Below are 115,000 nucleotides of genomic sequence, written 5' to 3' on the forward strand. Positions count from 1 at the left end.
TTTTCCCATTAGACTCCATTCATGTTTGACAGTAAATGTAAAATATTTCTGCTCATATACAGATCAATCTATGCTACATATTTTATTGTTTTTAGGAGTCAACATTTTTTTATTATTATTATTATTATTATTATTATTATTATTATTATTATTATTATTATTGTGCCACTTTTCCATAAAATGACAGCCTTGCTAAAGGACATCTGGATCTACTTGACGCGTGCCAACATGCATCTGGGGCCATAAGTCACACATCCAGCAGCTGCAGACTCACCCCCCTCCCCTCTGAACTCCACACCCTACACTCATCCATGTGGACTTTCTAGTTTAGCTGCTAGTTTAATACTTGAACTCTGGCCATCACAACCTATAGGCCAGTGGAGGATTTATTCCATTCCAAGTTTTTTCTCGCCACCGGGGTATTGTTTGCCTAATAAGCTATTTGAGAGCATATCAGGTAAAAATTATATTTCCCATTTTTCTTCCCTGTCACTTTGGAGCAATCTTCTGTGAAAAGCGCTATACAAATAAAATTGAATTGAAATTAATTGAATTGCAGTTTATAAGTCTCTTCATGGCCCAGCCTCCCCTTACCTGTCTGATTTACTTTTAACGTAGCATAGTAAGATCCTCTGACAGTAGCCGATTGGTTTATTTTGTTGTACTGTACATATAATTGTTTTCATTAATTGTATTGCCATCCTGCAATATATTCTTTTTTTATGTATTGCATCTATATCCTTTTTTTATTTTAATTTAATGGGAAGCACTTTGTGTTGCAAGGTGTAAAAAATATTCTGTAAGACAAAATATGTAACAAAATAGTGATACAAATTAGGATATTTTGAAAAAATACAACTGATTTGGAATACATTGTGAAATAAGTAACAATTAATGAGATACAAATGTGGAACCATCAAATAATTTAAATTATACATATATCAACTATACCAGGATGATATTCACAGCATTATCATTTTATATGAAATATTGTCCTGAATAATATGAATATCAACAAATCAAGTAAATACATTCCAAATACCATCAGGTTGATGAGAAGTAGGAGACCACTTCCACCATTTGGTAATCCATCATCATTTCCTTCTGAGAAATGGAATGACAAAAACAGTGTTGTATTATAATGTCATCGTCCAATGTAATATACAAGGTAAAACCTTTGCAGTGTAGTATAATGATAATTTAACCATTGTGCTGTCTTAAGGGTAAAAAATGACCAGCAACTCTGTTTAACAGCAGAGAAAACCCCCTAAATTAGCCTTTTTCAACTTGACAGGTTGTCTCTTCATGCAAAATCGATTTGGGGTTTAAAATTCAATTAAGCTTCTTTATTATAGGGGTTTAGTGGAGGCAGGTCATTTCTGACCCTTAGGACAAGGACAGTATACAGAATGCTAAGACTACACAAGGGGACATGCACTGTGTACTGTGCAAAAGTACAGTGGCCTAGAGGTGCAAGACACATTTCTAAAAAGCAATCCTTGTTTCTAAAAAGGAATCTTAGAGGAGGGCAGCTTAGATAAAAGATAAAAAGCAAAAAGATGCTCTTTGGAACAAGGATGATAAGCTATGGATGGCGACCAAGACACTCTTGATTTAGCTCTCTCAAAACTACTTTCTGCATGTTTGGAGACCTAAATTAAAGAAGAGGCTTATACCATTCAGAAATTTGAGACAGACCCAATTCATATCAGACCCAATTTATGTATTTTAGTGTACACAAAAGATACACTAAAATACAAAAACATTTCAAAACACCTTATGTTTTTATAGATCAGCACTGAATATCTCAATTTGTAAGTACTTTATATTTGTGCACAAACTTGATGTCAACTTGTGTACAGAATTTGGTAAAGATATCAATATGCAGTCAAAGTCCACGTGAGTTTTCCCAAAACTGCACCCAGATGTCCCCAAATCTCTCCAAATACAAAACATCTGCATATCTTTTTGTCCAGACACATGAATGATTAGAAAAGTTTATTTTTCTATTCCAGTTTTTTTACAATGACTTTGGCACTAATCTCAACAAAAGTAAGCACTTGTAAGCACTTGAAATACAGTCTGTTCAAAACATGCATTGTGCATTCACATCTTTGAAGAAATCCTGTATTTTCAAACTCATTGGTTCAAGTAACCCATTTATTGTGAAATACTATTGGAACATTTGTTTAGATCGCCCACATGCAATATACCTATAGCTTCACTGTTTAGTTGTTTTTACAATACTAAGATATTGCAGTTAGAAATACTTGATACATGTTATATGGTTATTTATGTTGTTCTACATAAAGGGAATAGAGGAAACAGTAGAAGAGAGTGGAATCATTGAATAAAATAGAATTCTGTAAAAATATATCATTACTACCAACTGTGGGTTTGTTTCACAGTTACCTATAAGACCAGAAACAAGGCCACCTCTCTGGAGGAGTACTTGTCGTCTGCCATTCCATTAACCACCTCCACCTCCACCTCCTCCTCTCACTGCTTGGTCTCTATTCTAATGTTGCTATGTTGTTGCAGATGGATACACATCCTGTGGTGCCATGAAGGTAAATGAAGGTGCTGTCCACCAGGGGGCAGCACTGGCCCAATTTGAACTCTAACAGTGAACATATGCGTCCAACAGGTGTGTGTGGTGTGTCATTTTTATTTTATTTCTCAGTTTTATGTTTATATGAGGGCGGCACGGATGGTGCAGTGGGTAGCACTGCCGCCTCACAGCAAGGAGGTCCTGGGTTTGAATCCCGGCCGAGGCCTCTCTGTGTGGAGTTTGCATGTTCTCCTCATGTTTGCGTGGGTTTCCTCCAGGTACTCCAGTTTCCTCCCACAGTCCAAAGACATGCAGGTTAGTCTAAATTGGAGAGTCTAAATTGCTGTGGGTGTGAGTGAATGGTGTGTGTGCCCTGTGATGGACTGGTGAACTGTCCAGGGTGTATTCCTGCCTTTCGCCTAATGTATGCTGCGACCCTGTTCAGGATAAGCGGGTTCAGATAATGATACATTACATTATTGGCATACACTCTTATCCAGAGCGACATACAGTTGATTAGACTAAGCAGGAGACAATCCTCCCCTGGAGCAATGCAGGGTTAAGGGCTCAACAGCTGTGCAGACCTTATTGTGGCTACACCAAGATTAGAACCACCGACCTTGCGTGTCCCAGTCATTTACCTTAACCACTGCGCTACAGGCCACCCTGATGGATGGATGTTTATATGAAAGAGTGTAGTAAACAGGCTACTTACTTTGAGGCTTCTCCCGTCTTCTGGTTCCGCCCGGGTTCAGGGAGACAAATGGTTTAGTAAGGGATAGGAATAAAACTTTGGTTTTATGCAAAGTACACATTTTTAACAAAATTTGGTTTGTACTTACTCTTTTGGTGCCAAGGTGTAAGGAGCTTGGGTGGTGGCCATGTGTGTACTTAAGGATGGTGAATCTGGCAACTGGGTAGATGGAGATAAAATGCAATGCATACAATCATGTAGATACGGGTCAAGAGCTTCAGTTAATGTTTACATCAACGATCAGAATGGGGAAAAAATGTGATTTTAGCGGCTGAGATTTTACCGTAGTCTTGCAGTTGCATTAACTGATGATGCAGTGTTTGCACATGCAGGGTTCGCACATTAAGTAAAAAATAAATGTGCCACATAGCATACCTGTTTTTTAATTTTACATTTTGCTCCTGAAGGAAAGTCTTCTTTCATTTTAAATCCACATTCTTCCAGGGTATTACAGATTGTATTTGGATCTTCAGTGTCTTTCTCAAGGCATTGGAATCTGCCTAAAATACAGCCCGCAACATCAAGCAAATTAAAATTAAAATTATTACCATGAAATCATATTTAAAGTATACTTTAAAAAATGTACTTACAATGAATGAAGTTAAAGTATACTTTCAGAAAATATTCAAAGAGTATATGCTTTCTATGGATGAAAATAAAGTATACTTTCTATAAGTACACTAAAATACTACTATATGTATCAGTAAAATATCTACTATACCTGAATTACACTGGGCTCCAGAATTATTGACACCCCTGACTGACAATGTGCAAAAAATACTTATAAAAATAAACAATATAATTATTGAGAAACTAAAAAATGTGAAAAATACCGCACTTTATAAATGCTTCAATGGAACCAACCAAAACATTAATTTAATAAAAAAATAGATTTCACTAAAAATCATACATTATATGAAGACATACAGAAGACATTCAAAATCAAAAACATGAAGCTTACCTTTGGATAGAGTGCAGTCAGCTTCACATTTATTATTGACTTTAAAACCTTCCCATGAATATTTATTTTCAGGTATTTCGATGTTGTTGGACCAGCATTTAATTTCCCAACCAGATGGAACAGCTAGGGAAAACAAAGAGATTGAGGGCTCTGAGAAGTCAGAATATTCAGAGATATTCAGATTAAATTCAGTAAACACTCAAGCCACTTTGCACTAGTTCTATTTCATTTTGGTCAACACGATATGTCTCAGATATAGCTGTCGAACGGTGCTTCTTCCACAGGGCCAAAGCAAACGTCTTGTCAATAGATGGTGGGAGTCGCAGTGGTTGGCCATAATAATTATATTAGTAAGTATATTCACATATTTGGTTACTGTATGTAATATCATTGTTTTAGAGGTATAATATATGTACAGTACCAGTCAAAAGTTTGGACACACCTTGCCCTTTTCTGCTTTTTCTGATTGATGACAGAGGAAATAAGACATCAAACAATTCACATGTGAATTCACATACCTCAGACCCTTGAAAACTAAAAACCATTTAATCCACTAATCTGTTCCATACTGTATCAACATAATTTACAGATGAATCAAGTCCCAACCCCCAATTCCCATAGAGATCCAATTAAATGCAAAGTGGTTTTAGTATCGCTTGAGATATCCAGACTCCAATGGGCGGCATGGATGGTGCAGTGGGTAGCACTGCTGCCTCACAGCAAGGAGGTCTTGGGTTCAAATCCCTGAATGGACTGGTGACCTGTCCAGGGTGTATTCCTGCCTTTCACCCAATGTATGCTGGGATAGGCTGCAGCCTCCCTGTGACCCTGTTCAAGATAAGTGGGTTAGGATAATGAATGAATGAATGAATATTAATAATGTTTTCATTTTACTGGAAGGCCTACAGGATCCTCTTTGTCTGGCCTCCTGGGCCCCAGGTAAACATCTTTGTTTCCACCCTGACGGGATGTCAGTGGCAGCTTCAGGTGCTTTTGATAACGGAGGAGGTCCCCAGTGGTCCGACCTGCAGGTGCCTTCACTTGGGGGGTGATGCCTCTCTCTGATTCTACTCGTCTAGAAACTTTGGTCTAGGCAAAGGTCCCAGAGTTACCCCCTCCAGTCCAATCGTCTGCTCCCTCTGTGTTTGACAGGGGCTTGTGACGGCACACCGCTTTCAGATTTTATGTCTGAGCTGCTCCTCTTGCGTTCTCAGCACCCTGATATCAGGCGACAAGCTTCAATTCAGAGGCAAGCCCCCAGTTTTTGTGGTATTGTTCCTGAGGGAAGGGGCAGAGCACCAGTCTCTGGATGGAGGGTATTGATGGAGGAAGGAGTAGTGAGCTCCTGCCCTCAGAGGCAGTGGAACAGGAGCTTTATTCAACCTATTTCCTAATAGCAAAATCCTAAATGGATGAGAGTTTCAAGCCCATCCTGAACCTGAAAAGTTTAGCCATCATCTGAGCCATCTGCCTCTTTGAAGGCTTTCCCTGGCATGCTTCCTTTTGTCCGTAAGATGCAAGGACTGGTTCACCACAGTGAAGCTTTCTACATTCCTGTTAACAGGGATGTTCTCACTTTTGGCCTGTCCCTGGCTCCCCCTGCCTTTACAAAATGCATGGATGCAGCACTCACTCCACTCCGTGTTGAGGGAACATTGTCCCACTTTGCTGTGAGGAGAGGATTCTCCCACGTCGTTGAGTGAGAGGATTAGCTTTGCGGAGAATCACTGCTTCCCCCATCAGGGTAAAAGCTACTGTTGCAGTTATAGCTGTCGAGAAGCGCCAATTGCCCTGTCTGGGCTGTTGAACAACCTCTGTCATAAGCTTTTTTTTTACACTTCTGCATCTGGGCTGGATGTATGACTATATTTGTTTCAGCCTAGATTGGAAATTCTTTATTTAAATTATTACACCATATGTATTGTTCCAGGTAGACTAGCTCTGTGAACCTATTGCCTGTGTGACATGTGGATTGATGATTACTCGTTGTTGAATAGTTGTATGACCATACTTTTGTATGACTTATGACTCTTGCGTAGCCCTTTTTGATTTGTTTGCTGATGGGATTTTGACCCTCCCTTCATTCTTTATGGCTCTGTTTCCTGTACAGCCTCACTCGTGCTTGACCCTGTTCCCCCGCCCTGACTGTGACTTTGCTTTGTCCCTCTGCTCACTGGTTATTTAGAGTGTTCCAGCTGAATTGCACCCTTCCTTCGGGGACAATATTTGTAATTTTGCTTGAATATTTTTCCTTTTTTGACGGCAATGCACGGAGTGGGGGTCTGACCTAAGCGTGGGCCGTAACAGGGTGGAGGTGACTGGCCCACCCTTGGGTGTGGGGGCTGCTGTGGCGCCCGATCCCAAGGTTATTAGACTGTGTTTGGCCCCTGGATGGGGGCCATCCAGTGATCATGTAGCCCAGTGGTTATGACGACAGTACAGGCAGCCTGGGCCTCTTATACTTGGGAGTTCTCTGTTGCTCCCTGGAGCAGGTTCTGTTGCTGGTGCCACTCCAGGGGCAAAGACTCAGATTGTGTGGCACCTCAACGGTTCTGTCCTCCCTTCAGTCCCTTCTGGAGAGTGGGGGTTATGTGGGGGCCATGTCTAGCCATCACAACCTTGTCAATAGCCTGAAGGTGGGCGCTCAGTTCCTTGTCAGATGCCTCTTAGAGCGGTACAGAGGCTGTGCTAATCAGAATGATAACTCATTACCTGTATTATTGATTTCATATGAGCATATTTGCTTATCTCTCTCAAGGGTGTGAATAATCGTTGAAGATACTTTATATTTAGTAAAAAATATTTCGGATTATTTTACTTTTCTTACCACATATGAAAGGCAAACATAAGGTCACTATTACAGCCAGGAGCAGAATATCCTGAAAATACAAAGATAACATAAGGTCTAAGCACAATCAAACAGTACACCACAGCAATGATACCATAATATCTAAATACACACACAATTATAAATTTTTGCTACCCTCTATGAAAATGTGGAAAGCAGCTTAAAAGTATATGCAAGAGATTTCCTGAAGATGGAGCTCTAGAATAGTATATCACAATCTTTACAATCTCAGAAGCAAGGATGTCCTGAGATTAGTTCATCTTGGAGTGGAAATTACTTTCTTTGGGGCAATGTGACTAAAATGTACACAACCATTTCCACTGCCACTGTCAGTGTTTTGAACAGTAAGTGAAACGTGTAACATATATGAAACACAAAATTGGACAAAAAAATTGTCAAATCATACATTTAACAATTTATTTATGAAATAAATAATTAGAAAATATCTGGAGTGTAAAGTAACCAAACTATCTTTAATTTCATTGTACCATGTTAAATTATTCAAGTACCTTTATGGCAATAAGGGAAATGCTACAGCTCTTTTTCACAGAGGAAGTATCATTGTGGTTTAGTATGGTTTCCGTTATACCTTTATGTCTGCTAAAGCCAGAAGTGTAAAGGTGCCAATCATTTATGCAGACTGTATTTACTGATCAGACAGCATGATATGCTTTCAAGTTCAGTTTTGTTCTGTGCTGTACCTCACTCTAGTAGGTAAGTGAATGTAATAAGCAATTTAATTATCATGCATGAAGATTACTGTGGTGACCTCTCAGAAGTCAATGCACTGCTTTATGTAAATATGTAGTAATGTTTTTTTTGTGTATTTTAATACCTACAATTAGACGTTGTTCCCCAAATGAAAATACTTATTTAAAACTAAATTTAAAAAATGTGCAATATGTTGACTGAATCCAGATATCGGAATAATAATAGCAAAATAAGAATTTTGCTGAAGTCAGTAATTATATTTGACATTGCTTTGTTTGCAGGTGTTATCTTTAATTGCTCTTATTTCATTTTCTTTTCTATTTCATTTAAGGACCTGCCTTATCCAGAGTGTGGGTAAATCACTGGGCTACACAGGGTCAGTATAGAGTGGGAGACAATGCAACTCTGCGTTGCACAATTTTCTCAGATAAGGAGATCATTGAGGATTGTAACATGGACTGGGTCATGCCCAACCCAAACAAGCCAGGCAGAACTGTGGACATCGCAGAGTCTGAGCTGTATGCGGGCCGGGTCACAGTGCTGGATAACGACAACACCACCACCACAATTATGATACAGAACCTGAGACTGAATGACACGGCACCCTTATGCAGAATGGACTGCTTTACTGATGGATCGCTAAAACGGCATATTGGGAAAGGAGGGAATCTGACCATCGTGGAATCATTCAAGCGACAAGGTACTGTACGTATGCAAAACACCTGGGGGTGTTTGAATTATAGTGCTCCTGAAAGTAATTTTAGACTAATTGTAGAATGAAGAATGTTTTTTAGGTGCAGAAAAGCTTTGTTCATGTGACTGTTTATTCAGGCCTGGCCTTATGAAATTAGCATATACAGAATTATTTGTTGTTAGAATAATTTCCTCTCTACCAACATTGTTCACAGAGGGAAAGTGTTTTTATTTATTGGCATAATTATGATTATTATTAGTGTGAACACAATACACTGCCTGTGTGAATACAGTATGCTCATATTTATATTTAATTATTGTACTTTGACAGGACAGGAAGCCAACCCATCTGTCACCTGGCTCAGCTATTTTCTCTTTGCAGTGAATCTCCTCATCCTCCTTGTGGTGACTGTAATTTGCAGTACTATAGTTTGCAAAAGAGTGTGCAGAAAATAAATCCTAGACACCAAATCCAAAGATAGACACCCTTCACTTCTCAAAGTATTGCATTCGTGAGCATCTGGCATAGAGTGTTATTTATGACAAGCTGGCCATTCCTTCTCTTCCACTCTGGCCTTCGGTACTTTATGGCAGGAATATGATGAATGGAATTACATGCACTGTACGACTGTATGCATGCTTTTACTGTAACTATTTTTTTAATGTAATACGTTTAATATTTAATATTTTTGTATCTGTTTGTTTTTCTTTCCTCTTCTTTTATAATTCAGGACAGAACTCTCATAAGCCCCTTTGGGCATTTTTACTCTCCCGCACAAGTTATCTTATCATATGCGTTATGTTATCCTTTTATGTTCTTGTAAGCCTTTTTATTTTTTGCAAATAAATCAAAAGAATTCAATTACAGTACTTCTGTATGTCATATTTCTTATTTTTCCAGAACATTCCACATTTATTTGTGACATACATGCCCAGGCAGGTGCTACTTCACAAGTAATTTCATACAAAAAAAAACTGAAAAGGCGGTTTTAGATTTTATTTTTACACACCTGTCTTGTGAACTGACTGCTGACTGCTGCCCTGTTTAAAGTATTGAATAGGAATAGTTACATTTCCTGATAATGTTAGACTTGTTGTTGGAGTTCTTCGATCTCATTTTGAGTTAAAGACGGCTATTTGACACATTGTTAAGCACAAGGAATTTAACGCCACCACTGTTTCAACAACAATCTTTTTAAATCATTTTTTAACATAACATTTTCATGAATTTGAACTAAATTAATTATTTTGAACAACTCTATACCTAAAGCTTCCTAATAACTAACTATACTTAATAACTCTATTACCTAAAAGCACAGTTGCATAGTACCTATTACTGTATCAAGCCTGGTCTTGAAAAAGTGTACCAGTCCCTAATGTCAAATTTATCCAGTTTTCTGATTTACATTTAAACCCACTCATTCTGCTAACCGAACTCAACATGAAGAAACTCCTGAATTATTACTATGATTAATTACAAGATATAAGATACTAATTGTTGTATTACGCCACTTGGATACTGACAACATCGCCAGTATGTTAATCCCACAGCCTACTCTGAAAAATATGTACAAACAAAAATATCAACCATACGCACCTTGTGTTGCATCATATTAATCCAAGATTTGTTGTCAGGGAGTGTTTATCTGGTTTACAGAAACAGCTTTGCATGTGAGGACTATTATAAGTTAGTACTATGTCTGCTTAAGATACCAGATCAGTGTGAATAAAATGAAAGCAAAAGTAAAATGGCGGAGGAAAGGGAACTCCTGATTTTACAGGAGTGAGATTCCTTAATGATTGACTTATAGTGATATAGTGCTTCAGGTTCAGTTAAACTGAATCATAATAAACATTTTAATGTGTCTGATGTGTCTGTAGTTTTTTTATACATAGTGGCCTTTTGCTGGTGTTTCAGAGAAGGGATTCCAATCAATAAAACACACAAGCACTAAAGGCTAAAACTAAATGATTATATTATTATATTATGATATGATCATGATTATGAAATACTATTGTTGCCGGAGTGCTTGTTTGTTGTCTGCCAGTTTGCGGCACGAGTTGTGTACTGTCATGCCAAGCATAACAGTGAACAGTTGCCAACCCGTGTTTCTCTCCAACAGCAACTGGTACGTGGAGTGATCCCATTTGAACAGACTCCTTTTCTCAAGCTGCCACACGTCACCAGTCAAAACCTTCCTTCTACGCTTTAAAACGCCTCTACCACCCCAATAACACCAGGGCAGAGCGCACTTGCCTGAACTTTGTCCACTTGATGCTATAAAATGCTGTGCATGAGGACATGCAACCGAACAAATTCCCTCCTTCAGTTAGCAATGTCACTGGGCTCTGCCCTAAACCGTCTTTTTTTAATTTTAGGGCATAAGGTACTAAAAGTACTTCATATCAAATGCAAATATGTAACAAAGAATGTGTAACCTTGGCCAAATGAACCCAGGCCTTAACCAGAGTGATAATGGTAGTCATACCTGGGAATCATGCCCACAAGTTTTGAGTTACAAGCCCAGTTCAGTAATCTCCATTCAGCTACTTCAGGACGCCTGGCACCTCCCACTCACTGCACCTGCACTTCTCGGTCACGACTGCTGTCTGTTCTGGCCCCACGGTGGTGGAATGACCTTCCTGTGGTTGTCAGAACAGTAGAGTCTTTGACCACTTTCAAGTGCAGACTGAAGACTCACCTCTTCAAGCTGTACGTTTCCCTCCCTACCTCACCACCATGATTAGCCTTGTGCATTCCATAGATTATAATGGCACTTATATACAGTCAGGTTCAGAATTATTGGCACCCTTTATGAAAATGAGCAAAAAAGGCACAACACAGATAATGAGCTATATTTTATGTCCAAACATATGGCAAAACTAAATACTTTTATCCTAATACAATTATTATAATTTTCATTTTCTTCTTATTGAGTAATACTATTTTTAATGAAAAATGTAGATTATTTTAAATAAAACCAAACAAAGTTAAATCTGCAGTAAAATTCTACTTATTTAAGTTAATCTCAGTCTTAAGGAACTGTATTGTGGCCTTCCATCACTTCCTGTTTCCCTAGGGTATGAAAATGAGGTAACACGCATGTAATAACCCTTTGTAATCCATCGCCATGGAGAAAGTCAAAGAACTGTCAAATCAAAAGAGACAGATGGTTGTTGACTGACACAAGGAAGAGGACCCAAGTGCATGTTGCCCCCACTCATAGTGAGGAAGATGGTGAGGGAGGTGTAAGGGTAATTTTCTTAATTGATTCTTAACTGACAATGTGTGTTAAAGCCCCCCCTTCTGGAAAAGTGTGTATAAGAATCTTATTGTGTCTGATGTAAATGAGAAAGCCGGTAAGCTTTCTCACTTTCTGTCATTTCTTTGCAAAAAAATACGAAAGATAAAGAGAAGAATAGCTATTGTTGTGTTTTTACTGGATCTGTTTCATCAGACGATGCTCACCTGTGAAATGTTAAAAAGGGCATTTTTCCCAAACAGAGGCAAAGAAGAACCGAAGGACCACAGTTCAAGAACTGCAGACGTCAGTTGCCTCTTGAGGTCACAAAGTCTCAAAAATCAGGGCTGCACAAGGAAAGCCCTTACTGAGAGCAACCAACAAATTCAAGCATCTGGAGTTTGCGAAACACCATTGGAACTATGACTGGAACAGGGTGCTCTGGTCAGATGAGACCAAAATTGTACTTTTTAGCCACGTACACCGTCTGCATGTTTGGCGTCAAAAAAGGGATGCATACAAGGAAAAGCACTGCATACCTACCGTCAAATATTGTGGTGGACCATTGATGCTTTGGGGCTGTTTTGCTGCCAGTGGTCCAGGGGCTCTTGTTAAGGTCAATGGCATAATTCCACCAAGTACCAGGAAACTTTAGCCAAAAACCTGGTTGCCTCTGCCAGGAAGCTGAGACTTCAATAAGACAATGGGGCGGCTTGTAGCGTAGTGGTTAAGGTAAATGACTGGGATAGGCAAGGTTGGTGGTTCAAATCCCAGGGTAGCCACATTAAGATCCACACAGCCGTTGGGCCCTTGAGCAAGGCCCTTACCCTGCAATGCTCCAGGGGAGGATTGTCTCCTGCTTAATCTAATCAACTGTACGTCGCTCTGGATAAGAGCGTCTGCCAAATGCCAATAATGTAATGTAATGTAACAATGACTTCAAACATACTTCAAAATCAACAGAAATGGTTCCGTGAAAACAAAATCAATGTTTTGCAATGGCCATCTCAGTCTCTGGACTTAAACCCTATCAAAAACATGTGGTCTGAATTGAAGAGGGCAGTCCATAAGCGCAAAACCTAAGGATATGAAGGATCTCAGTGCCGTTATCCTTGCCAGGGGAAGCTGCACCAAGTACTAAAATCAAGTGTGCCAGTAATTGTGAAACCTTTATTTATTTTTTTGGAAAGAAATGTATCATTTGTAATTTTTGTGGATTCCATTGGATCATAAAATATTTTCCACATGTTGGAAAATTACAATATATCTGAGTAATGGTATTATTTGTTTTCTACAGTCTTTTTTTGCTCATTTTCATCAAGGGTGCCAATAATTCTGGACCTGACTGTATAGGTATTGTTGTACTCTAATCTAGCTGCCAAACGTGGTATGCTAGTTGATAAGTTGATGTACTCAAGGGTTCAAATTGTATCTGTGTGGTCACGCTCGGAAGGTACTTTCCTCTAGGGTCCTCATAACACTCGTCTCTGTGTTTGATTTGTACTTTATTGTACGTCGCTCTGGATAAGAACATCTGCTAAATGCCTGTAATGTAATGTAAAGCTCATACAGCTACAGTGATCAAAATAGACAAATCTATTGTCTCCTTGTTTCGGAGAAGAGAACCACAAACTTCTTTCGTATAATGAAGCCATATAACCGCTGCTCATTGCAACTACCTTTCTGTTTTGATAATAGGTTGATTCGCGGTTTTGGAGGAAGCATAACGCGAAGAAGGCGGCACGGATGGTGCAGTGGGTAGCACTGCCGCCTCACAGCAAGGAGGACCTGGGCTCCAATGCCCGTCGGCCGGGGCCTCTCTGTGCGGAGTTTGAATGTTCTCCCCGTGTCTGCGTGGGTTTCCTCCGGGTACTCCGGTTTCCTCCCACAGTCCAAAGACATGCAGGTTAGGCTGATTGGAGAGTCTAAATTGCCCGTAGGTATGAGTGTGTGAGTGAATGGTGTGTGTGCCCTGCGATGGACTGGCGACCTGTCCAGGATGTATTCCTGCCTTTCGCCCAATGTATGCTGGGATAGGCTCCAGCCCCCCTGCGACCCTATTCAGGATAAGCAGGTAAAGATAATGAATGAATGAATGAATGTACTCTTCTGCATTATCAGTATTGAGGGAGTAGCAGTGTGTAAGACAAGTTTATGTGAAAAAGGATATGGATTATTATGAAATTTAATTCATTTTAAAAATCTCAAAATGACAGTTGACTCATGCCATGGCAATTTCAATGTATTTTGTAATTTTCATGTAAAAACAATACAACCTGACTTCTTAAATCTTACATGTACCTTTCCCCTTGTTGTTCTGCGTGTCTCCTTACACGGTGACTATGGTTACCAACGTTGCTATCCTGGCCAACCGGTTTTGCAGATCCAGGATATAATTATCCTTTTTTTAATGTGGCTTGCAAGTTGGAAACTGGGGAAGCAATTGAATACAACTTACTAAGCAAAAACAAAATTGTCCCAAATAGTATGGTACCCTGAAATGAAATGTGTATGAAAAGTAATGTAATTTGTCCAATGTATAAAAATAGTCTTTAATAAAAGCTGAAAATCTGACTGTGTGAGTACATTTGAGTATATATGTATTTGTGCCAATAGTTATGTTGTCTATCTGAGATCAAGCTCACAACCTACGATAAACACATTGGAAACTCAAGCAGAAAGAAAGACACTGAAGTGTCACTGGGTCTTTTTTAAAAGACCACATTTGTATATATAAGCACCTCTGTTTTTTCACCAACCCAATTTCCTGTTGCCATTAACAAACAAGTCTCAGATTCTCAAAGTCTCTGGTCTCAGGTGGAAAGAGAGTGACATGAGCATGAGGAAATAGCAGGTGGTTTACCAGACCTAGAACACCCAGAATAAGATGGAGGGCAAATCTTAAACATTTACATCAACAGGAAATGCTGCAACACCAGCAAAGGTTGCCATGGTGACGAGAGACGGAGGAACTGTGAGAGAATGAAAGAAAGGACTAGAAAGGATTGTCTTTAAATACAGTAGAGGGTTGTAGGGCCCTCGCACATAACGTAGGGATTTTACTCTCTTTGAAACCGGGGCGCCAATTAATGTATTGTCGCAGTATAACTGCAAAAAATAATCAGTCTCATAAGCTAACAAAATACACTCAAATAAGACAGCAAATATAGAAACACAGATTCACAATGTCAGTTAAGACTAAACTAAACACTATGCCTGAATGTTTGTAGCCTTACTGAGTCCATACGCATTGCTGGATCCAAAATACGTGCTGTCCTTGTAGAAGCTGTGATGGTACTGTGAATGATGTCTTGGGAGAGGAGCGCAAAGCTGGGGTGTTCCCGTCTCAGCCGCGCGTTGTCGTCTGGTCCGTTCGGTTGCTGAAAAAATGTTCGCCGGTCCTTTTTCCGGGTGGAAATGTTTGTTGCTTTGCTTTGCAGGGGTAAACTGATGTAGTGTTCCGCATACACCAGTTTCCACTCGCTATAGGGAACTAAGTTACCGCGAGGTAACTAGGTGTGTCCGTAGGCCTGGTAGTGCGCGGTGTAGAATTCAGCCTCTGTCCGAGTTAGGTCTCATCTAAATATCGTCTTTTAGTTCAAAAGGAGTGTTTGTATTTGTTAAAAAGATTATTTTGTGTTACTGAGTGTGTTTTAAAATGAAAAAGGATTTTAATTTGTAAAGAATTAGAAATAACCAATAAAAACCCAAAAGAGGGTGCCTCGAAAAGAAGTGAGAAGAAGCGGCTTGAGAACATACCTTGCTCTTATGCGGGGGAAAGTTTATTGCTCCCGCCCTTACGAGATTGGCTGAACCGAGCTAGACGTCATGCTGGGTGGAGGTCGCGGAATTGTCCTGTGGGATTGTGGGAAAACACTGACACCCAGCATCAACCCCCCCCCCCCCCCCCCCCCTCAAACTACCTCACACTGACTGCCTACCTCAGGACCCCCACTACTGCACACATGGTACATATTCACTGTACACATCAGTACTAATGTATTCATATTTATTTCAGCTATTATTTTTTTTTATATTTCATACTATGCATGGCGTACAATGTATGCAATGGATTCCACTTTTTTTTTTTGCTACTACTATTATCAATATCATAATATTACTACCATCATAATACAATACAATAATATTGCACTATTACTGCACTGTAACTATTATTTGCATGACCGGGTCAGATGCAACATTTTTGTTGTCCTAGTAGTATGTGCACTGACAATAAAGTTGATTCTGATTCTTCTTTGATTGCTCCTTGACTCAGTACCCTGTTGCCACTCTCTCGATTCTCAGATCTTAACTAGGAATCGCGACATCGACAATCAATCTTCTGCATTCTCTCCTGGCCTTTGACAAGACCTAGACCTTGGAATTAACGTTGCCCTGTCGGGGACATGCATTGTACAGGGAACGTTTTGAATCCTGAGTTTTATTGTTTTAAATTTAATTATAAGTACGTACAACCTATGTTTTTGAGACAATAAGGCATTGTGAAAAACTGCTGTGCTAAAACATTCAGACTGCAGCATGTGACATTTGATAACGGGAAGCTGAGTTTTGAGGAAGTAGGAATAAAGGATATTTCTGTTACAGTATATCTAGTCTTAAAATCAAGTAGCATATACAGTGGCTTCAGAAAGTATTCGGACCCATTCACTTTTTGGACACTTCATTGCATTGCAGATATAATTTTAAATGGATAAAATCACCAATTTTGTCCATCAATCTACACTCAATAACCCATAATGACAAAGTGAAAACATGTTTAGAAATCTTTGCAGATGTACTACAAATCGAAAACTGAAATCTCTCATTTATATAAGTATTCAAACCCTTAATCCATGACTTTGTAGAAGCCCCTTTGTCAGCAATTACAGGGGTTAGTCTCTTCAAGTTTTACATACCTGGATTTTGAGTAGTTTATCCCATTCTTCCTAGCAGATCCTCTCAAGCTCTGTCAGATTGGATGGGAAGTGTGAACTGCCAGGTCTCTCCACACATGTTCTTTGGGGTTTACGTCTGGGATTTGGCTGGGCCACTTGAGGACAGTCAGAGACAGAGTCCCGAAGCCAATCCAGCTTTGTCTTGACTGTATGCTTTGGGTCATTGTTGTGCTGAAAGGTGAAGCTTTTCCCCACTCTGAGGTCGCTTGCACTCTGGAGCAGGTTTTCTTCAAGGACCTCTCTGTATTTGGCTTCATTCTTCCCTCAATTCTGACCAGTCTACCTGCCCCTTCCCCGTAGGGATGGTATTAGCCAGGTGATGAGCAGTGCCTGGTGTTCGCCAGACATAGTGCCTGGAATTCTGCCAAAAGAGTTACATTTTTGTCTCATCAGACCAGATACTCTTCTTCCTCATGCTCCCTGAGTCCTTTAAATGCTGTTTGTCAAACTCCAAGCTGGCTGCCATATGCCTTTTACTTAAGAGTGGCTTTTGTCTAGCCACTCTATCATGAAGGCCTGATTGATGGAGTGCTGCTGAGATGGTCATCCTTCCGGCCTTTCCCTGCAGAGGACTTCTCTGTTAGAGTGACTATTGGGTTCTTGGTCAACTTCCGGTTACTGAGTTTAGCTGGAAGGCCAACTCTAGACTCCTGGTGGTTCAAAACATCTTCCATTTCACAATTATTGAGGCCACTGTGCTCCTGGCAACAGTCAAAGGTTTAGAAATGGTTTTATACCCTTGCCCTGATCTATTCCACAACACAATTGTATCACGGAGGTCTAGTGGGAGTTGCTTGGACTTCCAAACTATGTCCAATCAATTCAATTTGCCACAGATGGACTCCAATCAAGTTCTAGACACATCCCAAGGTTAATTAAAGTAAACAGGATGCACCTGACCACAATTTGGCACTTTTATCCATTTAAAATTAAATCTAGAACACAATAAAGTGCAAAAAGTGAAGGGGTCTAAATACTTTCTGAAGCCACTGTATATTCTACAATGCTGGGACATATACTAAAAGTATATGTCAACATGTTTTTGTGTCATCCAAGACACTTAAGTCATGATATTGTAATACTTAAATTTTCCTTTTTTTCTGCTGGGTCTTAGGAGGATATAGGCTCAAGACATTTTGTCATGTGAGCCTCATTATTTTACACAGTACCACCTCCATTACAAACAGCGCTGCAGCGACACCCAGTTAGCCACAACACACACACACACACCTCCCATCACAAGACAAAAAACATATCACCTCTACTACGAACAGAACTGCAGAGACACAGTTAGCCATGACACACACACACACACACCTCCCATTGCAAGACGCAAAACACATCACCTCCACTCCAAACATCCACAATGCTCTTAGAAAAAGATACTGGGAACAGGAGAGGAGGTCAGGGTATGACAGATGCCATTACAGCACTTATATTCATGCATATTTTACTAGTTAGGGATTAGATGCTTCTAACCTGTGGAAGAACCTATGCACTTGTAAATCGCTTTGGATTAAACTTGTCTGCCAAAATGGAAACTACACCTTGCTCATGCAATGGATCACTCAGAATTGGAACAGACACAGGATATATACTGTATTAACAGTGTATGGAAGGAGCCAGGTAGCCTGGGGAGAGAGGGACCTAAGGGACATGTACCTGGGCCACACAGGTAAAACAGGTTATTCCTGATATCTGCAGACGAGGAGGATATGGCAGGGTTGCAAGAAAAAAAGGTTTCAGTGCTTCGTTTGTCATTTGTCATTTTATTACTATTTCAAATCAATAAATACGTTTATTATCTCAGTTGGCTGGCTCATATCATACACTTGGACATGTTCAACAAAATCAGGCAAATTAGACAGACTTTTCCCCAATATTTTCACGAGCAAATCTTTGGTCAAATTTTGAGTGAAACTGACAATCAACTTCCTAGGTAGTTTTGACATGTTTCTAATCAGTTTATAATGCTATGAGCTGGAATGATGGTGAAGTCATAGTTCATGCCAATTCTAAGAACCTGTCTTCCTGCCAAAAATAATATTATTTGGTTTCTTGGTACTGTGCGTCAACATATGATGGTTAATTGGTCATGCTACAGTCTAGTATCCCCCTTTATGGGGTAATGTCAGGATTTTTCAATGAACTTATCACTTATTATTTAAAAAAAACAACATGACACTCAAGCCCATTGACACTGTCTGCTAAGTAACAAACGGATAATTCTAACCTCTGAAACACAGCGTGGAAATAAGCAATAATAACAGCAATTAAATACAAATCTTAACACATTTTCTTTGTTTTCTTTCACACTGGGGGAGGGGGGGGGCAAGCACAAGGGACAAGTAATTCAGTTGGTCTTTTGAAATTGGCAACTCAAAACGATGCACCATTGTCCCTAGCCAAATGCTGGTGAGGAGCTAACTTCTGTGGGAAATGTGGACAACCTGGCAACCCCTCTTCTGTGGCTATTGAACTTTCTGTCCAAATACCAGTACATGGCCAAGATGGCAAGAGACGTCCTATATGGTCATTCACTGACATGGCTGTACAAAACTACGCAATTACTATACCAACTTTCACCTATCTACATTGTTTGCATTTTTGTAACCGGTAAATTGTCTGTGATTAAGCTGCACAGCACAGCTGCATTTGAACAACACATACAAAAGTACAGAATAAAGTTAAGTATGAAGGAGGTTTTTTTTATTTGTTCATAATTTTACGAAGATATGTGTGAAAGTGTGGTTGCCGTTGGTGTCATATTAAGAATGCAATGGTAAAGCAGAGATTGACTGGGTTTTGCCAGATTTAAATGCAAACCACACCGGTATATCTACACAGTTGCTGTTTCAGTCTACATTGATAGCCATTTCTGTCTTTTCACACAAGCATGGAACAAAAAAAACAAATGTTAAAAAATGTCTAAAGCCCTCTCAATATAGCTTGCAATTTACCTGTACCACTGATTCTTATTTACAAAGACAAAATATTACTAATAGTAATTATGATATCAAGTTTAGCCTTGTCAATATGTAGCCAATTTTCCCATGATGGAATTATTCATTGAAAAGGTAGTATCTATAGTAGACAAAAACATTCCACATCATTGCTGCTAATATTTTCAATGTATGTTATTTTAAACTAACTTGACAGCACAGGATAACGCATTAAGACATACTGAGCTACAGTGTGCCAGAATTAAGATGTGTTTAACAGTTAACATCTAAAAAATACTTCACACATTTTTTTTTTTTTTTTTGTTTACTTCCCTTATGTGTCACCTATTCTGGGCTACATAATCTACTGTGGCCCCAGGCTTTGACACTAGCTAGGCCTCTCTGTTTACCAAGCCTTTCCTGCCCAGATAAAGACAACATTACCTTGATTTGTTGAATTCACTTCAAATATGCACCAAAATTTGACGATGTGCAAATACGTATTTCATTGTCTTTGTAGATGTATACCAGACCCAAAAACCAGACACAACAAGTGGCGTGGTACCACGGTAAACTATAGACAGATATTAATATAATGGGTTTCCTAATGGACTGTGGTGCTTTTTGTGAAAGGGATTACTTAAGACAGTGGTGCACATTTGAAAGGAAGTTAGTTCTAAATTTCTACCTAAAATACATTCAGTCAGAAGTAACTGTATTGTTGCCTTGTGCTGGTTTTTATTTATTTCTTTTTTTAACAACAGTCCGTTTTCAATCAGCCATGTTTTAAATATGTTCTCTCCCTCTGAGCAGCACAGTATGTTTTTTTTCCGCACTTGCATTGATGCAAAGTAAAAATGAAAAGGTTACATTTTTCCCATTTAAGTTGTTTGTATCTACACTGTCAATTAAATTGCAACATTTCCATTTTATCAAAAGCAAAAACAGGAACAACACAAATACGGTAGCGTCATACACCAAATTTGCATGCGTTCTTTAAAATAAAGGATTTCTGATTATTATTCAACATTTTTTTAAGTAGTGGTACAATTAACAGTTATTCAGTACTGAGACATTTCCTCAGTGACACAATGAACAAGATAAATGTTTGTAGTGGGCAGCTACAGCATATTATTTTTGAAATGTCACTGTCTTGAGTGAAACCAATTTGGAGTTTGACTCAACAAATCTCAAAATGCATCGAAAGGTTTTATGGACCCCCACTCCGTCATATTAATATAGGATTTTTTGTCTTTCGAAATACAAATGAAAAAAGACACATTAAAAAAAAAAAGAATTAAATAAATAAATAATAAATAAGCATAAGTGTGTGGGTGTGTGAGTCTATATATGTGTGTGTATATGTGTGTGTGTGTGTGTGTGTGTGTGTGTGTGTGTATGTGTGTATATACATGTGTGTGTGCCATAGAATGACAACCATTTTGGGTCTTCTATTTAAACATAATGTTTCAGTGCTTTTCCTGTCAGTTCACTTATATCGCGGTATTGATGCTTTAACATACACACTGAGCAAGATGGCCACCTCACCTTTACCTTCCCCATCATCTCTTATGGTTAAAACTATATCATCCCATTTGAAAGCCAATTGCTCACACATTATGTGTGCTAGGGGGTCACAGTGGTTCTTAAGCAGTTCTAAACATACGTTTTTAAAAGTGACAAGGAATGAAAAGTCAGCGTAGATTGTTAGAACTGAATTCTCCTCGACTCACGTAACAATATTTATCTGAATTTAAAAAATAATATAATTTTCAGCTATGTCATAATAAAATAATTAAACCAACGATAATAGTATACTCTAAAATACAAAATTAAATATTTCTATATGTCACCTACAACAAAATAATAGCTCATTTAAAACAAATTCCATTATTAACATTGCAAATCAGGACATTCTTCAGTTAACTCCACTGCAAACCCTTTTGTTCCAAAACAGTCAGAAACAAAACATTCCTTAAAATAAACATGGGGACAATGTCTTCTAAATACAGGGATGATTTCTACCCCTAAATACTAAGTAATCTGAGAATGGTCAGGGTGTTTGCGAGGGGGGGGGGGGGGGTTACTATTTTGTTTAAAATTTTAATTGTTGTTCTGATGGTACATCCACATTTCAGGAAGTGACGGGAGGGGGGACAATCCCTAAAGTGGGAAAAAGAGAGGGTGGATCTTTTGCTACGGGCCTCGACCCAGAGGCCCCGCCCATCTCCTCAGTTCATTTGCTCAAAGAATTTGTAGGTGGGGTTTTCGTAGCCGTGGTTCTGCATCTTGTTCAGCTGTCGCTCCTCTGGGGTGAGCATAGGGTCGACCTGCTGCGAGGCGTGGGGAGAGACCGATGGAGGGGAGGGAGAGAGACAGAGAAAGAGGGAAGAAAAGAAAGAGGGAGAGACAGTGAGGAAGAGAACACGGGAGAAAAAACAGGGATGAGAAGGAGGAGATTGTTATTGTGTTTTAATTATTTACCTGCTTCCAAGAAACCGTTCACCACCGGGGATGGGATAGGCCAAGCATAAAAGCAGATGAACCCGCCAACTTTTACTGGTCCAACCCATAGTTTCTGATCTGAGGATCTTACCAGTATCTAATCTGCCATGTCCCTGCTGGTGTATGAAACCTGAACATTATGGTATCAGACATTCACCCTAGATGGAAGGCCACATAAGTGTCATTCGTTCCCATAAAATCAGATACACAAAACAAACCCAGACATGCTCAGACAAGGATGGGTCCTCAGATCAATGGTTCAATTCAACTATAGTAATCGGTAATAAACCTTTATTTATGAAACAATGTTTTGAGAATGGAATTAACTTTGTAAATAATATTTTAACTCAAGAAGGTAAGATTATGTCATATGAACAAACTAGTGTATAGACAGGTTGGTTCCATGAAAAGTTATAATCAATTACCTGCATCCCTACCATAGAATTGGAAAAGAGAACTGGTTAAGGTGCCTGGGAAACTAATGGTCTGCAGACCCAGTATACAAAATAATAAATGGACAAAAACTAGTAATATTAATAAAGAAATGTATCTCTTTTATATAAAAGTAAAGGTGCTTTTGATATATCATATAAAATTCTGTACAAATCAGAACAGATTTTTAATGCAACCTTCCCATGGAATGTGATATATGAATCTATATACAGGTGCCTCTCGAAAAATTTGAAAAATTAGAATCTTTTTTTCGTAATTTAATTCAAAAAGTTAAACTTTCATACATTTTATATATTCTAGATTCATTACACATAAAGTGAAATACTTCAAGCCTTTTCTTGTTTTAATCTTGATGATTACGGCTTACAGCTCAGGAAAAACATAAATCCAGTATCTCAAATATTTGAATTTTACATAAGACCAATCAAAAAAAGGATTTATAATATACAAATGTCGACCTTCTGAAAAGTATGTTAATTTATGCATTCAATACTTGGTTGGGCAATCATGGGGAAGACTGCTGACATGGCAGTGCTGCGAGGCGTGGGGAGAAACCGATGGAGGGGAGGGAGAGAGACAGAGAAAGAGGGAAGAAAAGAAAGAGGGAGAGAGTGAGGAAGAGAACACGGGAGGAAAAACATGGATGGGAAGGAGGAGATTGTTATTGTGTTTGAATTATTTACCTGCTAAAAGCAGATGAACCTGCCAACTTTTACTGGTCCAACCCATAGTTTCTGATCTGGGGATCTTACCAGAATCTAATATGCCATGTCCCTGCTGGTGTATGAAACCTGAACATTATGGTATCAGACATTCACCCTACATGGAAGGCCACATAAGTGTCATTCGTTCCCATAAAATCAGATACACAAAACAAACCCAGACATGCTCAGACAAGGATGGGTCCTCAGATCAATGGTTCAATTCAACTATAGTAATCGGTAATAAACCTTTATTTATGAAACAATGTTTTGAGAATGGAATTATCTTTGTAAATAATATTTTAACTCAAGAAGGTAAGATTATGTCATATGAACAAACTAGTGTATAGACAGGTTGGTTCCATGAAAAGTTATAATCAATTACCTGCATCCCTACCATAGAATTGGAAAAGGGAACTGGTTAAGGTGCCTGGGAAACTAATGGTCTGCAGACCCAGTATACAAAATAATAAATGGACAAAAACTAGTAATATTAATAAAGAAATGTATCTCTTTTATATAAAAGTAAAGGTGCTTTTGATATATCATATAAAATTCTGTACAAATGAGAACAGATTTTTAATGCAACCTTCCCTCGAAAAATTAGAAAAATTTGAATTCTTTTTTCGTAATTTAATTCAAAAAGTTAAACTTTCATACATTTTATATATTCTAGATTCATTACACATCAAGTGAAATACTTCAAGCCTTTTCTTGTTTTAATCTTGATGATTACGGCTTACAGCTCAGGAAAAACATAAATCCAGTATCTCAAAATATTTGAATTTTACATAAGACCAATCAAAAAAAGGATTTATAATATACAAATGTCGACCTTCTGAAGAGTCTGTTAATTTAGGCATTCAATACTTGGTTGGGCAATCATGGAGAAGACTGCTGACATGGCAGTTGTCCAGAGGACACTCATTGACACCCTCCACAAGGAGGGTAAGCCACAGAAGGTCATTGCTGGCTGTCAAAAGAATATCAAAAGAATATTCATAGAAAGTTGACTGGAAGCGAAAAGTGTGGTAGGAAAAGGTGTACAAGCAACAGGGATGACCGCAGCCTTGAGAGGATAGTCAAGCAAAGCCGATTCAAGAACGTGTCCGGGAAATGGGCTATGAGTGTGGCATTCCTAGTGTCAAGCCACTCCTGAACCAGAGAAAATGTCAGAAGTATCTTACCTGGGCTAAGGAGAAAAAGAACTGGACCGTTGCTCAGTGGTCCAAAGTCCTCTTTTCAGATGAAAGTAAATTTTGCATTTCATTTGGAAATCAAGGTCCCAGAGTCTGGAGGAAGAGTGGAGAGGCACAGAATCCAAGTTGCTTGAAGTCCAGTGTGAAGTTTCCACAGTCAGTGATGATTTGGGGTGCCATGTCATCTGCTGGTGTTGGTCCACTGGATTTGATCAAGTCCAGAGTCCACACGGCTGTCTACCAGGAGATTTTAGAGCACTTCATGCTTCCGTCTGCTGAAAAGCTTTATGTTGATTTCCTGCCCACAGTGCCAAAACTACTCGTAACTGGTTTGCTGACCAAGGTATTACTGTGCTTGATTGGCCAGGCAACTTGCCTGACCTGAACCCCATAGAGAATCTATGGGGTATTGTCAAGAGGAAGATTAGAGACACCAAACCCAACAATACAGACGAGCTGAAGGCCTCTATCAAAGCAACCTGGGCTTCCGTAACACCTCAGCAGTGCCACAGGCTGATTGCCTCCATGCCGCGCCACATTGATGCACTAATTCATGCAAAAGCAGCCCTGGCCAAGTACTGAGTGCATAAATGAACATACTTTTCAGAAGGTCGACATTTCTGTATTATAAATACTTTTTTTGTAATAATATTAATATTTTAATATACTGGATTTTTGATTTTCATGAGCTGTAAGCCGTAATCATCAAGATAAAAACAAAAAAAAAGGCTTGAAATATTTCAGTTTATGTGTAATGAATCTAGAATGTTCACTTTTTGAATTAAATTAGGGAAAAAGATTTTTCCACAATATTCAAATGTTTTGAGATGCACCTGTGTAATATAACTATTGATTCCTTTATGCCAGCCTTCCACTTGAAACTATTAGAATTTTAGCCTCCGCTTTTAGCCTCCGCTTCATAGAACATTCTCCAGTATGTAGATTATGCCAAGATGAAACCAGAATCGATTCAATATATTTTTCGGTACTGTCGCATAATGAGCCTTTTCTGGCCTTAAATTCAAATGTGGCTAAGAAAGTGTAATATCAAGGCTGAATTGGACATACAGACTGTTCTGCTTGGGGATTTTGAAAATATTAAACGAATGGTTGTAAATGTTATTATACTTCTGAGCAAAGTATTTATTTTCTTAAGATAGACTTATTTATTTACAGTTGTGTATGAGTGAGACCTGAGGGGGGTAGGCAGGTCTGTGAAAGTGCACCCTACCTGTCGTATGTGGGACTATGGCACTTGATTCGAGCCAAAAATCAGATGTATGGGAGGTCGAGGGTGGCTGCTCACATATCTGATGAGCCAGCAGAGGCAAATGGAAAACAGTGTACACGCCCGGCTACCGACTCTCCTAGCCTAGCAGCTCAATAGCGTAGACTAGTGACTCACTCTCCGAGACTAGCATCTCACTGGTCTGGCCTAGTGACCCACTCACCTAGACTAGCAGCTCACTGGCCTAGACTAGTGACCCACTCACCTAGACTAGCAGCCCACTGGCCTAGACTAGTGACCCACTCACCTAGACTAGCAGCCCACTGGCCTAGACTAGTGACCCACTCACCTAGACTAGCAGCCCACTGGCCTAGACTAGTGACCCACTCACCTAGACTAGCAGCCCACTGGCCTAGACTAGTGACCCACTCACCTAGACTAGCAGCCCACTGGCCTAGACTAGTGACCCACTCACCTAGACTAGCAGCCCACTGGCCTAGACTAGTGACCCACTCACCTAGACTAGCAGCCCACTGGCCTAGACTAGTGACCCACTCACCTAGACTAGCAGCTCACTGGCCTAGACTAGTGACCCACTCTCCTAGACTAGCAGCTCACTGGCCTAGACTAGTGACCCACTCACCTAGACTAGCAGCTCACTGGCCTAGACTAGTGACCCGCTCTCCTAGACTAGCAGCTGACTGGCCTAGACTAGTGACCCGCTCTCCTAGACTAGCAGCCCACTGGCGTGTGATTTTGGGTGCGACCGCCCTGGGCCAGCCTCTTACCTCCACAATGCCGTGGCTAATGGTGCCGTACGGCTTCCTGCGAACCAGCAGCAGGCTGATCACCATGACCATGGCAATCGCCACGGCGACCACCAGCAGCCCCACCATGGCCCCGCGGTTGAACGTCTCCAAGGCGTCAGGTTGCTAGGCGAGAGAGAGAGAGAGAGAGAGAGAGAGAGAGAGAGAGAGAGAGAGAGAGAGAGAGGGGTAAAGAAGGGAATGAAAGGGAGAAGAGTAGAGATTGCAATGGGAGAACTACAGATGGCGAAGCCTGTGTATATGGCTGTGCCCATCCTGCTAGTGCACTAACAGGCAGGACTTACCAGTTCATCTCTCTGGATTCCTGGAGACTTGTACACCACCTGCTTCAGTTCCACAGATGTGTTCACCTAAAAAGAGGAAAACAATGGCGTCCATTTAAAAAAAACGAATTTACTTAGCAAGTATCAGTTTGCAAATAACATGTTTTTGATTAGCTTGGATTTCTAAAATGATCTATTAATTTATTATCTGTTTTTGCTGAGAAAGAATCAGTGAGAATAATTTTGACGTAGACAACACATTTTTTACAGCTATTCAACTACTGTTCTGTGTGCTGGTTGTTGCTGTGTTATGAATGTAATATTTCATAAAATCTTATGCTTCTGAGTGACTCAGGATGAGAGCATGTACCAAATAAAGATCTATGATAATGTATCTTGTACCTTTTCTTCATATTCAGCCGTGGCATAGTCATACTCATCCATCCCTATGGGAACATCCAGATAAAAACCAAACTGTCTGAATATGTACAATGTCTACTGCACACATTATATCCTAAACAGAAATATAGCTCTGTGAATGAATCATGAGAGGCTTGATAAAAGTTTGTAGAATTTATACTTTCAAAACAATGTTTCATGAAGACTTTGAGGAAACATTTGTAAATGTCAATACAAACAGATATTTCTGGGATAAAAATGTCACTACTATGAGTTATAACACTTCTTAATTCTTTTCAATTAAATCAGATGTTTAAGTAATTTAGACACTATATACGAATCCTAGAAAAACCAAAATCCCCTCCTCCACCAATCCCAGAACTCACCTTTCTTACTGTTGGGCTGAGAGTCTATGAATATGTGAGCAAAAAGAGGAACATATAAAAGAACATTAAGTTCTGTTATTTTGTGCAAAGCAATAACATTCACTTGATCCATACAGTATATTGAATATGCCCAGTGAAGAAAAGCTGCCTTTGACAGTCTGGCTTAAAGGAAATCAATGCAGCATCCCCAAATGCGACAGTCTCAATAACCCGAGATCTATACTGGTCAGGCACAAATCTCTTTAATGATCAATATGTCAATTAATTTAGAGTGTGAGAAACGGGGAAATAAGCAATGTTATCTCGGGTTGATTTCCTTGTAAAGTGAAAACTTTCGTTTGTGTCAGTGAAATATCAGTAGTCTGTGGCAGCTGGGCTTGGTTTGCGGGAAAAATAAATCAAAAGCTACTGTTTTGGTTTTGATTTATTTCGCCTTTTTTTATTTGCGTTTATTATTTTTGCCCAGAGCCTGTGAGGGGGATGAAAGTGAAAAAGACTTTAGATTTATCTCTCCTACCCGCTTCGTTTATATAATACTGGACTTTTCCTATCTCCCTGTGTCCTGCTCTTCTGTCCTCCCCGGGTGTGTCACGTGCGTGTGACACAGTCTTACTGATTACTGGTGACTTACAGGTACACTGTAAGTTGTATGCTGTTGGAGGTTAAGGAATGGCTGGGAGCGTGATATTAGCCTGTCAGCGAGTGCTTGTCAGGAGATGGTGGTGGTATCCGCACGGTGACTGGAGCGCGGCAGCATACCGATGCGGGGCGGGTACGGCCTGTTCTGGAAGGCCCGCTCCTCCTCTTCCTCATCATCCTTCTCCTCTTCGCTCTCGGCTGGCAGCAGCTCCTCCGTGGTGCGGGTCTCAGAGAAGGAGGTGGTCATGAGCTCGCTGATGTCACCTCTCTCCCCTTTCACCAGCTCCTCTACAGAGAGAGAAATGATGATGATTTTTATTATTATTATTAATTCATTTTTATTATTATGATATAAATATTTTTTTTAACTTTAACTTTTATTTTTATTTTTTTTACAAAATAAGTTCTTATTTTAATGTATGGTTGAAGTTCATTTTGTTTATAATCTTTGTATTATGTATTGCTTAATGTGAAATTTCTGTTGTTTATACATAGATGCTTTGGCAATACAAACTGTAATGTTCTGTCAGGCCAATAAAGCAACTGGAATTGAATTGAGAGAGCGGAGAGAGAGGATAAATAGAAAGAGTGAGAGAAAGCAAAAGATAGGGAGGGAGATGGATAGAGTAGAGAAATAGAAAGAGGGAGAGAGAGAAAGATAGGGGGAGAGAGAGATGGAGAGAGGAGAGATAGAAAGAGGGAGAGAGAGGGTGGGGAGAGAGGCTAGGGAGAGAGAGTGAGGGAGGAGAGAGATGAGGACAATAACGGACAAATGTAACAGAAATAAACCTGAAGAAGTAGGGAAAGAGGGAGGTATAGATAAGCCCTCTTGGGTTCCTTACCTACCCTGCCCTGTCCCTGTTATGTGTTTACAGACAGGGAATGCTGGGTAAAAAGAGAGACTTACGGATCTCTTGGTGGAGCTCCTCGGCCAGGGCAGGGACCTTGTAGAGCAGTCCCAGGCTCTGATTCATCCTCTCCTCGATCACATGCAGGTGGGTATACACCTGCAGGGAGGACATCAGAGACACACTAATCTATCTGACTCACACAAAAAGGAACCGGACCAGGGTTAGATGACCTAGTATTTAAAACCTGAACTGAAAGTAGGCTAACTAAATATTGAACTGAAATAAACTGCTGCTTGCCTGCTTTTTCAGGAGATGAAAGTAAACATCATCACATGAAAAAACTGTAAACACTTTTAAACACATCTAACGTCCAGTACAGTACATTCAATGGGTTATTAAACCTCTGAAGACTCAGTAGCGACACATCAATAGTGACGCATCAGCATATTTGTGATGCCACACCTTATACATGGTTTAGTATCTGTTTACCACATATTATTCTGTTATTTCCAACCGTTCTGTGTTTTGAGTCATGTGTTTTGAGTCATATGTTTTGCCTGTGATGACGATGACGCCACACCCTCTGTCGCCCCGTCTTCCCCACCTGGAACTTCATCTGCTCGGCCTTCTGCGGATCGACAGCCTCGATGTGCTGGTAGTGCCTCAGCGTGTGTCTGCGGTCCTTCTGCTCGGCGGCCATGTAGCGCTTCAGGGCCTGCAGGACGCGCTCCGGCTGCGGGTCCAACACAGGAGGCTCAGCACACAGTCACAGGAGCACACAGGAGCACACAGGAGCACACAGGAGGACACAGGAGGACACAGGAGGACACAGGCCCCACACAAGGAGCACACAGGAGCACACAGTCACAGGCCCCACACAGGAGCACACAGTCACAGGCCCCACACAGGAGCACACAGGAGGACACAGGCCCCACACAGAAGCACACAGTCACAGGCCCCACACAAGGAGCACACAGGAGCACACAGTCACAGGCCCCATACAGGAGCACACAGAAGCACACAGTCACAGGCCCCACACAAGGAGCACACAGGAGCACACAGTCACAGGCCCCACACAGGAGCACACAGGAGCACACAGTCACAGGCCCCATACAGGAGCACACAGAAGCACACAGTCACAGGCCCCACACAAGGAGCACACAGTCACAGGCCCCACACAGGAGCAAACAGGAGCACACAGGAGCACACGGTCACAGGCCCCACACAGGAGTCTTGGGACACAGTGGTGGATGGATGCTGCTGGTCGCAGCAACATTTAGTTTATACTAAATGACAATTGAGTGTTCATGAACGTTCTGTAATTTCAGAGCGACATTCTGACACAGGACTATAAAAACCGGCCGTAAGACCTTCAGCTCATGCAAAACCACATTTGATTTATTTTGCCTTGCATTTGCACATGCATTTGTATTGTGCATTGGCTGTGTTCTAATTTTTGTGCTTGCACTAAAAGGTTTTGCATGTGGTAAAGGTCACCTGGGCACCTCCCCAGAAATGCAGCCACGTGTCATAGCCTCTGCGTAGCCGACGGCGTAGGGAAAGCGGCTACGCCGTAGCCTCGGCATAGACTCGACGCAGAAGTATAAATCAGGCTTAAGTCTAATCAACTGTACGTCCCTTGGGATAAAACTGCCAGCTGATAACTGTAATGTAATGTGTAGGGGCTGGAAATAGCCTGAGGAAAGGCGCAGCGTCAGCAACACTACCTGGGGGGGCTCGCTCTGCACGGCTGTCAGGTAGCTCTCCAGGGCCAGGCGGCGGTTGTTGTTGAGCGTGGCCACCACCCGGGCCAGGTGCGTCTCCACAAGCCTCTGCCGTTCCCCTGCAACCTGTTCCTCCAGCGTCTGCAGCACAGACTGGAAGTGCTGGGGGGGGGGGGGGGGGGAGAGAGAGAGAGATGGTTGGCATGGAGACAAAGCAGGAGCGTTACCATTCAGGAGAGCAGTGTATCATACAAGTTACCTCCCTGAAGCCACATAACCACACAAACCTACAATACAGGCCCCTAAAACGCATATGTACTGGCCCCTATAGACCCAAAACTACAGATTACCGACACACTAATACAGACCCCTACAGACACATAACTACACAGCCCTACAATTCAGGCCCATAAAACGCATAACTGCAGGCCCCTACAGACCCAAAACTACAGATTACTAACACATTAATACAGACCCTTACAGACACAAAAATACACAGCCCTACAATTCAGGCCCCTAAAACGCATCACTGTAGGCCCCTACAGACCCAAAACTACAGATTACTAACACATTAATACAGACCCTACAATACAAACCCCTACAGATACTACATAACACTACAATACAAAATTGCGTAAATACAGGCTCATATAGGCCTATAAATTACTGACAAACTTATAGATAGAACTACAGACCCCTACAGACCCAAATCTATAGACCCCTACTGAACTAAACTACAGACTAACTATACACTCCTATAGACCACTACTATAGGTTACTGACAGATTAATATTACTCAGACCTGCAAACTATAGACTAAAGACACATACAGTCAGGTCCATAAATATTTGGACATTGACAAAGTTAATGTTATTTTAGCTGTCTGTCACAGGATATTGGAGATATTTAAGTAAATAATGGATAATGAAAGGGTGGTAGACAGCTAAAATAACAATACAATGTCCAAATATTTATAGACCTGACTGTAAATACTGATCCATGCAGACACATAATTATAAAGCCCTTAACTACAACTACACATAGACCATTACCTCGTTGAGTGCCTGGCGGTCCGATTTCGGCAGGTTCTTGGACTGGTTGTCCGCCTCAGCCCACTCCTTCATGATCTGAAAGAGGAGGGAGGCGTGCGGAGTTCTTCACTTCATCTGGCATTAACTGAGTTCAGCTCCTCAGAGGCAATTTCCCCCAGGGCTTAATAGAAAACACAAATCTCAAGTCTAATGCTCTAATCCTAGTTAATCTTCTTAATATGCTAATCTGCAGTTGGTTTTAAATAGATATGCTTATTTGCTTGATTTGCTCAGAGACTTAAAAAAAAAAAAAAGGGAAAAAAAATGTTTTGGGGCTTAGAAAGTAACTGCGAGAATGTGAATTCCACCCAGATGTCACTTGATTGGTTGCAATTGAGTTCCAACAGGAGAAGCACCCGTGTTTTGCCAGCCCCTCCCCCCCTTTCACCTTATTGGCTGCCCTTGTCCCGCCCGCTCACCTCGTTGATGCGCTTCATTCGCCGTTCCTCCAAGTCCATCTTTGCACGCAAGAAACTGGCATGCTCGCTGTCTTCACCTGGCATCTCGAAATAAACGTCCACCCCGTCTGTTGGCCGAGGTGTGGGCACTGTGCGCGCGCGCGCAAGACAGTGAGAGAGAGAGAGAGAGAGGGAGAGAGAGAGGGAGAGAGAGAATAGAGAGAAATAGAGAGATAGAAAGAGGGAGAGAGAGAATTAGAGAGAGATTGTTATCATTAACATAATGATTGCATTGTTCTCATATCCACAATGTTGTTTGTGTTCATGTTTGTATCAATGTATCACTATTCCTGTTCCGGGTTCTTTATGCATGCTTTGGCAATATTTACGTAACGCATTTCATGCCAATAAAGTGTTTTGAATTTGGATTTAAGAGAGTGAGGGAGAGTGAGTGAGAGAGAGAGAGAGAGAGAGAGAGAGAAACAGAAAGAAAGATGAAAAGAGCAAAAGCATATATGAGTTAGGGTAGAAACAAAAGAGAACGTCAGATAGAGCGAAAGAGAGCAAGAAAGAGAAAGGGAGGTAGAAAAGGTAAAGGAGGGAGAAAGAAAGACAGCAGAAGAGAAAGAGAGAGAGAGAAAGAGAGAGATTGGTATCAGAGAGACTCCCTCTAAAGCTCAGATAGAAGCAATGGCCAGCTCCATCAGCCTAATGTCAGCATACACCAGTCTACAGCCCAGCAAGCAAGGGCCTCTCAGACCAGTGTTCCTGCACCTCAGCACACTACACTGCACTACAGCGCCCTCTAGCGTTCAGCAGTCATTCTGCATTCTTTCAGCAGCCGAAGCTCATCTCCATTCCCGCCCGCGCCTTGCATGGGAAACGGAGACATAGCGATTAGCGCAACGCCGCCCGACCAACAGCACTGCTGACGGGCTGCCGGTCGGCCACAAGGCGGCACTGTTTGTTCACTGGCTGGGAAACCCAGCACAAGTCCGGATGACCCCGAAGGGAACCCAGGACAATAACACTGGGCAGGGCTATAACACTGAAGAAGAGCACTGAAATACAACGATGGATGAGAGAGAGGGAGAAGATACAGAGAGCTAGTGCAAGGAGACGGTCGGGCTAAAGGCTAATTCATGCTTTCGCGACAAAGACTTGTGAGACAAAGTGTTTGCAGACGGAACTTTGTCAAATGACATTTTACATTTACATCAGCTCTTCTGCCAGGTTCTGTTCAAACCCTGGCATTTTCTGTGCTAGCTATGTAAACATTCATACAAAACAAGAAGTAGTAAACTAGCATAATCGCTATGGCAACCTCTCTGTTTCTGCCAACCAATCACAGCTGTGCAGCATTTCTGAATCATAAATTAAGAGGGCAGGGGTAGCACTCACAGCTGTCGCCCCGGGTTTGGGGTGGGGGCGTGGGGGGGCTACGGCTGGCCTGAGCCTCCTTCTCGTAGTAGAAGGAGTCCAGGTAGTCCGAGGCCTGGTAGGGCCCGGAGTCGATGGAGTACTCGTACTCGTCCGCAACTTTGGCTCCCGCCTCCTCCTCTTCCTCTTCCTCCTCTACCTCCTCCTCTTCCTCCACAATCTCGGCCTCCTCCGCGTCGGTGTCCGTGTTGGGGCTAGGGGTAGGGGGTGCCACCTTGGTGCTGTTTCGGGGAGGAGAGAGAAGAACGGTCACTCTATCTGGGTGGCGGTTACGGCCAGGTAAACTAAGGTTAAGGCAGCAGTTTAGAACATAACAACACAAGCACATAATAATGTTTTACGGTGATGGTTGGCTACTGTAGTGCTCTCCCCAGACAACCCCCACCCGCAGGGGAAGGCCAGGCCTGACTAACACTGGAGCTCAGGCGCAAATCTATATCGGCTCATTGTTTGCCCAGAGCCCAGAGAGCGTCCAGCACTGCCTCAAGCCCAGACATCAACTCCCCCAGGGCACCAGCCTCTCTTACACAGGAAACACGCATCGTGCAGGGGGGTGCAAAGGCCCAATCCATTTCGGGATCCCTTGCCAAGTTATGTAAGGGGTAAACAAAGCCTAGCGCACAGAGCGGCCTCCAGGACCGAAGGCTTGTTGTGTGTCTCTGAGGCATGTTGTGTGTCTCTGAGGCTTGTTGTGTGTCTCTGAGGCTTGTTGTGTGTCTCTGGGGCGTGTTGTGTGTCTCTGAGGCTTGTTGTGTGTCTCTGAGGCGTGTTGTGTGTCTCTGAGGCTTGTTGTGTGTCTCTGAGGCTTGTTGTGTGTCTCTGGGGCGTGTTGTGTGTCTCTGAGGCTTGTTGTGTGTCTCTGAGGCGTGTTGTGTGTTTCTGAGGCGTGTTGTGTGTCTCTGAGGCTTGTTGTGTGTCTCTGAGGCTTGTTGTGTGTCTCTGAGGCGTGTTGTGTGTCTCTGAGACTTGTTGTGTGTCTCTGAGGCGTGTTGTGTGTCTCTGAGGCTTGTTGTGTGTCTCTGAGGCTTGTTGTGTGTCTCTGAGGCGTGTTGTGTGTCTCTGAGGCGTGTTGTGTGTCTCTGAGGCTTGTTGTGTTGTGTGTCTCTGAGGCTTGTTGTGTGTCTCTGAGGCTTGTTGTGTGTCTCTGAGGCTTTTTGTGTTGTGTTGCTCTGAGGCTTGTTGTGTGTCTCTCCTGCTACTCACGATGTGCAGCGGATAGGGCTGGATGTTCACTTTATACTCTGGGAGAATGAAGCGTTTATACTTTTTGCTAAGGAGAACAGCCACAGCCTCCATCGTATCACTGTTGTCGGATTATGAACTGGGCTTTGTGGAGGGGAATGGATGAGGAGGGGAGACAGTGAGATCAGAAGCCGTGCTCGTGTGTGTGTGCGCGTGTACGGAGGACGCAGTGAGAAGTCATCGCCGCGTCTCTCAGTGTTACCGACACGGGACGACTCACCCTGTACTGGCTTTGCTGTCTGCCTGAGGGGCCAGGGTTTGGGTGGCCCCCTGGGGCCCGTCCCCCACATCAGCGTCCCCTCTCACACTGGAGCCTCCCCTGCCTGGGCAGCAGACGTACTCCACACCCCGAAACTTATCCCCGCACGGAAGCAGCATCCCGTAGCTGTGCAACTCCAGACTGTCCGCTGTGCAGGCCTGAGAGAGAGAAAGAGAGAGAGAGAGAGAGAGGGGGAGGGAGAGAGAGAGGAAGAAGTATGTGTGCTGATGAGCTTGGTTGTGTGTGTGTGTCCGTGTGTTTGTGAGTACTGCAATGATTGATTTGATTTGGTTGTGTGTGTGTGTGTGTGTGTGTGTAAAACATTTGAGCTTGGTTATGTGTGTGTGTAGGTAACGGTTGAGCTCAGTTGTGCGTGTGTGTGTGCTGTAATGGTTGATTTGCTTGTGTGTCTGAAATGTTTGAGCTTGGTTGTGTGTGTGTGTGTATGTGTGGTGTGCGTGTGTGTGTGCGTGTATGCCTGCGTCCGTGCGTGTGTGTGTCCTCACCTCTTTGGTGATGTTGTGCCAGTACACGTGTGTGTGTGTGTGCATGTATGCCTGCGTGCGTGCGTGTGTGTCCTCACCTCTTTGGTGATGTTGTGTCAGTACACGTGTGCGTGTGTGTGTGTGTGTGTGTGGGTGTGTGTATGTGTGCGTGTGTAAGTGTGCGTGTGTATGTGTGTCTCCTCACCTCTTTGGCGATGTTGTGCCAGTACACGTGTGTGTGTGTGTGCGTGTGTGTCTCCTCACCTCTTTGGCGATGTTGTGTCAGTACACGTGTGTATGTGTGCGTGTGTATGTGTGTCTCCTCACCTCTTTGGCGATGTTGTGCCAGTACACGTGGCTCTCACAGGCATCCATCTGCTCCTGGTGCAGAAAGCGACAACGGTCAGGAACCAGCAGGGCCTCACTCACATACTCCCCAACTGAGAGAGAGAGAGAAAGAGAGAGAGAGAGAGAGGGGGAGGGGAGGGGAGAGGGGAGTATGAGATAGAGAGATGGGAACAGAAAGAAAGAGAGTGAGGAGAGTAAGAAAGGGGGAAAGGGAAGAAAGATATGAAAGAGAGAAAGAGGAAGAAGTGAGGGTGGGAGAAGGAGGGACAGAGAGGGAGTTTAAACAGAGCTTACCATTTTATCATCCTATTGTTCCGAAAGGGAGAGATGGTAAGAGAGGTTTAGGGGCATTTAATGTGGGCCGTTCCTGCAGTCAGCAAGATGCAGTAACACCAAAGGCCAACAGAGGGAGACAGAGAGCCCTACATCACTCTGAGGTGGAGCTACGGCATGATGCAACATTACTGTAGGATGCTGACACCCCACTGAGACAAAACAAGCCTGAGCTGCCATGGCAACGTGACACGGGTCAGGGGTCACAAATCCCTGCACAAAAAGAGGGGTCCAGGTGGGCCTTGAAATCCATACCACAATTTACATAACACACTATCCAATGACACACACATGCACACATATACGCACCCACACACACACGCATCCACACACACCCACGCACACACGGACACACACGCACACACACACCCACACACACGCACACATACACGCACACACACCCACCCACACACACGCACACACGCACGTACACACAGACACACACACACACACCAGTCGAATTAAACATTGTGGATTTGTTCAATTTTACTGCAGTACAGTGAGTATAAAATATTTTATTTCCATTTCTGAACAGACTACACTTTAATGCATCTTGCCTGGTGCAATTGATCCAACCAAGAGGACCAGAAGGTGGGGTTGGCACTTTTTGAGAGTTTTACATAGGTTCCAATACACCAGACAAGCTCGCTAAAGAGTGGAAAAGTATTTAAATCCACAACAATCACAGCACATATCTGACCCAGGTCTGCTCATGTTTGGTGAGTATTTTGGCACAAAATGGCAGCTGATTATCATCCAGTCTTACACATGGTGCTGGTCGAGATTGAAGGCTTCAGTCCTTAACTGTAAGGCACTTTAATGTCGGGAGATGAAAGGCACTATATAGCACGCTGTGCGTCTCACCCAGGCAGCGGTACGGGAGGACGATGAAGGGGCGCATCTGGCAGTGGTGCCAGCCCTTCTTACACCAGGCCGGGATGGTGACAGGGCTTGAGGACTCCTCCACACGCGAGATCTGCAGGGCTGGGTACATCTGGACAGACAGACACACGGACACGCGGACAGGGCGCGTGCGATTAGGACAGGAGAGGAAAGAGGGAGGAAACGGTAGGAAGGAAAGAGAAAAGAGAGAGAGAGCAAAGGGACAGAGAGAGAAAGAGCAGAGAGAGAGAGCAAAAGGACAGAGAGAGAAAGAGCAGAGAGAGAGAGCAAAGGGACAGAGAGAGAAAGAGCAGAGAGAGAGAGAGCAAAGGGACAGAGAGAAAGAGCAGAGAGAGAGAGAACAAAGGGACAGAGAGAAAGAGCAGAGAGAGAGAGAGAGAGCAAAGGGACAGAGAGAGAAAGAGCAGAGAGAGAGAGCAAAGGGACAGAGAGAGAAAGAGCAGAGAGAGAGAGCAAAGGGACAGAGAGAAAGAGCAGAGAGAGAGAGCAAAGGGACAGAGAGAAAGAGCAGAGAGAGAGAGAACAAAGGGACAGAGAGAAAGAGCAGAGAGAGAGAGAGAGAGAGAGAGCAAAGGGACAGAGAGAGAAAGCAGAGACAGAGAGAGCAGCGAGAAACAGAAAGTGAGAGATAGAGAGGGTGACAGAGGAAGAGGAAAACATGCAACAGATGAGAAAATACAATTGGGCACCACAGCATCATGCTGTACTGAGCGTGAACCATTGACGCGTAAACAGAGTTTAGCTCCGTTCTCCAATGGTTCCAGCATATACTGACATAGCCTTGGGGTTTGTATGAGCTGCCTATTGGACACACTAAACTGAAGTAAGCTCCAGTCATGCATAAAATGAATCCAGCACGAAATGAAGTATCATTGAAATAATGCTGTTACAAGATCTCTTCAAATATGTCTGAAAACAAATAGATATTTTAATTGAGAATAATAGGTCTATATACGCCTTACAAAGGTTGTGAAAAAGAAATGCTTTTGTGGAAATGCTATCACGGAAACGGAACGGGTAATCGCGTTACAGCAACCTTGTCCATGACTGCCTTTTTAAAAAATAAAGAAATACAACGCAGTACCTTTTGTTGCCTCTAGATGTCGGCAGTTTGCCTTATTAATAAATACAAAGCCCCTTCGCTATTCGCCACACAGTGAGGAGTCATTTTAAACTAGGATTGTGGGAGTCATTGACGTCAACAGTGCCATACTTGAGATGACACGTGCCACAGTTTGGTGAACAGGGGAGACACAGAGGCACCTGGGGACACGTCACTGTCAGACAGGAAGGAGGGAAAAGAAAAGGAAGAGGGCAACATTTGCAAAGAAATATTTGGAAATATTTCTATTCGTGTCCCATCGCTCTCTTATATACAAAGGGACAAGACAATACCCTGCCAGAACAAAGAAAGAAAATGAAAAGGTAGCTTGAAAAAGCTCCCTGTCAAAAAACCACCAGTTTATCTGATTTGTTCCCTGTGGGAGTTTCCTTTTGAAAAATAAACCCTTCAGTTAAAAAAAGCAAAGCTTGAATGCAGAAATTACACAATGAGCTGCCTCCTGTCAACCTGCCTGGGTGTAGGCAGCGTCAACGTCAACTCAATGCTTTGCGCCCCCACTGACGAAGAATTTTTAAACCTGTATAACACTGACTTTGCTCCGAAAATACAAGTTATGAATAAGAATGGAGAGTGTAGTGGATGTAAGTGATTATTAATAGCAGAGGCCCTCAGCCCTGCTCCAGGAGGACAGCAGATCCAGCAGGGCCCTAGTATAAGGGTTCAGAACTGTGTGTGTGTGTGTGTGTGTGTGTCTGTGTGTCTGTGTGTGTGGGTGGGTGTGTGTGTATGGGCATGTGTCTGTGCATGAGTATGTGTTTGTGCGTGTGTGTTTGCAGAAAGATCACATGTTTAACTGTAACATTACAGTTCAGGTTTGCTTCTGTTCACCAATACATTAATTGTGAAATACGTTTTGCATATTACTGTATGTGCACTGTATGTATATACTGTGTGTACAGCATATATGTATGTATATTGTATGTGTGTACTGTATGTATGTATATTGTATGTGTGTACTGTATGTGTGTATGTGTATCATAGGTATATATGTATGTATATTGTACATATGTATGTCTATTATATGTATATATGTATGCATGTATGTATGTATTTTGTACACATTAACTGTACAGTAAGTACATTGTATATGTGTGTACTGTATGTATGTATATTGTACACGTGTGTACTGTATGTGTGTATGTACAGTATGTATACTGTACTCATGTACTGTATGTGTGTATATTGTACACTTGTGTACTGTACGTATGTATATTGTGCACATGTACAGTATGTGTGTATATTGTACATGTGTGTACTGTATGTGTGTATAGTGTACACGTGTGTACTGAATGTGTGTATATTGTACATGTGTGTACTGTATGTGTATTTTGTACATGTGTGTACGGTATGTGTGTATATTGTACACGTGTGTACTGAATGTGTGTTTATTGTACACGTGTGTACTGTATGTGTGAATATTGTATACATGTGTACTGTATGTGTATTTTGTACACGTGTGTACTGTATGTGTGCATATTGTACACGTGTGTACTGTATGTGTGTATATTGTACACGTGTGTACTGTATGTGTGTATATTGTATACGTGCGTACTGTATGTGTGTATATTGTAAACGTGTGTACTGTATGTGTGTACAGGGTGGGCTGTGCGGCAGCAGTAGCTGTTACCTCCTGGCAGTAGGACAGGATCTGGCTGGGGTCGTTGAAGCAGCCCCGCCGGCCCTGAGGGTCCGGTTCCCACTGCCCGCTCTCCGGGTTCATGTGCAGGATCTGCCTCCCGCAGAACATGGCAATCTGGGGCTCGGCCACTAGAGGGCCTGGCCCATTCACCTCACTCATCGCCAAGGCCTGGAGAGAGAGGGAGAGGGGGGAGAGAGGGAGGTGGGGCGAGAGCAAGAGAGAGGGGGGAGAGAGGGACAGAAGGGGGAGGGAGAGAGAAAGAGGGAGACAGAAAGGGGAGTAAAACAGATAACAGTTGTTATTATCGCACAGTCAGGGACAGAGTGGAGTCAGATACAGGTTGCCATTATTGAGTTTGAGCTGGAAGCAGAGCAGCGTCTCTGCAGATTACTCCCAAGTGCACCGGAGGCCAGACACTCGCACTCAACGTCAGACCAGAGGGAGGGCAAGGGTGAGGAGCAGGGTGGGGCGGGGCGGGGCAGCTCTCCTAAAAACCTGACTAAATGTGCACTTCCAGCACACACAAATGAGACAGACCCGGGACCTGTCCATGCTAACCCAGCACAGAGAGCACCCAGGCCCAACGGGCAACAACAGCCACCAGAGGGCCCTCTAGTTATTCTCAAACACACTGAATATATTATTAATAATAATGGTATGTCTGCGCGAGGGCATTACGCTACACTGAGGTGGACAGGGGTAAAAACAGACCCCCCCAGGACATACTGGTATCGATCGCAGGATCTATTCCCTACACTGGGAGGAGGACTCCTGGGGCCCGACAGGCCTGTGTGCGTCAGCTGTTAATACAGGGCCACTGACCGACGAGCTACTCCAGAACATTAGCGCTCCGCAGCGCGAGAGAGGGGGAGGGGGGGGGGAGACAGAGAGGGGGAGAGAGAGAGGGGAGAGAGGGGGAGAGCGAGGGAGAGGGAGAAAGAGGGAGGGGAGACAGAGAGGGGGAGAGGGAAGGGAGACAGAGAGGGGGAGAGAGAGAGGGGAGAGGGGGGGAGAGCGAGGGAGAGGGAGAAAGAGGGAGGGGAGACAGAGAGGGGGAGAGGGAAGGGAGAGGGAGGGGGGAGAGAGAGAGAGGGGAGAGAGGGAGAGGGGGAGAGAGAGAGGGAGAGAGAGGGGGAGATAGAGGGGGAGAGAGAGGGAGAGAGGGGGAGATAGAGAGAGAGAGGGAGAGAGAGGGGAGAGAGGGAGAGAGAGGGGGAGAGAGAGAGAGAGGGGGAGGATGTTCTGGTCTTACACCTGGTTTACTCTCCTGCTTACCGTATTCTCTGCCATTTTGTCGCACAAATGTCTAAGAAGCTAATGAATCTCGTGATGTGTCTTCTCTGAAGGGCCAACTGCAGCTTCAGGCCAATCGCTGAGAGACCCTCGGTCAGTTTAGACAGACACAGACCAGCAGGCACGACTGACTGCTGAGCACACAGGACCGCACAGCTGACACAGGGGGTTACCAGGTGTCCATCGACCACAGGAGTCAGTCGTGAGGAATGACCAGGGGGGGTTACCAATCAATTTCACTGTGTTTCAAGCACTGGTGCACTCTTCCCAGAATTCAACATGGGTCATTAGACAGTCACTGCCCCTCATGCAACAGCATTGCCTTCAGCCCCCAGAGCATTACCTTTCAATATTCTAAGTCAGTGTTCTAGAACTCGATTTCTTAAAATTTCCAGTAGTGACTGCTACATCAGCATCAGAATATTCAGTTAAGAAGGTCCTGACTGAGCCTGATCCCATGCGCCTCTCTGTGGAGTTTGTGTCTTTTCCCTGAGTCCACATTAAGTATTAAGCAGATTTGATTTTTTTAATTGAACCTTCATTTTCACAGGGTAGGTTGACTGAGCGTGCAGGCTCATTTACAGTACAGCGCTGTTAATGGCATTAAGTGGCCTGACCTGCATGTCTTTGGATTGTGGGGGGGGGGGGAAACCAGAGGAAACCCGCATGGGCACAGGGAGAACATGCAGACTCCACACAGATGGGATTCAAACTGCTGTCCACCGCACCACCATCACACCCAGATCACTCACCACATGGGGCGGCCTGTAGCGTAGTGGTTAAGGTAAATGACTGGGACACACAAGGTCTGTGGTTCTAATCCTGGTGTAGCCACAATAAGATCCACACAGCCGTTGGGCCCTTGAGCGAGGCCCTTAACCCTGCACTGCTCCAGGGGAGGATTGTCTCCTGCTTAGTCTAATCAACTGTACGTCGCTCTGGATAAGAGCGTCTGCCAAATGCCAATAATGTAATGTAACATGGCAGTCATGAGGGAGGGGAGGCTCTCAGCCAAACAGACGAGCGGCTATAACCAGACTGAGGACGCTACATTGGGAAATTGTCCTGGGAGACTGATGGACCCCCTGCCTTGAATGACGACAATGACGACATTTGTACTCAAGTGGGTTTGCATTCATGCCAAACCAAGTTATTTTTTTATTTTGCATTACTTCGCATTAGTTCACTTAAATGATCTAGCAATGCGTTTACGCAACAATAACAAGTAGTTCAAGACGGCATTTGCTTAGGTCGAATCCCGGTGTTTATTCATACCACTTCCGAATTGTATATATTTTTTAGGCCTTTTTCAGCTTTATTGGACAGTATATAGTATAGAGAGACAGGAAGAATGGGAGCGAGAGAGAGGGGAAGACATGCGACAAATGTCGTACGGTCAGATTCAAACCGCAGACGTCGCGGCTCGCAATGAGCATGCGGTCAGCGCTCTACAGGCTGCGCCACCGAGACACCCTTGAATTTTATATTTTTGTTCTTATATTGGAACATTATTTTTTTAAGGTAGAGAAATGGAATAAAGGATAGTTAGAATATGCCTTTTATTTTGTGTAAACCGTAAACCTGGCACGGGGGAGTGAAACTGCTGTTCTCGATAGCAATCTGGCATCGCCGTTTTGCAGTTTTATAACATCGCAGTTTTTTGTATGATATACATATGAACGCAATATTGAGACGTCGCCGACTAAGCCACAAGGGGGCAGAGTGGATGGGGTTAAAAACCTGACTGGAATGGGCAAAAGTACCAATCAGTATTACATGGAGTGACTGCTTTGCCTTTTACACTATTAAGCATAAACAGTTAACCCTTTTGGGTTAAGATCAAATTATGTAATTACAATGTTCTGGGCTGAACGTCCTAATGCCAACCTATCAATCACCGCAGGTAGCTGAAAGCAATGGAGTTCTAGAACACTGACTTTGAATTTTTGAAAAAAAAAAAACCCAACAGGTTAACAAAGGGTTATTCCAGTTTCCTATTTTGCTCATAAACAGAAGTGGGCCCTTAAATTCAGCCATGTTGGCTCTGAATGTCAGCGCTAATGAGATGATCCGATGCTCAGACTCCGACTTTAATCTCCAATGACTGACAGAGGGAAACACAGGGAAGACATGCATACTGAGGCAGCCAATTAGATCTGCGACACCCAGAGGGAGCGAGGGAAAAAACAGAATAAAACGTGACGCATGATCAAAAGAAATCCTGCCTCGGTTGGCCATCGTGGAAGCGTTTGAAGTCCTGATTAAAATTTTATGAGAAAAACAAATATATAAAGTACGTTCGCAAATATATAATAAATAATAATAGCCCGAAGGGAGTTCTAGTATTGGGGTTGCCGTGGAGACTTAAGGAGGGATGGTAACGAGCGCCGTGGTTACTCCCTAAATGTCTGTACAGCCGTGACGAATGGGTTAGCTGCCCCGGAACAGTTCACGTCAAGCCCAGGGCAATGACCTTATTAATGTGCAGTTTCGCAGAATCTCATTTATGAGAAATGTGCTGTCGCACATCAACCTGCGCCAACCCCGCGCCGAATTCCCTGCACAAACCCAGGAGTCAGCCATTATTGCAAGGAGCAAGTGGAAGGTTTGTGCGCGCGTGTGTGTGTGTGTGTGTGTGTGTGTGTGTGTGTTGGGGTGGGGTCAGGTTATTGATGTCGACCGCAATAAAAGCAAGACTCCCCTGTGCTGCAAGGCAGGCTGGGAAAATGCAGGGATCATTTAAGACCTTCCGGGGAGGAGCACATTAAAACCTGGTGGCTGAAGCAGTGCCTTAAATAAATCTCTCACTTTGACTCGGGAAGGTCAATGCCACAAAAAAGACTTCCGGATATTTGAGAAGATAACCTGCCAAGCTCCACTGCTTACAGACCCTGCCTCCCTCAGCCCGAGTAAAAGAGAAAAAAAGGAAGAAGGGAGAAAAATCAATGTTGTATGCGTGCAACTGTATCACCAGGCTTCTGGGATCGATAAAGAATCCATTTGGAACCGGAGGCCCGGACCTCCAGGGCAGACAGGTGGAGGAGCAGCACGGTGCAGCCGTGCGACTCAGATTTAGGCCGAGATTAGATCAAATCCCAGCCCGGCGTGATAACAGCGCATTACAAGCGCCAGCCCGCCGTCTTTGACCCAGTTCAGACTCCGCTCTCAGACTCGGGCCAGCGCCGTCGCCACGACGGCCCGCGATAACGTCCGCGCCCGCCCGTAATGGCGCCTCTTCCCGCCGAGTGCGACAAAGCGCCATTTCCCAGGAGTCACTCACAGCGCATTGGTCACCCAGTATGATACCAGCCACCTTCTCTCATAAAAACCTGGGACAGCACTGCTCCATCTGGAGATACAAATAGACCCCATGGTAAGGGAACATACATGTATATGAGGGCTGCACGATATATCATATATTTACCATCATCAAGATATGAACATGCGAGATAAACACATCGCAAAAGGCTGTGTGAACTGCGATGAATAGTATTTATTTCAATTGATGTTCCGTTAAATTGATTGACTGTTTATATTTGTTCAATAAACAGCATGTTGGAAATAATGTATTTAATGTTTTTATTCAGTGGGCATAGACTTTTCATTGTCTGGGGTTTATGTTAGCAGTGTACCTAACGCAGAAAGACATGTGCACACAGCAATATTTGTTTGTTTATCGCAAGTCTTATCGTCTTCGCAATATTCAACAACGTTATCGCATATTGCATATCTTCCTCTTATCGTGCAGCCCTATTGCATAGAAACAGAATATTCAGGCTATGTGGTGCTTTTCCCTACCCTTAAACCTGCCTGAACAACAGTGTTTCAAGATCACTAAAACCTTGAATTAGAAACCTTCAGAAATGTGCAACCCTCAGGCTAGAAGGCGGTAGAAGTGCACAGAACATGGAGGGAGAATTACCCTTACAGAACATGAAAGAATCTGGAGGACAGGCCGAGGAGAGGTGCCAAACGTGGACACTTGAGTGAAGTGTCGGCTTTCGACATCTGACAGGGGAACGAGACTGAGATAAAGAAGGTGCCGTGCTGGGCGGCCTTAAGCAGAACGGCCTCGGCTCACTGTAAGAAGGAGGTGAAACTGCTACTGTGACACGGCCGCTCGTAACGATCATAATCCAGCAGGTCTTCTGCACCGTGGCGTGTGACCTAATCTTCTTAGGACAAGGCCACCCAACCCTGTTCCTGGACCTGAAGGTTTTCATTTCAACCCGAGTTCGGCACCGCTAATTAGCAGCTCAAAGGGGATCTCTAGCTGTTGAATGAGGTGTGCTTTCTAGGAGTGAATACCTACAGGATGGTCGATCTCCAGGAACAGGGTTGGGCCCTGTGTGAAACTTAAAAACACATTAAGATTCCTGGAACTACAGGACCAGCAATGTCAATAGTAGCTTGTGTTAAAAAATGATAAGAACAGGAAAATTCAGTTTCTGATTTACTCATTCTTTACCCATGGCATTTTTTTTTTTCAGTGGTGTTTACTGGAGACCTGGCACCAAACCACAGGTGTAGTACTGCCACCTACAGGGCCAGACTGCGGGGGTAAGGTGGTACTGGGTACTCTTAATACAGGTGGTTAAAGCTGCAACAGAAATTTCAGTATTTCCTTGTGCAGGTCCTTGGAAGCGTGCACTGCTGTTAATAGATTCCACAGTGTGAGGGTCAGGGCTGGGGTTAATGTAGAGGTTAAATGGTGCTGCTGTTGCAGGGAGTGTGTGAACATAAATATCTGAGCGCTGTTTCAGCCCTTTGACCTGGACCAGCTCATGCTGCCATGGCTATTGCGGCTACTCCTCCGCCATGAAGGGCTGTGGATACTAGCGCACTACGTGTGCTACATTTACGCCTGATTCTCATTGAAACGTAGAATGAGTAGTATGCTTGGTATGTGATTTCGGACGCAGCCAGTGTATTTTAATAAAATAAACGCCTCAGAATGTGTCAGCGCTCGCAGCAGGAGGCTGTCAGCACATCTGCACCACTCCCCCTCCGGGGGCTGTTGATTTGGACCGTCACCCTGTGCGTCTGTAGACCGTCACGCCATGCGTCTGTAGACCGCCACGCCGCACGTCTGTAGACCGCCACGCCGCACGTCTGTAGACCGCCACGCCGCGCGTCTGTAGACCGCCACGCCGTGCGTCTGTAGACCGCCACGCCGCGCGTCTGTAGACCGCCACGCCGTGCGTCTGTAGACCGCCACTGAGCGGGCCCAGCACGACAGGGCCCAGCCACATGCGGCTTCAGCGTAGCACTGAACAACAGGCCACTGAAGCACTGCAGCACTGACAGCTACCGAAGCACTGACAGCTACAGTGCTGGCTTCAAAGACTACTGCAGCACTGACAGCAACAGCAGTGCTACAAAGGCCACTGAAGCACTGCAGTACTGACAGCAACTGAAGCACTGACAGCTACAGTGCTGGCTTCAAAGACTACTGCAGCACTGATAGCTACAGCACTGCTTCAAAGGCCACTGAAGCACTGACAGCTACAGTGCTGGCTTCAAAGACTACTGTAGCACTGACAGCTACAGCACTGCTACAAAGGCAAACACGTCATGGCCGCTGAATCTTTCCGACTGGCAATGATTGGACTGTGCCTTCGACGCTGACTGAGCCTCACCCCCACCCCCCAACAAATAACAACAGGCACAGCGAAGCACGACAGCGCCCCAACAAAAGACAGCGGGGCACAAGAGGCAGGCCTCCCCAACTGTGGGTCAGAGGAGGGGGGCGCATCGCCTATTTTCGGGCAGGCTCACTCTCACTCCATACGACAGAGAATATGCCACTGTGCGGACGCAGCCACACTCTGGGAGATGCCTCTCTAAACAGGAATTAAAATGGAGGGGAGGAAAAAGACAAGGCTTTTATTGCGAAAGAGACATCTCCTCACCCTGAGGTTTCCTCCGGGAGTGTGGCCCAAGCGCAGGGCCCCGCGAGGTGGTTACATATTCCTCCGGCACAATCTGCGTGCTGTGCGATGAAATATGCGACACCTGTTCCCTTTGTTGCAGGATGACTTCATACTATGTAATGATGCACGCTCCAGCCCTACAAGGCACGAGTGCCAAAGGGGCGGGGCCTCAGCCGCCATTCCTCACTTTTATAACCCGGCCTTGTCAATACCTGCGGGCGGGGGGCAAACGCTGGCCTGCACTGTACAAAACCACCCTCCGGAAACGGGCAGGGAGAAGTGCGCTCTCTCTCTCTCTCTGTCTCTCTCCCTTTCTGTTTCTCTCTCTCTTTCTGTCTTACATTACATTACGTTATTGGCATTTGGCAGATGCTCTTATCCAGAGCGACGTACAACAAAGTCTGTCTCTGTCTCTATCTCTTTCTGTTTCTCTCTCTATGTCTCTCTGTCTCGCTCTGTCTCTCTTTCTGTCTCTCTCTTTCTCTCTGCATCTCTCTTTCTTTCTGTCTCTCCCTCTCTGCTGAAGGATCCTTACTGTCCTAGGTGATATATGTCCTGGTAGACATGTTGAACAAAATGCAGCCTGTTTTATTTTTTTTAGATTGTGTGTATGTGTGTGTGGTGCAGGTGTATGTTTGTCTATCTGTACTCAATACTGTACTTTCAGTTTTAGCATTATTGTTGTTATTATTATTATTGTTGTTGTTGTTGTTGTTGTTGTTGTTATTAGGTTCATACAGTTTGAGGAAATGCTTGGGAGGGAATGGGACAGACTGAGTGAAGCAGTGGCAGTTGATTAAGTCCCACGGACAGGCCTCAGGCAGTGACAGGGTTAAGCGTGTTTGGCGGGAGGGATGTGGGTTATTACACCTGCCTATATATAACCAGGCCTGCTGGAGGCTGCACTCAGCCTCTCCACAGCGTCTACTGCAGCACAGATGGTCGAGTAGCGGGTGGGCAGCCTCCATCCGCCCCCGCCACGCCGAAAACAACCTGCCCCTACGTACCGAGACAGTGCTCCGCCCAAATCAACCGCTGACTTCAGACCAGCGGTCACGAGCAACCTCCATCTCCCTGCTGCGGTTTTTCAGGGTCTGGGGGGGGGGGGTGGTGACTCCAGGAGAGTTCATGAGCATTCATCACCCTAATCACCTTCATCACTTATTCATCCAGCCAGCCGTCGTTAGTGTTGCTGTGCACAGGTGGGGGGGGTTAAAAGAGGTGCGCTGTGTCTCCGGGTTTGCATCAAACCCTAATGGTGCTCATTCGCCCCCCCCCTTCCTCCTGGCTAATTACAAATCCATTTCCAAAGGCGCGTTGCGATTGGTGCTCGCATACCGGACCCTAATAATGTGTCTGCGTAAGGTTTTTAATGACTCTGGCTGGGCAGGAAGTTTCATCTCCAGTTTCCATCCCCATGTGCCCATGAATGACCCTCCAGCGCAGGGGATTCAAACCCTTCTGGCTCCAGACTCAGGGTCCAGGTTTGAGGTTTTTGGGTTCTAGTCCCAGGTGGGAACGGACCGTGCCCTAATCCTAATTGATGCACTTTGCCTAAATTGCCCCAGCAAGCCCCAGCTGTGAAAACGGGGGAGCAGATGGCTGATAATCACTCAAAATGCCCCCAATTCCCCCTCCCCCGAACCAAGAGGTAGCGTCTACACAAACAGGACAAGGACAAGCCAGGCTTATTTGATGTTTTCGTCAGTTGAATTCAAATTGCACAGAGATAAACACACTCCCTACAATGTAGGCAGATGGGAGAAGGGTACTGTTTCCTGCAGTTCTGCAAAAATAATAGCATGACAAAAGAAGCATAATCATGTAATAATTTAAGAACAATACAACCTGAACAACAACAAAATACAAATCACAAAGTACAAAGTACAACGAACAATAAAAAATCTTCAGCCATACCATCAGCACAATGCATAATTTCATATTTAGACTTGGTTACTACAGACAGCACCGTCTTCAAGAAACTTTTGAGAAATAAGTCGTGACCAAAGCAATGGGCATTTTGTGCTTTTTAGAAACACCCCATTCTCCAGTGGCCAGGGAACTGCAGAAAGACTGCCAGATTCCGCCCACCTGACATGACTCTCAAAGGGCCTATACATCTGAATATCGCCCACTTTTTCTCCACGACTCCCACCTCCTGGCAGATGGACACACAGGCGTGACTCAGCCATCCACATTCACGCCGCAAGGCATCCTGGGAGCTGCGTATGTTGGCGGCGGTGACTGTCGACACTGCTGGCTGTGATAGTTTAGCATGTGTGAACCCAGCGAACCTCTCTTGTGTAAACATGAGCAACAGCACATTCAGTCCGTTTGTCTTTCGCCAGCTGTTATCTGTCCAGTTTGCCTCGAGCTTCTCAAAAGCAGATAGTACTTACAACAGAAAAACCCCAATGCTTGCCTCAACTAGCCATTTTTCTAATGGTTGTTACCTCACAAAGCGATTATAATTATTTTAAACAATGAATATTCGGGTCCTTTGTGCCAGTCTGAACCCACATTGTTATCTTTTTGCTCGGTTTCTTCACAGAGGGCTGCGTAGTGTTGCGTGAGTCAGCGCCGGCAGACAAGACAATGAGCCCTAGTCAAGCGCCGTGAGCTGGGACGTGGTTCCGCCGAACCTCGAGGCACCTCTCCAGGCCGTGCTGGGAACGGGGGGGATCTCCGGCCCCCACGAGAGTGTCTCTCCCTCGCTCCTCCTCTCCCACGTCCCGACAGAAGGTGCCCGGTGAGTCATGGGCCTCCAACGCGTGCAGAGTGGGCTCCCTGACGTCAGGGCCGCGTTTGAAACCCCAGGAAACAGCCCGTTCCAGGGCCTTTTCACAACTCTGAGGCTGAAGGGTAGTCTTCTTACGCGGTTGCCCTTTGCACGTACAGCAGTGTGTGTTTGTGTTGTTCCCTACCCCGTCACACCACCACCCTACGCTGATGCCTGGAGGTCTGATATCATCACCATGGTCTGTTGGGGAACCTCAGCAGATGATGGACAGATGATGTCCCCTCTCATTGTCTTCACTACACACACACACACACACACACTCACTCCTGACTGTTGAGCCCCAGAGGCAGGCTCTGATATTAGCCCTGTGATTCCATTCTATCTAGTTTTATGGCTTATTTGTCAGGTTCTTTGTATGGGAGTTTTCACACCTATGGGTTCCCTAAAGAACTAAATAGAACTAAATAAACCAAACCAACTCCAACCAAGGCCAGTGGTAGCCTACTGCCGAGTGAGCCAGTTAGAACACCACTGACGTCCGGGTACTGCCCCAGATACGGCACTGAGCATTGTGCTAAACTCCCGAAAGGTTTCAGATTGAGGAGGGAGGGGGTCCCAAACCTTGGGAGACAGCATCAATGCTAAGGGAGGAGCTCCATGGAGAAAAGGCGTGCTGAGCGAGTTCTGGCTGTCAACAGGCTCCAGAAAGGAGCCAAACAGGGATTACATTACATTACATTAATGGCTCTTATCCAGAGCGACGTACAGTTGATTAGACTAAGCAGGAGACAATCCTCCCCTGGGTTAAGGGCTGAGCGGATCTTATTGTGGCTACACCGGGATTAGAGCCACCGACCTCGGGTGTCCCAGTCATTTACCTTAACCACTACGCTACAGGCCGCCCCGGGATGATGTGAAACCGCGTACAGTATAACCACAGCACCAAAGCCTGCCTCTTCTTTTACAATTACTGACGGACACAAAGACGCGGAAACAACAAAAGCCTGACGATTCGGCCCACAGTTTACTGGCTGACCCCAGCCAGAGCACAGAGGAAGCTCTCAATTTGGGCCATGGCGAATCTGAAGCCCTTCCAGTGTTCTCACCCCGCACGGAGCCCGTCCTGTGAGCGGGATTTAGCCGGTGTGAAATTGTTATTCCCACTTTGGAATCAGGTGCCTTTCTTCCCAGGATATTCGGGATTAGAGGACTGTGTGAAAGCGGATTTATGGGGATAAGTCTTTTCTTTCTCTACGGCTTTTTGACTTCAGATGTTCATGTTCATGCGTCATGTGGCAGTTTCAAACGTGCTCTACCTCTCATTGGATATGGACTTAAGAACATTAATCAACAGAATCAACTGAGATTACAACGAATCGCTGGATCATTTCTGATGACGTTAACTTCACTGCGTCTATCCCGGAAAAATGTCCGCACGAGCGCAGGAAGCAGCGCCACGCTTTCAGATTTCGTTTATGCTATAAATGTACATTTTAAACATTTCCTTCGCTGAGCGTGTCGTTTTTGCGTTCTTTGATACCGACAATGTTTCATTTCACCGTACGCAGTTCCAGCCTCTCTCCTTCGCTTCCTTTCTTACTGAAGTCACTCTGCGAATCTCTGGAGATGAGGATTCTGCAATCGCTCTTAAAACGTCTCATCATGTCATGTTTTCAGCGCCCCCCTTCTCGTTTTTCACCGATGCTGTTTCACCGATCTGCCCTGCGCTCCAGCCCTCCTCTCTGCACGTCTGTCTGCCGGGTCTCAGGGGCCGCGGGGCCGCTGCATTTTTAATATCCGCCGTGGCTCCTGTCCGGGGGTGAGGACGCGGTCCGCCCCTGCAGAGCCTGTACCGGCGTGGCCCGTTCTGTTGCAGGGTGGAGAAGGGTGGAGCTGGGTGGTGCTGGGTGGAGCTGGGTGGAGAAGGGTGGTGCTGGGTGGAGCTGGGTGGAGCTGGGTGTAGCTGGGTGGAGCAGGGTGGTGCTGGGTGGTGCAGGGTGGAGAAGGGTGGAAAAGGGTGGAGCGGGGTGGTGCTGGGTGGAGCAGGGTGGTGCTGGGTGGTGCTGGGTGGAAAAGGGTGGAGCGGGGTGGAGAAGGGTGGAGAAGGGTGGTGCAGGGTGGAGAAGGGTGGAGCTGGGTGGAGCTGGGTGGTGCTGGGTGGAGCAGGGTGGAGCTGGGTCGAGCTGGGTGGAGCAGGGTGGTGCTGGGTGGTGCTGGGTGGAGAAGGGTGGAAAAGGGTGGAGCGGGGTGGTGCTGGGTGGAGCAGGGTGGTGCTGGGTGGAGAAGGGTGGAAAAGGGTGGAGCGGGGTGGAGAAGAGCGGAGAAGGGTGGTGCAGGGTGGAGAAGGGTGGAGAAGGGTGGAGCAGGGTGGGCGGGGGCTCCTCATCCGTGCTGTCAGCCAGAGATTAATTAGCAGCCGGCATTTCGCTGAGCTCGGTGAGAAGATGACAGGCGGAGCTGGGTGTGGAGGGTGGGACGGTCGGGGGTGGGGGGGTACAAGAGAAGGCGCCGGACAGACAAAGGCCTGGGAGCTCCCTGCTCCTGGCTCTGGGTGCTCCCTGCTCCTGGCTCTGGGTGCTCCCTGCTCCTGGCTCTGGGTGCTCCCTGCTCCTGGCTCTGGGTGCTCCCTGCTCCTGGCTCTGGGTGCTCCCTGCTCCTGGCTCTGGGTGCTCCCTGCTCCTGACTCTGGGTGCTCCCTGCTCCTGACTCTGGGCACTCCCTGCTCTGGGCTCTGGGCACTCCCTGCTCTGGGCTCTGGGTGCTCCCTGCTCCTGACTCTGGGCACTCCCTGCTCCTGACTCTGGGAGCTCCCTGATCTGGGCGTGCAGTAAAGAGCAGAGCACTCAGCCATGTTTCCTGCCCCGGGCCTCTCCGCAGCCCGAGAGCGGGCACCGCTCTGTGTTGTTCATTAGCACAGGGCCGATAATGGCGTTTTAATGAAGGCGGGGGCTGCAGCCGACGCAGGGAACGCCCTAGGCTGGCCCGCTGCAGGTGTAAGGCTCTGGCTTCCCCAGTCTTCCTCTGCGTTCGTCTGACAGACATTTCCACAGGGGATTGTATTGTTGATAAAGGCTGTTAATGATGCAGGGCACCAAAACACTCCCTGTGTCATCCTCAAATGTTTTTCACCTCGTCCCTCTGTCTCATCTTCTCACGCACATGTACACACAGGCACATGCACACACACACACACACACACTCTAACACACACAAAGATCCTTTCTCTCTCACACACACACACACACACACACACACACACACACACACACACACACACACACTCTAACACACAAAGATCCTTTCTCTCTCACACACACACACCACCACACACACCCAAACACACTCTCTCCCACACAAACAAACACACTCACTCTCACACAAAATTCTTTCTCTCTCTCTCACACACACACACAAACACACTCTCACACATAAACACACAAACTCCCTTTCTCTGTCACACACACACACAGATGAATATGTTTTTCACCCCTCCCATCCTTCGCTCCCTTCTTCTCTGTCTCTCTCGGCAGCATCACTTGGCCACTGAGGCTGGTTGCTATGGAAACACCTCCCACAGGACCCCGGTTACCTTCCTTGTTACCGTAGCAACCCGCTCCCTGCAGAATTTCAAGTGTACCACTCACTCTTTCTCTCTCTTGCTCCTGTTAATTAAGCAACCATATGTTTGGTCCAGCGCTCCAGTCTCACTTAGCCCAATAATCGCTGCTCTTGTTTATTTCAGGAGGAAAATTATGCAATCCCAAAAAGCCCTGCTAGATTTAAAAATTACAGTTAATGTGAACCTTATAATTATTGCACTAAGTAGTCTTCAACATTGAATTTAGCCGCTGTTATGAAGTGAAATGGGAAAACAGTAGCCTCCGGTTTACAGACTGACCACTTTGTTGTGCACTTTTTAAGAGAAAGAGCATATGAAGCTCTACGTCCTCTACAGAGAATAACACATCCGTACTGATTAATATAGCCAGTGGACTGAATTACCGGCAAGGTATAATTACACAATTACACAAATTCGGCACTCCTCTCATGCAGGTGACCTCACGACAACGAGCAGAAACAGCTGGGCTGGGCTGGAAGTCTGCCCTGAAGGCAGAGCATTAATGAGACGGGTCTATTGGCAATCTGGGGCTTATCACCCCAGCGCAGACACAGGCCAGGCGCCTCGCAGTGAAAACTCAAGAGCTGTTCCTCAGGAAACGCCCGCGCAGTTCGCACGCGGCTATTCCGGAGCCGGAGAAATGGGTCAAGGGCTGCTGCTCGCTCCACAAAGCACAGCGCTGACGGCGTTTCAAGAAAACGCGGACGGAGCGCTCGGAGACAGCTCTAACGCCGCTCTTCCGCTCCCGGTGTTTAAAGACGCGGGCCATGTGAGACGTGCATCCACAGGACGCTGCGCTTCGTCTCGGAATCATTTTCAGCCAATCGGCGTTATTTCAGCACTCGAGGCTAACGTGCTCGCGGAGAAGGAAATGAACTCGCCCATGTGGAGAATCAGCAATACAAACAGCTACAATGCACTCGTATATTCTTTTGTCGGTCAGATATTCCACGAACATGCCTGGAATACCCCCCCCCCCTCATGAATATCAGACAGTCTGATGGATGAATAATGTCAGTGGCTGTTTCTGACTGAATTCAGCTCAGCTCACAGTGCCGGTGAATATGGGTGTTAAAGTGAAGATTTTAGAGGTCAACACTGATTAAAAACCCTCATTATTTCCATACCAACCTCACCACAACCTCTACTGTAATGCAGTGTGAGAATGTATAAGAAACATGATGATGTTGTGGTAGAGACTGCATGGATGGCATCTTAATGTATGCCTGAGCGTGGGGTCTCCCACCTAATCGAGCAAGGGCCCACGATTCCCTCTCCCTGGGGAATACATGTAAATCTGCCCTAAATGTAGCCCCTGTGTTAACTTCATAAAATAACGACTGCTGAACATTTTGTAACGTGCTTATGTTCCTATAATGGCTCGTTTAATGAAACCTTCCAGTCTCCTGTTCTAAGTACTGTGTCAGACTGTTTATCAGTTTGAATAATGTTTTACTCTGTCGGCCATTTTGGATAGACTAACAAGCAGGGGTGCACAGTGATCAGCCATGTTGAGGCGAAGCTCTCAATAATCACAGGTGTTAAGAGGAATGTCTAGCACATTCAAACATACAGGATATGTGCTTATTTGTTTGTATTTGTTTGCTACCCTGCTGTAAAATCCTGTTGTGACCAGTTTGACATTACCAACAACCAGCAGTTTCAAAACAGAACTTGAGCTGAGCAAACCGTGCTGAATATGGAGCTGGTCTGAACTGGTCAATCAGCAACCAACAGTTTCAGAACCTACTTGAGCTGTTTTTTTTCCGCAGGGTATTTAATTATTGATACCATGTTTAAAACCATTCAATGGTTTTTAACATCTGAATATGTTTTACATATGGTGTAAATAAATTATGTTTTGAGACTGTACTATCTTCTGCTGTTTTCCTATTCAATTTAAATGATAAATAAAATTCATTATAATTAAAACTTCACAAGCACTGGGTTTGCCCCCTCCATTTTACCCAGAATGCACACAGCTGTGGCTGAGTTTTTCGGGTGTTAATATAGGATACAGAAGTATAGGTATAGGATATAGAAACCAGAATTGTAGATGGCATTTTGCATATGACATCACGTGTGTCACAAGTGAAGAAACACTATTATCAGAGGCACACAATAAATAACTGGTTATTTAATTAATTTATTCATATATCAATGAACTACCACATCTGAGCCAACATTTCTCAAGATGTGTGGGGAAAGGCTTTGCCAAAACCTAAAGTACATCCAGTTCATATTTGTATGACACTATAATAACAATCAATGTCCACACAACTATTACATAACGTCACCTAACAGGATATTCAAAATGACTCAGTGTCCTGCTTGCATATCAAGCTTAAAGTTTCTACTCAAAGGTGTTTGAAATAGTGCAACCCTTTGCTCATGCAAATGCAGCTGCTTCTGTGATCTAAGTTGACAATTAAAATGGAAGGGGCTTTTCAAGACAACCCAAAGATGTTTGTTCTAACTTTATTGTACATTACGCTAGTGCTCCTCTAGTTAGCTTGCATAGCTTTTGGAAATGCAATTTAAATACCATCTGAAATGCAAGCCAACGTCACTACAATTTGACAGTCAACAAAATAATATATTTTGCACTTTGGTCATGCTGATTAAATGGTGACACAAACATTATTCTGAGTCTGAAACGTGTAATTTGGCCAACACAACAGTTTAGCTAACTAAAGATAGGCAACAGTGAAAAGCGGTGGCATCAGCTCCTGTGCTAGTAAACTGACTGACCGGAAGAGTTTTCAAATGTCTGATGAAAACTGATGTGGTTGTTCCCACATCTTTTATTTGAATGCTACAAATTGAGTCGAGTCTGGAGTCCTTGTTTGTGCAACCTAAGCATGACTCGAGTCTGAGTCGCTGAGTCGAGTTACCATCACTGCTGTGAACAGTGTGGAGTCAAACACAGAGTGCCTGGCTGTGAACAGTTGGAGTCAAACACAGAGAGAGCCTGGCTGTGAACAGTGTGGAGTCAAACACAGAGAGAGCCTGGCTGTGAACAGTGTGGAGTCAAACACAGAGAGAGCCTGGCTGTGTACAGTGTGGAGTCAAACACACAGAGAGTGCCTGGCTGTGAACAGTGTGGAGTCAAACACAGAGAGAGCCTGGCTGTGAACAGTGTGGAGTCAAACACAAGAGTGAGTGCCTGGCTGTGAACAGTGTGGAGTCAAACACACAGAGAGTGCCTGGCTGTGAACAGTGTGGAGTCAAACACAAGAGTGCCTGGCTGTGAACAGTGTGGAGTCAAACACAGAGAGTGCCTGGCTGTGAACAGTGTGGAGTCAAACACAGAGAGAGCCTGGCAGTGAACAGTGTGGAGTCAAACACAAGAGTGCCTGGCTGTGAACAGTGTGGAGTCAAACACAGAGAGAGCCCGGCTGTGAACAGTGTGGAGTCAAACACAGAGTGAGTGCCTGCCTGTGCTAATGGGTGTCTGTATTTGGGGTGGGGGTGGGGTTACTGAGGCAGCCCTGGTGGACCAATAGGAGCGCAGCAGAAGAACATGATCCCCCCTCTAGAGACCCGGCACCAAAGCAAAGCTGGTACCTGTCCCAGTGAGACCGGTGATTCGTATCAGAGGATGTGCAGGGGGAGGTGAGGGGGGGGGAGAGGGAGAGAGGGGGGGGGGGGAGGGAGAGAGAGAGTGGGGGAGAGGGAGGCACGTGTGGGTGATTAATAATTCAAAGCATGAAGAGCAAACAAAGCATATGAAACAAAAGGAAGTAACTGAGGGACGGGCTGAGGATGGGGACGGGCTAGAGATGGGCTGAGGATGGGCTGAGGACAGGCTGCAGACAGGCTAGAGATGGGCTGAGGACAGGGACAGGCTAGAGATGGGCTGAGGACAGGGACAGGCTAGAGATGGGCTGAGGACAGGGACAGGCTAGAGATGGGCTGAGGACAGGAACAGGCTAGAGATGGGCTGAGGATGGGGACGGGCTAGAGATGGGCTGAGGACGGGAACAGGCTAGAGATGGGCTGAGGACGGGGACAGGCTAGAGATGGGCTGGGGATGGGCTGAGGATGGGCTGAGGATGGGGACGGGCTAGAGATGGGCTGGAGACGGGCTAGAGATGGGCTGAGGATGGGCTGAGGATGGGGACGGGCTAGAGATGGGCTGAGGACGGGAACAGGCTAGAGATGGGCTGAGGATGGGCTGAGGATGGGGACGGGCTAGAGATGGGCTGAGGACGGGAACAGGCTAGAGATGGGCTGAGGACGGGGACAGGCTAGAGATGGGCTGGGGACAGGCTGAGGATGGGCTGAGGATGGGGACGGGCTAAAGATGGGCTGAGGATGGGCTGAGGATGGGCTGAGGACGGGGAGGGGCTGGGGACAGGCTGAGGTCTGGTCGGGTGGGGGGGCATATGACAGGCGGGGCAGGGGGCATGCGGACCTTTCTGTCCCGGGGCGGCCTGTTGCGCAGTGGTTAAGGTACATGACTGGAACCCACAAGGTCGGTGGTTCGATCTTATCGTGTGGCCACAACAAGATCCGCACAGCCATTGGCAAGGCCCTTAATTTCATTGCTCCAGGGGAGGATTGTCTCCTGCTTAGTCTAATCAACTGCACATCGCTCTGGATAAGAGCGTCTGCCAAATGCCATTAATGTAATGTAACAGGGTCTTCAGTAATGGACTGGGCTGCCAGAGAGCAGCAGGGCGCCTGTCCTGTGTCACCTTGGCACAAGTACACCCACACCCCCACACCCCTACAACCCCACACCCCCACACACCCCCCCACAACCCCACCCACACCCCCACACACACCCCCCCCCCACACACAACCCCACACACAACCCCACAACCCCGCCCAGGGTGTGTGAGGGTGTGTGTGAGAGTGAGTGTGTGTGTGAGTGTGAGTGTGTGCCCCCCCTCCACACACTGTTCTCACGTTCTCCAGGAGAAGGTTTATTGAAAAACAGGGAGGGGCGTTATCAACACGTCCCAGCTGTGCTGTGGGCGAGCTGCTTCCAACCCGGACTGACAGCATGCCCCCCCTCCCAAAAATGAGTCTTTTCATTGGGTCAAAACTGTCAATTATACTAACGCCCCCAGTGTCAGTCCAGAGGGGAGCTGGGATTTGGAGTTTTATCACTGACTGAGGCTGCATAGCCCACGGCCTTGGCATCAGTGTAGCGTGGTGGTTAGAGAACTGACTTTATAATCCAAAGTTTTGGAGGTTCAAATCCCAAGTTGGGGTACTGCTGATGTACCCTTGAGCAAGGTGTCCTAAACCTAATTTCTGCAGTAAAAACACAGCTGCACAAATGGACAGTGTGCAGGAGTGTAACCTGTGAAAGCTGTTCCAGATACAAGCATCAAAGCCTGGTCTCAGCGCAAGGATGTGTGTGTCCTGAGCTTAAACACTCTCTCCTCACACACTCCCTTTGTGAGTGCTGCCTTGGGTGTGTCCAATCTTACCATTCAGCTAATCAGCCAATCGTGACCGTTAACCCTTTAAGTTGCAAAATCACATGAATATGTGATTGGAATGTTCTTATCTGAAAATTCCAATGCTGACTCTAATTCTACTGCCGACACCACTGACAACTGAACGCACTGAAAGGGTTCTAGAACACTGATTCTACACTGAAAAAATATGGGTCCCACAGCATTTCCCACAATGCCACACTTCATTCACTCAGCACACAGTGCCAGGCCCGCCCCTCTCCGATCGCTACGTCATCGCTGGGCAGCGCCAAATGATTCCCTGGCCAGAAGGAGTGCACAAAACCTCCAACACGCAACAAAAAGAATTCTACCAGACAGCAAGCCCTGCCCGTAGCAATCCGGCACATAAAAGATGTAGCACAGAAAAATCTCCCATGGCGCACACGCGTGCACACATGCCACGGTATGAGGCATTGGAAACCATTAGCCAAAAAAGGATTATCTCCTGGCAGCAGAATTCATTAAGCAGGGCCCAGGACCTTGGAGGATGTGGGACAGAGGGTTTGGAGGAGTGAGGGAGATCAAGGCTCTGTGTAGAGGCAGCACTGAGAACGCTGAAGGGACACCTCGTATTGCACTCCTCCAAATGAGTCATCTTCTGTTTTCATTCGTGAGTACCGGCTCATAGAGAGAGATGGGCCAGTATTGACAGTGTTTCAAAGTAGAAGCACTGATCTGAGGTCAGTCTGACAGCATCCACATCCCAGGCTTTTCTCCATTGCAACCAGGCTAAGCAGATCCTAGATCAGCACTGCTGCACAGAGAGACATACAAGCTCAGGTCCTGAGGCTGGCTGAATACGACATCCTGTAAGAGGGGTCTCAAGCGCAGCCCAGAGCAGCACCATGTTGGTGCAAAACCAACCCTGACACTGCTTTAATGTCATTTTGTCCACACGCTTTTGTTCTATGGCCTACAGTAGCTGCGGATCAAGTCTAAAAACCCACAAAAGGACAGAAGTTTGACATTCCTGCCTAACAGTTTTAAGGAAAGGAGAAGCCAGACGTGTAGCTTGCATACGTAGATCATGAGGAATAGAAAAGTCCCCACACTGTGGTGCCTAACCCCTCAACGTCTGAAGACACGATGCCACGGCACTCAAAGGATACACTGCTTCTAGGCTTTTCAATTCTTCATAACTTTACAACCATTAAAGAAACATACAAACAAAATTGTATGTTTTTACTGAAATCTGAAAAACAGGACCTTAAAAAAGGACTATTGATAGAAAGAAAAACATTTTGCGAAATGCCAGAGCATCACAAAAACATCTGTAGTACGTGGGCTGTATGGCTACAAATGACTTGATACCATTCATCTAACACAATAAAAAAAAACTGAAAACAAATGTTCATGCATAGTTCCCTTATGACCACAGAAGATGCCACTGAACTGGGGAATATTCCAGTAGTCTAGCTCAGCACTGTGCTTTTCAGTAGCACCAAAGACTGACACAATCCTAGTCTGTGGTTTACTTGCTACACCGCAGGTGTTAAATGTCTACTATTTTCAACTTGCTGTATATTATTACTGGCTTTTATATCTAGACGTCATTACTTTGGTAAAATAATACTTTATACCCAGCGATGGGTTGAATGAATATGACCATGTTCTGTGTTCTGTGTTCTGTGAAACACAAACCTACTAAGATGTAAATACGGTCCTGACATAAGACAGCATGCTTTATGTTACACCTGCAGAATGGTAGCTACACCTGTTCCACATACAATATTAGCCATGGCTGTTGTCATGTTTATGTTCATGTAGCTTATCTTAGTATGGGCCTGGAACAGCTATCGGCAGGGAGTTTTACTGAACGCTACACTACTTTATCCAGGCTAAACTCGGCCAAGCGGAACCAGGTGTACCTTCTGAAATCCCATAAACCCAAAAAAAATGGGGAAATGGTATCATATTTTGTTTTGGAAAATTCTTCAATTTCATATTATATATGTACCGTATGTCATGCACTATATTATGCATATTATGTTTCATATTTCATAAGCTAAACAGAATCTCATTCTTTTATATGTAAGACTCATATTGCAATGCAAAGCACTAGGGAACGCAAAGAGGTTGCTAATTAGCTGCACTTAGCGGTGGTGTTGATTCAGCTATTCTCTGTGTACTGCTGCAGGCCTCCTGCATAGAAAATGGAGCTGTAAATGAACTCACTGTAGCGGTTCACTGCTGTTCACCGAATACCACTAATTACAAAATACTAAACCCCCTCATTTCCTCATATAAATATTTTAAAATATTATATTGCAGCCTGACTCAAATGGCAGCTACACTGTATATGATTCCAGAGTAGGACAGAAAACTGAGTAGGACACACTGCACTAGGACATTGAAAAACAGCCATTTAATCAAAATATTATTTAGGGGGACAATTTTGCCTGCTTCTAACAGTGGTGATCCTTGCCTCAAGCCATGCTCCCAATTTAGCTGGCGATAGCTAGACCTCTATTCATGAACTAGAATCAACCGAAATTTGTGTACAGAAACTGAAATGGACTAAGTCTACATACAATTCTACAGTTATTATCTTTTGGTTTCTACTCTTGGTATAGGGGATTTCAAGCCAGCATTTATAAGGACATGGTTTAAATCTGTGAAATGGATAATTAATTGCTTGATTAAATTTAATACAATAATGGGGGATGTAATCACTCATTATCAGCCATTTTATAAATCCTCTGAATATGAATTAAAAGGTGATTTTAGGGCATTATTATTACACAATGAGGATACATCATATGTTTTAGCGCTCCACTGGATGTCCTGCTGCCCACTTGCTATAAAAGGCTTCGGCTGGCAAAGCCTCCAAAAGAAGAATATAAAAAGAAGATCAGGATATAAAAAAGAAAAAAATTACTTGGAAAATAATGCTATTGTAAGTTTTTTTTTTTGCCATTCATGTCATCCATTAGGTAGACCTGTACACCAGCTTGTAAATGCTAATATTTAATGTCATGTGTCAGTAACTAAATGCATGAAAGCATGCAGACGTGGTCAAGAGGTTCAGCTGTTTTTCAGACCAAATGTCACAATGGGGAAAAAATGTGATCTAAGTGACTTTGACCAGGGAATTAATGTTGGTGCCAGACAGGGTGGTTTGATGATCTCAGAACCCAGGATTTTCACACACAACCATCTCTAGAGTTAGCAAAGAATGGTACGAAAAACAAAAAACATCTAGTAAGCAGCAGTTCTGCGGGCAAAAACACCTTGTTAATGAGAGAGGTCAGAGGATAAGGGCCAGACTGATCAAAGACTTCATAAGTCTAAAAAAATAAGTCTAATAAATACAGAATAAAGTGCTCACTGAGTGTATATTGTCCCCCTTTATATTAATGTAAATAAAGTTGATAAATAAAGAAAACCTCCAGCTGCATGACTGGAACCCACACCAATCCTCAGTAGAACTATGTTAATATTTATTAAATATTATTTAATAATAATTTGAATATTTAATAACATTAAAAATTTCACTGAAAAGTTTCTCATTTTTTCTCTCTTAATTTGACATTTACATTTCAGAAAGTCCACCTGGTTGCATTGCTTCCGAACAACACACCGGAACGCTTCAGTCCTCTGTCTAGTCTCTTTTAGTCTCGAGCGATGCTAACACACCTCCCCTCCCACTCTAAATAACACACTGTAACTGTAAAATCACAGCACAGCATGCCTCTGTGCGGTTCTGATGTCATTTCAACAATGGAAGCCTTTCAACCGCAAACCTGGAGGCAAGGCTTTGTTTAACAGGCCGTTAATTACCAGGTATCTACTGGGCAAATACCACATACTCATGTGTAATTATCAGGTAACTATTTTGAGGTAAGTACAATGAAACAGGCTGCAAAATGTATTGTAGTTGTGCTTACAAGCTTGTTTCGTGGTATTTACTCTGAAGTTGGAGGTAATTATTTGGTAATACTAGGGAATTAACAGGCTGAAAAATGTATTAGTGGCCTGGATCAAATGAATAAAAAAAAAAAGCACATTTGTTCAAAAATGAATGCAGTTTATCAAGTTCACTGATTCACCAAAATTGTTTCACCAAACAAGTGACTGCAGAAAATGAAAAGAAAATCATGTAAAATCATTATTTAAATCCAGGATATAGTTAGCTCCAGCCAAGTGTTAGCCTGGCAACAAATATATTCTATATAGTGTAGGGAATTTTTTTTTAAATAGCTTTCATTTACAGCATGAGTCTCAGTTGATGACAAAATCTTTTTCTCAACAGTGAGTCATAAAGCTGATTACATATAACACTGTATTTCAATAAAAAAATCTTAGCTAGGGTCTAGATTGCTCCAGTCCTTCCCATGCATTTTAAAGGTGATGACTATATAAGGCTTCCTTCATACTGGCTAAGTTTCCATTTCTTATTTTGAAATGTGTGTGTGTTTGTGTCTAAGTATGGAGGTATACAGAGAGATGCAAGTGTGTCATTTCAAGCAACCAGTCGCAGTAAAACAAAAATAATCTTTATGGAATCGTTTTTAGAATTTTGAGTACTTGACCTTGTTTTGAAGGTAAGATAAGGCCATTCCATTTTTCCAAACTGAAATGCTTTTCTGTGGCATAAACGCTAATCCAAGCCGGCTACCGCTCTGTTTGCTCTCCAAGCGCTAGCGGGCTAACGGGCGTGGATTAACATGCATATGCTTAATTACACATTATTAAGTGTTGCTCAGGTTTGGTGGCCAGTGTGCCAGTTTAACTATGATGGCTCTCATATTTCAGAGACTGACCCTACTGCGAGGAGTTTAGCTTTTTAAGCAGCACACCACTCAAGGTGGTGGACCGTCACAAACAAGTCAATAGGCTTCAATTGTCCCCTTTAAATGATTTTTCTTGGGTTTTCACCACGTCTGCCCAGATTTATTTTATGTTTTAGCTTCGGTGTGGGTGTAGGATTTCTATTGTGTGAAGACAAGACGCTGCGCGCACTGCCTCAGACAATAGTAAGTGAATCACCACAGGGGCCTGCATTACCCTCAGCAACACGAGCCAAAGCATCAATACTGAGATGCGCGGGTCAGGTTTTCTTCCCCAAATCCTAATTGGCTGAATCTGACAGCTTGCCAGGTGATGCAGTCGAAGCGAGGGACCCTTGGGATCTTCCAGTAGGGACTTGAGACGATGCTGTGGCTTCTCCAGGCATCAGGCAATTCTACAAGCCTAGACGGGCTCACTGACCTAGTCTCATCATTAAAATATTTGTGCATTCTCGTGTTCATTTAAAAATGTGAGATATTCTCCTGCATACTCTTCAGCTATCCTTGTTTTGTGACTGACTTCCTGCTCTGTACGTCTGAAAGCCAAACAAAGAACTTGGATTATGTGTATTATAATGTGAGATTTATGTAATCTATCATTTAAATACATGAAGAACCAACTATGATCCCGGCCTGGTGTCTGTATACAGTGTGTTATTATGCGTGAATCCCTAATATGCATCAATTTATTTCTTAGCATCAATGATAAACTATTAATGATTGCGTGCATAATTCAATGGTGCGTGGACAATGTACAAGTGTTGCAAGCATGCATAGTATGTGGCCACAGACACCATGTGAGTTTATTAGCCTGGTTCACTCAATCACTCACTAAAGGTGTGGACTGAATCCACATATTCCATTATTGTTCGATGGAAAAACAGGAGAATGTTATTTTATATCCCTGATGAAAATGGAATATACAACAATATCTTGCAATTATGTAGACTTACTGAAAGTTCTTTCACAGCAAATATATATTGTGGCAAATAAGTTGCCCACAAATTGTAGTATTACAATATATTTTCTGATAATATATTTCATTTAAATATATTTTGGTGTAGTCCTCTGTGGCCGATGGACTCAGAGGACTAAACGGATGTTTGCACGGTGCTGAACTGAACTTTGCACAGCTTTGAAATGTCTAATTCTGTTTGCAAATGAAATTCTATTCCCAAAGGTCAACTGTCTCTAAGTGATTTCAGCGCTGTAGAAAATAAGAAATGCTTACAGATCTAATCTGTCAGTGATTAAATACATTTCCAGAGAAAACAGTGAAGCTGATTAAGATATGAGGTACTACAGTACACTACTGCTAGTCATATACAGTATACCCCAATCTGTACATATGCTGTAGATACAGAGGTATCTACATACAAACACATAGGCATATACACTGTATTTAGTGAGGGCAGTGCTGTCGTTAACCTTGTCCTAAGAGCTGACATTTTCCTGCCTGCTTTACATATGCATACATAATCTGACATTGTGCCCAAACTCAATATTTGAACCTGAAAGGTGAGGTCTCATGATGTGAATTGAATTCCAGCTGGGTGGCCTGCCATGCACCTAGTGTCTGTATTTCATTGTTTAAGAGCATTGATTCATGACTTTTTATGCTACACAAGATGTTTTCATATTGCTATCTGTCAGGATAATAATATTATCACCCAGAACTAGCCAAGTTTGATGATATACTGTACATATTTACAATATATGACACCATTAAACATACAGTTGATTCATAGTACATACAAAAAATAGGTCACGTTAACACATTAGTTCCCATTTTAACACAAAAAAAGTCCCAAGGTACTCAGGCAACACAATAATACCTTGGTAAGCTTTGATAAAACACAAAACTGAAGAATACTCGCAAAGCAAATAGCATCTGAGGGTAAGCCAGCCTTCACGGTGTAATCCTGACTGCAAACCTACACCGCGCATCTGCACTTCTCCCTGTACAACACACAGATCTTAAGCAGAGCGCTAATCCCGCTAATGCTCTTACCGCCATGGCGTTACCTCAGAAAGGAGCCCCTTTATGGCTAATAAACTCCAGCAGCCACTGCTGAGAGCACCGTGGCAGTGTAGCGCAGGGGATAGGCAAGGTTGCAGGCCTGATTCCCAGGTGGGCCACCACTGAATATCCTTGAACAAGATACTCTACTTGGCCGTTTGCATGCTCAGCAATTTCACAGGCACAATGGGCTGCCAAGAGCCTAAGACTGTGAATGTAGCAAAGGAGGAAGCGTTCTGTCTGTCCTGGAAAAGGGTGAAGTCACAATGCTTCGAGATTTGCGGTGACCTCACAAACAAAATCCAGCTGTGACCAGCTTGAAATACCAGCCACCGGCGGTTTCAAAACATAGCTTGAGCTGGTCAAAACATGTTGAGTATGGAGCTGGTCTAACTGGTCAACCAGCTACCAACTGTTTCAAAACATAGCTTGAGCTGGTAAAAACATCTTGAGCATGGAGCTGGTCTATCAGGTCAACCAGCTACCAGCTGTTTCAAAACCAAGCTTGAGCTGTCTTTTTCAGCAGGGAATTCACAGCAGTACAGGCTCTGGGACAGTTTTCCCAAGGCCGGCATTGTCCCAATGGGAAATCCATGGCTCTTTCCATCACAGCAGATTTCCAGAGCTGCGAGCGTCCCTTCCCGCCCGGAACTGCCGTTTCCACAGGCGAGACCCGTACGGCTGCCCTGGGAGCCCGGGATGCTGCTGCTCACATAACGGTGGAGGGCGTGAGTTTACGGGCGCTCATTGTGAGGGCGTAATGCAACGCTGTGCGTAAATCAGCGCTCGGACAACCGCCGTGCCCGCAGCTGGTCAGCGGGCCCTGAGAACGTCACACCGCAGACACGTATTTCTGAATACAGAATGGCAAATACCCCTTCCTCAGTCCAAATACTAATTTTAACTAATTCGCAAGGAGGGGAGGGGGGGGAGTTAAGTGTCGGTTTGTGAGAAAGGCCGTTTGGGAATTTTATTAGGACATAAACACACCCGACACCCACATTCATTCGGATATTAATGAATATGAATAGATACCTAGATAAAGGGCAATTCCATTAGAATCCAAAGAACCAATTACCCTTTCAAATAGTACACTTTCACAGTTTCGTTGGTGGATGACTCCACCCTGTTGTTATTTGTGCTCAACACCCACTCCACAGATCACACTTCACCAATAAAAATGAAAGTGAAATTATGCCTCTGACTTCGTACGATGACTTGCACAAACACAAATACCTCTTAATGAGATGCAGTGAATGACAAATCAAATGCATTTTTTTTTTTCCCCGGGACAATTTATTCCGAGTATTTATCTGAAAATAAATCTAATTTTTAGACAAACCTTAATACCACAATACAAAAAATGGTATTTAGAGGCGTAACCTCGCATTTTAACCTCAGCCATAATGTTCAGCCTACACTGACTGGCCTCCGTTGCCAAGGTCTGTGACACGTGCTTAGTCTTCTGTGTCAATCTCTCTCCCTCTATCTCTCCCTGTTTCACTCTCTCTCCCTCTATCTCTCCCCCCAACCCCCCCCCCCCACCTCCTATTTCCTGATGAAGAGCACTAAACAAATGCACTTACTTCATAATATTGAACTTATCCAATTGACTCGGTAAGTGTTAAGACAGTTTGGATTAATGTGCTAACCGAATAACGTCAAGTTACGGCATCCGGCGGACTGCTGCGTGTGCAAGTAGAGATGCGTGAAACGCTGCTGACACTGTGGTCAGCAGCACTGCGGTGAACACGAGGCTCGCCAAAGTCAAGTCCGGCACACACACACCACCCCGAGGAGGGGAGGTTGGACCCTGACAGCGCTGTATATCAGGAACGCTGTATACCAGGAACGCTGTATACCAGGAACGCTGTATACCAGGAACGCTGTATATCAGGAACGCTGTATATCAGGAACGCTGTATACCAGGAACGCTGTATACCAGGAACGCTGTATATCAGGAACGCTGTATACCAGGAACGCTGTATACCAGGAAGGCTGTATACCAGGAACGCTGTATATCAGGAACGCTGTATACCAGGAATTCTGTATATGAGGAACGCTGTATATCTGTCTCTAAACAAGCCGCCAGCCTCCTCCACACAAGGCACAGCAAACGTCTGCCAAAACCGCCACAAAACAGCAGATGGAGGTCACTGCCTGACGCACTGGCACAGTCAGAGTGGGTGGTGGTGGTGGTGGTGGGGGAGGGGGAGGGGGGGGGGAAGGTTGTGCCATGTGTGATATTAGTGGGAGGCTCCTCGGGACTTTAATTTGACCCTTCACCTGAGGAACACCACTCCAGGTATGTGGGACACCATTACATCACCATTCCATTACATTACCAGTGCCATTATATTTGGTAAATGGTAAATGGCAGGCATTTATATAGCGCCTTTTATCCAAAGCGCTGTACAACTGATGCTTCTCCATTCACCCATTCATACACACACTCACACACCAACGGCGATTGGCTGCCATGCAAGGCCCCGACCAGCTCGTCAGTACTTGGGGGTTAGGTGACTTGCTCAGGGACACTTCGACACAGCCCGGGCGGGGGATCAAACCGGCAACCCTCCGACTGCCAGACGACTTCTCTTACTGCCTGAGCCATGTCAGTGCATTACACCTGACCTGGGTCAAATACGTAATTATTTTGGATTCAAATCATTGTCTGTGCACGATTTATCTTGTCTGAAGCAACTGAGCCAGCCAGGAGGACAAGAACATGAGGTTTGTACTCTTTGAGAGTATTTCATAGGTTCCAATATGCCAGACAAGCTCAGTACAGTGTAGAAAAGTACTTACTGGCATTTAGAGTGACTTACACAACCTTAACCATTTTTACATAGTGTCCATTTTTCACAGCGGGATACATACTGACTCTGTACAGGATGAGGGCACAATAGCAGTGTCCTGCCTGGGAATTGAACCCGCAACCATTTGGGTTACAAGCCCAGTTTCCTCCCCATTATCTAACAATCAGGTGGACCAGGTGGGACCTCAGCACAGAGCCCGCCATCTTGGCTCCGGACCAGAGGCTTACTCAGCCCACTGCTCCAACAGACATCCAAGGCCTCCGCTATCGTCAGAGTCCTTTTGTCATTGAATGCACTGGGTAGTCCTTGAGGCTGCAGAAAGTGAAATACTAAATCGAGGGCACTTCCATTCCAGCGTCAGGCTCCCCCTTGGTCCCCCTTGCGTTACAGTGCCACGGGGACCCACATTCATGCTTCAGTTTTCCGCAAATAAACTCTTGGTCCCTCGCCAATTCACTGTGTCAAAGGGGGCCGACTGCCAGGCCAACCACACCTTGCAACGGCTGAGCAGTGGTGGCCTGAGGGCAGGTAACATAAGTCACCAAGCAAGAGGTGCAAACACACACTCGCACTCATACACTAGAACACATGCACACACACACACACACACACACAAGTGTGCGCACACACATTCATACACAGGCACACACACACACACACACGCCACTCTTGGCCCGGACGGGTGCCTTGGCGCTTAAATGAGACAAACGGCGTGGATTTTACCACCATAGCAACAGCGCTTAGCGGCAGCGCACAGACCGCACAACATCTGCCGAACCTGCACAAACCGTCCTTCCCTCCACCAGCTTCATCACCATTGTCTTTCCTGGATTATGCCCGAGAAAAATGAAGGGATTTGTAAAGCAATTTCGATTCACTGGATAAGCAAAAAACCTGTCATTTTACCCACAATCCTCAGCGATTGCTTTGGCTAAGCTCCCGGTACCTGGATTGAGGGCCCTTGTAACAGATGTCTCGGTCCTGTCCTAAAACATGATCCCCAACATAAAAACATGCTATGTGAAATTCCATCGGAGCAAAACTAGTCTGCAGTGCCTTTTGGTTATGCTAACAGAAGCCCCATCACCTTAATACACATAAAAGTGTTTCATCGTAAATTTCAAACCATACTACTGTTCCCTTTCCAAGTGAATTGTTTTTTTTCTTTCAGCAAGAACTACCCTGCTGCACATTTCAGTGAGTCCACCATTTTGGTCAGAGCAGGGAATTTCCACATTCTCTCTCAGCTCCCTCATCTTCCATCTTTGAATACAGTACATGCAGACATTTGTCTCTTTGTAACGATTCCATTGTTTGGGAGATAGCAAAATATATATGCTTTTATTAATGCTGTTATTATTTTATTTTTTTCATCAGCCTGGAATAAGCAGGAATGGCGAAATGCTGATCGTTTTCCACACAGAGATGAAAGGCCTACAGCAGCGTCATCAACCATCCAGCCTAACATCTGTCTCCTCTGGCAGTTCAACGGATACGGAACTCAGACTGGCTCGCGTTTTTTGCTGTGTGTCAGCTTTCTCAAAATGTTGCGGGTATTAAGGATGATAATGTGTTTTGCATAAATCTGCTAAGATTTGACCCATTATTAATCCTTGAGTAGACACACAACCGCATTTTCCATGATGCATAGGCCTACAGAAGCCTCCATGTAACTGAAAACGCCGCACGCACGAAATGTTAGCTTCCAATTTGTACATATAACGAACCAAGAAAACAGCATAGGCGACGTCAAAACAACAAACGTCATTGGATTATTTATTCATGTCGAAGCATGTTCGCCCCCAGCCGTGATCAGTACAATGCCCCGGCTGAACAATATACAATACAAAGACAGGTGGAGTGGTCTGTTTTAGGATCCAAATTTTTTTTTTCAATTAGTCTTTAGGAAACACCCCCCTATGGAAAAAAGCAAGGCCCGCCTACAGCAATAAAGACGTTCGACAAATTTATATGTCCATTTATCAAAGCGACGTCCCAGATGCCCCCCAACCCCTCCTCTTTTCCTCCCTCTTCTCGCTAGCCCCAGCAAAACAGGGCAGATCGAGCTAATTGTAAGAGCAATTTATTATGCAGTATCAGTTAAATGCAGCCTAAATAAGTGCAACAGCAATATTAAAATCTAGTTTTAAAAAATTGCCAACGCGTACGATACGGGAGATCAGATTTACTGTTTTTTATTCTAAGTGGCACGACTTGCCAGTGCATCAAATGCCAGTGTCGACGCAGTCTTTTGCAAATGGGTCTGCTATGTGCACCAGATGATAACCTACATCTCAGTAGAAACAATAAGGTTATTTGCGAGGTGGCGAGAACCGTCCGTATCATTTATTCAAACATAAGATGAGCACAAATCAAATTTGAGAGTAGACAGGCATAATAACCACAAATATAAATATAAATAAAACATAAAACGTAATTCAAATCTTACCTCGACGTTTCCCCAACCGCCGATGGACATCAGAGTCACTGAAAGACATAGCACCGTAAGGGCCATTTTCTCCTGCTCGGTTTTTCCCAAAAGGAGTTATTACTTGTCTCAACCTAATATGTGCCGAAAGCCGTGTATCTTGGCGACAGCTACCGCAATGGTGCCAGTCTAAGTCGGTGCCTGCCTCGGATATCGCTCGTCCTCCAAGTACGTCTAGTCGCCGTTCGCAGTCGCTCTCCTCTGCGCTCCAATCGCAGCTCGCGCTGTTACGCTGGTAGAACCAAGCCCTTTTCTGGTCGCCTCGACCACATTCGCGCAATGGGCTCGCTTCACCCGAAGATATTGGCCAGTGTGTTTATGAGAGTCACGAATGCGGTTCGGTGAGGTGGGATAGAGGGACGCCTACCGGAGACGGAGAGGAAGGGAAAGAGGGTGGATTTCCGTCGGCAGAACAGTGCGTTGTCTCTGGAAAAAACCTTTTTGTTCACGAATTATATCTGTCGTTTTGTCGCGTCTGCCCCACCGTTAAACACTTTTTCAGTTTTCACTGTATTTTAGGACATACTTTTATTTATTTAGTAATGTATTTACTTATTTATTAATTACACCATAGCTCCACCAGTACTGCTCTGAATTTACAAACAAAACACAAATATCCTTCTGATTTTGGATAATATTTTAGGTATAATATTGATTTTCTATTTTCTATTTTTCTTATATCAGGCATCCCCATTGTCAGACATAATGAAAAACTGTTCAATACTAACTGTTATTTTGAAACTAAATATTTGGTTCAATAAAAAAAGATTTTTTTTAAATGAGTGAAACAAGGAAGTGCTACATAATGCGTTATATGTATCTTATGCCATCACCATTGTCCCAAGAATATATACAGTACATTTCATAAAAAATAGCTTGATACCTGTCTTTCGTGGGACATGTGCCATGCAATAATGTAGACACTGCTTTATAAAACATATGCCCATTTTAAAAAATAAATTCCAAAATGTTTCTGCATGAAATATACAATTCCATCATTTGTCAGATGCTTTAACCATAGTAAAACTGCATTTGCCATGGCAAACAAAGGCCAATAGTGTTAGAACGGCAATGTATGACTATCACGTATGTGCCACCGTAAAGGTGGATGCCTCAAGGCCTGTGAGATAAAGGGATAGATTTTATTATAAAAATAGAGACAGTGAGATGTACTTTGAAAAGGTGTGCTTTTTAGATCTTTTTTGGAAAACAGCCACTAAATCTGCGTTCCTAACTGTTGGGGAGGGTTGTTCCACCGTCTTGTGAGAAGGGCAGAGAAAGCAGCTGCCAGGTGCTTGAAAAGATGGAACAGCGAGCTAGTGAGAGAACGCTGAATGGAGAAGTCTGGTTAGAGTGTATGGTGTGAACATTTTCTGAAACACTGTCAAGAAAAGATTTTTATATAGTACTTTACTTGCAACTCTGCTGCCAGTTGGTTGCTGTAAAAGTTATAGTATATATATTTTTTTACAGAACAGACTGGAAGGCCAATGTAAAAGCAGGATTTTACAGATTATTACTGTTATTACACCCCCACAGTCTGTTCAGAAATTATATATATAGTATGTATTCTCTATTAAAATAGTACTGTACATTTGCAGTAATTAACTGCCAACAGAGTTGCCATTAAAGTACTGTAATTGTTTTACAGTGTATGAAGAAGTACTAACTTAGGTAGCTTGCTATGATTGAAATTGAATGTGGGCTGCCACTGGTAGCCAATGTGGTGCAGTAGGTGTGGATTTAGGGTGAAGACCATGCAGACTGAAATATTCTGGACTGGTTGCAGTGGCTGGCCAGCAAGCTGTTAGAGTAGGACCGATTTCTTGGCCAATACAAAGGTTATGGCCATTATGTAGGGGGTGACATTAGCTTGGGAGGTAAGAGCAGTCGGAGGGTTGCCGGTTCAATCCTGCCCTGGGTCTGTCCCTGAGCAAGACATGGCAGCCAATCGCCATTGGTGTGTGAGTGTGTGTGTGTGTGTCAATGGGAGAATGAGAAGTCATTCATTCAACATTATACACTCTCGATAATTAAAGAGGATGTTAATTTCCAACGCACTTGTGTTATTATTCTCTGTGTTATAAATATACTATTAATGTGCTCCAAAGGAGACGTTTATCAAAGAAAGTAACAGTACATGTGCTGTCTTTAAATAGGCATGGAGTTTTGTAAAAAATGATGTGTTGTTTTTACACATATGTATGTTGAGAGTATAACATTGCATAAATTACATAAATACTCATTCGTAAGCACTACATAGCACACTCATAAGCACTACATAAGCACTCATAAGTGCCTATGTCAATAACCTCAAATAAGCATATGGTGTGTTATGCCAACATTGATGCCATACATTGTGCCATTTAACTCAATATGTCACGGTAATGTCACTTGCTGCAACAATGTTGACATAGATAACACACCATATAACATGCCTATTTTTGGTTATTGACATAAGCGCTTATGAATGCTTATTCAATGCCTATGAAGGAGTTGTATAGCTTTGTAGGACCCTTCAAAGAAAGTGTTACCAGTAATTATGTTCTAAAAATCCAGGACCAAACATCAAAGTAGGAAGCAAGATTATTGATGTTATTATGTATTTATGAATCACCTGCAATTAGTGTAAGACAGTACAAGTGTCCCTAGTATGGCTTGGAATAAATGTTTGCATAAGATGTATATATGCAGAAATATAAACATATTCATAAACATTTATTCAACACAAACCCAGTCTGGATTTGTCCATGTGACTGAAAGTTTCATTATGTGAATAATTGAGGATTAACAATTCCAGTAATAGGATTCCAACGTGCTTTCCATGCCACGTAATCCAATGTAGGCCTCTAAACGTTTAGGACTAGACAGCCTATGGGAGTGGTGCACTGCGGGAATTGACTGTCCAGTATATTAGATGTCATTCAAACATTCAAACAGCGGGACCATACTGTTAGGTGCTCTGTCTCTTGAACAGGAAGTTTCTTTTGGTCAGCCATTTTCTTTTTAGATTTTACATCTTTTCTTCTGCAGAGAGGGTTTGTGGGTGTGTTCCAGTTTAGGGATGGACTGGTGCAGGGACAATAATATTACCTGGATAAACTGGCCACAGTGTAAACCCTGTTTCTAGTTAATTTAATTCCACTGCCCTGTCAGTCACCCTTCCCATAGTGCTATTACAGCCAGAAGTTCTGTTCAGAAAGGATTTTTGATATCTCGAACAGAATGGTCATGGCGCGACATCCAATTTATACGTCACGCCGCACAAACAGGAAGTGGACATAATTTAATTCTAATTCATCTGATGTGGCTGAAATGTTACACGTACGTCCATTGTCGGAGTGTAATCCCATCCATATAGCAATAAAGGCTCACTGTCATAGCACCACCAGCTGGCAACAGGAAGTGAGGCTTATATAATCGTCTTATGCTTTCTCCTGTAAGGGGGTTGATCACAGTCACACCACATGTGGTCGTCATGATCTCAGGATAGGCCTGACAATAATTTGCTGACCGATTTTTGGTTTCTTGAACAGTATGGCCGTGGTGAGCAGTACAATGTACACGTGACAGCACGCAAACAGGAAGTGGTCTTAATTTAATTCTACATTGTCTGATGTGGCAGAAACTTTACACAAATGTTCATTGTTGGAGTGTCATCACATTCATATACCAATAAAGACTCACTATCATAGCGCCACCAGCTGGCAACAGGAAGTGAGGCTTATATAATCATGTTATGTGTTCTCCTCCTAGAGGATGCATGAAATTCATGCCACATTTTGACAGTATGATGCCAATTATGCATTATAGTAAGTTGCATTGGAAGGGGGAGGGATAAACAGTGTTGTGGTTTGTGGGTGTTTGTTGCTGCAATTCCTCTCTTGACTGTTAGAAGTCTGAAATTACCTATTGTACCTTTAAATATACATTGGCAGAACATTACTGCATTTTCACATTGGTATGTTTCACTATGACATTTTTTATTAATATAATATAATTAATATAAGTTTCTGTTTTATGAGTGGCAAAACTGCAGTGCTTTCAAAATAATGCTGGGCCTTGCACCACTGAATTATTATGTGCATGTGGGTGCATGCACATGCGTGTGTGTGTGTGTGTGTGTGTTTGCACACGTGAGTGTGAGTGTATGTGTGTGTACGCGTGTTTGTGTGTATATGAGTGTGTGGAGGAATTGCATGGGGCTGTTTATTTTATGTGCCTTAGTCCTGTAGGATTTCTTTTTCCAACAGGATCATATAGAAACCCGATACAGTAATAATATTTATTGTCTTTAGAATAGAATCCTATAGGATTTTGTGCATTGTTTGTGCAGTGCACCTTCACGTACATTTTGTGTATCCATGATTTCCCCTCACTTTGAATAGTGTTCTCCAGAGCAAATTCCTTGTGCCTTTACTGTCTTGATTTTTCATTTTTCTTATGGAACACGACACTGTGAAAAAGGACACTACTCTAAACAGTAAGAGTAAGGGGGGGGGGGCTAAATTGTCAAACAACGTACTAAATAAGGCAGGACCAAATGGAAAAATGTAACATTTTTATGCACTCATCTTTACTTACAAAAATCTCGAATTCACAGGAAAGAAAGAAGAAGCTCGATGCGGGGTTATAATGAGTCCGTAATTGTGTTTGCTTGCAAAATAAACAGCTGTAAGGGGTGCGGCAAATTCAATTTTCTAGATTGGCTTACTCTTTTTCAGTGTGTCTGGTACACAACATTCGAACACTTGAGGGCGCCCAACAGCCAAATATTTAGCTGTATCGTGTCAATGTGTCGACCATCTAGCGCTGGCCGTTTATTGTCGCAGGTGATCATTTCCTTCTTTTCCATACGGCATACCCATTCAGGACCCTATGATTCCGGATGAAAATCGTGGAATGAAATTCAAACAAAAAATGTTAACCGTGAATAGGCTCTCAACCCCACAGGCCACAGTAGCCTGACCTATTTGGTGAGTCGAACGCATGAAATACAGGACAATGGCTATATTAAGAACACATAGGTGGTGCTGTCATGCGGTAGGCCTACGCCACTGCAATAAAAACGTATACATTACATACATTTACATACAGTCCAGTTATACAGCATGACATTTAAATAATGATTATGATCTTATGCCAAATACAGAAATTATATGGGTTGGGTTTCCCGCTACGTCGTTCCTAAGTTATATTTGCGTGTTTCCCGAAACGTTCTTAGCCAAGTATACCTTCAGCCACTGGTACTTTCGTAAGGTTGGTCTGGACCACTCTTAGCAAAACCTTATCGATGTTATCAGCTCACTCCGCTTGTGACCACCACTGTTCCGACCGCAATCCTCTGAAATCAGCTGTTGCTCTTAGTTACATCTCAATCTGTTAAGCAATATGCACACTAATAATTCTACAGTTGCATTTGCCTAATAATGTTATTAAAATACCACATTAATGGGCCTGTTTTCGTGAAAAGAATAAAGTGGTACATCACGATGGATGATAACTTCCTTTTAAATGATATTTCCTAAAATGATATCAGCTGGCAAACAATTAGGGGCTAAATATAGTCAATATATAGGAGTGATTATGTTGATGAGTAAGGCAGCAATTCAACGTATAGTTGTGCTCAATCAAAGCGGAGCGGAACCATTTAGTACGTCCATCATTTCATCAGGCAATACTTCTGCCCTTTTGACACCATGTCCGAAGCAGTGCTTCTCAAGAAGTTTTGCCCCCCGTGGCAGGAAATTCTACACCTTCTGGCTGTTGTGGGTCCGACTCTTTCCAGACCTAGTTACCCTCTCAGCCCTGAAATCCAACTGCCGGCGGTTCAGCGTTTTTATGCAGTAGGGAGCTTTATGATGGTAGTTGGAGATGGCTATGGGAGAACGCCACTTTCTCTCATGAATAATCGATTCTCGAATGTCAACCAATTCAGCACCATTGCTTTGGACAGCGCCTAGTAACGTGCACGTAGAAGCTATACCAGAAGCCAGTGGTAGCCCGTGTATGGTGAAGGTTTTTGTTCCAACCACAGTTGCAAAAGGAGGATTTTAACAAGCTGGATTTTTTCTTAATTGGATGCTTTTCATGCTTCAAGGGATTATTTACCCTCCATTGCCACATTTTCAAAATGGCTATGCATGCCATCATGCCATGAAGAATAAACGACCCATGTTCACATTGTGCTTATTGTGTTATTTTGTAAACGACTACATAAAAATAGGTTTAAAAAAATACAAAGATAAAACCAATGATAACGAGTCAAACCTGCATCGTGTTAATACGTTTAAAGAAACCCAAACACCTAATACGAAATAACGTAAACACCTGTGTTCAACAGCCTTAATTTAGCAAGAAATTGGTTGGAATAAAAGCCAACATACACAGGGGTCCCTCAGGATCGAGTTTGAGAACCACTGCCTTAAGCAACCTCCTACGGAATAGTTCGGGAAACACGCCTAGAAAAGTAAACAACTTTTTGTAAGGTATACCTTTCGAGTCTTCGTAAAATTCTGTGGAAAATAACCAAAAAAAGATGTGGTTTTATTGGTTCTTTTCAAATTCTTTACAAAGAATAAAAAATTCTAAGAGACACCGTTTTGGGAAACGCTCTCGCGGCTGTGTCCCAACTCTCACCTTGTTATTTAGCTGACGTCACACAGACAGGTGGGTGTGGGAATGCCGTCGTTTCGGTTTGGTTACGTAATAATTCTTACCAAACCTTTCCGGGTCCGTCAAAGCGAACGCTCAACAAACAGGATTTCGGCATTAACTTGTTGGAACTTATCGGCGCAAGTTAGAACAAGATCGTTCTTCCTCCGGTGCACTGTCTTTTAACTGTGCACCTGTTCTTCGCTTCTGAATATTGCAATCTAACTGGACATTACAAGTAGACTGAACTAATATTTGTCTGGAGCGAGTCTTCGAACTTTTGGAGTTCTCTTCCTTTTAAACTTGTACATTTTAAGCGAGAAAAATGAGCTCCGTCGCGTATGACAATGGGGTAAGTGATCATTTGTCTAAAGGCTTTGCTTAATTAATTGGTTAGCCACAGCATACAAATATTCCCGCGATTATATCCATGTACCTATTAAACAAAATGCTATTTTCAGATTGGCATAGACTTTTTATTGCTTTGGCAATGAATATGTGTGTCAATGACAAGTCAGAATTAGTGAGTGGGAAAGACTCGTGCATGTCTTTAAATGTGAGTATAACTTTCCAGACTACATTCCTCTGCCTTTGAGTGAGCTAGCCTCGAAGGCTCTTTCAAAATTATCGGCCAGGAATTAGCAGGTGTGCCGAAAAGGAAGCCAGGAGTGCCTTTGAACAATCAAACTCTACGTTTGACTGTTCCAACGTATAGTTTCTACGCTTACACCGTGACAAACCACTTTCTTTATAGGTTTAACTTTTGCTATTACTTCCGCAGATTCCTAAATTACCATTATCAAACGGGCTTCCGGAATAACCCCTGCCGTTTCAGTTCCGTCACATGCTCATTTATCTGCTTACTTCCTGTTTCCGAGTGCCCCTTTTAGAACGTTTTCCGATTCATCTGGAACCGCAATGTCTGGCTGCAAATGCGTGTGTGTGTGAATTTTGAGATCCGTCATGCACTCCCAATATGTAGCATTGACACCTAGCTGCCTCTTTTATTTTGCCAAATGCCCCACTCCGTTTTACAAAGACAAGGCAAATATTTGCCATCTCCTCTGGGCCATTGCAGGACATGATGGCCACTCCCACAGTAAGCAGTGTTGTGGGATCTTGCAGCAATGCGTGAAAAAGCCTGGCGTGTTGATGGTTGCACCATGCTGTTCCGTGTGTGTCAATGCCACACGTGCCACTGCAAACAAGGCACCTTCGCGTGAAATGAACCTGGTCTGGCTTGAAATGAGGGGCTACAGTTGCAGTAACTTGCAGTAATGTGTGTGTGTGTGTGTGTGTGTGTGTGTGCACCCGCACATGACACCATTTCAACCACAGAACTTTTGAAATTGAGGCCGCCCCCCTCTTTCCCGTTCTTTCCACTGGAAGAGGTGCTTCTCTGAGGGGGCATGAGTGTTGGCTCAGGTTTCAAATCCCGGTGGCTTGTCCGGGCCCGCCTGCCTGTGTTTTGCAGCCCGGCGTATCTCCTGCTTGTCCAAACTCGACTCCCCTTGATATCGCCCCGTTGCGTTTTCGAGAGTTATAAGACTGCTAACTGTCATTTTGGACACACAGGGGAGAGCCGCACGCACAGAAAAGGTGGGTCCCTGCTTCTCGTACTGCTGTCATACGGTGTAATTCGACAGCGTGGGTGTAATGACGAGGGCTTTTCACTCAATCGATGTGGGTTCCAGTCCCAGTTGGGGGCGCTGCCCTTGTGCATGTTTGCATAGTGGTTAATGTTGCGTTTTCAGTCAAATGTCATGCTGTATAACTGGACTGCATGTTAATGTATGTAATGTATGCAAGTCACTCTGGATGACGGCGTCTGATAAATGCTTGAAATGTACGGCAGCAGATTTGAATGTCTTACATTGGAGTTGGTTCAGGAAGGTTGAGGGAAAGGTTAGCTGACATGATGAACGCATGTACTGTGTGTGTGAAATGGTGTCTTCTAGTGTCAGAAAAATGCCAGATTCTATTTTCAGAGGATTGATGGTTCCAGACACTATCCGCTTTTTTAGATTAGGATTTTCCTCTCTCCACAGATAGATATAAGGCTCTGGAATGCACTGTTGTTGACAGCACTGTAGGCACGTATTGTGCAAGCTGTGCATATTTTCAACACAGCGGAACGCCCCTGTATTTGGGAAACGTAAAAATAAGACAAAGTTCTTTTATTTCCACATCAGTGGTGCTGCTGGATAGCATTGTCTTTCCCTCATCTGTGGACAATTTATGTGAAAGCAGCATGGATAGGCTGTCATTATGTACAAATCCAGTGTAATCTCTCTATTTCCATCCTTTGCTAGACACAGGGACACCCTGCAGACACTAAGCTCTGCAACAAATGCACGTTTTTTTTCTTTTTTTTTTTTTTTTCAGTCCCTCTGCTCGGATGAGGAAAGCGTACCTGTGATGTAGTTTCGGTCGAGCCGCGTCCTTTCATCAGACTAAGCGACTTGCTTTACCGTTGACTCAGACTCTGGCGTTCTAACAGCGCTGGTTTAGGATCAGCGACTAGTGCCATAATACCTTTTTTTGTAGCTTTGCCTTGTTCTTTGATAGAAGAGTCATTGGAAAGCAGGTCTTTGTTCCCACTTGTAATAGGACCTTCACCCCTTTTTGACATCGTTGTGGATTCTGTGTCACTAGTGTTCTGACACAAAGCAGCTAGCTGGTAATGAGTTGAAACACTCAATTAAAGAGTCGCACACACAATTACTGACAGTCTGCACTGTCTGCAAGCTTTTCCCCCTCAGGTCAAGTACCTCTTTAACAAAATGTTTGTGAGATCACTTTCAGGAAAACCACTTTGTACATTTTTGAATAACCTGGCATAAATGAGTAAAGATGTTGGCCTGTTGACCCTTGTGAGTGTTCAGTCATTACTTAAACTGTGGTTGGAAAAGTGAGATGAATCCCTTTATCGCACCACTCTTGGTAAGTAATTGTGAAGGCTATGACATTAACCTGATACGGGCGATCACTAGCTGGGTTTTTCTCAGTGTGAGGTTATGCGAGTGTGTGTGTACGTGGTGGAAGTGGCATCACTATGCTTTTATAAAAAAAACCCTTTTGCCGTCTTTTCTAAATTGAAAGCTTTGGGAAAGAAGAGGCTGCAGCGTCTCTATTACCCTAACGGTTGGGTATAATGGAGATGGCTCAATTCGCACACACCCTTACTGACCTCACACCTTGACTGGATTACAAATATGCACCATTTTGTCATGCATATATTAACCTGGTGGTGCAAGACACAGTGAAGGAACCGTTTGGAAACGCCTGTCTCCGCAGGTGTGTGTCTCCACACCCTGAAGCAGTTGTTTTTATCACTACAATGGGGAATTCCCTTACCATTTCTAATACCAACATGGCCTCTTCGCTTATGGGGCTTTTCACCAATCGCTATCTTTCCTACCAGAGAACACGTTTGGATGAGATGAAAACAACGCAACTGATTTGTCTTCAGGTTGTTTTGGGCCGTGTCGGTTAATGAGTTTTGACTGGACGCGGGGAGTTGGCGTAGCTAAATGGCACATTGTATTTTCGGGGGGGGGGGGCGGAAATGCGAAGCAAAGGTTACCGAGCGCAGGGAAGCGCTGCTGTTTTGCTCTGTAAATTGATCTCACTGGGACTACCTGTTGTCATGTGGCCGATTTTGAAAGAACAATTGCTGTCAAGCGGCGGAACTTAAAGAACCGCAGGGTTTTGTTTGAAGAGACAGAGGGCCAGCGTTCGGCATCATTACGGCGGCTCTTGAACCGCGCCGAGGCGGGTTTTTTTTAATCACGGGAAGCAGAGCCGCCTCATTATCTCTGTGTGTCCCAGACAGGTAGTGGGCGTCGAGAAGCCTGCTTCAGTTAGTCACCCGTGTCTAATGCATTCATGGGCAAAGAGCGGATTTCTGATGCGCTGCAGTCAGCGGAGATTTGGCGCAGTGTTTCCGAGCGGGCGACACGACCCCCCTCCTCCGGAACACCAACATGAGAGACGAATGCTCACACTGCCCTGCCGCTGATAAAGTGGCACCTTGGCGGAAGAACAGCGAAGGCGGTAGAGAGGGTAAACGGGCGGGGCGGGGGGCGTGGCCTAGTGACGGTGGGGGTGGGGTGGCGAGGTTTGGCATGGAACAGGCGAAAGCTGTCCTCCTTCTGGGCTTCTTATGAAAAGCCTTCCTTCCTTCCTTGATGTACAGTACAGAGGATGTGCTGATGACGGCAAGATGGGAGAGCTCAGTCCATCAGTCGTCGATGACCGGAGCAATGTGAAAGAAGTGAGGGAGTGAGGATGGTTCAGTTTCTGGACGAGGTCCATGGTTTTGCTGTGTGGTCCTTTCTCTGTTCAGTTTAGCCTCGGTCCTGAGGATCTCTGTGAGGTGCTCAGTCGGGGGCTAGGGGGTGAGTACCATCAAAGGGCCAGGAACTCAACTGACTGTTCTTTTACTAGTCCAGATGATCTTGGCCTCTCCCTCATCTCTCTCCTATCTGGGGTGCAGGGCGTAGGGGGGGAGGGGCCTGTTAGCCAAAAACCTCAAGTGAATTCGGAGGTCTGCTGGTCTTCCAGTGGAATGTGCAGTTGGCTCCACCCTCATCAGTCTGGATTGGCCAGCTGCTCAGTATTTCGCTGTCACTTGTGCACCTCCCCTACCATTGGTCAATAGAGCCACATTTAGAGTGGATAAAGGCAATGACACAATCCCAGAATGCCACTACTCTACAATTGGATGTGGACACATTGTTGGAGGATGTTCAATTGTAATCATGTATTCGTAATAGTGTTGTGAGAGAGTTTAGTTAAAAATAGTGTAGTCGCTGTGGAATGAAAATCACGCTGAGAATGAATACATTCATTGAGATCTAGTGCATTGTGGTGAATGGATGTGATGGAATCTGTCAGAGAAAAAAACAATAAAATATTTTACTTTTAAATATAAACAAAACATTCCAAGGCACTCTTTATATATAAAAAGCAATTAATATGTGGCTAGTTCATGCTGCAGATTAAAAATGCCTGATGAAGGCTTTTTGTCTGAAACATGTCGGAGTGTTTTTCATGTTCAGCATAAACTAGCTCTATATTAAAGTCTTTTTCGATATGAAGAGTGCATTGCAATTCATTTATATGTATGGCCTTGGGTTTGTTCCTTTATGTATTTTTATTTTCTTTTGTTTGCCTACACTTCTTATTCACTTTGTGGTTTCACAGGACTTCTAATCGTCCAGTCAATCTTCAGGCCAATCCAGGTGAACCGCCATGAATTTTGGCCAAGCATCACATTTTATTCATGCTGTATCTCTCTTGGGGAGGGGGAGGCGGTTGGCAGGCAGTTGTGCATACTAGAATGGCAGAGTCTAAATTCTAATATTGCACGGTCTGTCATTCGACTGTAGGAGAGGTTTTCAGCGTGATGGTCTTTCAAACTTCCAAGCCGAAGCTGAAATCCACCGATCGCGCACGAAGGGGGCTGCGCAGATGTGCTCTAAACGAACTGCAGGAAAGCTTCTTCTGGCCCTTATGCTCCTGAATCTACGGCCATGTTTGCGGATTTCAGTACGAGCAAGGAACCACTGCTACTGCACAGATGGCAAGGACTGTTTCCATCTGGGAATATTGGCTGCATTTCATTGGAGAGATTTTGTTTAAGAAGAGACGTAGCGGGCCTTATCCAGGCAGTGAGTTATAATGTGGTATTGAGACGGTTTCCGTTGAGTCATCGAGATGGCTGAAGTATTGTAATCTATGATGAGCCGTTTCCCGATGGTCGTCAGTTAAGTGTGACCCTCTGAGACTGTAATGACAGACGCAGTAAGTAACTGGATTGCATTGTGCTGCCTGGAGATGGCTTTGATTTTGTTGTCATCAGTGAGAATACATACTTTTCACTGCAGGACTATAAAGTGTGTCTTTACACGAACAGAACGGGCGCTGGCGGTAATGGTGCGCTGACCTAGCGCTATTGGCCTGGGGGAGTGCGTGCCGACCGGAGACGAGATGTAATGGAGCTCCAGAGGGACCCGTTCCCTGACCGTTCCTTTCGCCTCAGACCGCTGTTGAATGAGGGAGAGATGTGAATTTTAAGTAGAAGTGGTTCTCTCCTCTGTGTCTTCCACCTCCCTCACAGACTCTCCCGCTCCAGTTCTCCCCGCCCCCCTCGTCACCTGCCGTGACTCACATGGCAGAAACTGTGACCAAACTGAATAATCCTCATGATTAGCGCTTGTTGTTTTGGCCCCAGGCTTTTGGCTTTTGTGCTGGGCCTCTTCTCCACAGTCGGGCCGCGGTTGGTGCGGTTGGCGCGGTTGTCGCGGTATTTCGCTGCTAACGTTCCTTTCATGCCGGCGTTCCGGGTTTACTGGGAACACCCTGATTTACCCCCGTGTCAAATTCTGCATTTTGATTCGAATTTCCACTGCAACTTTCTTTTTTACCAAAGTTATATTTACCTTTGTTAGAAATCATTATGCTGAGAATTTGGGTGGGGGAACTTCTGGGGTTCACGGGTGAACTGCTATGCCTTCTGAAGTTGGGATCAGTTGGGGGTAACGGATATATTTTACCTCCTTTAACTAAGAAAAGGAATTAACATTCAATTATTTTAATTGAAAAATCATCAGAGAATATTAAGAAGAGTGTTAATTAATTAAATATCAGTCCATTTTCTGAATTTAATCCTGCTGAGGGTTATTTATGGATTGAATGAATAGTTTAAAACGCAGTAGAACTTTTGTAAGTTGCCTCTCTTCAATTGAAATATAAACTGCTTCCTTTTTATATTTATATCCAAAGAATCGACTCTTGTACCTCCTAATAGGAACATGGCCGTTGAGGGCTGTCTTTTTATTCTACACCTTGAATATGTGCTGTAGATTTCTACTTCTTCTAACTACCGATCTGAGCCTTGTCAGCAAACCCAAGCGTTTAGATGTATCCAGCGAGAAGCAGAAATCATAGCTGCATGCTGTGCACACTGCTGTGCCTGAGAGGGCTTTGGCAGGGCGTATTTAGGGATGTGTCGCTCATCCAGGAAGATCAAAATGGAAGCGTGGAAGAAGTGCGGAAACGTTCCGTGGGCGTTTTCATCTACGGCAAACCCCTACCCCAAAAACCAAAAATACCTTCTCCCTGGGTGGAAATGCGAGTCTCTCTCTCTCTCTCTCTCTCTCTCTCTCTCTCTCTCGCTCTCGCTCTCTCACACACATACACACATGCAGAAACAGAACTAATGAGGCTGGTTAGCGTAATTGATTTGCAATTTTGACTTAAGATATGTGTCGATTTGCATTTGCGATTCTCTCGGCTGCGTGCGGCTTTTGGAAGTGATTACCGGGGAAAGCGCTTGTTGCTGGCAACATGTTAGAGCGTCGTCTGGCAGACGTCTAGCCCTGGATTTCATTGATTAGTCTGTTGTGTAATTGGCTGGTCTTCCTGCATGCCTGCAATTCGCTGGCTGGTTCCAGTGAGGGTGTTCAACACTTTGATTCGCTGCTGAGGTGTGTTTGGGCTCTTCGGGGGCTTGCTCAAGCGAATTGTTGCCAAATCCACATTGGGTGTAGGGTGCTCAGTGAGATGCAGCATATTTCTGGAACCTTCAAATAGTCAGATATACATACACTCACCGAGGAACATTTTTGCTTTATTACACATACGTATTCATGCGATTATCTAATCAGTCAATCGTGGGACAGCACTGCAATGCATACAATCATGTTGATACATGTTAGGATCTTCAGTTAATGTTCCCATTAACCATCAGAATGGGGAAAAATTTGATCTTTGACTGTGGAATGATTGTTGGTGGCAGACCGGGTGGTTGGAGTATCTGAGAAACTGCTGATCTCCTGGGATTTTCACACACACTAGTCTCCAGAGTTTACGCAAAAAGAAAAAAAAGGAGGGATTTGTCTATAAATAAAATGCAATGCTGGTTCCTTCTTGGTGCAAGTGATTGCCATGACACTGCATGGTACAGAAGGCAGTGATGAGTATAAAACCCATATTCTGTAGTGAACTATAATGCATCCAGGGGTTTAGAACTGTGGGAGTGGCATTCATATATAATATTTCCCCATAGTCAAAAACCAGTAAAATAGTTGCTTGCACAATTTTTTGCAGTTCGCCAATGTGAGGCAAGACTTGTTTCTGTATATGAATCCAGTTTTGACAGTTTTAGTTTCCCCCCCCCCCCGATTCAAAATGAGCATTTTACAAGACAACATTTCATCTAACCAAAGTATTTATAGTGTAAGACTCACTCAATTTGATCACTGTTTAAAGTGCTTGATTCTGATTCAGTGAGTTCATTGCCTTTGAGAGAAGTATGTCTTTTGTTTTTCCCGAATTTAAAACCAGTTTCCAGCTTGCCAGTGCATTCTGTATGGCATTGAAAGCCCTCCTTGCAAACCTGCTTTTTATCTTACCACACTTCTATCTTTAGAAGCTGAAACTGCTGCACAAGTTTCCATGATTAGATTATTCTAGATACACCACATGTTACTACTGAAACTGGAAGAACTGCTTTTAAAGTATTTGCACCACACATGTGGAATAAAGTTCAGGTGGCACTTAAACTTGACACTTAAACTTAAACTTGATATATATGTATGTGTATATATATATATATATATGTATATATATGTATATATGTATATATATGTGTATATATATACACACTCAGTGAGCACTTTATTAGGTATTTATTGTACTCATTTTTTAGACTTCTGCTGCTGTAGCCTATCCACTTAGAGTTATGATGCGTTGTGTTCGGAGATGCTCTTCTGCATACCACTGTTGTAATGTGTGGTTATTTGCGTTACTGTCACCTTACTCCACCTACAACTCCTCCTCAAACCTCATTCTGGCAAATCTCTCACACTGTTCTTATCGTAACTCCTCCCAACGCTCCTCCCACAACGTCATTGTGGCAAATTGCCAACGGTCCTTATGCTCTGCCAACTCTGTACAATGTTCGGGGCGTTCTGCCATTCTCCCCCATGCGTTCTGCCATTCTCCCCCGTCCTCACTTCACCCCGCACCTGACCTTGACAAACTACCAGACCTCATAAAGTTCTGGATGCCCCCCCTCTAACACACACGTCATCCATACACGTCACTCTGTATCTTTCGCTTTTATAAGACGAACTAAGCAGCAGTAATCTTAGAAAATATACAGACATACTAAACATTTGATTTAATATTCACTTCTAATATGCTTTTCTCATATACAGACATACTAAATATTTGATTAATTATTCTCTTCTAAGGGAGTAAATGAACGTTGCATTCTTTGCGTTTTCATAAGCTCAGCTATAATTAATGTTCTAGGTCAAATAGATACACTTCTGGCATAAAACATCGAGAGTCCCGGAGAAATCAGCTGTAAAGTCATATCTCGCTCTGTGTCCTTGGCTACACAGTTTGAGACGCCTCCCCCCCAGCTGGCTCACTGTGTAATTCTAGCACAATTTAGCAGTTAATCAGTTTTAAACTATACAGGGTACATATCATACTTTAATATGGATATATTGATACACTTTTAGCGCACATCGTCGAGAGTTTTGGAGGAACCAGCCTGCTCACTAAGGTGGAGTCTGATTTTGACTTGTGATTTGTTTATCATGCTTTTAGGAGGGAGATATTTTGTTCTGTGAATTTTCCCCTCCAGTATGATGCAGCCAGACGGATTGAGGGGATAGAGGTGTATAGGACTGTGCCATCAGCATAGAAATGCACCTTACAATTACAAATATGAACTGGAAAAAGTATTGGTCCAAGTATGGAGCCTTGTGGTACACCTCTGGTTATCTCTAGAGAGTTGGACTGGAAGGTTCTTAAATCGTAAATTAATGTTAAAAAATGCCTATTTGTTAAACAATACAAAGTGTAACATGGTTTAAATGAGTGTGCACCCTACCAGACCCCCAGTGGAAAACGAGCTGTGTGTACAGTCCTGCTGACTTAGCCAGTTAGGTTTAGAGACAGTGTTTGCCCCCACAAATAGTGAGTTGAAATGGCATACAGTGTAATTATGTTTCGTGTTGTTGGGAAGCCAATGTCATGGGGGGCAGATTGGAGTCATTGGCAGTGTGGTACAGTGGGTGCTCAGTGAAGATCCTGGAATACCAAAATAAACCATAGGTAATGCAAGTTTCCTATGAATCAGTTGTCAGCTGTACCACAAGGGTTAACCTGGTTCGATAGTTATACAGAGATAACAAGTCTGATCATTGTTGTTACTGCAGTTTTGTGAATGTGTCTTTATTTGATGATTTGCTGTTTTTATCTCATCCTTGGGTATAAGGAGTAAGGTGGAAGGGTTCGGGGAGACGATACAGTCTCCTGCACATCACTCGAGTATGGCCATTTCATTACATTCTGCAATGCACCATTGCATATTGCTATGATTGAACATTTTGTACAATAAATTGCATTTGCTTTACCACTGCACACCTAGCCTAGGGGTTTTAAGGTCCTAACATACACTTAGGATATCTGCACAATGTAGTCACTCGCCTATACACTAGTGCCAATTAAATCATTGTAGGCTGTACAAGACGGTCACATCCACATCCATGTCTACTAAGAGAGATAACGATCGAGCCACACCACTGGCAGACATTTGCAGTCTCCAATGTTTAACTGTGTAGCGCAGAAGAGAGGTTAAAATATTGTTTTGTAGTCGGATAATGGGGGAACACTCAATTAATCCTGTTCCAGTAGCACACTGTAAGATGTCACGTGTTTGTTCAGCACTCGGATACTTCTGCTGTTTGCCGTATCTGGGGGATTCTTACAGTTGGTGACCCCGTTTGGACAAGTTCCATCTGTGTGGGACCTGTGTTCTGGCTCTGGCTCTGGCTCTGGCTCTGGGGATTGTTATGTTGGTGACCCGACATGATTAAAAAAGTGTCCAATTGATTAACAAATCAATGGTCATGGGCCAACACTGTTCAGCTGCCTGGTAGCCACACGCAAGCGTCCCCAAATCATTCTTTATTCTACAACAGTGTTTTTGTTTGAACATGTTTGTTGCTGCAATTCCTCTCTTGACTGTTGGAATTCCGAATTGACCTATTGTACCTTTTAAATATCCAGGGGCTTCTGGGTAATTCCATGTCAACTCAACATTCTTTTGGACTGCAAAAATGTAGGATTTTAACAGGGGCTCTAAACAATAGTATAGTAGTTATTATGATTGGTTTAATATGTATAAGGTCGAGTGCCATATAACACTCTTGGGATTTTTCAGTAGTTACACTTAAGACTGAAAGGGTTAATGTAATGCTAAATGATTTAGCGTGCTCATTTGGCCTCATAAGAAACGCCTAGAGCCAATATTACACTTTTCTCATATTATTAATTTGGGAGATATGGGCTTACAAAGTTTGTGCTAATTTGTTTGACTTTGACTTGCCCTATCTAGGCCTGAGAGAAATGGGGAAAATTTGGCCGTGGATATTTGAGTCATTGCCGAGATATGTTATCAGAAGCCGCATCACATAGTTTTCTATCACTAATTACTGGTTTTCCACCCTCCCTTTACCTGGGAGCCATGTGCTGGGAATCTCATTAAAAACATGGCCCAAAAGTGAGAAGTCTTTCCCGTGCCCCTCCCCTCTGGTGAGTCCTGCTAACCCATGTGAGCAGATAAACCAATCTACTGGCTCCCTGTGGTGGTTTATTACCCCAACCAACTGGTTGTTTAAAACACAGTCAGTCCACAGAGAGAACAGTACTGGAACAGGGGTGGGGGATGGGGACATCTGTTTGTCTAAAACTTATCAGAACTGTTTCTTGTGTTGCTCGTTCTCCTCACTTGCTGTTTTTTTTAGGAGGTTTGCCTTCAGGCTCTGTCTTTTCTCAATTTCCCAGTTTTGAGATTTCCTGTAAACTGCCTTTGTGACAGTTTCTCTGTAAAAAGCACAAAAGTAAAATTAAAATTGGAAAATCTTTGGTTTGGTTAATGTCTCTGCAGTGAACATGCTAGGTTGTGAATGACAGCATGCTGACTTAGTCCAGCCCCCAATCAAAATGGAGGCCATCTGTATTCAGAAATGAGTCGGCACACTGATGTCTGCAGCGTGATGTCACCCTCCCAATAGGGTTTACAATTACTCCGGTTTGGACAGGAATGTTATCATTATTATTAATAATTATAATAATTATAATATACAGTACTGTGCAAAAGTCTTAGGTACCTGTATAACATTCTATACAGATGAGATTCTTTCAAAAATAATTCAATGAAAGGTCCTAAATGAATGTACTATACATTTTACATTACATTTTAGTAATTTGGCAGAATAGTAAAAAACTGAATCAAATCAATATTTTTTGTAACCACCCTTTGGCATTAAAACTGCATCACTTCTCTGAGATAGCCAACGCTGTCCTGCAGTTCTATAAGACAATCAGCAGGGAGGTTGTTCCAAGCATGTTGGAGAACTTGCCACAGTTCTTCTGCAGACTTTGGTTGGCTCCTTGCTTCTGGTCTCAGCCTTGATAAAGTTTTTATGTAAAAAGTAGTTAATTCCTTAAATTAAATTAATCTCAAATGTTATTTTATACTAACACACACAAAAAAATAAACATATATAATAATAATAAAAATAACTCTATAGCTTATAGAGTTTATAGTGTATAGTGTAGGTTATAGAGCGGTAACTGGTTGGAACAAAATCCAGCGTGTAGATCGGCCCTCCAGGACCGGAGTTGTGGGGGATTCTCTAAAGGAACTCAAAAAACAGCCATGGACAGCCAGTTTTGAATGCTGTTGAAAATAGAAATCACTGGTATGACCTGAACATTGCTGTCCAGTGTCCATTGAGCCTGTCCCTCTGACATCATAGAGCTGGAGCAGATTTGCATGGAGGAATAGGCACAATAAAAAACACAAAAAAAACCCTGAAGCTAAATGTGCAAAGTTCGTATGCACATACTCTGGAAGAGTGTAATGGCTGCCAAAGGCCTCTCTACAAAGTGTTGGGGGAGGGGGAAGGTGTGGATACTTTTGTAAATTACAAATGTACTGTTTAAGTCTATTTTTTAAAATGTTGTTAAACATTTTTTGCATCATACTTGTGTGGAATTTGTGTTGAAGGAGGGATTAGATTTATATTTTAGATTATGACCATTTGTTCAATTATTATACTACATTATAGTGTAATATTCTATTTTGGTCACATAAAATGATGGAATTATGTATTACAAGTTCATCCCTGTAGTTCATACAAGGATGAAGCTGACAGTCTGTACTATAAACTCATATTCATTATTTCAAATCCAGTGTGTTTCAGTACAAAACAACAGAAATTGTGTCACTGTTCAAATACTTATAGAATGCACTGCATATGCAGTCACATGAACGCTTAACAAAGCAAATGCATTTACCTAATACAGTTTTTTTTTTTTCAAATTTTTGGTTTGAAGGGTTTAATGCAGTGGATGGCAATTTAGCCTTTTTGCTTTCGTCATGCAGTCTGCAAGGTACAGCAGCTCAATGCAATTAGCAGATTAGCTACTGATTTACCGTTCAGCCTGCTGCTGCTTTCTCTCTATATGTTGAGAGTTGACTTACCCACTAGCTTTATCCAATATTAATATCCAGTTTGCCTGCACGTGTGCTCCGGTTGGACTGCAAATCTGGAATGTTACGTTTTTCACCAGTCTGTTACAGCGTACATAGAAGTGTTCGACCTGCACTTCGTTGTACGTCGCTCTGGATAAGAGAGTCTGCTAAATGCTTGGTAATGTAACGTAATGTAATATAAAGAAGAGAATTAGCGTCAGACTGCTTTGATATTTTGCCTCTGATGGCCACCATTTTCTAAAAAAAAAAAACTGCCAGGTTCACCGGTGGCAGGTAGCTGCGTAGACCCTCCTCCGTCGGGCTGCCGTGCGGGTGGAGGAATGCCAGCTCTGTGGTCCATGACAGAACACTGTCCGGGCTTGTTGTTTTTAATCGGCTGCCACAAAAAATGGCAGCAATTAAAGGGTATTATCTCGTTATAAGAGCAGAGTCGTTCTTCTGTTCTCCATAGACTTGATCAAGCCTGTTCAGGGGAGGCCTGCATTCTTCAGTCTCCTCCATGTTTAGTTACAAAACAAATAAAAAAATAAAGTGCTATACAATGCTGAAGAAAGGAAAGACTATCTGAGCTGCTTTTATTCACTGAGCCCTTTACATTTGCATTCATTTTTTTTTTTTTTTTTTTTTTTCTGTGGCTACGTTTCAGTTCTTCGTGTTATCAATGTCATTTTCTGCGACTTGGACTGTTAGCTATGATTGATATTCGGGGAGAATTTAGTGACACTTAGCATTAACTTTAGTGAAGAGAAAAGTTGTGTAATGCATAACTTATTTATATAACCACATGAAGAGATGTTTTTTGGGGGGTTTTTTTTAAAGAGTAAACCAGTGTAATGCAGAAATAACTCTTGAATGCGCTCCAATTTGCAGCCCATCTGCACAGTAATTAGTTACTTTGGATGCTTTTTCACATGGCTTTCTGAGAGTATGTCTGTATGAATATACTCGGGAGGATTTTGATATTGCAAAATATATATATTTTTTATCCACACTTTCACTGTAGAATATCAAGTAATTGCTTTGCCTGACTTGATGATTCATCGCTGCTCCTCAGTCAAGTCTGTGATGTGCTACAGCCACTTGTGGGGAAACAAGACATTTGCAAGATGTAGAGAATGGTTTGAAAAAGGAACAAAGGTTGTACCTCTCAAGCTAATTGAGATCGCGTCTATATTTTCAATGTTTATTATGTGCCATAACAATGCTGACGATAATAATGATAATGATAACATCCCTGCAATGACTGTTCATGAACTCTGTACTGTAAAATTTTTATATGTATAATCAAACTATTCACAAGTTAACAGCATTAACAGCTTTTATGAAAGGTTTTATGCAGTTTGATTTCTCAACAGAAACGACAGAACATTTTATTAATAGAGCACTTTCAGTATCTAGCCTTGATTCTAGGCTTTCTGATTGCCTTTGGAGTCTGTTATCGGCATTTGTTAACATGAGGAATAGAGTTGTGCTCGTGGAAATCAAGGAAGCCATTATGAGGCTTGTTTTTAAAAAAATCTCATAGGCCAAACCTTAGGCTCAACAAAGTCAACTGTTTGGAACATCATTAAGAAGACAGAGAGCACTGGTGAGCTCTGTAATTGTCAAGGCAGAAACTAGAGAATTCTTCACTGGTCAAGTCATTCACCTGATCTGATTCCAACTGAACATGCGTTTACTTGCAAGGGCAGCTAGCCCTGGAAAGGACCAGGAGTGGTTCAATGTGGTACAGGCTTGGCAGAGCATCACCAGAGAAGATGTTCCACTCCCAGTGATGTCCATGCATCACATGTCCTCTGCATGCAGTCAGTGCCTGCAAAGGATATGCAAGAAAGTACTAAGCATGAATACTTTCATTCGCATAACAATGTATGCCATGGGGACCTATGTATAAAAAATGCTGTAAGTTATACATTGTAAAATTCTTAGATAAAATCACCCTTACATAAAAGCTGAGAATCTTTCACTTTAACCCCTAAGTCCAAATAGGCCTCCCCGTTGACGGTGTTCCTTAGTGAGCGCTGCATTTGCCATGGAAACCACTTGAACATATTTAGGTTTGTAAATCTGCCTCTTTTCATATGGAAGGACTATGGTGGGAGTATTTACATGTGTTCATCGTGGCTGAAGAGGACCTTGGAAGGGTTCTAATGAAATGTCTAAAAACCTGCTCGTGTTGCTCGAAAAGCCTCCTGCTCGAAAGAATGCAGCACAGATCTGTTTTTGAGGTCGACTTTCTGCGTAGGATTTTTTTTTCAACACCACGCCTTGCAAGATGGCAGCGCCGTTCCTGTTCAACCGGTTGGACTGTTTGGCTCTTCCTGACCTCACCAGAGAGGGTTAACCAACGTGTTTACCTGGCAGCACAAAGTAACAGGTCCAGCATATTACACTTGTTTATTCTGTTATACAGTCCAACAGACCACAGTGTCACGGGCAATTCCCTTTCTTAAAGGTCCCATATTGTACACCTTGTACAGTGTCTTTTATTTTTTTATTATTATTTTTTTTTTTTATAGGTCCTGATATCCACAAAAAGAAGTTTTTGGTACTTAAAACCACGCAATCTCTATCCCAGTTTACATGTCCAGTGCCTGTCACAAGCTTGACCAAGAACATGCTGTTTTAGTGACTGTGGCTCTGTTCGAAACCGCATACTACAAAATTTCATTGAAATGTAGTACCAATGGTATGCTAAGTATGCGGTTTCGAACATAGCCTGTGTCTTTAGGTTCATTGATCTCAATTAACCTCTGTCTTGATTGGCTGGCTAGCTCCAATGAACTGGATGCCATTTTTGCCGAGTGCTTGGATTTGTTCCAGCGCAAGCGTTTCGTAGTGATGTCTTAAGTTGAAATGTAAAAGGCTCGTTTAAATGCACATTTTCTTTATAGTGGTATGTATGGATTTATTTGGCAACTGTGCCTTTTGTTATTTTCACAATGTTTTTTATAACATCGTCAACTCCTTTATGATCCACATCGAAAGAGAAAGGTCATTTTACACAATATGGGACCTTAGATTTTACATGGCACGACACCGTAGCACGTGCGGTTTTTCCCCTGTTTCACTGGGCTAAGTTGCTCCCTCAAAGGCATCACAGCAGCAGTCCCTGTGGCAAGCCAGTGAAATGTCGCGCTGCTAAAGTGCTGCTCTGTGAAGCTGCCCATGACTGTATTTTCGTCCTACAAATACGGCGTGCAGTGTCCTCCAGAATCAATGCCAGACTTAATGGCCCCGGCGTTTCAGTAGGAAAGAAAAAACGTCCTTAACTGTTAACAAATGGATGAATATGTGATTAATTTTTAGGGCCAAGTAGGGGTTCGGGACAAAGGCAATCTAATGCTTTAATTAGGCTCGGATCAGAGTAAGTGATGGGAAAGCCTAAAGCATTCGCTGACCCTGTCCCTAATGGTTATCTTAATTCTGTGCCGTGATTGCCGTTAAAAAAATTCCAATTAGGGGTGGGGGGTGGTGTGAAGGCTCAACTGCGCCGACAACGGCTTAATTGCGGCGAGTTATAATTTAGATTTTTATAATTGAGCCGCGATCTAGAGGGGGAGCGCGTCTGACAAATTGATTTAAAACCGAAGCACTCCGCCATCTCGACTGGCTGTCGAACCGACATTCTCCGCGCGGACCGCGGGCACAGAGGCAATCGTGAGCAGTGATTGAGCGAAACCGTTTTATAATCACCTCCCCGGCTGTGCGAGGGGAGAGGGGGATGCAGAATGGCGTTAATGCAAGCCGGGTATTCACCGCTACAGTAGCTCCCTGCATACAAATGCTGTGTCACTTGATCACTCTGGAGGGAGGGATGGAGGGGGAGCTGTTATCACTTTGCCCATCTGTATCGTGCGCACGTCCCGAAGAAAGCACCGTAATGTGTAGTGGATTCATCCCCGGGACAACTTCTAGGCTATAGTATGTCCACATCAAACCTCGACTTTCACGGTGCCGTTTGAGTAAGCCAGAGAGACACGAACCGCTTCTCTTTCGCATTTCTCTCGCAGTCACGAGACCGGCATTTCAGGTTACGTCTCGCAAAATGTGTTTTTGCATGGTTCTGTAGGCCTACGTAAAGTAACTTTATAGGCTAGGTCGGGTTTCTTATACTTATTGTTGATTTTTTTTTTTTTAAGGTGGGGGTGAGCTATCGATTTGCATTTGTATTGAAATCAAACCGTCATATTCCTTTATTTATTTATTTATTTATTATTTTTTCAACTTTCCCGGAGCACGCCTTTGTAATGTCACCGTCGGGACAATATCTCTCTGGTCTTTTTCAAAAATCTCTCCCCATCCTCCTCCCCCACCACACAAACACATTCACGAGCTGATCAGTCAAGTCAAGCTTTCCTCTTGATTGTTTAAAAACTCTGATGTTCCAACTCGGCAGTTTTCCCCTGCGCCCCAGGATTAATCTGGCGCAGTTTTTGTTCCTCGTAATGCTTCTGCCATTTAAAAAGTTCAAGTTAAACCCACATCTGTTATGCAGGGTGGCGGATGAAGGGCGTATTGATGGAATGGAAATAAAATCACTCGCTTGCTTCGTACTGATCCCAGGAAAGGTGGAATCAGCAAAATTGGACTCTCCTTCAGGTGAACTGGAGCGAAGGAAAGCGCAGTGATGGTTACGTGAAACCGGCAACCAGGTGGTCCCACATTTTGAACTGACATACAAACTTTTATGCAGCATAGTTTATTTTCGCAGTGATAAAAATGACCAGCATTCTTCTGTTTTTGAAGAAGAATTGGCATTTTCAAAGATACATTTACATTTCAGAGCCAACAGTCTGATTAGAATGGATAGTACAAACTATTATCTGCCCCACCCCCCACCCCCCAACAAGATACAAAGATAAGGTATACCATAAAAGGACTAATCTATATTAAGAAGGCATGGAGTGGATTGGTTTACTATTTAATCATTAATCAACATGCAATGAATCAAACCTGCATGTTTCCTGTTTCCGTGACTACCCTGTATCAATCGTGTGGACAGCTTCTTATAACCTAAACAATTGCCCCTTCTCTTTTTAGAAATTATTGTCAGATTATTTATTTACTTGATGTGTCGCATGTAGTCCGGAGGGGGGAAAATAGGACTGGTCGGTAGGCAAGGTGTTTTTGTTATTCCTTGTTGAGTTGTGATCTATGCACCCTGGCGGTTGTGATTCAGTGAAACTCGTGATAAGCCAAGCCGTGATGAGTGAATACAATGAACAGATGTGGAGTTGTTTCACAGAACTGCCAATGGAGTCGATCGAGGAGGAAGCCAGCTTTAGTTGTGTATATGCGCTTCGTGCTGGGCTGCAGTTAATGTGTTAATGTTTAATTTCTTACGGACTGTAGCTTTCGAAACGCGCACACCAAAGGACGCACGGGGCCTTCTCAATAATTTATTGGTGGTTTGCAGTTTAACACGTGTAAAGTGCTGTGCATTATTTTTCAAAGGAATTTTCAAAAGATCTGTAAGTGAAAGGTAAACCTCAAAGAAAGAACTTGACATACACCTAGCTTTCTAATTTATTCCCATATTTGATCTTTCTTATTCTCTTTCTAATATATTCTCATTTTAAAACATGTTTGATATGTTTATGAGATTAACTAAGCGAAAGGATTGAATAAATAGCAGTATCATCAGCAAAAACAAAGTTGGTTAAAAACATTTTTTAAGTTTTATGTTTTCAGTTTTCAAAACGGAAAAGGAGATTACTTTTATTCTATAAAATGTGTCAAATTGTGTTGTGTAGACTTAGTCACACTCAAGGACTCAAATATAGCTCTGAAAGTCAAGATTAAAATGAAGACGTAAATGGCTTTAAGTAAGACGAAAATGAGAGCTCAATTTCCTTACCGTTTGTGGTAATTTTAAATTGCACTTATTTAAATCCGTATAATAGGAAGAATTAGTTTTAAGGCCACGTTTAAATAATCACTGGCCTTGAAACTGATTATTTAAAATCCATTTAATAGGAATAATTAGTTTTTAGGCCAAGTTTAAATAAAGCCTGATCCTGCAGTTTTCAGCACATCAGGATGTTCTGAACGTGCTGTGCGACAAACGTTCTCTCCTGCTGTGTCCAGCCGCATCTGAGCCGGCAGTGCAATTTTAATTAAAGGCCGGTGTTCAGACCGGGCGTTCAGACCGGGCGTTAATACCGGGCGTTCAGACCGGGCGTTAAGACCGGGTGTTAAGACCGGGCGTTCAGACCACCATTAAAGGTACAATAGGTAATTTCGGACTTCTAGCAGTCAAGAGAGGAATAGCAGCAACAAACACCTTCAAACCACAACACTGTTTATGCCTCCCCCTTCTCTGTAAACGCGCTGACGTTGAAATGCCAAAACCAATTTTCAACCAATGAGCTTGAATTATTGCACAGCTATACAATGTTTTGGTCGGCCCCTCAACTGTATATTTTGAAACCCAAATTTAAGGACTATAAACACAGACAGAGGGTGAGTCGACATGTCAATGAGGATTTAACAATGTTTTAACAAAAATCGATTTAACCGATTGTACCTTTAAGGCCAGCGTTAAGACCCACGTATATTATAAAATAATATAACATAATATCCCATTTGAATTACCTTGAATTAAAAAAAAAAAAAACTAGGTAAGGGCAATTCCATAGTAATGTCAAACCTGAGCATGAGAAAATAAACAAACAGTCGATTGTGACATTTAGAAATCTGATCAAATGTAGGCTAACAACAGGAAAATGCTTAAATTGATTTATTAGTCCCATTACCATTGAAATGCCATTTGTGGTGGCCATCTTGAAAACATTCAAAACCATTTCAGATGGTTTTCTCACTGTTAAAACAGACTCAGAACAATTTCAGATGACAACAAATGTGTTATGATACTTTGATTGGGAAGTAGATTGTCAAACAATGTGCATTTGAGACGTGTCACATCCATAACACAATGGTGTCACCATCCATAATGCTGGTATCGCCTAATAAAAATCCAGACGACGATATGAATATCTTCAAAATTACTATTTTTATGTTCCGCGGCACCTACATGACATGGATATCAAACTTTCTGCATTAGACTTTAAAAGTTTTTGGAAAGTGTATAGTCTCCCCAAAATACCTGTCTTTTTTGTGTCACATCCATAAGTTATTTGTCACATTTTTCACATTTTCTTAACTATAATAATAATAATAATAATAATAATAATATTATTATTATTATTATTATTATTATTATTATTATTAATAATTTATTTTTATTTTTTATTTTTTGGGCCCTTCCCCTCAGCCAAGTGGGTGCTATGATTATATCCATGGACTTTTTTTATGATGTAAGAAGAGTAATTTTTCTGAGGGATTTGTTTGTCATTTTGTGTCTAAATGTCATCCATAACGCTGGAATTGCGAATAACCTTTATTGAGGTGGTTATTTTAAAGTGAATAGGCTACATTTTTAGTGACCTCAAGCAGAACATGAAGTCAGGAAAGGATTCCATATCTGTCAGTGTTTCTGTAGGTTTTTGCCTGATGGGCTACATGTACACAGTTTCTGTAGTGTTGACCCGCAGGAAGTTACAATGCATTAGTGGCATAATCTCCTCCAAACAGATTTTCAATAAAGGGCCAAAAAATCGAATTTTGGGTTTTGTTTCCAAGTACATTAGAAAATAGGGAAATCATATGCTTGCAGTAGTCTATTGTTTTCTTTTGTCCACGTCATTAGCTCAATGTGAAATTCCTTGATTAGTTTCCCGATGACAACCAAGAGGGTTCAAGAGGGTTCTCATTTTCCAGACGGCACTGACATCTGCCTGCATTGTGTTCGCAGTTCTTCCCTTCACGAATATGTAAACAACAAGCCCATTGCAGCTGCTGTGTTTGGTATAATGCGACGATAATGATGATATTGTTCATTTTTCCCCTCTCGGTTCTATTCGGCGAGCGAGTCATGATGTACATTTTGGACAGTCATGTTTATGTATGCTGTCGGTTTCGTTGTTTCCGTGAAAAACGTGTGCGCGACATGACAAGCGCTGGAGACCGAAGCAGCTGTCTCAGTAGTCAGGGAGCCGTTCTCCTGTCAAAACGTCACGCTCTTTAAAAGTGTATTTTCCTTAATGGAAACTTAAATGGCTGGTTGATCTAAAACGATGTAGGAAATACGTGGCATTTAAACTGTAGGAGTACTTTTTTTTTTTTTTTGTAGCACTTCGTATGCATCGTTTACCAGTATCGTTTCCGTCTTATCGGATCATTCGGGGTAGAATGCAGTGTGTGATCAGGTGTGCCCATCAAAATATGACATTTGGATTTTGCAAGGTTGACTGGTTGGGTGCTACTTGCATGAACTTAAAACAAAAGAGAGCAGTACTTTTTGATGGCAAGAAATTGTGAATTCTATTAACCCATTATGGACCCCATAGAAAACCCATAGAAAGGCCTAGATATCACGTCCTGGTTGACGGGCGAGGGGAGTGATGAGTGGGTTTATGCTTTTGGTTTGCTGATGTTTCTCTCTCCGCCTAACAGGGCCATCGGCATGAGCAGGTGACCTTTCTGACCAACAAGGATAAGATGTCGCCAAAACGGAAGACGGGAGTGGTGGTGGGCGTGGTCCTGGCCCTCCTGGTCCTGGCGGCCATTGCAGGCGTACTCATCTGGCTGTTTTTGTGTAAGTGCTGTTCCCTGCGCCTCAGAACAGAGTATCAGCCGTTCTGCACACTCCTGAACTCGGACCGCTGGCTAAAGCGCTTTCACGGAGTGGGCAACACGGTTCAGTGACAAATTGTCGTCTGAAGGGGGCTGACCTTTTTCAAAGCCTGGTAAATATTTCCTGATGCTTCATTACTACTTGGGCCGTCCCAGGTACGTGGTCACTCATTAACGGCTGTCTAACCGGTACTGCTCACTAAATAATGCACTACCTTATTTTAGAAAAAGAACATGGCCTGTTTTTTTTTAGTCCTGGCTTGAAATGTTGAAATCTCACAGTTGCAACAAGGTTCCCCATTAGAGGTTTTTTAAAATTTATTTTAAGGCAGAGGTGAGAGAAAATGTTACCTTTTCAAGTGTTGGATTTCAACAATTTTTTGTTGCTTGCCTGCATAAAATTATCTAAGCATACTTGATCCATTATTAAAAAGAAAAAAACCACAATTAAATATTCTGTCCAGTAAACATACACTCAGTGACCACTTTATTAGGTTGATCTGTTCACCATTTTGTTGGTTAAGTGGATAGGCTACAGCAGTAGCTACAGCAGTAGCAGACCAATAAGTCTAAAAAAATGAGTCTAAAATAGTCTCTAAAAAAGTCTAAAAAAGTGCTCGCTGAATGTATTTCTGGGGTGGAAATGAAGGTAACTTTCTGGAGCGACACTAATTAAGCCAAGAAGTGGGTGAGCTGTAGGAGGTGGTGCTGTAGGAGGTGGTGGACTTCAGGGCCGTAGCTACCATTGAGGACAAGGCCATGTTCTCAACTCTCATGTCCTTTCTCAAAGCCAACATTTATTTCATCCTTTAGTGAGAACATCACTTTCAATTCATCTAGGAGGGGAAGGAATGGGCTATTTTCTCAGATTTAAGCCTAGTTGAGAGGCTTACACTCACCTAGCACTTTATTAGGAACATATTTACTTTATTACACCTACTTATTCATGCGATTATCTAATCAGCCAATTGTGTAGCAGCAGTGCAATGCATACAATCATGTAGATGTAGGGTCAGGAGCTTCAGTTGATGTTCACAGCAGCCATCAGAATGGGGAAAAAATGTGATCTAAGTGACTTTGACCGTGGAATTATTGTTTTGGTATCTCAGAAACTGCTGATCTCCTGGGATTTTCACACACAATAGTCTCAAGTTTACAGAGAATGGTGCAAAAAAACTAAACAAAAAATCCAGTGAGAAACGGTTGCAGACAGAAACGGCTTGTTAATGAAAGACATCAGAGGAGAATGACCAGACTGGTCAAAGCTAACAGTAGTGCAAATAACCAAACATTTCAACAGTGGTATGCAGAACACACAACACATCATAACTCTGAGTGGATAGGTTACAGCAGTAGCAGTCTCAAAAATAAGTCCTAATACCTAATAAAGTTCTCGCTGAGTATATGTACAGCATTTACACCTTAAAATCATCCTCAGTGAAATTATGAAATTTAAGTGAAAAAGATCATACACCAGCCGAACCCCTACCTCCAGCTCTATTAAACCTCATTTTTAGGTCCTGGTTACGCCCTCGCTTGCATTCAGCCATACCTAGAAGAAACGTGGCTGGAATTTGGAATATTCAACAGCAAGAACTTGCTAACTAATGAGAGTTCTCCAGGTTCAGTGGAAAGAGCTAGGTTCTCCCATTACAAACATGAGCAGCTTTTTAAAACGGAATGAGGACAGCCCCAGCACCTCAGTGAAACCCCTCGCCTTTGAACGAACACAGCAGCAACTTACCCATTCAAATCTTTAGCGTTGGAATCATTGAATCACAGCCCTCCAGGGCCAAGAACTGCTGCTTTTCCACCCTCCCTTTACCTGGGAGTCGGGTGTGAAGCCAGTCTGGCCATTCAGTGGCACTACCACGGAGAAAAGAAAACCAGTGCAGGACTGAAGTTCAAGGGCCAGATTTGTGATCTCTGTTGTAGCCGTCATTGTGCTTGTCATATATCCTTTAACCGTGAGCTCAGTGTCTTCTGCTGATTGGAACAACTGCAGAATACAAGTCTGATTTATCAAAGTATCAGTTATCCATAGCACATCAATATGGCATGTCATAAACTAGAAGTGAGGCATGATTGCAAGGGATATGGTCAAGAGTTAAATCTCTTTGGTTTAACTGCCCACAGGCTGACCTGCAGGCTATCTGGTATGACTGCTTTCATTGCACACGTTACCCCATGTCTCTTTGGCTGTTTTATCAAATTGTTCAGGAGCTTTCAACCTTTTCTGATCCCCACACCCAGACAGGGCTCCCCCCCCCCCCCCCCCCCCAAATCCCCAGTTCTCCAGTTCTCTGCAGTACCTTTAAGGACCCCCGGGGCTCGGCAGACCCCCTATGGAAAACTGGGGAAATGGCTTAATGCGCAGTGCTCTGTTTTGACTATGTGCGCACTGAAACCCTGCAGTACTATTAATGAACGTGCTCCTGTGCTGCCATGACCAAGTTCCCATCGACTATTAAAGCATACAAGAGACTCAGAAATGTCTCCTTTTATTAACGCGCGGGGGTCTTGTAAAACCAGGTTCCCAGTGTTAAAATTCTAAAAAAAATTAAAGTCTAAAAATCTTGCCATTCTGAAAGTCCTTCAATGCTTGTCATGTGTAATATGAGTACTTTCAGATCCTTTATGTGCTACTTAATGCTTCTTTCCTGTATGCTTTGCGTACCTGAACACACACACCCAAGCCCTGTGAACTGTGTATTGCCTATTGGATGTACTGAAGTAGGCTACTCAATGCAAACCCCTTATCTGCTGTTTAATTCTCCTTGGGCGTACTTTGAGCACTCATTCCAAACCCTTGATAATGCTTGTTGCGTGTGGTTTGAGTATTTAAGTACTCATTCCAAACCCTTGTGTACTTGTGTTACTTCACTTGCTGCCGTCTCTCGCAGTCAATTCCGATTCGGGGAGCGACGATCCGGCGAGCACGATGAGTCTCAAGAGGACCCCGAAAACGCTGGTGTACAGTGGCCATATGGAGCTGGCCAACGTGCCATTCACCGCTGCCCTGGAGGACCCCACCAGCCGCAAGTTCATGGACCTGGCTGATGACATTGAGGAGATTGTGAGTCCCCAGCTCGTTTGTGATGATTCTCATGATTTATACCCTCCTCCTTAACCGGTGTAGGGGTCCTCGCACAGGCTCCAAATTATGTAGGGTCCTCGCATGGGGCTCCAAATTATGTAGGGTCCTCGCACGGGCCGCCAAATAACCTAGGGATTTTACTCTCTACGAAACCGGGGCGCCAGTTAATGTTATGTAGCAGTAAACTGATTACTTTCGCAGTTAATCAGAACTGTTATCAGAAATATCTAACCACAAATGTAGTATTTTAATTAATAATTAAAATAACCAATATTAATGATTAAACATACCGATAACCTGAAGGTTGGAAGTTCTTCGAAAGACTGCTTTAACTCGGCTCTCATGTCTATGTGATTCCAAAACGGACACCGGGGTTTAATAAAGTATATTTATTAAACAACGTACAAACACAGAACAGATAAACTAACGGGAATTAGTAGGGGAAGTTAGGGGGTGTGTGTGCGTTTGTGGGCGCGCCGAAGCGCGCGTGTCGCTTGAACAAAGGAAAGGTAAAAGTGGGAGTAGCTAGCTTGGGTAAGCTAGGGTTCTGGGTGTGTTAATGAGTATCAGTGTTGTTAGCTGTGAGAAGAGCGACTACTTGTGTAGTTCACTCTATATATGCGCGAAAGACGACGAATCAATTCACTTACATACACGGCTAACAGAATACATTCAAATGATAACAAAGCAAATATAGAAACACAGATTCAAAATAACAGTTAAGACTAAGCTAACACTGGCTATGCCTGCAAATGCTTGTTTACTGAGTCCATACGCATTGCTCGATCCAAAAGGCGTGCTGTCCTTATAGGAGCCGCGATGGTGCTGTGAATGCGTGTCCTGGAGAGGTGCGCAAAGCTGGGGCGTTCCCGTCTTAGCCGCGCGTTGTTGTCTGGTCCGCTCGGTTGCTGGAAGGATGTTCGTTGGGTGGAAAAGTTTGTTGCTGTTGTTCTTTGGTGAGCTTTGCACGGGTAAACTGATGTAGCGTTCCGCGTACACCAGTTTCCACTCGCTATAGGCCACGAAGTTACCGCGAGGTAACTAGGTGTGTCCGTAGGCCTGGTAGTGCGCTGTGCAGCATTCAGCCTCTGCATGTTAAGTGGTATGTTAAGTATATGGTTTCGAACACAGCTCCCATTTCAAATGTTGCTGCAGTACCTTTTAAGAAAAATGAGTAAAAAAAAAAAAAAAAAAAAATAGCTGGGGCTGAAGCCATGCAGAATGTTTTGCCACCGTGGCATGATCAAAGTTGTCAGGTTTTGAAAAGCCGTTTACAGGCTGCTTCTGTAGACCTAAAATAAAAGGGGGGAAGCACACCGGCGCTTGCTAGAGCAATCAGATCGTTGTGCTGCTTCAGAGTTGAACAGAAAACACTGCGGGCATGTCTCTCTAAATGGTAATATTATGAAGTGGTATTACATTTTTAACATTTCTGGCTGTATTCACACGGTAACAGGCAGAGCCTAAGAGACCGTCGCTGCGCTGTGGCACATGGCTGTAATGTTTAAAACGCCACCTAATTGCACTGCGTTGCTTTAGTTCCAGACCAGGCTCTTAACTGGATTCCGTGTGTAGCCTAGTTGATGCAAAGCTCGGGAGTGGCACAGTGTGTATTCTGTATATTGAAGTGAGCCTGTTTAGAATTAATGCCCCCCGAACAATATGTATGGTTCAGAATGCGCAAAGAACATAAAACCGTGTTCGTCGCTGTATTACTCAATTAAACGTGGACCTGCGGGGTCATAATTCCTGATTCTCATTCAGCTGCCCCTCGCTCAGAAGAAATAGCTTCCAGCGAGATGGAGCTCTGTGCATTCGGCGCGCTTGATTGGCGGTCGATAAGGGGTCTGGTTTTATTACGGTTTTCCAGAGTGGGAAACGGACTCAGCGGCAGTCTGGGCCGGCTAAGGCTGCTGGTTAAACGTGCGTGTTTGTCGCGTGTCTTATCTCCCCCGGACACGCCGAGCACGGCGACGGTAATCTCCACTTGTTGTAATGGCCGCCGTGTGGCTGTGAATGCTCCGTACCAGGTTCAGCAGCCTGCACTTTCAGGAGTCCCTCCTTCAGTGTGCGTGGTCAGCAGAACCGTCATTTAAATAAAGACTTTCTGCGCAGTGCCCGGCCTTATGGTCTGGGATGACGTCTGAATCGGCCTCTGCGGACCTTAGCCATCAAGGCGTGTTACATATTATAAATCATATAGCATGCTGGCGTGTAAAGCTGGTTATCCCCACCGATATGCAAATGACAGAATAATTAGATTATGTTGAACCATCCTTGTCCTAATTGCAACCCAGAGGATTACCAGGACCCCCCCCCCCCCCACCCGCCAAAAAAAATTATAATACTAATAATAATATTAATAATATATATAATATATTTATTTGTAAAAAAAAGATTTAAAAAAATAAATAAATAAATAATTGTTATATTGCACATCTCCAAGGACAGAACACACTGACCACTGGTCTCTTTTATTTTTTCTTTTTACAGTTGGAGGCGACGTATAAAAAAGATCCCTTCTTTAAGACGTACTACGACAAGTCGGTGGTATCTGCCTTCAGGTAAGAGCGCAGAGCGGCGGTCCGTGCATGAGGCTTTCCTGGAGTCGGTGGAAACGGTTCCTGTCCAATAAAAGGCTATCCTTCAGACTGGATGTCAGAGATACAGATTTTGCCGATAGCAGGCAGAAGAGCTGAATAACGGATTCACGTGATCGATGGCTACTTAAAAAGCCCATACAGTCAAATTATATTTCTCACACTGCCAATAATAGTAGTCGCACTACCATGAATCGTAAGCATTTATGTGACCGAGAAAAATATGTGATGAGCAGGGCCTGGGATTTTAGCCAGTAGAGTCTATAATTCATTCCGGGCATGATGAGAGTCCGATCCGGCCTCCTCCATGTGCCCCCCTGCTGCAGTCATTAAACCCCTCAAATCAAAATCCAGCCCTGGTTTTCTTTTCACCAGGGTAGTTAGCTGAACAATTAGTGCAACCGATTGGCCCGGCTGTCTTCATGCCTGATTCCCAGGTAAAGGGAGGTTTAATTTCAGTCAGCTGTGATCACAGTATAGTTTTGAAAGTTTAACTACACTCAGTATTAATCATTTTATTAGGTGGACTTGTACACCAGTTTATAATGCAAATATTTAATCAGCCAATCATGTGGCAGCAAGTAAATGCATAAGAGCATGCAGTCAAGAGGTTCAGCTGAATGGCAAATGTCAGAATGGGGAAGAAAAGTGACTGACCGTGGAATGATTGTTGGTGCCAGACCGGGTGTTTTGAAGATCTCAAACTGCTGATCTCCTCGGATTTTCACCAACAGTCTCCAGACTTGAGAATGGTGTGGAAAAACAAAAAACATCCAGTGAGCAGTATTTCTGCGGGCAGAAACACCTTGTTATTGCACACACTTGTTAAGGAAAAGGCTTTTAGATACGTGTCATTTCCTTTGTCTGAATTCTGTAGTGTAATCAATTCTGTTGACAAGGTAATTTATTGGAATGCACAGAACTCTTTATCGAATTAATCTCTGCTTAAACTCTGCCAGTTATCTTCCTTTGTCTTGTCTAATGCCGATATAGAGACTTGTAGCGCATTTTAGCAAAATTACAGGGCTAGAGAAAAACGCTGTTGCTGTTCCCCAGCTTTTAACGCTCATTGAGTCCAATAAATTGCACAGTGTCCTTTGTCATTGTGGTTAACAACAGTATAAAAAAAGGCTTTCTACTGTTAGAATGCACTGAGCACCTGTCCTGTTTTGGGCTGCAGCGAGGGGGTGATGGCCTACCACTGGACTCGGTTCGAGATTCCGGCGGACGATCTGGAGGAACTTCCGCAGTTCACGGAGGAGCGGGTGATCCAGGTCCTGCGCTCCGGGATCCGACAGGAGGGAAAGCGCAGCGCCCAGGTCCTGATCATCAAGGACATCACTGCCTCCGGTGGGTCAAAGGGCAAACTCCACACGCTGTGCCGTTGCTTTGTGTTCGCTTATTCACGGGGACCCTACAGCAATGCAAATGTATTTTTATTATTCTTCTTGTTTTATTAGTATAATAGTATATAAGAGTAGTAGGGAGTGGAGTTATTATACTCCATGTATGTAGTTTCCCATTGTTTTCAATTCCTGTTATTTCACTACGCTTTAGCCAGTGTTAAAGTGTCAATCCGTATTTTTGGTGGATTTAGTGGCATCTTATACATAATATTCACACTCCAAATATCAGTTTCATGTGAAATGAAGCCGTCTACTGGGAGCTCATGGAGTGCTGTATATAATCCAGTGGTGGCAGAGTTGGAGAAAGAAGTCTGCCTAGAGACAACCAACAATCTCGTTTATCAGGGCAACTGAGCGACATTCAAACCTAATTTTTTTAAATAATGATCTTTTAAAGGCAGATTTTAAATGCTTTCTCTTCTGCATTCACAGTGTTCTGGGCTTGTGTTGAACCTCGGGTAAATCTCTAGCTCTCTCTTGTTTGTTGCATCATCAAATTTGAATTCCTGGCTGGAATGTTGCACCCTGCATGAGCAGTTGAAAATGGCATACAGTGCTGCAATTTAAAGACATTCAAACACACTGACATTTTATGTCGTGGCTAGGTATCAAACATATTTTTAATATGAATGTTTTAATGTTTTAATATTATTAAAATGTTTTACATTTTATGGTGAATAAATAAGATTTGATTTTTTTTTAATACATGAAAAAAATGATGGATTGAAACTTTAATGACCCTTAATGGTAGCCTGTACCCTTTTGTATGTAGTCCTCTAAGCTTGTACGGGGCTCTCTTGCTCTGTCAGCTCACCCAGTGTAGGATGACCATGCTTGGATGCTAACCTGCAGTGATGTATGGTGATTGAATATGGCTATTAACGTTATTTGATGGCCCTGTCATTGTGGGAAACAAGACTATATGGGCCGTTATGTTAAATCAGGAGGGGGAGGGGGGGATGCCAGAAAAGCATAAACCCATGAACTTTATAGCTGTCCATCAGTCCAATCAGTGTGCTGACTCTTCTTCTCCCTTTCTTCCCTCTCTCTCTCCTCCTCCCTCCCTCGTTCTTTCCCTTTTTCTCTCAGCCACGGACCCCAGAATGGCACGAAACCCGAGAGCAAGTGAGTACAAAGCGCGCTCTCCGGTGGACGGCTTCCCTGTCGTCTCCCTGCCCTCTCCTTCCTGCTGCGACGGGGAAAACGCGGCTCCCCCTTGTAGCATTTCCTTGTTGCCTCCTGTTGCAAATCTGCATTCATCGTTCCCTTCATCCTCAATACTTAAGGCTGTACAGGTGGAAATGAAAGATTCAAGCAGATGGTGCATGTGCCCATAAAGAATAGACTGAAATACTGCTTATTTCCACAGCTGAAGAAGTGTGATGATACGACAGGGAGTTAGAAGTCCTGTCCCCAGAAAGTAATTTGTTTATGTTGGAAGCACCGGTTTGTGGTTACACAACTTTTATGGACAGCGTATAAAACACAAATATCATAATTCTCCTACAGGTGTACAACATAGCATATTACTTTAATCTTTTTTTGTACCTAAGATCATTAAGAAAGAATCCTAATGGCCATTTTGGACACCATTCTGCTGATCGTGGTCGTGTAAAGTCACATGAACAGGACCACTGCTCTGTGTTCTCTTCCTGGAGAGACTGATGCTCTCTTGTGTTCCCAGAGGAGTGCTTTTTCAAACTGGAGGCCAACGATAAGATCCAGACCATACAGTCTCCGGGCTTCCCCAAGCAGTACCCCCCAAAGACGCGCTGCCAGTGGCAGATCAGGGCCCCTGAGAACACCGCCATCCACATGAAGTTCCCCTTCTTCCACGTGGAGGACGACTGCTCCAATGACTTTGTCTACATCCACGACTCGCTCAGCCCCGACGAGTCGCAGGCCGTAACCAAGTGAGTGTGCTAGAGCCATGTCTGGGTCTGTTACGTTACCTTTTTATCCATTACATTACATTACATTACATTATTGGCATTTGGCAGATGCTCTTATCTAGAGCGACGTACAGTTGATTAGACTAAGCAGGAGACAATCCTCCCCTGGAGCAATGCAGGGTTAAGGGCCTTGCTCAAGGGCCCAGCGGCTGTGCGGATCTTATTGTGGCTACACCGGGATTAGAACCCCTGACCTTGCGTGTCCCAGTCCTTTACCTTAACCACTACGCTACAGGCCGCCCCTATCCAGAGCCACGTACAAAACGCTGTATATCACGGTCATCAGACAAACAGCCGAACGTGTTCGATAAGGCAGTGCTACATAGGGTTACATATTATATGTTGTTGGCAATAAAAAAGTTTTGAACGGCATTATTATTATTATTATTATTATTATTATTATTATTATTATTATTATTATTATATGGACAGGCAAATTGGGGTAGATTGGGGCCAGCAGTTGAAAAAGATGGTGGTCATAATAATAATAATACTAATAATAAAATAACACATCCTTTGTATAGTACTTTCTGGAAATGCCAATCAAAAGATTTTGATTAAAAAGAGGGAAAGGATAATGAATGAAAGGCAGGTAAAGAAAATCCGCACGCATAAAGAGTGCTATCGGCGCATTAGACCAGCTTTAAAAAGCTGCACTCTGTAAAGGTACAGTGAAAGGGGCTGCAGCATTTTAAAATGCAGTTTAAATAAATAAGTCTCACAGTGTAAAAGATAAGAGGGCCCTTGTTTGAGATACTGTCCTGCATATTGAGGCTGTGACGGGTACATTTCCCGGACCGATCATTTGCCTCAGCACATCTTACATGCCGCAGATATTAAAATGATTTGTGTACTGAGGTATATTGAAAAACATGCAGTAGAAAAGGACATCCAGCTTAGAGAGACACCTTCAGTAAAGGCAATGGGTCTAATCCAGTGTATTAGAGCTGCTTTTGAATGGCCAGTTACCGCCCATCTTGGCTCTTCTGGAAACTGTTGAGAAGATGCCACTCTGTCTATTACTGTGTTGACCTGCCCATCTTCATGGCAAAGGTCCAGTCGGAAATGAGCGGCAAATATCTCTTAAAATCCGTCGTGATAGTGCATATGCGGCCATACTTACTCCTTTCTTCCAGGGGTCAAAAGAAAGAAATTCTTAAAAGAACAAACATCATCTTAGGCCCAACTCGGACAATCTGTTTTTCAATGAGGAAAAGGTGTGAATTAGGAACAAAGAGGGAAAGTTGAGAGCTACGGAAAAAACTAAAAAGGCAGAAAATAAAGAGAAAATATGAAGGTATATATATATATATAAAAAGATGAAGAAAATACAGAGAAAGAGCAGACTCCTTTTCGAGTGGCAGGATTCGCGGCTTCGATGGGACACACAGCGCAACGCGGACACACAACGCGTTAATTTCACAGCTTTTTCATCGACAGGGCCCCCTGGGGTTATCAGCAAATAACACAGGCCTTTTAATTTAATTTTAGTTTTTTTGTCTGGCAGCTATTAAGAAGGAATAAAAGAGGATTCGGCGAGTCTCGGAGCCGCGCCTCCCTCTCGCGCTGCTGATAATTACATTTTTATTTTGGGACCCTCCACACCTTCGCTTCTGGGACGCTTTTTGAGGATTGAGTTTCATGGGAGGGCTGCGGTTCCCAGGGTAGGGTGACCGGCCCTGATGTTTGGGGTTTTTACACAGTGCCAGGGTAGGGTGTCTGTAATGGAGGCCCTGATGTTTGGGGTTTTTACACAGTGCCAGGGTAGGGTGTCTGTAATGGAGGCCCTGATGTTTGGGGTTTTTACACAGAGCCAGGGTAAGGTGTCTGTAATGGAGGCCCTGATGTTTGGGGTTTTTACACAGAGCCAGGGTAAGGTGTCTGTAATGGAGGCCCTGATGTTTGGGGTTTTTACTCAGTGCCAGGGTAGGGTGTCTGTAATGGAGGCCCTGATGTTTGGGGTTTTTACACAGTGCCAGGGTAGGGTGTCTAATGGAGGCCCTGATGTTTGGGGTTTTTACTCAGTGCCAGGGTAGGGTGTCTGTAATGGAGGCCCTGATGTTTGGGGTTTTTACACAGTGCCAGGGTAGGGTGTCTGTAATGGAGGCCCTGATGTTGGGGTTTTACTCAGTGCCAGGGTAGGGTGTCTGTAATGGAGGCCCTGATGTTTGGGGTTTTTACACAGTGCCAGGGTAGGGTGTCTGTAATGGAGGCCCTGATGCTTTGGGTTTTTACACAGTGCCAGGGTAGGGTGTCTGTAATGGAGGCCCTGATGTTTGGGGTTTTTACACAGTGCCAGGGTAAGGTGTCTGTAATGGAGGCCCTGATGTTTGGGGTTTTTACTCAGTGCCAGGGTAGGGTGTCTGTAATGGAGGCCCTGATGCTTTGGGTTTTTACACAGTGCCAGGGTAGGGTGTCTGTAATGGAGGCCCTGATGTTTGGGGTTTTTACACAGTGCCAGGGTAGGGTGTCTGTAATGGAGGCCCTGATGCTTTGGGTTTTTACACAGTGCCAGGGTAAGGTGTCTGTAATGGAGGCCCTGATGTTTGGGGTTTTTACACAGTGCCAGGGTAAGGTGTCTGTAATGGAGGCCCTGATGTTTGGGGTTTTTACTCAGTGCCAGGGTAGGGTGTCTGTAATGGAGGCCCTGATGTTTGGGGTTTTTACACAGTGCCAGGGTAGGGTGTCTAATGGAGGCCCTGATGTTTGGGGTTTTTACTCAGTGCCAGGGTAGGGTGTCTGTAATGGAGGCCCTGATGTTGGGTTTTTACTCAGTGCCAGCTCCTCTGCTGCCGCTCGCTCACAGCCACAGGCAATTTCAAGCTCCACAGTCTGCTCGGAGCGGACGCACGGTGCTAGACGTTGCATAAAATTTTAATGTCGCCGTTTGGCTGATGCTTTTGTCCAAGGTGACACCGGGTTTATGGGAGCGATAATGCAGTGCTTTACTACAGCACACCGGGGCAGGTGAACGCACCGCCCCCTCCAGCCCCCCCTCCACCACCCCCAGTCCACGGTTCTGCCACCCCATCGCTATCGGCAACCCGTACTATTTACGGTGCCGGGCTGGCGTGACTTTGAGACACGAGGCGAACGGCTGCGCGGATGTCTCCAGCGTCGCAGGCTGCCGAAAGGCGGTTAGCGTTAGCGGGGCACGCGGCCCGTTTCTCCGCCGTTGTATATCCGATCCCAGAGGGTTCCTTTCATTCTATCCAAACTCTTAATTGGCTAATTAAATGGATGAGTTACTCTGTTTGATGAGTTGGAACTTTTGTCCTTGCTTATTATCCGAAGCTATAGTTGTAAAGGTGTTCATAAAAATTAATTTGGATACTGGATTGCCAGGGTGGGACGTTTTTTTTTGCAAGAAGCTTGTGTTTGGGACAGTGGTGTAATGGCTGGAGGACTGGGTTTTACCTGAAAGGTTGCTGGTTTCATTCCCAGCTCAGACACTGCCATTAGACTCTCATGAAAGGTACTTAACAGGTGGATTTGAAATGTGCTGAAGCTCAGGTTACTTAGATATGGACCGATTGTGTGTAAATATGCAGTCTGTTCACTCTCAAATGTCAACACACAACATGTAATTATCTTCATGTCTAACTCATTTTTAATTTTGTTTCTTACATGGTCTATGTTAAGTCTCGATTGATAAGATATGAATTGTAATATTTGTAACACAAGTAGTAACTTTGACACAAAGGTGTGTTTCTACATATTTTGAGAGTGTTTAATTTTCTCTGGCGTCTCCTAATGCTGAAATGTAATTTACGGCATTTTAATGCGGAAAGTACGTGGTTCTTTTCAGACGTGTCCTAACCTGTGGTTGTGGTGTTTGTTTTGGTGGAAACCACACTCATTTCCAACAGGCAGTGTGGCCAGAGGCCTCCCTCAAACCCACTGGAGGTGGTATCCTCCAGCAACATCATGCTGGTCAACCTCATCTCAGACAGCGATGTCCAGAGACCCGGCTTCAAGGGAGAGTACACTGTCATCCCCATAAGTACAGGTACATACACACACACACACACACACACACACGCACACGCACACATACAGACAGTCATCCCCATAACTACAGGTACACACACACACCATCATCTCCATAACTACATGTACACACAGACACACAGTCATCCCCATAACTACAGGTACACACACAGACACACACACACACACACAACCAAGGATACTAAATACTGAAATATTTAGCAAAATAAAAGTACACACAGACACACACTTGACAGCTGATACAGATAACCTGGTCCAGAAAGTGACTGGTGATGTCTAGTACCGATAGTCTGTCTGTGGTGCCTTGAAGTGCCTTGTCTTCCGTTAGCCGCGGAGCTTGTATCGCTCTTATGTGGAGTTCATTCTCTGCTCCTCGAGCAGTAGCCCATCCAGGTCCTCTCCTCCCTTCTCACCTTCACTCCTTCACTCCTTCTGACTGTGGGATTGACGAGTGGTGTTTCTGTTGACATTTGATTTGCTACCCTGTCCATTTCTGATGAATTGCCGGGGTGACAAGGAGGAGAGACTGTGGTTAAAATGGCTGACAGTTTCCATGTCGAGCTTGAGTTTCCCCATGTGAGTTTCTGTGGCTCAGAAACCTGTCTGTCTGTGATACAGCTCTCCTCTGATGCTCATTAACTCCAGACGGTTACACTCATGGAATACATGCTTCGTGTGCCAGAGTGATTCTTCAACTGTAGTCTAGGTTACTGTAGAGAAGTTCTAGGCGGCAATGTAACATGCCATTCGACACATTGTTTTGTTATTAACATTTGATTAAATGGCGTAAAAAATCAATTCTTCCCGATAACAAGGATACCTTGTTTGAACACACTGGTACATAATAGATAAAAGGAGACTGAGGACGTTTTGTTTTTGTTTTGTAGTTTTGTTTTACGTGGGCTGTAGCCATGGCCGTGTTTGTTTTCTCTGCACTTATGATTGGTCCGTAATGTTTGTCGCTTTGAAAGAGATCCCGAAGATTGCCGTTCTTGTCGTAATACGTGGCGATTCACAGCAGTTGTGTGTCAGGACCAACCACGCTCATTGGTTTAACATCGGAGCATTGTTAGAACTGATCAGTGTAGTAATCTTCCTAGGTGTGACCAGGTTTTAACACTGTTAAACAAACACCCCCCCTTCCCTTCCGCTCTGTCCTTTCAGCCAAGAGCTGTGGAGGAGTCCTCCCCGCGAAGGCTGGGAACTTCAGCTCTCCACATTTCCCCAGCTTCTACCCTCCATCCCTGGACTGCAAGTGGACCATCGAGGTAGTCACAGCGCCCACGCCACCTAAGCCTGCTACCCCCGCACCTACCATCTGTCCTCTTCAGTGAAGGCGTCACCTCGCGCAGTGCCCGTAATGGTGGATCACCTGTCCGTCATCGCAGGCCCAGCGCGTTAGCATTAGCGTTAGCATTAGCATGGCTTTGTAAAACGCGAGCGTTGCCCGTGACCGTGCGTCTCGAAACCCTTCCTCAGGTCCCCGCGGGCCAGAAGGTGCGGGTGAAGTTCACCATGTTCCGGATGAAGGAGCCGGGAGTGGATATCCGCATCTGCAACAAGGACTACGTGGAGATAATGGGCGACAAGTAAGTAAGCTAACACGGTTTCCTTTTCCTGACTCCTACACTGTCCTGTTTGTTCACCTGTGTGTGTGTGTGTGTATCAGGGAAATGCTTTCTCACCCAAGTGGCCTTGTTTCATCCTGTCATGCTGGTTCCCTGGT

General features: G+C 43.8%; 2 protein-coding genes and 1 long non-coding RNA gene across 7 annotated transcripts in view; 2 read left to right on the top strand and 1 right to left on the bottom strand.

Moving 5' to 3' along the window:
• The first annotated feature begins 7,742 nt into the window (after positions 1-7,742).
• LOC133109747 (uncharacterized) lies at positions 7,743-9,385 on the top strand. 2 transcript variants are annotated; one of them, XR_009704792.1, is made up of 3 exons: positions 7,743-7,828; positions 8,157-8,530; positions 8,850-9,385. It is a non-coding gene; the product is annotated as an uncharacterized LOC133109747 (long non-coding RNA). The 2 variants fall into 2 exon arrangements; XR_009704791.1 differs by having other exon boundaries at positions 8,157-8,525.
• A 9,079-nt stretch (positions 9,386-18,464) lies between these two features.
• Positions 18,465-71,552, bottom strand: aplp1 (amyloid beta (A4) precursor-like protein 1). Of its 3 annotated transcripts, none has more exons than XM_061238981.1 (17): positions 71,231-71,552; positions 40,082-40,261; positions 37,293-37,422; positions 36,075-36,187; positions 35,224-35,420; positions 33,723-33,982; positions 32,343-32,470; positions 31,885-31,959; positions 30,836-30,994; positions 29,713-29,841; positions 29,165-29,264; positions 28,378-28,545; positions 27,619-27,642; positions 27,236-27,279; positions 26,855-26,920; positions 26,532-26,675; positions 18,465-21,987 (listed from the first exon to the last, which is right to left on the bottom strand). In XM_061238981.1, exons 1-17 carry the CDS (start codon positions 71,294-71,296, stop codon positions 21,889-21,891), a joined length of 2,082 nt encoding a protein of 693 aa, XP_061094965.1. In that variant the 5' UTR covers positions 71,297-71,552; the 3' UTR covers positions 18,465-21,888. The 3 variants fall into 3 exon arrangements, with proteins under 3 accessions (XP_061094965.1, XP_061094959.1, XP_061094972.1); XM_061238975.1 differs by having other exon boundaries at positions 18,465-21,990; XM_061238988.1 differs by lacking the exon at positions 18,465-21,987 and adding an exon at positions 22,969-23,149.
• Positions 71,553-77,999: 6,447 nt separating this feature from the next.
• st14 (ST14 transmembrane serine protease matriptase) overlaps positions 78,000-115,000 on the top strand; it is a 51,186-nt gene continuing 14,185 nt past the window's right edge. The window contains exons 1-10 of one of the 2 annotated variants that reach the window (XM_061215986.1): positions 78,000-78,275; positions 100,029-100,170; positions 103,112-103,284; positions 105,799-105,869; positions 107,086-107,255; positions 108,401-108,436; positions 108,996-109,224; positions 113,133-113,272; positions 114,439-114,542; positions 114,754-114,863. In XM_061215986.1, coding sequence (XP_061071970.1) covers positions 78,249-78,275; positions 100,029-100,170; positions 103,112-103,284; positions 105,799-105,869; positions 107,086-107,255; positions 108,401-108,436; positions 108,996-109,224; positions 113,133-113,272; positions 114,439-114,542; positions 114,754-114,863 — 1,202 coding nt within the window. In that variant the 5' untranslated portion in view covers positions 78,000-78,248. Of the gene's footprint in view, positions 78,276-79,409; positions 79,523-100,028; positions 100,171-103,111; positions 103,285-105,798; positions 105,870-107,085; positions 107,256-108,400; positions 108,437-108,995; positions 109,225-113,132; positions 113,273-114,438; positions 114,543-114,753; positions 114,864-115,000 lie in introns of those variants that run through there. The other variant, XM_061215987.1, reaches the window with a different exon arrangement.

Source organism: Conger conger, chromosome 1, assembly GCF_963514075.1.
Source record: "Conger conger chromosome 1, fConCon1.1, whole genome shotgun sequence".
Lineage (NCBI taxonomy): Eukaryota > Metazoa > Chordata > Actinopteri > Anguilliformes > Congridae > Conger > Conger conger.

What these genes read in the sequence shown, in the direction of transcription:
- aplp1 (XM_061238975.1), bottom strand. Translation starts at nt 71,296, where the DNA reads ATGGCCCTTACGGTGCTATGTCTTTCAGTGACTCTGATGTCCATCGGC. An exon ending in CCAAACCCGGGGCGACAGCT is followed by an intron (nt 32,471 to 33,722) that starts GTGAGTGCTACC and finishes GCGCGCGCACAG; the next exon opens with TGCCCACACCTCGGCCAACA. An exon ending in CGGCTGAATATGAAGAAAAG is followed by an intron (nt 26,921 to 27,235) that starts GTACAAGATACA and finishes TCCTCTTTTTAG; the next exon opens with GTGAACACATCTGTGGAACT.